The sequence below is a fragment of the Salvia hispanica genome, chromosome 6 (genome assembly GCF_029641045.1).
Source record: "Salvia hispanica isolate PSC_SH4W2 chromosome 6, Shi_PSC_v1, whole genome shotgun sequence".
Taxonomy (NCBI): domain Eukaryota; kingdom Viridiplantae; phylum Streptophyta; class Magnoliopsida; order Lamiales; family Lamiaceae; genus Salvia; species Salvia hispanica.
This window is the reverse complement of record NC_142697.1, coordinates 3,907,022-4,051,200: the sequence shown is the minus strand read 5'-3', so window position 1 is coordinate 4,051,200 and position 144,179 is coordinate 3,907,022. Positions and strand designations below refer to the sequence as shown.

At 35.3% G+C, this 144,179-nt stretch overlaps 5 protein-coding genes, 3 long non-coding RNA genes and 2 pseudogenes across 27 annotated transcripts in view; 8 read left to right on the top strand and 2 right to left on the bottom strand.

Annotated features, from left to right (window-relative positions):
- Positions 1-5,162: 5,162 nt before the first annotated feature.
- LOC125207240 (uncharacterized) lies at positions 5,163-9,273 on the bottom strand. 4 transcript variants are annotated; one of them, XR_007173932.2, is made up of 7 exons: positions 9,093-9,273; positions 8,906-8,991; positions 8,063-8,610; positions 7,743-7,965; positions 7,239-7,633; positions 5,852-7,094; positions 5,163-5,770 (listed from the first exon to the last, which is right to left on the bottom strand). It is a non-coding gene; the product is annotated as an uncharacterized LOC125207240 (long non-coding RNA). The 4 variants fall into 4 exon arrangements; XR_016132941.1 differs by having other exon boundaries at positions 5,852-7,633; positions 8,063-8,342; positions 8,442-8,610; XR_016132940.1 differs by having other exon boundaries at positions 5,852-7,633; positions 8,063-8,342; positions 8,462-8,610.
- Positions 9,274-25,391: 16,118 nt separating this feature from the next.
- Positions 25,392-32,116, top strand: LOC125203839 (E3 ubiquitin-protein ligase ORTHRUS 2-like). Of its 5 annotated transcripts, XM_048102323.2 has the most exons (8): positions 25,392-25,836; positions 25,960-26,489; positions 26,890-27,002; positions 28,334-28,474; positions 28,703-28,920; positions 29,760-30,150; positions 30,772-30,988; positions 31,618-32,116. In XM_048102323.2, exons 1-2 carry the CDS (start codon positions 25,396-25,398, stop codon positions 26,470-26,472), a joined length of 954 nt encoding a protein of 317 aa, XP_047958280.1. In that variant the 5' UTR covers positions 25,392-25,395; the 3' UTR covers positions 26,473-26,489; positions 26,890-27,002; positions 28,334-28,474; positions 28,703-28,920; positions 29,760-30,150; positions 30,772-30,988; positions 31,618-32,116. The 5 variants fall into 5 exon arrangements, 2 of the variants coding, with proteins under 2 accessions (XP_047958280.1, XP_088916233.1); XM_089060107.1 differs by lacking the exon at positions 29,760-30,150; XR_016132389.1 differs by lacking the exons at positions 25,392-25,836; positions 25,960-26,489; positions 26,890-27,002 and adding an exon at positions 27,781-27,940.
- An 11,418-nt stretch (positions 32,117-43,534) lies between these two features.
- LOC125208246 (uncharacterized) lies at positions 43,535-45,152 on the bottom strand. Its single transcript, XR_007174074.2, has 2 exons — positions 43,864-45,152; positions 43,535-43,778 (listed from the first exon to the last, which is right to left on the bottom strand). It is a non-coding gene; the product is annotated as an uncharacterized LOC125208246 (long non-coding RNA).
- A 560-nt stretch (positions 45,153-45,712) lies between these two features.
- LOC125208642 (uncharacterized) lies at positions 45,713-52,029 on the top strand. Its single transcript, XR_016132656.1, has 2 exons — positions 45,713-45,780; positions 51,693-52,029. It is a non-coding gene; the product is annotated as an uncharacterized LOC125208642 (long non-coding RNA).
- A 33-nt stretch (positions 52,030-52,062) lies between these two features.
- Positions 52,063-52,720, top strand: LOC125206121 (epi-neemfruitin B 7-O-acetyltransferse L7AT-like; annotated as a pseudogene).
- A 28,207-nt stretch (positions 52,721-80,927) lies between these two features.
- LOC125206120 (E3 ubiquitin-protein ligase ORTHRUS 2-like) lies at positions 80,928-86,158 on the top strand (annotated as a pseudogene). Its single transcript, XR_016132243.1, has 9 exons — positions 80,928-81,382; positions 81,506-82,045; positions 82,447-82,572; positions 83,415-83,514; positions 83,600-83,661; positions 83,741-83,843; positions 84,503-84,647; positions 84,876-85,091; positions 85,659-86,158. The product of XR_016132243.1 is annotated as an E3 ubiquitin-protein ligase ORTHRUS 2-like (transcript).
- A 14,945-nt stretch (positions 86,159-101,103) lies between these two features.
- On the top strand, positions 101,104-104,502 carry LOC125204652 (uncharacterized). 3 transcript variants are annotated; one of them, XM_089060475.1, is made up of 4 exons: positions 101,104-101,238; positions 102,047-102,417; positions 103,155-103,268; positions 103,358-104,502. In XM_089060475.1, the coding sequence occupies exons 2-4, from the start codon at positions 102,073-102,075 to the stop codon at positions 104,321-104,323; spliced, it is 1,425 nt and encodes a 474-aa protein (XP_088916601.1). In that variant the 5' UTR covers positions 101,104-101,238; positions 102,047-102,072; the 3' UTR covers positions 104,324-104,502. The 3 variants fall into 3 exon arrangements, with proteins under 3 accessions (XP_088916601.1, XP_088916602.1, XP_088916603.1); XM_089060476.1 differs by having other exon boundaries at positions 101,134-101,300; XM_089060477.1 differs by lacking the exon at positions 101,104-101,238 and having other exon boundaries at positions 102,060-102,184; positions 102,270-102,417.
- A 4,516-nt stretch (positions 104,503-109,018) lies between these two features.
- Positions 109,019-129,074, top strand: LOC125205071 (ketose-bisphosphate aldolase class-II family protein). Of its 6 annotated transcripts, none has more exons than XM_048103879.2 (43): positions 109,019-109,163; positions 109,321-109,453; positions 109,931-110,006; positions 110,458-110,538; positions 110,630-110,710; positions 111,394-111,470; positions 111,571-111,625; positions 111,745-111,793; positions 111,999-112,136; positions 113,425-113,506; positions 115,031-115,109; positions 115,223-115,269; positions 115,353-115,547; positions 116,359-116,434; positions 116,791-116,871; positions 116,971-117,051; positions 117,513-117,589; positions 117,686-117,740; positions 117,842-117,890; positions 118,805-118,942; positions 119,360-119,441; positions 119,518-119,596; positions 120,137-120,183; positions 120,897-121,108; positions 122,677-122,764; positions 122,846-122,965; positions 123,052-123,170; positions 123,241-123,313; positions 123,402-123,521; positions 123,902-123,970; positions 124,063-124,233; positions 124,315-124,362; positions 124,490-124,631; positions 124,852-124,949; positions 125,709-125,853; positions 125,938-126,023; positions 126,095-126,205; positions 126,775-126,849; positions 127,134-127,199; positions 127,321-127,509; positions 127,661-127,771; positions 128,371-128,451; positions 128,541-129,074. In XM_048103879.2, the coding sequence occupies exons 2-43, from the start codon at positions 109,349-109,351 to the stop codon at positions 128,721-128,723; spliced, it is 4,137 nt and encodes a 1,378-aa protein (XP_047959836.1). In that variant the 5' UTR covers positions 109,019-109,163; positions 109,321-109,348; the 3' UTR covers positions 128,724-129,074. The 6 variants fall into 6 exon arrangements, with proteins under 6 accessions (XP_047959836.1, XP_047959839.1, XP_047959838.1 ...); XM_048103882.2 differs by having other exon boundaries at positions 109,029-109,163; positions 109,324-109,453; XM_048103881.2 differs by having other exon boundaries at positions 109,035-109,163; positions 109,301-109,453.
- A 9,501-nt stretch (positions 129,075-138,575) lies between these two features.
- Positions 138,576-141,197, top strand: LOC125207502 (putative late blight resistance protein homolog R1B-13). The gene is made up of 2 exons (XM_089061385.1): positions 138,576-139,421; positions 139,989-141,197. The coding sequence occupies exons 1-2, from the start codon at positions 138,576-138,578 to the stop codon at positions 141,195-141,197; spliced, it is 2,055 nt and encodes a 684-aa protein (XP_088917511.1).
- LOC125207501 (putative late blight resistance protein homolog R1A-3) overlaps positions 141,054-144,179 on the top strand; it is a 9,010-nt gene continuing 5,884 nt past the window's right edge. For 3 of the 5 annotated variants that reach the window (XM_048106877.2, XM_048106876.2, XM_089061060.1), the window contains exons 1-4: positions 141,054-141,193; positions 141,490-141,667; positions 142,524-142,634; positions 142,799-143,048. In XM_048106877.2, coding sequence (XP_047962834.1) covers positions 141,543-141,667; positions 142,524-142,634; positions 142,799-143,048 — 486 coding nt within the window. In that variant the 5' untranslated portion in view covers positions 141,054-141,193; positions 141,490-141,542. Of the gene's footprint in view, positions 141,194-141,489; positions 141,668-142,523; positions 142,635-142,700; positions 143,049-144,179 lie in introns of those variants that run through there. The other 2 variants (XM_089061061.1, XM_089061062.1) reach the window with 2 other exon arrangements.

The window sequence follows — 144,179 nt, the reverse complement described above, 5'->3', positions numbered from 1 at the left end:
TGATTTATGCTTCTTCTTTTTTGTTATCCTTGTTATTTTGTTTTATTTATATTTTAGGTATTATACATGTATATATACTCCAAGGGGCATATTAGGGTACCACCACCCCTTAAAATAACACCATAACACCATTCCTAGCCAATCATTTGTACACGTGGACGAATAATAAGCTGCCACGTGACAAAAAAAATCTGAAAAAGACGGCTAGCAATTTGTTGCTCTTTATCCAGCAATTTTTCTTGTCCAGCAATATCCAACACACCATACATCAATCTATAGATTGTTGTGTAGTGTTTATAATGTTGTTGTATAAGCGGTGTCACAATGGCACTTTAAGAGGGGTTGTCATTTTAACACAAACCTATACTCCAATGTCATTTTTTAAATAAGAACTTAAAGCATATGTCGGTTGTCCCAAAATATATTTAGTCAACTAATTATGAATTTTATAAAAATTAATTTAGATTGCACCAAATTGATTGAATAATGAGAAAGAAAAAAAAAAGAAACAATTGTTAATATCAAAACATGACATTATATTTTTAATATTGATATTTTTTTAAAATAATAAATAATTTTACCCCGATATTATATTATTATAGTTACATCTATATATTTCAGCTTATTTAAATACTATGATCAAATATTTTTTATGTTGAGAACCAGTTATGATTAAATTGTGACAATATACTATAGAAAATAAGATTGAACCTCAATTTCCCCATAACTAAACAAATGAAGCTTCAATTTCCTATTGAGGATTGGTTTTGATAAAAGTATTACTTTCTCCCGTCCCCAATAAAAGTCTCATTTGACTGGTGCAGATTTTAAGAATTTGTTTAACTTTACTACTAATAGAAAAAGTTAGTGGAACGTGAATCCTACTTTTATATATTGATTTAATATTAAAATGTGAGTGGAGTGAGTTACTAGACTGTGTGCCCATTTACCAAAAATAGTAATAGTAAAATTGGACTTCTAATGGGGACCGGAGGGAGTATAAATTTAAAATTTATACAATAGGAGCCCTTGTTTTTCGCAAACATATTCTTTTCTTTTCAATTGTATTTATTTTAACTGTTCTTATTTTTACATAGTAATTTCTTTCATTTTAATTAAAATATCAACAACAAAATTAAATGCTATAAAACAATTCAAAATGAAGAATTGAAGTAAATATAAAGTAAATCATGAGATCATATACAAACATTTTTTCACAAATTAACTTATGAGATAATACTATAATAATACTCCCTCCGTCCCTGAAAATTTTGTCACCTTTCACTTTGACCATTTTTGGTAATGGACCCCACATTCCACTAACTCATTCTCACTCACATTTTATTTTAAAACTAATATATAAAAGTAGGACCCACATATATCACTAACTTTTTCAACCCACTTTCTATTACATTTCTTAAAACTCGTGCCGGGTCAAATGGTGACGAATTTTGAGGGACGGAAGAAGTATTCGTATTTCATTAATTTATTATTACACTATTTTTTAATTGAAGATTAAATTTTTATCTTATTTGATGTTTTTTCTATTATGCCATACTAAATTTGAAAACAATTATAATATATAAATTTTGATACTATCATATAGTCTATAAAATTACAATTATGTCAGAGTTTAATATTACTATATTATAATATAACTTCATAAATAATATACAAATTGTTGTCTTATATAATAAGTGGAGTAAGATATAGTGGTGTTTAGATGATTATGTTTATTGTTTTTTTTTACTTGAACTGAATTAATTGATTCTAAAATAACTTACATAATATGATTGTTGATATAGGTAATTGCATTAGTAATTTAAATTCAAATTCAAATTCAAATTAATCAAAAGTTAGTTTATTTATCGTAGTACGATTAGTAATTATGACCGTTCAGTTTTGATATTAAAAAATACTCCATCTGTCCTATAAAAATATGGACAGATGATATGGCACATGAATTAATATGGAAAGATAATATGACATGAGAATTAAGATAAAAGTGGTAAAGTAAGAGAGATAAGGAGAAATGTAGTTAAAGTAGTGTTGGTGGATAGTAGGAGCCACATTTTTATTAGTGTTTTGATGATGGTATAAGTTAAATAACTTGATGTATTGGGGTAATATATTGTGATAAGTTTCCATAAATGGAATGCCCATATTTTTATGGGACGGACAAAAATAAAAAGTGTACATATTTTTATGGGATGTATGAAGTATTATGTATAGTAATATGTGCTCCCTCCATCATAACCTAAGTGACATTTCTTTTTTGCACGTATTTTAGGAAAATGATAATAAATAGTTAAAGTGAAGGAAAAGTAAAGTAAGAGAGAGAATGATGCAGAGCACATACTTTTATGGAACCGATGGAGTATTATGTATAGCAATATGTGGTCCCTCCATCCCAGCCTAAGTGATATTTCTTTTTCGCACGTGTTTTAGAAAAATGATAATAAATAGTTAAAGTGAAGGAAAAGTAAAGTAACAGAGAGAATGATATAGAGGAAAGTCTCATCTACATTATTCTCTCCCTTATTTTACTTTCCCTCCATTTTTACAATTTATAATCATTTTCACAAAACACATGCCAAAAAGAAATGTGTCACCTAGACTGGAACGAGGGGAGTATTATATTAATGGAGCATATTAATATGCATTAGTTTATTATAATTATTAATAGATTAATGCGTAATATCACAACTTAATATTATTATTTATTATTAAACTATGTAATGAATCAATAATAAAAAAAATTAATATTTACTAAATTATGTTATAATATCATGTTTTAAAAATTAATATGGAATCAAACTATTATATGTGTAATGCATATAAAAAGTTAGATAAAGTAAGAGAGCTTTTTAGATAAAGTAAGAGAGAGAAGAGGAAAAATAAGGGAGAGATGAAGGTATTAATAAAACAATCTTTGAAATGGAATTGCATTATTTAAACTTATAAAGGTCATGGGGTTTTGTATAAAATAACAAAAAAGAATGAAAATTATACCATTATTATTATGAAAGATTCTTGGGTTGGGGGACAAAGAAAACAAACAGATATAGAATCCGTTTTTAGCATTAGCGATTTCGTTGTTCAAAAAACTATTCAAAAATATGAGATAAAGTTTCCATTTTTGAAATGAGAGCATTTTTCGTTGACATCCGAAAATGGCAAAATGAGAATATTTTGTTAGGTGAAGGGAGTATTATATAACTAATAGTCACATGGATGTCTAATTTTATAAATAGGTAATCATAGTGTTTGGTATGTAATAAATTATAAGCCCGACTTTGAATCGAAGCTATTTTGAAATTTCAATTTCTTATCATTTATTACATGACTAATACAGTCATAGTGATGTCCATTCTTTCGAATTGGTAATCATAGTGTTTGGTATGTGATGTGAATCATTAATGACGATTTTGACTTCCCAAAATTTTCCATTTTTCCTTTGTGTTTTGATATTTTTCTCCTATTTACTCATTTAACCCTAGTTTTCTTCTGTATTTCCTAAACACGCTCAAGACCTTATACTCGGATAGGCGATTTCACGGATGAAGTAAGCGGGAGATTTACAAAGGAAAAGGAAGGACTTCTACATAGGGTTTTGACAGATTCGAACCAAATTTGTGGATGAAAGAGTAGTTTGGGTGGTTAATGAGAAATTTGTGTTCTTTTAATGATGTTCTTCCCCTTATCGATGCAGCCCCAAATATAGGATAACCCACAAAATTTAAAGGGTTATGTTTATATATTTAACATGGAAAAACCTAGGTTCTTTGATAACCCACTATTATTTTTAGTAAGTGGACCCCACATTTCGCTAACATATGATACTCACAATTATTATAACACTAATATACTAGTATAAAAATAAGGCACACACTCCACCAACTTTTTCCACTCACTTTACTTTAAAAAGTCAAAAAATTGCATTGATCAAATATGAAAATTTAATGGGAATCGGAGGGAGTACAAATTAGATAACTTCACATACACACAACACACACACACACTGCAGACATGAATACACACACATATACACCGCGCGCGCACACACACACTCTATGAATACACAACCAGCACACACACATTCACACAATACACACATTGCACGCATACACATTCACACTACACACGTTGCAAACATACACACATACTCTATGTAGTGTGTGTATTATGCATGGGTGTAGTGTATCTATATAGTCAGGGGCGGAGGCAGGGTGGGGTCAGGGGGGCCCTTGGGCCCCTCACCCATTTTATTATTTAGTATATATAATATATGTAAGTAAGGTTAAAAGTATAAATTACTAGCATAGTTGGCGGGAGCTGACAGAGATCTTCCGTCATTTGGGAAACATCCCGGAGCTGACAGAGTCTCAGCGTTACAATCTCTGCGACATAATCGGTAAGGAGAACTCGAGGCTGGAGATCTTCACCGGCCTCCCTGATGCCTCGAAGCCGGGATATGTGAGGCGCACCATTGAGAGGGAAGGTCTTACTTAGATGCTGGAACATGCGGTGGGTGGAACTTGCATTTGCCGGTTGATTTGGTTATTAAAAACTATGCTCTTTTGACTTAATTAAGCTAGTTTATTTATATTATCTACTACGAAGACATTTCTGTAATGTAACTTCAGCTGTTGGTTTTTGTCGTAGCTTTTTTGCAGCTGACCTTATTTGGCATTTCGGACACTATTTCATATCATATATGAAGTGAAATGTTGTGTGCTATCTTCTTAAGTACTTAGACAATATCAAAGTTCTATATATCTGAATCTAAGAAATACTTTGGTACATTGTTTCCACATTCTTTAGAAACCAGAACTAGCCCAGTTACAGCGGTTCTTGCTGCATTAGCTCGTTTAGCTCTTGATCTTGTTCTGCACGCATTTTTATAATAACTGCATAGTTGCTGAGCATGAGCATGGACCTTATTTACAGAACAGGAATGCTCACCAACTATGTAAAATAAAATCACCTCAGTTACTGCTGCCTCCCTCAATTCTTCCTCAAGTATCTCCACCCTCATTTTCCATTCATTTTCTCGAAGAGAATGATAAGCTGTTGGTTCTCCTCTTTCATTTTAACATTGATTGATTTGCATGAACAAGTGACAAGCTTCGTTTAGCAAGTTTAGATAAAGAAATGAGACATAGACATAAAAACTACATAACATTAGTACATAACTTTTGCATTAGTTCAACAACCGGCTGATCTTGCTAGTCAAGATCAGTGATAAACGACCCTAACACCAATTCCATGCTTACTACGACATTCTACTAAAATATTTCTAACCAGCCGACCATAGAAACACAAATAACATCACAGATTTGTGATAATGACAAAAAAGCTACACAATGGCACACGATTAGATATCGGGCTTCCGCGGCATCCTAAACCAAGTCACGGGCTTGGATGATCCACACGAGTAGGCAAGCGATGGACTCTTTGGTGGGGTCTCTCGAGGCAAAACACGTTCGGTGACATTCTTGTTTGTTGACTCAAGGTCTTGCAGTCCTCTGTCGTCGAACATGAGCTTGTGGCGTGCAAGAGAAAATGGGTTCACACTGTTGACCTCACCCGGCTCTTCGTGTTGTGCATTCTTCTGTGGTGCATCACACAAACGGTCCTCTGCCTGCACAGTCCGATAGGACGATCAACGTTCCCTCTATCTCTTGTTTATTTTCATTCACCGCAAACAACTGTCGTAACTCTTCGTATGCGGGGTCACCGCTGCTATGGCACCGAAGAGGTGATTTCTCTACACCGATTACAAGGTAATACATCATCTTTAAATATTCATAAAATGTAAACTCTTCTTGAACTATAGCATAGAACTTACAGGGAGATGGCTTGCCCACGTGTTCGCCGAGACGATGATCTTGTTGCTCAGTGATTCCAGTATGTACCTGCGATGCCAAGGAGCTCCTTGAAGGTCCTATAACGCTGTTCCAAGAAGTGAAGGCGATCCACTATTTCGAACCATTCAAACGTCACCCCGAAATGATACTCCACCATGGACTGAGCCTCGAAAATAAAGTGGCTGGGGAAGACCGAACCCTCACAGCCATACTCCTTTTTTAGGCGAACCATGGTGGTGAGAATGATGGTGTCTATTTCATGCTTCCATTTTCCACGGTAGAGAAATGAGCTTTGGAGTGGTGAGTCCATTGCTATTTTGAAGCTATGGAAGTTGAAAGAGAGAATTGAGATACTTGTGTTTTGCTACACCTACACCAACGAGTTTCATATTTATAAAAGACATTCTTCCTCATTAATGAGCACATCTTCTACACTCATTCACAGTCATCTGCCCCTCATTCATTTTTATGCGGCGATTGATGTGGTAGGTTCATATCAAATCCACCATCGGTAGCATTTAAGATAATTCAATGAAGTGATTTTGCATATCCCTCAAAAGAAGATACAAGTCTGCTACAAGACCTACCCCAAAAATTCATTTATCAATTAATATTAAGCTCAAAACAAATGATACTTTGTGCAGCTTTGATGAGCTAAATACCGCATGGTGATAAACCACATAACATACTAATTAGAAACCATTTAATTCAAAACATAAGTGCATGTAGCTAATTCACCAAATGTCATAGCAAAAGCATAATTCAGGAATAGAAAACTACAAAATAAGTAGGAGTCTTTGTTGCACATTTTGCATAAACAAACTACATCATTTTCCCTAGCACAAATCCAACCAATAATAAAACTAAACTCATGCCAGCCAACAAGAGGTTCACCCGAGCTTCCACACGACAGCGGCCGCAAACCCCACAATCACTACCGGTCTTGATGCTTTTTTTTTTACTGCCTCACTGGACCACATTTGTTTATTAGGCCGATACGATTGACTCTTCACATATGCCGGTTGCTTGCCATCGCCATGAGTAGAATGGTAGTCATCGCACAATAAGAAAGACTCGAAATGTTTAGCATCGGTTGGGCATTTGTAAAAGTAACGACCGACATGTGTAGCCTCTGGCCCAACACATAACAATTTCATCCTGCCACCGCCGCAAAAACACTCGGGTATCATGTCAAATTCTTCAGTTACCATCGACATTGGCTCGCTATAAAACAAAACATTGAGAAAATATGTAATTAATTAGAATAGGCCCACAATAAGATAATGCTTATGTAACAGAGGTAATTTTGATGACAATTTTAGGCAAAATTAACCAAATTAAATTTGGAAAAGCCACATAAAAACACACAATACTCCACATGGAGTTAGCCAATTCATCCCGCATTTGATTCCATTCTGTAGTTGACTCGACTTGTATCTCCGTCAACGTGTTGCTCAATTGGATCATTATGCATCTCCCCCCGTATGAAATTGTGTAGCAGGAAGCATGTCATGATTAACCGGATCTGGATCTTAATCGGATAGAAAGTAGCACTACATAAGATGCCCCATCTCATCTTTAGCACCGCAAATGCCCACTCTATAATGTTACGAGCTCTAGTGTGCCTTAGATTAAACAACTCTCGTGCATTTTGTGGACGCTGGGTCCCGACTCCCCATTCCTTCAAATGGTAGCGCACATTTTTGTACGGAGTAAGGAATACTTCACTATGTCGTATCCATTATCACATAGATAATAAGTTCCTATAAAAGTGCCAAAATAGGATGGGGGTCTTTAGCTAGAGTCAATAATGGAAAATCATAAAAAAGAATTCTAAAATGAATAAATTATCAGAGTTTACTGTTCTTAAACCTTTGTTTACTCTTAATCCACCTTCTCTAGTGACAGCGTCCCTAAGCACTCGAGAGTCACCCGCCGATCCCTCCTACCCGGGTAGAAAGTATAAAAACTTCATATTGCGGTCACAAGCAGCAAGAGTATTGGTCGCGATTTGGCCCTTTCGTGTGCGATATCGTGGATCTAAGGTCCTCACTAGCACATTTATGTATGTGCCATCAAGAGCGCCAATACAACCCTATATGTAATTCCGTACCAGCATTATAAAAATAGTATATTACTACCAACAAACTGCAAGTTTTGAATGCAAACAATGCAAATTAAAGTTAGAGTACCTTGAAGTGTTTCCATCGTGGGTCAACACAATTGTTTGTTACCGGATCAGGACGAGGCAATAAAATAGTATGCAACTTGAGTACCGCTTTAAGTACAAGATGCACATAGTGAGAAATGGTTTCACCCGAACGTCGAAATTCAAGTCCAGAAGGTCTAATTTTCTTATGATGTGCTAGAATGCCTAGGAAAATTGCTAATTGCTCCTCTAGTAACACCAATCGACCATCTCGTAGTCCACCACGGTCTCTTAAAAGAATACACAATCGCCCAAATGCATTCCTATCCATACGGAGGTTCGAAAAACAGTCAACATCACTAACTGCAGTGAGCCTGTTCATATGCCTCACTTGTGGAGGGATTCGATCAATTAGTGAATACCTAACTTGGTGATTTCTTACATGATGGGAAAAACGCCTTCTTCTTTTCAAGTATAAATACAGAATGATGATTTGTTGAATGCGCAGCAAAAAAAGTATATCTTCCACCATCAGGTTAACGGCAGGGGGTACACGAACAATATGGGCCATCACGAGAGATTCAATTACAACTAGCAATGAAATGTTACAAAATCAGAATGAAATTCATGTTTATCGGGCACAACTAATTGCGCAGACCCAAAACTCACAAGAATATACGGACCTCAAAACATAAAATTAAAATTGCACGAATAATCCATGGCCGAGAAATAAATACACATACATGCGATGCACATACACATAGTCAATTATGAACAGATACAATTTCTAATTTTTGCACTGTGAGATCAGAAAAATCAAGCATATGAAGATAAAAACACAAAAGGAGACATTCGTTTGTCAAGGACTGCAGCATCAATTACTTACCGTCCGAAATTGGGAGAAAACTTGCTGATGTTTTTGTCGACCGATTCCGGTAGCTGGATCTAACAATTATCGCTAAGGAGAACCACCTATTTTTTTGGAAAAAATATTCAGAGACGATTTGAGGATGCAATCAAACTCTGAACACAACAATTTCATGGGGGAAAAATGTCACAGAACTGGGGTTTACCGTTCTCGCCTGGATCGATGAAGACTTCACGGGCTGCTCAAGGTCCGGCGTCAAATTGGTCGTTGCACCGACTGGATACGCACAAGAGGGAAAAGGAAAAGTGGAGAGAGGATTTGTTTTCAATTTTCAAATTGTGAAAATAGGGAGGGCATAATGGAAAAGTGGGGGTTTATCAGGCACAACGTACGAGGCATGATTTTAAACTAGGCACAACAAGTGAGTTTTGGGTCAGGGGTTTGTGAATAGTGCGGGCCTTACGGGCCTAGACCGGGCCAGCTAATATGAAACATGGCAACCAAACTATTGGATAAAGTATGACATGAAACTTAAAATGGACTTAACATACGAACCAAACGACTCCTTAAATGTTTACAAAACATCTTATAAATGCACAAGCAAACACAATGTAATAATATATTGATTCTATTCGTGCGAAACTGCTCGAATAATACTGAATCGGGTTAAAAGTGGATTATAGAGTTTTACGTATACAAGCAAGATTCTATTCGAGCGAAACTTGCTCGAAACATGCTTTTCAGTATACCAACCCTAACACTTCGAACCGGAAGTTGATTCCACCTACGCCGCCATTGATGAATATGTGGAGGGTGGAAAGCATTCGTATGCTTAAGGAAGTGGGGCACTGCCGCCGCCACCGCCGCCGCCACGACATGAAGAAGAAGAGGAGGAAGAAGTAGAAGGCCACCGCCGCCGCAACAGGAGGAACCGCCGCCGAAGCCGACCGGATCCTCAAGAGGAGTTCCAAGCCGGCACCTCCGCCCAACTAGGAGATATGTTCTCCTACATGCAAAACATGTCCAACACATGGGACAATCGTTGGGCGGAGCTGCAGCGGGTAAACAACTTCAACCAACAAGGTTGGCAGGCCCAAGGCGATTGGCTGGCAGCCAAGATGAACTTTTGGGAAGCTCAACGGCTCGAGGACGTTCATCAACGACAATAACTTGCCGAGCTTCGCCAAATGGCCACAGAGACTCAAGAGGACCGCTAAACCATGAGGAAAGATTTCACCTACCTCATCGGCGCCTTTGAGGACCTTAGTGCTCGTTTTCCTCCTCCTCAAGAATGATGAAGTCAAGCTCATGACTTTAAATGAGCATTTGTATCATTATTTTGTTTCAAGATAATTTTCTTTCTTTATCTTTTGACAATTTTTTATTAAGTTTTTGGTCATTTTTGTTTTGAATTTTCGGTTTTAAAGCCTTGAAAATTTTTTGCAGGTCCTGGACTATTGCCAGCGAGCGCTTGCAGCGGCCCACTGGCCACGCACTGGAAGGATCTGACTCGCCTGCAGCGACCGCTGCCTAACTAAAGTTCCAGCGCAATTTTTCGATCTTTTTCGAATTTTCGCCCCCGTCCGGACTCCACGAGAAAAATTCAAGGTATCTTTATTTGCTTTCTAGTTTACTCACGTCCCTACCGACTCTACAAACTTATTTTACACTTTGTTGTAAATAAGTTTAGGGGGGTGAAGTGGTGGAGCGTGAGTTTAGGATTTTTGTGTTGTTTTTATTTCTGTTTTTGCTTAGTTTTGAAATAAAACCCGAAGGTGAATTTCTTGTGAAAACCTTGAAAAATGTCGTGAACTTAACATGAAGAACTTAGAAACACGCTTGCTTAGGGACACACTTTAGACCGAGTTGCCAATGATATTACATTCCATCTATGTTTAAGTGTGGCTTAACGTTTTGATTTGATGGTTTGGTAAAAGGTGCATAATTAGTGAATTTCTTGTTCGCCTTGATTCATGCGTATACCTTGTGAGATTTGAGCTTAAATTCTTTCTTGTGTGATTTATCTACATTCATGTATATGTTTCTAGAACTTGCTCCTAGTCTGCCTAAGTTTACATAGCATTTAAGTTGATTTAGGAGGATGTTAGGCCATCTTTTCTAGCCTACTTTTATATCCAAATTTTCGACCCTCTCAAAATTTTTAAAAATTTTCCTTTTGGAGCCAATTTTGAGCCTTTTAAGCCTATTTTTTGGAAGCCGTTCAGTTGTTATATCTTCTGTAAAGGAATTGGAGAGATAAGGAAGAAAAGTTGAGAAAGAGTAGTGTGCTTAAATGTAGAAAAAGTACAAGTTGTGAAATAGAATAAATTCAAAATATGTGCTTGATCTAGAAAGGATGTGTATAAAAAAAAAAGAAAAAGTATGAAAGGTTGTAAAAAGAAAAGAAAAATAAAATCGAAGGTTTGGAAAATAAGTGAAGGAGAAAAGAATAAATGTTAAAAGTGTCATGGGATTTAGAAAATTTGAGTCCATTTTACTCCTACTTGGGATATTTTTATGTTTAGTCACTTTTTAGCCAAATTTTCTTTACCTACCAAAGAGCCTACATTACAACCATAAAGAAAGACATTTCGGACTTTTGATGCTTAATCACATCTAGTAGATGAGGGATTAGACTTTGAGAAAGCCTATGGTAAACTTTGCATGATGCATGATTTGAGTGCTTTACACTTAACCCCTATACACTTTGAGAGTGAGAGAAAGAACACTTCCCATCTTTGGAAGTTTGCCATGCGAGTGCATAAATCCAAGGTGTTCCACGAGTTAGTAATGAATGTGCACTAATAAGCCTTGCTTGATTTGATTGCATTAATTCATGCTTAATCTGTTCCTTCATATTATGACCTCTAGTCCTTGTGCATTCCGTGCGTCTTTTCTTGTATCTTTATTGTTTTGTTCGAGGACAAACAATATTTTGGGGGAGTTGATACACTCGGATTTTGCACTATTCCAGGGCCCTTATTTGGTCTATTTTTAGTGTCCGCAATTCATGTCCATATTTCACATATTTTATCTATTTTGATATTTTGATATGTTTTGTGAGATTGTGCATATTTGAGTAAAAAATATAAAAAAAGTCGAAGATGGAATTCTGGAACGTTCAAGACGCCCAGCGGCCCGCTGCGTGTGTCGCAACAACCGCTGGCCCACAGAGACCGCTACGCTTGAAGCGGTCCGCTCCGTAAAAGTTGTGCTGAGAAGTCTAAAGACGCCCAGCTGGGACGTGTGCAACGACCGCTCGAGAAATCCCGTAGCCACTGGACTAATCCATAGCGACCACTGCAGGATATGCAGCGACCGCTACCCAAATCTGCAGAGGCTTCGGACAACTGCACAGCGACCGCTGGCCAAGATGCAGTGGTCTGCTGCGAAAAGTCGTTGCACGAATTTAATTAGATTTTCTCCAGATTTTACCTAAATTAGCCAACCTTTACTTTCCATCCATAGGATTCGACCTACTCCCTATATATACCCCCTTAAACCTCTTCATTAACAACACACTCTTTACACTCTTTGCGTCACAATTCTAGAGCAAGATATTTGAGAGATCTTCGCTGCGCAAGAGGTTGAAGACGAAGTCAAGTGAAGATCAAGGCTATAGAATTCTACCTTTGGGTTTTATCGCTTTAGTTCTTATTTTTACATTGTTTTCCCTTCAAACTATGTTTTTAGATTATTCTATCATGTGTAACTAAATTCATAGAATTCTAGGGATGTGCTAGTAACTCTTTTTGGTTTATACAAATTCCGTTTTCTATTTAATATCCGTTTTGTTTATACTTTGTTTCTTCATTAAGTTGTTCCGTAATACTACATGTTTGAGTGACACATTCGATGCTAATTTGATATAACTTGCTACATAATCGTGAGAGGAGGTTAGTAGTTAGATCCACTTAATAGACACTACAATTAGCTTCCCTTAAAACGGCATTGTTAATTGAGAGTGAGGACTTTACAAGGGTCTTAGGAGCTTTTAGGAGTTACGAAACTAGGATTGGCAACCCTAGTGTTAGTAATCTACGCTTGTACCGCATGGGAATAACTAGTTTGACCTCTAGTTTGTGTTGCATTCATCCATTCACCACTTTCAGTTCAACTGTTTTCAAAAAATTCTCTGTTTCTCCAAATAGTAAAAGATGCTTAGTAGGAAGTAGCCAATCGGTGATCTTATTCCCCGTGTTCGACAACCTGATACTGACCTTTAGCTATACTAGATCTACCATGTATACTTGCAGGTATTTTTAGTGCTAATAAATAGTGTAGGAGGCAAACTTACTTCTGTCGGAGTAGACATGAGCAGTAGCGCCGACGTCAATGTACCAGCCGCCCTTGTTGTCAATAATGTTGACTTCTTCAGTGACCACAGCAACGAGGTCATCTTCGTCTCAGTCCTTGAACTCCTTCTCAACGACGTGGGCTTCCGGCTTCTTCTTCTTGCTGTGGTAGTCTTTGGCAAAGTGGCCTATTTTGCCACACTTGTAGCACTCGCCTTCAAATTTCTTTGCAAGTTGTTTCCCCTTCCCTTTGTCCTTCTGATTTGGGCAAGGGCGTTTGTTGGAGGGACCGCCCTGCTCCAACAAGTTGGCTTTGGGCTCAAGTGGACCTTTAGCCTTTGGATCAATTTTGCGCACGTAGTTTTACGATCAAATCTTCAAGCGTCATCCTCTATCGCTTGTGCTTGAGGTAGTGCTTGAAATCCTTTCAACTGGGAAGAAGCTTTACGATGAGTATGCACCGTACAAAGTTGTCGGGCAAAATCATCCCTTCAGTGATGCACTTTTTATTAGCACTAAAAATACCTGCAAGTATACAGGGTAGATCTAGTATAGCTAAAGTTCATTACTGGGATATCGAACACGGGAAATAAATTTACAAACTGTCTACCACATACTCAGTCTAAAATACTATTTGGACACACAGTTGAGATTTGATTAAACTAAGAAAAACATAAAATAAAAGCAAGATTTGATTAAACTCAGAAAAACAGAAAATAAAAGCAAGTAAAGAAAGCAATTAAATGAAAACAGTGAAACAGCTTCGCAGTTTGCAGTTAACTTGGTTTGAGAAAGCAGAGACAAGGGAATCATAGGGTAGTGATTTCATCAACTCATTAGTAATTCTATTATTTAGTTCTATGTTCATCCGACTCAACCTCTACTAGGAGTTATTCCTATCGTGTATCAATACTCATGTCACGAATATTGCATTGACACATAAAATATAAACCACTCAAAGTCATCACTGATAAGAGAATAACAATAATCGAAGTAACAACCAAGCATTTAAATATAAACCAAGGAATAATTAAAGTAAAACGAGTTCTGAACATTAAACAAAATTAAAAAAAAACTACATAGAGTCAATTACTTTCATCCTCTAGGATTCTATAAATTTAGCTATCCATAGACAGATAATCTAAATAAATATAAGCAAAATAAGACATGTTCAATCTAACAAAAACTAGATAAAACCCGGAAGAATTAATCTTGCTCTTGCTTGATCTCCCTTGAATTCTATGCTCCTTGTAGAAGATGGAAGAATTTATGTGTAAGGTAGAGGATGGAATTAAGGCTCTAAGATTGGTGAATAATATGAATTAGGTTATGGGGTATTTATAGGCTTGAAAAAGGTTTGGAGAAGGTAAATTTCGTGCTTTATAGGTTAAGGAAAAGATTTGGTTTCACAAGGTAATAATATCTTCTTTCCTTCCTTGAATTTTCGCCTAAATTCTGCACTTGACAGCTTTGCGCGACTTTGGTAGAATGGCCATTACTTTCTCCACAGAACTCCGATTGAGAAGCTCTTTCAAAGACGAAGAGAATGACATGTAAAACGCCCTGATCGGACTTCAGGATCGCCGGCAAATTGAATTTGAACACAGCTTTCGTGTGCCGCATTTTTGTGGTGGGCCGCCAGGTTGGGTCTGGCGGGCCGCCGAGTTGCGCTTCAGTTCCAGCTTCCAAACTTTGTCGTTTTTATGCCCCTTTTTAGCTCTATTTTGCACATTTCTCACAAAACACGTCAAAATACCAAAACAGACAAAATATGCAAATAATGGACATGTAATGCAACTTTGACATTAAAAACAGACCAAATAATGGCCTTAAAATCCTGCAAAATCCGAGCGTATCATTCAACCACGAGTCCGTGGATGATCATCTGGAACTCTTGAACTTGTTCCATGACTGGTCTAGAGTCGACCATTTTCTAGTCCGTAAATTTAGATACTACAACATGTTCTGTACCTGCAGCATTATCGATATTGTACTTTATCTCTTTGGATGTGGTTACAATGGAGTATACATTGTACAAACTATCATCTAAAGCACTTAGAATGAAATTTTTACAAAGATAATCTCCTTTGCGCCATGCTTCATAGTCCGCCAAGATCTCGAGCCTCGTCTCTTGATCACTTGGCTCGGGCAGCTCGTTCTCCGTGAGGAAGTTGGCGACGCCCAATGTTGTCAAGTAGAACAACATCTTTTGGTAACACCTCTTGAAGTCAGATCCTCCAAATTTAGGTGGCTTCTCGGCGGGTGGCATCATTCTGGGTGCCAAAGGTGCCGCACTTGGTCCTTGGAAGGAACCAATTTCGTTGCCCCCGAAGGGGACAACACCATGGTTGGGCATAGAGGCCCCACCATTCATATTGGGCATTGAGCTCGCCATGGTTGTACCGGACCCGAAGGAACCGACACCCATGTTGGACCCGAAGGTCCCAACACCCGTGTGTGACCCGAAGGCCCCACTACTCAATCCATTAAAGGATCCGAAGGAACCACTAAAAGTGGAACCAACTGACCCACTGGAGGAGGATCCAAGAATGGGCCCAAAGGGGTTTGAAAACCCCCATGAGAGAGTTGATGAAGAGGTGAACCCAGTCGTCGGAATCATCATTGGAATCGACGACGTGTTAACCGGTCCAGTGGTCGCCATGGTGGAGGAGATGGCGGCGGCGGTGGTGGCCGGAGTGGTGGCAGCAGCAGTGTTGGATTCGGTCGACATCTCCAGCAAGGGTGTTAAGTTTTGAAAATAAATAGGTTCAGTTTAAAGGTCCAAATTCCTTCAACGACAAGTTATATCTCGTCTTGCGATTGTTGGCTTCCGGATTACAAGAGATAACCGGGCGTTATACAACCCAAAGAAGGATAACAGAATGTAAAGAACTGAAACAAAATTACAACGGAAACTGAAACAATAAACCGTGAACAAAATTAGCCGAGTCGAGGAGTCCTCTTTCTGCAAGACGAGATACGCCCCGGTAGTGCTCTTCGGATTGGTGTTTCGTCCCCAAAGATAAAACGGCTATGTCTCTGGTGAAGCAGCACTGCTATCAGCAGAGCTCCGGCGAACTAGATGGAGAAGAGAGCAGAGCTTTGACAGAAAGACAATGCAGAGAGGGAGAGAGCTTATGATGCAGGATGCTTTGTGAATTCTAGTGTGCATAATGCATGGAATGACTAGCCTATTTATAGGCTCGGTCCACTGCAAGGGGTCAACAGCCATTATGGCTATCATCATTGCTAGACTTGTAACGGTCCTCGGTTACAAGACGTTACGGAGCTGAGAGGATGAATCTAGATGCGTCTAGGTTCATTCACGACGTGGACTATCACGTGTCAGCCACGTTGCTTTACCGCGTCATACTGATGAGGTGTCATCCCGCTTGGCTTGCTGACGTGGAAACGGTGGTGGTCTAAAAAGAACTAGACCAGCCTAGGATCGATCCCAACCACCGAGCCACATGACCAGATCCAAAGAACAGTCCAAAGACCAATTACCAAGATCCAAGGACAAGGACAAGGAGCACGGGCACGGGCTCGGGCTCGAGACACACAACGCGCGTGTGCACGCGTGTGGGCTCTACAACCCAACTTAGTCCACTAGAATTATTATATGTAATAATCCTTCTTATTACCATTTCCCGAAAATATGAAGTTTTGGAACTATGCAGATTTTAATGCAAAATTAGTAAAATAAGAGAGATATAGAAAAAAAAGTGTTAGTGAAAAATGTGTCATATTTCATAGAGAGAGAACTTTCTTAGAATAGAGTGTTTTGATTTTAAGGAAACGGCCCAAAAAGAAAAAGTTTATCTTTTTAGGAAACGGGGGAGTAGTATTTTATTTTATTTTATTTTATAAAGCTATATTAATGCACTCTATATTTTTTAAATATAATTGGGAATATTAAAATATGACAAGATAGTAAGTTTTTAGACTATATGACAGTATCATAATATACAAGTTTAAAAATTATTATTGGTTTTAACTTTAGTACGGTGTATAATAGAAAATACACCTAAAAAATATTAAACTTAATACTAAAATAAAAACTAGCGTATTAATAAAAAGAAAAAAATTAAAAAATGAATGAATCTAAAAAAGAAATGTAAAAATGTAATTTAAGAATTGAAAATTTAAAAATAACTATATTTAAATTGAAAGGGTAATAATGTAATGTGTGGAGCATTAAATGAGATATTTAAACCATTCATATCCATAACATATAAATTTTTAAGAAAACATTTTATGGATAATCATAATACTTTATTGCTCTTTTTATCCCTAAAAATATTCGACCTGCTCTTGGGTAGAGAAATTCGTCACCCAGCCAATACTACCAAATTTCTACCCTAATTTTGAAAATTGGCGTAGAAAAAAGAGTAATGATGAAAAAATTATATTCTAATAAATCAGTGTTGCAAAAGAATTACCCGATTCATTCTGCAAGCTTAAAGTAAAAAATATTTGGAGTATAATTTATCTGAATTATATAAAACAAATTTAATGAACATGATTTTAGATTATTCCTAATTTAGACTTGATCGGATGAATCATTATTAATCACGATAATAATAACATTGATTAATATTGTTATGATTTTTTATTATATTGAAATCCATTAGGCAGAGGTCAAATTTGTTTGAATCCCTAACCCAATCCCATCAGTATTATGTTATGGAAATGTAGAATTAAATAACATAGAATACAGTATAGACACACAGAAAAACGCGTACTCACACGTTTTGTTGGTAGTTGGTTTTCTTCTCCTTTGTTACTGTCCATGCAATATCTAACCCTGTAATAAGGGAATTAACAAGATAATCACATATAGATTCTTTTGGTGGAGTGCTGAGAGTAAAATAAATGTAAATTTGACACCTTATGTTATGCGTATATATGTAACGAAGAAAGCTTCCTTCAATTTATATACGCGGCTTGCTAAACTGCTTTTCTAGAGATGGATCTATTTTCTGAATAAATACATATAATTTCGTGAATATCCTATATGTTATTTTGGGAGTGTAAGAACTTCAATGATTTTTCCAGCAAGCATTTAGCAAGGTAAGTAATATTAATATTTCCTCAGTCCTTGAAAGAGTATGAATATTTGATTCTACATGAGTTTTAATACTTCTCTGTTTTCAAAGAGTATGAACATTTGGTTTAGCCTCGGTTTTCATGCCTTTGCACTAGGGAGAATAGGGTTATTGTCTTGTTCTTGTTCTATCCTAATTCATATTATCAGGACAAGACAATCTCTTGTTTTGTGTTGGTTTTCCTGAATCTCATCTCACTATTATTGATTCTTCGAAATCCGTCCACACGGATGAACAATCAAGGACGCGGGAATAGAATGGAAGATTTGTGGTCGAGAAATCAAGGATTACCGGGAGGTTCAGCAAGCAACGTCAATCCTTCAATGGATCGAGATGTAACAATCAGATCTACATCAAATAACATGTTTATGTGTAATTTTGATGTGTTTTCTATAGATCTAGATTAATTGCATGAAAATTGGATTTAATCACATAGTCACCTAAATAGATCTGTAAGGGCATGTTTTTTTCGTGTCTTCCGCTACGGTAACCCCAACAAGGGTTATCTTGACAAACTGACAGACTGTTCGACTAAACACGGAGGACGGATGAATCTAAGAGTGCAAAACAATTGGAATGACCTTGAGCTTGTGGGGACGGTTGCTAAAAATTAAATCGGTTTCAGACATGTAAATGTGAATATGTGTTAAAGTGTTTCTATGTGTATGTATACTTGAGTCTGTTTCGTATTAAGTCTTGTAGAGTCAGTCCAAATTGTTTTAGTCTTCTTAGGTGTCGGTCAAGGAAACCATGCATGCAACTTGTAACAGCCCGCCTTCCTAGGGTACAATAAATATGGCGACTGCTATGAAAACGGACTTAAAAGCAATAAAAATATAGTCCAGGGTTTCATTTAAAGAGACTTGACCTAGGTATTAAACGAGCTATCAAAGTCGCAAGTCAAAGGTTTAATCAAGAGAAATAAATGAAGGATAAGTACTATAAAGTATGATCAAAACTGAAGGGTTCAATAAATCCCAATGATATCACAAGATGTCTCAAGATTCTAAAACGAAAGGAACAAGTGCAAAATATCCAAATAATACTAAAGTGTTTCAAAGAAAATTCAGCGGAAACGACCAAGAGGAAGTGAAGCCATGTATGAAGACACGACTACACTCGAAGTTCAAAACATCCATCTTAATTAATTTATATGCTCAACACCCGCCACCGCTCGTTGTCGTTCAACCTGCACATAAGGAAAACACATGCAGGGCTGAGTATTTTGAAATACTCAGTGAACTCGTTGCCAAAACATTTTATAAGTTATGCCACCCTTACCATAGTGAACTCGAGGTTTTACAATTTATCAAAAATAAAGATCAACGAGTATCACAAAATTATTTTCCATAGATTGGCCAATCAAACAACTCCCCAATTTCCTCATCACTTTCCACAATCTCATCATTTCCATAGTGCGACGAAAGTGTGGCCACACTTTTCGCCCACGAGACCGGCCGACTAGCAAGGACGGCTCCCGATCCCACCGTGTACACAGCCTGGTAGGGTTTGCGGCCCGTACTCAGACCCGAATTCGTTTAAACATATCCATAGCCACTGTAGCCTAATGGAGCGTACTCACAAACTAGGCATCAGGCACACAATATCATCACAAAACAAACATAGGCATGGCATAACAGTTAAACCACCCTTATCTCTCCACTTTCATAAATTTGCAACATAAAAGAGTTTAGGAATAAAGCCCACCTCGACTGCTTAGATTTCAAGTATGTTATTTCCTTTGTTATCCTGCTTCGCAACCGAGGTTTCACCTTTTAATCACATAGGCATATATCACAAATCAGATTCAACACAAACTCCTAACTCATGCATGTCTCAACGCTTTTCCCTTTTCCCATCGATTTATCTTAACATTATCAATCAAGGCCATGTTCATCACATAAGTTCCATTTGCATCTCAACTCTAGATCTAACATCAACATATGTCACACAAGAGTATTTTGCCAACATACACACAACACACACACGCACACACACTCGCCACACCCACACGCACACACGCCACACACATGGATACGTATTTCCATATCCCCTTTATCCCACTTTCACTCAACAAGATGCATGAGGGTTCAAGAATACCGATTAATCGGTTAGAAAGAAGAGGAATCGAGTAGAAAGAAGAAGATTAATATGAGAATACCTTTTTGAGAATAACGAACTGTAGAAACGAAGTAAAGACTTGGTTCTTCAAAAATCTTGAGGCTCAAACTCTAATTCTTCTCAAAGGATGAAGGATTATTGGAGTAAAGTAGAAGAAAATTGAGAGAGAAGGAAAAGAGGGAGGGGGCGAAAATTGTGATGGCTAGGGTTAGGGGTTTCTCTTATTTATAGTGCTCAATAAGATCTTTAGGTAAATAATATAGAATATTTGGTAAGATTTGATTCTCCATAATTAATTAAAAACAAATATTGTGGAGTAGGGAGGAAGAAAAAGATCTAGGGTTCAAGCATGGGAATTTTCGAAATATATGGCTTTTAATTAGCCAAGATTTTGTTTTGTATATTTTACGGAGTAGAATAAAATATCACGGAGCAAAATAAAAATAAAAAACCTCCCTATTGGGAAAAGAAATAGGCGTGTATTTGCTCCATTAAATAAGGAATGGATCTTTAATATTAACTAAAATAAGATATGGCAAGATCTCCTTGAGGTATGGAAAGATTTGGTAGAATATTTAAATTCTAGGTATGGAAGGAAATCAATAAGGGAACAATTAAAAATAAAATAATTCTTCCTTCCCAAATATAGGTGATTTTCGAAAATCACCTTAAAACAATAGGGTTCGATTTTTCTTATTAGGAAATAGAGAATAATTGAGTTTTGGATTTAATTTGGATAAATATCCCGAGAATTAAATTAAATCCGGAAAAATGGGATTTTCTCCACTATGGCTATGATTTTCGAAAATTCCAAGGAAAAGGTTATGGAATAGTATCCTAAAAATCCCACTCACCCTTAAACAATTAAATCATCACATAATTTCACCTTTAATTCAAATATTCGCATGCCACATCATATAATCAACAAGTTTGACTTTTCAAACTTCCAACGCAACCCTAAACCCGACTCGGTCATAACTTCGTTCCTCAATTAATTCACGTCTCCTAAGTCATAAATTAGGAAATTAAATTTTCGGCTCTAAAATTAGGGTTCGAAAAAGTGGGGTGTTACACAACTTGCCCCTTTCTTTTTCTTGTTCTTTCATATTTGAGGACAAGCATGGTTTAAGTGTGAGCAGTTTGATAGGACTCATTTTAAGCATGGTTTAATGGTAGTTATCATACTAATTTGGGATTTGAAGTTAGAAATAGTGGAAGTTTAAGTGTGCAGGAATTGAAAAGCAACGAAGTGGTAGTGTGTAGTGATCGAGTGGCGCAGGAAGCAAAAATGACCAAGAATTGGGGCAAACTGATCAAGAGAGCAAGATGACCATGCCGAGTAGCTGTGCAAATTGATCAAGAGAGCTAGCGGACCATGCCGAGTAGCTGTACAAACTGATCAAGAGAGTCCAAACACAATAGAGTTGCGAAATGAGTCAGATAAGAGAGAAAGGAGTGTCCTTTTCAGCAAGGGCATTAATGCTAAATCATGAGGATCTTGCCCTAGGGATTTTTGCCCAAGCCTTCCTATAAATAGAGAAAGAAAATTGGAAGAAATCATCATCTCTCACCTCGGATCACCTGCGATCAGGAGGAAATTCATATTCCCACACACGCACACCACTGAGTTAGCAGCAATCATGGAGCAAGGAGGATAGATAGCAGCTGGGATCGGAGTTCTACTACAGCAACACTTTCTTCATCCTCATCTTGGAGGGAGAGAGCCTAGTTTAGAAAGAAACTTTTTTTCATTCATGTTTTCCTAAGTTTCAAGGGGTTGATACAATTGTTCATCTTGTCTTTGTTCCATTTTTCATGATACATTTCTGACTCTGCTATTATTCTAAGTTTTTCCCTTAGTTAACTCTTTGTCGCAAGTTTATTTTGTCGTTGAATGTGAATCTAAGTTTTGATTTGTTGTTGATCTTGGAATTTTGAGAAAAGTTTGGTGGAATGAAGTTTATGATGGATGTATGTTTGGATCTGGAGTTTTCGAAGTTGGCGTTTGTTCTGATCATGTTCGGTTATGTTTGGTTGTCGTTTGATTGCTTAGATCTGGGGTCGTAATGTTTTGATCACTGTTTGTTGCTTTTAGATTGTTATTTGTTTTTAGTTAGATTTACGTCGATCTAAGTTTTACACATGTCAGCTTGCATGGAATTAGAATAGGTATTGTTGATCTGCTTTCTTTTCGTTTAAATTGCATGGATCTAGTTCTGATTTGGTTGATTTCCTATTTTACTTTACATGCTCTGTTCAGATCTGTCGTAGTTGCTTAGCTAGTCTATTTTGGTTGTTTGGAGGAGAAGAAGATTGGAGTTAGTTAGTGTAGCAGTCTCTATCACCTTTTTACTTGTTTCAGCTTTATTTGTAGTGCGTTGTTTAAGTCAGTGGTCCTGTCTACTTTATGCAGTGTACCTTCAAATTGTCGAGTTTAGTTGATAAGTTGGAAGTCGCAGTAGGTTAATCAGTTTAAGAGTAGTATAGTTGTTGATCTGTTAGATAGCAATCAGTTCAAGTCGTTCAGTCCAGTAGATTAAACTTAATCCACTCGCAAAATGTGGCAGCAACCAAATTCCCAAATGTCCCAAACACAAGTCAATACACCTTCATCTCTGTGGGATTCGACTCTTACTTCCCTTTACTAGTTAATAGTATTGTGGGTTAAGGTCTTGAAAGCAACTTAAGTTCTGGTTAGCGCACCCGACGACAAGTAGGTTGCCTAGGAGTTGTCTTAATCCGTTGGTCAGCATCTTCTTGATCAACCTACGTTTATTTGCTACTTCGAAATTGCATGAACAATACTTAAGTTCGAACAACCGAGCTTTCAGAGCTCCACATTATTAGTTTGTATAATGTAATGGTATAAGTTGTAATAGTAAATAAAATAATGTGTATGGATAATGTGTTGTTTAACTATTCGAAAATTAGAAAGTTATACTCCCTCTGTTCCCTTATAGTTGAGTCGTTTTCCCATTTGGGATGATCCCTCGTAGTTGAGTCATTTCCATGTAGTAACTTTTTTTTTTCTTACTTTATTCTCTCTACTTCATTCACTTTCTATTTTACTCTATCTACCTTTTTCTCCCTCTTACTTTTTTTTATCTATTTATTTAGCACACTCAACATCATTTTTAAAATTCTGTGCCGAAAAGTTTTGTCTCAACTAGAAAATGGAGGGAGCACTTTTTAGAGACGGGTGTAATAAGAAAATAGTTTATATTTTTAATGGGTGGAGAGAGCAGTAATTACTCTTGCCTATAAACAGACTGTCTATAACGTAGTTGTGTATGTATATACTCTATAGCTTCGAAATGGCAACTGACTCTAATTTGATGATCAATTCTCCTTGATTGAATCATTGTCAATTTAGATTGATGTAACGACCTTCTGTAAGATTCATCGTCCAAGGTTTTGATATTAAATCAAAATACATAGACCGGGTTCAAAATTTTCCGACAATTAGTAATTTAGTATCCCTCCGTTCTATAATAGATGACATACTTGGGAAATGACACGAGATTTTAGGAGATATTGTTTTGTGTGTTGGGTGGAGAGAAAAATAATATTTTTATATTAATGTGAGAGGAACTTTTTCCAAAATAGGAAATATGACATTTTTTGTGGAACACAAAGTGTGACATCTATTATGGGACGGAAAGAGTATTACATATGTTGATTTAGAATAACGCTATTGAATGTCTAATTGATTGATGAATTACTTTTAGAAAAAATAATTCTATACTAATTGCCTAAATTTAGATTAACCTCATATTTAATACCCCATCCATCCCAAGTTACTTGAGTCGTATTCCATTTTGTGTTGTCCCAAGTTAATAGGGTCATTTCACTTTTTGACTAAAAACAAAATATTTAATCATATCTATTTTATTCTTTATTTTACTTTATTCTCTTTTCTCTCTCTTACCTTATTCTCTTATTTACTGTATTTTACTTTATTTAATTCACTAAACAAAACTTTCTTAAATCTCGTGCAAAAAAGAAACGTCTCAAGTAATATGGAACAGAGGGAGTACCGTAACTCAACTCTATTGACAAAAACGCTAAAACTTTAATTGAATAATTTAAATTAAAAAGAATAGGAAAAGAAGTTCAAAATAGGAATCTAAACTCAACGTACCCTTATTCAAATAGAAGTATATTCCTTTAATCCCGCCCGATTCTATGTCTGCCAGACCTATATAAACCGTGTTGTCTCACTCACTAAGACTACCATCATCAGTGACATTTTCACCAACGTCACCCATGTAAGACAAAAATACTATAAATAAAAATAATTCTAAATGAAATTAACTTGACCAACCCTCTCATTTCAATGTCGCCCTACTGACCCCAACAAAAAGTGGGAGTCAAGGACACATGTCATCTTCTTGTTGGATGTGGAGTATTTAATTAATTTTGATTTTCTTGCACTACTTTAATTAGTTATTATTATATATTCAATTACTTATATTTCTTTTATTATACTTTATTTGTTTTAATGTCTACTTTTTTATAATTTATAGTATAAACTTAGTACTATAAATCTGAATCTCGCCACATTTTGAACATTTTCCATTAAATTAATTTTTAATTTTTTATTACTTTAAATTATTGATTTATTATAAATTAATCATAAATTTGTATATTAATTTAAATTATATGAAAAATAAAAAAGTTGATTGAAAGAAGGTTATGTATGCAGATGAATATCTAATATTTTTTATTTTAAATTTGAATCAAATACTTTTTTATTATAATTTTAGATATTATTTAATATATTTAAATTAATTATAAAAAAAAATATTAATATAAAATATATGAAAAAGAAAATATTGGGTTGGGTTGAGGTTAGTGATGGAAGTAAAAATGTTGAGGGAGTTATGCATGTGCATGATAGAAAAATAAATATTTTATTAAAAAGTTGATATAGTCTAACACTCTGCCACCTATTATTGATTTGTATCGCCGCAGTCTCCGCAAAATGGCGCAAACGGGCTCACAACTCCCTCTCGACAGCGACGGCATCTGCATGCTCTGTAAAGAGAGGCCTTCCGAAGAGGCCACTCTCTGCTGCGCCACGTGCGCCACGCCTTGGCACGTGTCCTGTCTCTCTCAGATCAACAATTCCTCCCTAGGGTTTGAGTGCCCTGACTGCTCCGGCTACGCCCTCACCGGAGCTCCCGTGCCTGCAAATGCGGATAGCAAGGATCTCTTCGCTAAGATTCGGCAGATCGAGGCCGATGATTCCTTGTCAGAGGCGGAAAAGGCTAGCAAAAGGCAGCAATTGCTGTGCGGGAGCATCCAAACCGATGCTGGAGAAATTTCGGAGGAAAAAGAGGACAAATCGTGTGATATTCTGGTTGTGATGGGCGAGACTTTGAAGTGTGCTTATTGTATGGAGCTTCCGGAGAGACCTGTTACGGTATTGATTTTGCTTTACTCTTTACTTATTTAGGCATTTCGTTCGAATTTAATTGAGATTAGAAAGCTAGGGTTGAGAATCATTCAATTCAAACTTAATTGAAGTGTTTTGTTTGAAAACCAGACGCCCTGTGGGCACAATTTTTGCTTGAAATGCTTTGAGAAATGGATCAAGCAGGGAAAGCGTACCTGTGTCGTAGCAACTTGCTGGACAAAATGGCCAGCAGGCCACATCAACTCTGCACTTGTGGCTGCTATGAGAATGGCGAAGCTGATGAGAACAATCACATCTGGCTCTGTTGCCCCCCAATCTGTTTATTGCTACTTACATGACCAGGATCGTCCGGACGCGGCATTCACTACTGAAAGGGCGCAGAGAGCGGGAATGGCCAATGCTGCAAGTGGGAGGATTTTTGTTACTCTCCCGAAAGATCACTTTGGATCTATTCCAGCAGAGAATGATCCTGAGAGGAATGTTGGGGGTTTTGTTGGAGAAACGTGGAAAATGCGTATGGAAGTCAGGCAGTGGGGTGTGCACTACCCTCCTATAGCTGGCATTAGTGGGAAGGCACGTTATGGCTCACAATCAGTTGTCATTTCCGGAGGTTATGAGGATGATGAAGACCATGGTGAATAGTTTATCTACACTGGAAGGTTATTCGCATTTGCAACTATCTAGATACCCGTTTCCCTTTTTGTGCTGTGATTTCTGTTTTTATTTTTTCTGTTTGTCAAGAGTCTAATATGGAAAATGGACGGTGGTGCCATCTTATGTTTGATAAAATATGCCATGTTTCCTTTGTAAGTCCATAACATTTTATGGATAAGAAAGTTCACTAATCTACCGTTTTTCATGTACGTTGCTTGTTACTATATTTATTTTCTTTTCCTTATTGTTTACATTTATTCATTATTGACCTGATTATTTCCTTTGTATGTAGAGGACATTGGTTTAATTGCATCACTTACTACCTAATCTTCCTTACTAAGTCAAGGTATATCTGATTTTACTATTTTTTTTTGGCTTTATTTCTATTGCGGTGGTGGGAAGCAGTTAACTGGAAATAGACGTACGAACAAGGAGCATTCAATTGATCAGGAGTTTACATACAACAATCAGGCTTTTAGAGTTAGCTGCATGAAATGTTATCCTGTTCGTGTTATCAGGTGATAATTTTATGCTCACTACACCTTAATTATATGTGGATTTTATAGCCTGAGCATGAAACAGCTCAGCACCATATTAGTTGTGTGCATCTCTCTTTTTCGCTCTTTAAAGTGAAGTTCCGATCCGTTCTCTATAAAAGTCTATGCAACTTTAAGATTTTATTTCTTGAAGAACAACTATGTACTCCAAAGTGGAATACATGATTAATTTTATGATGATTTAGAGGTAGAGCATCTTTAAGTTTTGGCAAATAAGGCAAAAAAATTGAACATGCCAAAGTTGACAAATTTTAAGAAACAAACTTTTATTGCACCCTTCTGGACTAATTGTTTCTCATATACAGATATACTACTATTTAGTACTCCCTCTGTCCCATTATAAGTGAAGCGTATTCCTTTTTGGCTCGTCCGACCATAAGTGAGACATTACTTTTTATGGCAAATAATCAACACTCTATCTCTCTCTTACTTTATCTCTCCTATTTTTCCTTTCTACTTTTTTCTCACTCCTACTTTATTATCTCTTCATTTAATCATTATACATTACTACCTAAAAACCTGCGCCCAAAAGAATGTGACCCATGTAATGGGACGGAGGGAGTAGTTTGTTAGTCCCACATTACTTGCACTATATTCCTTTTTTGGCGTCCCAAAATACTTGCACTCTTTCTATTTTGGGTAAAAATTAGTGTTAGTTAAACATCCCCTTATTACACTTAAAATGCTAAATAATGATATTAATTAATAACTCATCAACCCCACCAACCCATCCACCGCTCATTTGGAAAAATACACGTCTCTCTCTTCAAACTCATTCTCTCTCTAACCTAAATTCTTCCGCCTCTCTCTAAAAAAACTAATTTATCCACGGTGCTCCCAACCCCAACCTCTTTCCCGTCAGCGACAACCTCATCCCCTCTGCGAAAACCTGCAAAATGGTGGGTGGGTTAACCCACAATTTTAAAAATTTTCATCTGCCGCCATTTAGATTTGGGGGCTGACTTTTGATTTAAATTTGAATATACATGGAGTACTTTTACATTTTGTTGTTTACAATTGATATGAAGTGTGTACGCGCGCAATGTAAGCGCTCTGTGTGCGCGCTCGCAATGTGTGCAGTGTGTGTAGTATGTGAAGGTGCCAATTTCGTAACTATTTGAAATTCCAATTATCTACTTTTGATATGAAATTGGGAGGAATTGGAATGGTAATTCAATTCCAATTATTTTGCGGTATCAATCATTGGATATGGAATTGAAGGATCCAATTCCAATTCCACAGGCCTAATTCATGATATTGAACAGAGCCTGATTATTATCCTTTGATCTTAGGCGGTAGAATGTTGTTGGAAATGGATTAAGCCACCACCTCGTAGTGAAGAAAAAGTGGTCGATGTAAATCCTGTACAGGGCGAAGGAAAAATTGGTGATTAAGAAATTTCAAACAATTTCAATGAGTGAATCTTCTACAAGGTATGATAATCCACAGTTTATGGCACTTAATCCAAACCATGTGACCAACTTCTGCTTGTTAATATTTTGTCGTAATGGTTCCTTTAGACGTGATTGTTTCACTTATGGCTTTGTTAACATTTTTATTCCCATAAATCTGTTATGTATTGTAACCCACAAGGAAACAATTTTATTTCAATATAGAAGTTGAGATCAACAATTTCTTCAATTTTCTTTTGTTTGTTATAGGATTTTGCTGCCTCATACGTAAAAAGGTGATGAATCAACCCTTGACAACTCCATGTGCACATAACTTTTGCAAGTCGTGTCTTGAAAATGCATTTGAAGGACAATCATTTGCACAAGAGACGGTCTGGCAGAATGGACGAAGGCTTCGCTCGAAGAAAAATGTACCGACATGTCCAGCATGCCCAACTGATATTTCTGAGTTCCTTCACAGTCCTTAGGTATGCTACGTATGTGCTGTAAAATACTATTAGGTGCCATTCGGTTGCATGACTAATTATCATGAAACTATCCATCTAGGATTAAGTTGTAGGACTATTTTAGTTGGAGGGGTTGGCTATGACTATGACTAATTATCATGAGATTATCCATCTAGGATTAAGTTGTGGATTCAATCTTATGAACCAAACATGATACATATTTAATCATGAGATGTAATCTTGCCAACTGAACACCCCCTTAGGGTCTGTTATTTACACGGAATTGAAATTAGAATTTGTATAATTCAATTCCAAATCCTTAGATTGGTAAATACTCCTTCCGTCCAAAAAAAATAGACCACATTCATTTATGGAATGTTTTCAACAAAATAATAACCCTACACATCATTTTGTTTACCACTTATGCCATTAGAGTTAAAACTTCTCTCTTACACTTTTTCCCTTCTCTCTTACTTTTTTCCCTTCTCTCAATTTTTTTCCTTCTCTCTTACTTTACCAATTCTACATTAAAACCCGTGCCATACACCAATTGTTCTATTTTTTGTGGATGGGGGGAGTATAATAAATTTGATATGAAGTGCAGTGCGTGTGTAGAGTGTGTGCGCAATATGCGTAGTGTTTGTGCAGAGTGTGTGCAAAGCTTGTGCAATGCTAAATTTTATAATTATTTGGAATTCCAATTGTGGAATTTTTAGAATTGGAATTGAATTCCAAATATTTCGCAGCACAAAACATTGGATTTGGAATCGAAGGCTCCAATTCCAATTCCGCAGGCCCTATTTCATGATAATTAACGAAGCCTATAAACTAAAAAATATCCAATGTTCCTCATATTTTAGGTAAACCAGGAAATCATGGAGGTTATAGAGAATTTGCAGTCTGGACTTGATTTGTATGCAAATGGTGATGCTAAGGGCTTGAAGGAAAATAGTTCTGAGAAGGGAAAGGAGGACACAGGCGACCCACCAAATGAGAAAATCCTCTTACGGGAAAGAGCAGTTTGCCATCGGTTGTGTTGATTTGAGATTGACCCGTAGGTTCTAATGCAAGGAAGAGACTGGCCACTAACGTAGGAGGGGCAATACCAGTTTCCTTCTGGGGTTTGTAGAAGTAGAGGATCCAAGCAATATCTATGATACTCGGAATCACATTTATCACACAACAGAACATTGTCATCATCCTTGTCCCTTCCACAAACTTTACTAGTCCCTCATCCCATGAAGCTCTAGGGTGCGCACTATTACACACCTGAACAAGAAGATTATCTCTCTTTCAGAGTATCAACACTTGAAACTTTTGCATTGGAAATATCAGCCATTTTTTGGAGAAGTGTCAGAACTTGTAATTTACATCAAACATAAGAAGTTCAGGAAGAAGAGGAACGAATACGAAATGAACACCATAGTCTGGGCGAACTCAAATCCATTTTTAGAGATTCAAATATGTTGCTTAATTCCATAGAATTCCAATCATTTTACACTGTCCGGTCGGTACACGGAATTGGAATTGGAATTGAATTGGGATTACAATTTTACAGAATTGAATTTGAAGTAGGATTATAATTCAATTCCAAATCCATTGTTCGATAAAAGTGATATAATTGATATGAAGAGTGTGTGCAGTGTGAAAGTGCGCACTTTTATAACTATTTGAAATTCCAATAATCTACTTTTGCTTTAAATTGTGAAATTGATATTGTAATTGTAATTCAATTACAAATCCAAATATTTTGCGGTGCCAAACATTGGATTTGGAGTTGAAGGCTCCAATTACAATTCCGCATGCCCAATTCCTTGATATCAATATAGAAGTTGAGATCAACAATTTTAATTTTTCTTCTGTTTGTTATAGGGTTCTGCTGCCTCATATGTAAAAAAGTGATGAATCAACCCTTGACGACTCCCTGTGCACATAACTTTTGCAAGTCATGTCTTGAGAATGCATTTGAAGGCCAATCATTTGCACAAGAGAGGGTCTGCCAGAATGGGCGAAGGCTTGCTCGAAGAAAAATGTACTGACATGCCCAGCATGCGCAACTAATATATCTGAGTTCCTTCACAGTCCTCAGGTATGCTACCTATGTGCTGTAAAATACTATTAGGTGTAATTCGGTTGCCATGACTAATTATTTTGAGACTATTTATCTAGGATTAAGTTGTGAGATTATTTTAGTTGGAGGGGGTGGCTATGACTAATTATCATGAGACTATCCATCTAGGATTAACTTGTGGGATTCAATTTTATGAACCAAATATGATATGTATTTAATCATGAGATTTAATCTTGCAAAGCGAAGACCCCCTTAGGGGGGTCCGTTCTGTACAAGGAATTATAATTTGTATAATTCAATTCCAAATCTTTTGTTTGATAAATATAATAAAATTGATATGAAGTGCAGTGTGTGTGCAATATGTGTAGCATGTGTGCAGGTGTGCGCAAAGTGTGTGTGCAGAGTGTAGCGCAAGCGTGTGCAGTGCTCAATTTTATAATTATTTGGAATTCCAATTGTGGAATTTGTAGAATTGGAATTGAGTTCCAAATATTTTGCGGTACAAAACATTGGATTTGGAATTGAAGGCTCCAATTCCAACTGCGCAGGACCTATTTTATGATACCGAACGAAACCTTATAACCATTTCTTGAAGCTTGAATGCTGGCCTATAAACTAAAAAATGTCCAATGTTCCTCACATTTTAGGTAAACCGGGAAATCATGGAGGTTATAGAGAAATTGCAGTCTGGAATTGACATGTATGCAAACGATGATGCTAAGGGCTCAGAGGAAAATAGTTCTGGGAAGGGCTGGACGATGCAGTTGACCCATCAAATGAAGAAGCAGAAAGCCAACCTGAAAATCCTCTTAAGAGAAAGAGCAGTTCGCCTAGCCTCTCGGATGAAGAAGAGAAAATAGAGATAGCCAAGAGAAGCAAAGTGGATGTTGGTGATGGCCATGAAAATACAGAATTCGAAAAGTGAGATATGGAAAGATTCACTGTCTCATTTGTTTATACTCTAGCTGCATTGTTGTAACATGGACCACATTTTTTGAGAAACCACAATTGTTTTAGTTTCCAATGTAAAGTTATGAAGATATGAAAAGTGGGAAATGGTAGAGAAACAAATATGAACAGCAAGGTTTTTTCTGGTTTTCTCACAGAATTTGAATTTAGAAAAATCTTGACAACAGACCTCCTCAACTGTGAATTCCCAATATTCTTTCACCTCCATCAGTTTTGCTAATCTGGACCGTTCTTCCAAACATTGACATGAATTCTCCAATATTTCTTTTTTTGTTCCATTGACTTGAGATTGACCCGTAGGTTCTAATGCAAGGAAGAGACTGGCCACTAATGTAGGAGGGGCAATACCAGTTTCTTTCTGGGATTCGTAGAAGTAGAGGATCCAAGCAATATCTATGATACTCGGAATCACATTTATCACACAATAGAACATTGTCATCATCCTTGTCCCTTCCATAAACTTTACATAGTCCCTCATCCCATGGAGCTCTAGGGTGGGCACTATTACACACTTGAACAAGTAGATCATTTCTCTTATTCACAGCACTTGAAACTTTAACATTGGGAATATAAGCCATTTTTTGGAGAAGGGCCCCAACCTGTAAATTGACATCAAACATAAGATAATTTTAAAGATTTTATGAATTTCTTATTAATCATAATAGACAAAAAAGGCAAAAGATGTTAATTTCTAGTTTAAGTAATAAATTTATAGTAGTATGTTATAAGGAGCAAACATACCAACAATATTTGTATTCTCCTATTGGAAGGAAATACTGAAATGAGTGAGAGTGAGTAAAATGAATATTAAATGGGAAAATAAATTAAGTGCAGTTCCAGTGCGATTTCAACAAGGCAAGGACTTATTCATTCATCGCCCTCGTTGTGATTACTCCCGAATAACTTAATGACGATGAAGTACAAATTAATTTGCAAACCTCTCATCATCAACAGATGGAGTGTTTAAATTATCATGATTACAAAAAAAATACACTTTCCTAAAAAAACTTTGGAAACGACTTGACTTCAGCTTTAATGCAAAACTAGTGTTAACCCACGTGCGAGGCACGATGGAATATTTTTTTGTCATACAGTTTTAAATTGTTAATTGATTAATTAAAATAAAAAATATTATAAATATATAATGTTTAAAAATAAAAAAGTATATCATATAATAATAATCAATAAATATATGCTCCTCAATTCATTTTACACCTAAAGAGATAAAATTAAACATGACTAGATCAAGTGTTGGCACTTTTGAAAAATATGTTTAAAACAATCCTTCATATTTCTCTAATAATAACAATGAAAATCACACTTTTAACAAAATAATAAATCGATAACTCATAATATTCAAAACGTCAAAATTATGACCATAAAATTTCAAATGATAAACTACACAAAAAACATTACATTAATTGGTTGAATTAACACTATTATATTGATGAATAATGATAGACCTTTTGAACGTTGGAACGTTTATCTTTATTCATTGCACTATTTTATATGCTACTTTACAATTCTCAATACTGCAAAAAAAAAATTGTAAAAATATACTTAATATAATATACTACCTCCGTCTCTCAAATTTTGACACAGTTTACTATTTCGGTCTGTTCCTGAAAATTTGACACACTTCACTTTTTACCATTTTTGGTAGTGGACCTCATATTCCACTAACTCATTCCTACTCACATTTTATTATAAAACTAATACTTTAAAAGTAGGACCCACATCCCACCAACTTTTTCAACTCACTTTCCATTACATTTCTTAAAACCCGTGTCGGGTCAAAGTGTGTAAAAATTTGGGGGACGAAGATAGTACTCCCTCCGTTTCGCCATAGTTGAGTCATTTTTCCATTTCAGAAAGTTTCTTCATAGTTGAATCATTTCTATATATGATAACTTTTTTCTCTTACTTACTTTACTCTCTCTTACTTTATTCTCTCTACTTTATTCACTTTATACTTTATTCTCTCTACTTTTTCTTCTCTCTTACTTTTTTATCTATTTATTTAACACACTCAATATTTATTTCTAAAATTCCGTGCCGAAAAGTTTCGCCTCAACTATGGCGAAACGGAGGGAGTATATATTTTACTCAGCATGATCACCAATAGATAAGATAATTAGATTCTCTATATAAAATCAGTTGTATCCCTGATCTGAACAATTAAGTGCTAAATCCTAATTTCAACAGTAGTATTATTAGTAAACCAAAATTTGGTAGGAGACTATTTTATTTTGTTTGAACAACTAATTGTTTGATCAACTCGATTTTAATAGGTTTTATTATCTCATTGCAAATATACATATTATGCACCACTTATTAATTAATCATAAGTGATAAATATTATTTTTTGTGTGAATCCACTTAATATAATTATAGCGTCAGTGACAATATAAATATACAAAAATAATAAATTTTGTAAAGATGAAGATAAATATTATGCATGTTTCAAGTTAAGGATGTTACAATTCTTCCGTCTCTAAGAATTGTAAGAAATATTAGGAAAAAATTCTTGAATCATATACACGTGGTACTCTAACTATTGTAATCAAATAAAAAAAAACAACAAATGAAATGGAAATTACAATCAAAATTATAAAATAAACAGAACTTTAAATCTAGTCGAGAAAAACCCTCTTTCCGCAAGACAAATTACATCACGGCTAGTGCTCTCGAATTGACGTATTATCCCCAAAGATGACACGACTTCCTCCTAACGTATATAACATCTCAAACCCGCTAGGCACCGATGAACTTAATGGAGCTCCAAAAATTGAGCAATACAATGTTCCTAAAATATACAATAAAATTGAGCTTGAGAAAGAATGGGGAATGCTTGTGTTGGTGTGTAATTCATCCACAACTCTGCCTTTTATAGGCACAGAATTAGGATATGATAGATCATGGAATTAAAACATCATAAATTATAAAATTAAGAGAATAGAGGTTACAAATTTTGTTAAATTCTCATCATCTTCTATTTAAAGATTTGTAACCGCTTACTCATTGTAGTGCTATAAAAATTAGTAATTTAATATTTTTTAAAATTGCATTTACATCCCTGGCATAAAATGACTATTTAAAACTGCAATAACTCGCCTTTTATATTAGTATAGATATAGATTGGTAGATTAAGAGAGTGAAAGATAAAAAATGAGTAAAGTAAGACAGAGGAAGAGAAAAAGTAATGAAATTAGTGTTCATTAGATTGCGGGGTCCATTATCTAAAATGGAGAGTTTCTATTTTTAGGATACGAACTGAATAGAAAAGAAATTCTATTTATAAAAAACGGAGGGAGTAAGAAATTATTGCGTATTAATTATTTTTTATAAAATAAACTGCCGAAATCTTCATTTTGGATCAAGAGTGCATAAACCAAAACATTAGGCACACTCCCTATTAATGCAGACTACATGTTAATTTTTATGATATATTAGTGTAACACCCGTGTGATGCACGGACAATTAATTATCTGTATACTTTCTCTGTGGCCCATTATAATTGAGACGTATTCCTTTTTATATCATCCCACTATAAGTGAGATAGTTTCTTTTATGACAAAGCAACACTCTATCTATCTCTTACTTTATCCTCTCTCCTACTTTATTTTACTCACAAAAACATGTGCTCAATAGAAATGTCTCACATGTAATGAGACGAAGGGAGTATTAATTTAAATATTTAATTAGTTAAGATTTGACTTATTACCTTAAAGTGAACGCCGTCCACAACCAGAACAAACAATTTTAACTTGTTTTGTTTCTTATACATCTAAATATGTAGAACAGCTATTAAATGTAAAAACACAACACATTGTGCCAAAATAATATGTTTTATTCGTTGGAAACTAAACGATGAGTTTTTACAACATACAAGAATAAAAAAATGCTTTGCAGTATACAAAACTCGAACAATCTCCCACTTATACTCAAACATGTTTTTGAGTATATACTAACTAAACATGCAAAAATGCCAAAAATCTCTCACTTATACTGAAAGCGAGATGAGGTCTCGGATCAGTCGAACTCCTATTCCATCCACGTCACCAGCGATGCCCTAGGGTTTGAATGCTAAAATATTATGATTATTTATAGTTTATAGCTAAAATATTTACATTCCAGTTCATGGAATCAACTTTTATATTTTTTCTAATTTAATTTAGAGTAAAGGTCAATTTTTGTCCTAAATATATGACAAAAATACGAATTTGGTCCAAAACATTCACTTTTTGAAAAACAGGTCCATAATAAATGAAAATGTCGACGAAGTTGTCCTTTTTTTTACTGTTTCGTAAAAAAACTAACGGTCAACGCTAATTGCACAGTAGCATGACCGTTAGTTTTTTGACGGAACAATAAAGAAAAGACTCGGACAAGGATTTCATTTGTTATGGAGCTATTTTTAAAAAAATGAATGTTTTGAACCAAATTCATATTTTGGTCATATGTTTAAGATCAAAATTTACCTTTACTCTTAAATCTAATTGAGCACTAAGTGTTCGATAGCTTATGGAGTATATTAACACTAATTCAATAATCCTACTCGTGGGCACCAACCCTATAGTTAGTAAATAATGCATTTATTAAAAACTTCGAAACAATATCGGCACACCCACTAAATCAGAAACATTCTCATATTCATTTGGTCATCTGTTAGCGAGCTGTGCGTTGTGCTCGGATTAGAATACAATTGACTAATTTCAAAAATCAACAAAAAATGAGATAGACTTGATAGCTGGTCTGTGTAGTATTGTAGGGGTTGTATTAGGCTGGAGTGTAGTGCATACCTTAATTTTTTTTCTTTGTCATACTCAGCTAAAAACCTGTGAGCAAATTATACAAGACTGTTGTACTTGTATATGTGATCTATGCAACATGAGCTAATAACTCAGACTAAATCTAAGAATTTGTTTGTTAGGCAGAGAACTGGAATTTTGTTTAAAACATTGTATACAGAGTTATTTCCTCCGTCTCATAATAGATGTCACACTTTCCTTTTTAGTTTGTCCCACAAAAAATGTCACATTTCATTTTATGGAAAAAGTTCTCTCTCACATTAATTTAAATATACTATTTTCTCTTTCCACTCAACACACAAAACAACATCTCATAAAATCCAATGGCATTACTCAAGTGTGTCATCTAATATGGGACGGATGGAGTACTAAATATACACATCGCGCACACAAATAACACTCACATACACGCATTGTGCTCACACACACACCCACACAAAGTGCACACATACATACTGTAACAGTCCGCCCTCCTAGGATACAATAAATGCGGCAACTGCTACCAAACGGACTCGAAGAAATGAACAAAGGCTAGGGTTTCATTTAAAGAGTGTTGACCAAAAGATTAGAAAGAACTATCAGAGTATTTAAAACAACAACTTCACCTAGAAACTTGAATAAAAAAAAGGAAGGTATAATAAATGGCGTTCAAGAATCTTCAGAGTATGACATAGTTTCCAAGATACAAACCACAAGATAGTCTAAGGCCTCTAAACTGAAAGGAGAGTGCAAAATATTCAAAATAAACATAAGTGTATCAAAAACTCAGCGGAAAGCGACCAAGAGAAAGAATAGCTATGTATGAAGACACAACTACGCTTGAAGTTCAAAACAACCATCTTAATTCATTATCATGCTCAACACCCGCCACCGCTTGTCATCGTTCAACCTGCACATAAGGAAAACACATTCAGGGCTGAGTATTTTGAAATACTCAGTGAGCTCGTTACCAAAACATTTTATAAGTTATGCCACCCTTACCATAGTGAACTCGAGTTTTTAAGCAGTTATAAGAGAATATCACGAGTATCACAAAATATATTTTCATAGATTGGCCAATCAAACATACTCCTCACTTTCCTCATCAAATTCCACAATCACAATCTTTCCATGGTGCGACGAAAGTGTGGCCACACTTTTCGCCCACGAGACCGGCCGACTATCAAGGACGACTCCCGATCCCCTCGTGTACACAGCCTGGTAGGGTTTGTGGCCCATACTCAGACCCGAATTCGTTTAACATATCCATAGCCCTATATCCCAATGGAGCGAACTCTCAAACTGGGCATCAGGCGCACAATATCACAACAAAACAGACATAGGCATGGCATAACAGTTAAACCACCCTTATAACACCAATCAATACTTTTGACAAAATAAAAGAGAGTTTTAAGAGTAAAGCCCACCTCGACTGCTTAGATTTCAAGTAGTTTCGCTTTTCCGTTATCCGGCTTCGCAACCAAGGTTTCACCTTTTAATCACATAGGCACATATCACAAATTAGGTTCAACACTACTCTTACTCATGCATGTCTCAAAACTTTTCCCTTTTCCCCTCGATTTATCTTATCATTACTAATCAATAAAAATCATGTTTATCACACAAGTTCCATTCGCATTTCCAATCTAGATCTAACATCGACATATGTTACGCAAGAATATTTAGCCATCAAACACACACTACACCAACACAACACACACACACACGTCTCGCACACACACTCACACACGCACACACACACATGAAACATATTCCCATATCCCCTTTGTCCCACTTTCACTCAACCAAGATGCATGAGGGTTCAAGAAGAACGATTAATTGGTTAGAAAGAAGAAGAATTGAGTAAAATAAAGAAGATGGATATAAAAATACCTTAAGAGAAAAACGAACGGTAGAAATTAAGTATTAGACTCGGTTCTTCAAAATTCTTGGATCAAACTTCAATTCTTCACAAAGGATGGAGGATTATTGGAGTAAAGTAGAAGAAAATTGGGAGAGTATGGAGAAGAAGAGGGGACGAAAAATGTGGGGGCTAGGGTTGGGGCTTCTCTTATTTATAGTGCTCAACAAGATCTTTAGGTAAATAGAATAGAATATTTGGTAAGATTTATTCTCCATAATTAAATAAAACAATATTATGGAGTAGGGAAGAAGAAATACCAAAAATAAGCTCTAAGGCACAAATCATGGGATTTTCGAAAATTTGGCTTCTTAATTAGCCAAGATTTTGTTTTGGTATATTTTACGGAATAGAATAAAATATCACGGAGTAAAATAAAAATAAAAATCCTACCCCATTGGCATAGAAATAGGCGTGTAATATGTGCCTTAAATAAGGCATAGATTTTTGAATATTAACTAAAATAGGATATGGCAAGATCTCTTGAGGTATGGAAAGATTTGGTAGAATATTTTAATTCTAGGTATGGAAGGAGATCAAATAAGGGATCAATTAAACAATAAAATAATTTCTTCCTTCCCAACATAGTGATTTTCGAAAATCACCAAATAGCAAGGGGGTTTCGATTTTTTCCTCTTTAGAATAAGGAATAACTGGGTCTTGGATTTAATTTGGATAAATATCCCAAGAATTAAATTAAATCCAGAAAAATAGAATTTTTTCTTCAAAAATCGGTCGAAAATGGCTAGTATTTATGGAAATTTTCTCTAATATTCTCACTCACCCTTAAACAATTAATTCACCTCATAATTTAATAAATCACATGCCACATCACATAGTCACTTTTCAAACTTCCCGGTCAAAGAAACTCATGCAATAAATTCACTTATCAAATAATTCACATCTTCCACGTCATCAATAATAAATTTTAGGGCTCTAAAATTAGGGTTCTAAATTCCGAGATGTTACACATACACATTATATAGACACATTATACCATGCACAATACAAACACTAGTGTGTGTGAGTATGTTTGCACTGTGTGCACATACAAAGTACACACATACATACACACTATATACATACACTACACCCATGCATAATACACATACTACATGTAGTATGTGTGTATGTTTGCAACGTGTGTATTGTGGATGTGTGTAATGTGCGTGGGAGTGTGAATGTGTGTGCGTGCAATGTGTGTATTGTGTGAATGTGTGTGTGCTGGTTGTGTACACGTGTGTATTCATAGTGTGTGTATGTGAAGTTATCTAATTTGTACTCCCTCAGGTCCCCATTAAATTGTCATATTTGATCCGTACAGATTTAAAGAAATTTTTTGACTTTTATAAGTAAAGTGAGTGGAAAAAGTTAGTGGAGTGTGTGCCTTATTTTTATACTCACTCCGTCCCTTTGTAGTAGATGCATTTCTTTTCGGCAAGAGATTTAAGAAAAATTATTTTAAATGAGTTAAGTAAAAGGAGGATGAAGTAGAAAGGAAAACGATAGAAAGTAAAGTACTTTTTGCCAAAAAAGGAAATGACTCAGCTACAGTGGGACAATCCAAAAAAGAATACGACTTAGCTACAGAGGGACGAAGGGAGTAGTATATTAGCGTTATAAGAGCATTCACTCTGGTTGGGCCCTCCCAGAGGGCCCTTCTTTTTCTATTATTTCCATATCGTCATTTTATCAAAGGGCATATCTCCCTGCAATGGAAGGGTCCTCCCAGAGGGCCTATTCCTTTCCATTTCATTTCCACATTATCACTATTTTATTTTAATTATTTAGCATTTCTATATTTAATATGTCAAATTAAATAAGTTTAAATGAAAAAAAATTAATACGCAAATCTTTGTTGTATTAAAATATTTGAAAATAGGATACAACGAGATGCAAATTTAAAAAAATGATGGGAAGTAGATGTGTATATAGAGAAACCAATATAAATTCCGAAAAAAACAAAAAAATTATATGTAACTGGCCCTTTCTGTACAATAGAGAGTCGATCAAACGCCCTTCTCATCGGCTAGAAAATAATAGTGGGTTATCAAAGAACCTAGGTTATCCGGATGGTTAATATGGTTGAGATTTTTCCATGTTAAATATTTATAATCATATCCCTTTAAATTTTGTGGGTTATCCTGATAACCCTTATATTTGGGCTGCATTGATATTCCTAATAGGAAGAACATCATTTAAAGTACACAAAATTCTCATTAACCACCCAAAGTCCCAAACTACTCTTTCATCCACAAATTTGGTTCGAATCTGTCAAAACCCTAGGTAGAAGTCATTCATTTTCCTTTGTAAATCTCCCGCTTACTTCATCTGTGAAATTGCCTATCCGGGTATAAGGTTTTGTTGGGAAATACGGAAGAAAACAAGGGTTAAACGAGTAAATAGGAGAAAAATATCAAAACACAATGGAAAATGAAAAAAATTGGGAAGTCAAAATTGTCATTAATGATTTACATCACATACCAAACACTACGATTACCAATTCGAAAGACAGGACATCACTATGACTATATTAGTCATGTAATTAATAATTAGAATTTGAAATTTCAAAATACCTTCAACTCAAAGTTGGGCTTATAATTAATTACATATCAAACACTATGATCGCCTATTCATAAAATTAGACATCCATATGACTATTAGTTACTCCCTTCTTTCCACTTTAGGAGTCCCGGTTGAGTTGGACACATGTTTTAAAAAAATGTTTTAGTGTGTAATAAATAAATATTGTAGTGGATGTTGAGATCCACTTTTAATTGAGTGTGTAATAAATAAATGTTGTAATGGATGTTGGGACCCACTTTTTACTTACTTTGTAGGCATTTTTTATTAGTTTATCCAAACCAAGACTCCTAAAGCGGAACGCCTGAAATCGATCAACCTGGACTTCTAAAGCGGGACGGAAGGAGTATATAATACTCCCTTCACCTAACAAAATATTCTCATTTTGTCATATTTTTTGATTAAATAATGTAGGAATTTTTCACTAACTTTTTCTATCACTATCATTAGTAAAGTTAAACAAATTCTCTAAACCAGCGCCAGTAAAAAAATGGGACTTCTGTTGGGCACGAGAGGGAGTAATACTTATATCAAATCCAATCCTCAATAGGAAATTGAAGTTTCATTTGCTTAGTTATGGGAAAATTGAGGTTCAATCTTATTGATAATCATACCTAGTTCTCAATAAAAAAAATATTTGATCTAGTATGTAAATAAACTGAAATATATAGATGTAACTATAATAATAGTATAATACTTCGGGGTATATTTATTTTATTATTTTTTAAAAATATCAATATTAAAAATATAATGTCATGTTTTGATATTATCAATTATTACAGTTTCATACTACATAAATATAATAGATTTGTATTGTATTCCATGGAGTTGGAAATCCTTGTTGCAATTAAAAAACACCAATTTTCTTAAATCTCAGTTTTCTCTCTTTTTTATATATATGTCTTTTATGTTTACTTTTCATCCATTTTAAAAATATATATAATCAAGTCTATTTAATCCTTTATACCTCTCTAATATAAATTCTAACTCGTGAAGGCAGATTTACTATTGTTTTCTTTTGTTTGTTACACCTCTCAATTTTTTGATATAAAGAGTCAATCTGAATCATTTTCTTTTTTTTTTTTCTTTTTTTTTTCTTGCTCATCATTCAATCAATTTGGTGCAATCTAAATTAATTTTTATAAAATTCATAATTAGTTCACTAAATATATTTTGGGACAACGGACATATTTTCAATTCTTATATAAAAAATTAGAGCTACACTTAAAAATGACAGTGGGGTATACATACATGTATAATACCTATAATATAAATAAAACTAAATAACAAGGATAATAATAAAATAAAAAAAAGCATAAAAATCAAATTTAAGAATCGGAAAAGAAACTAGAATTAAGTAGAAACGATAAATGAGATAAGTAAATTATTAGTATTCATAAAAGGGGAGTGATCCATTTGTTAACTAATCATTTAATTGTTAACGACAACTAATTTAAGATCATAGGATTTTAGAAAATTAGTGGTCTACAGTTTGCTACGTGTAATTTTTGTTTTTATTAATTAAATCAAAAAAGATAAAAAAAAAAAACTACTCCCTCCGTCCCATTGAAGATGACCCACTTTCCTTTTTGGTTTGTCTCAATCAAGATGACTCATTATTTAAAATGGAAATCTCTTTATCTCTACTTTATTCCCCCTCTCTTACTTTACTCTCTCCACTTAACACACAAAATAAAGTTGCATAAAATCCCGTGCCGCCCAAGAAAGGGGTCATCTTCCTTGGGACGGAGGGAGTACCAAATTAGGGTTTTGGATGAAAATGTGAATATAGATAGTGTTTGTAAAATATCAACACAATGCTTTGACAATGTTAACATATTGCTTATATTGACATTTTACATGTATTATATTGACATATTATATATACTATGTTGACATTTCTACTGTACGAAAAAATTAAAAAACAATTGAATTTTTTTTCAAATTTTGACGTCGGAACATATGCAAGTGAGATTTAGTTAGAATCCTTATGAAATTATTTTTAATTTGATATATGTTGTGTAAAAAAATAATCTAAATCAAGAAAGTTATATGCGTTTTAAAGTTATAAGATATTTTTCAAAAGCTAGTTACAACTAATTTGTTGTAAATTAACCTTAATACCCTTATTGACGTTTTTTGTAATACCCGCACCCTTAATTTTTTTTTTCTTTCGTTATATTAATGTCGAACTAGAGATATAATGTTCTTTTTTTTTTTTAAATAAATGGAACTCGAGGCTTTGATAAAACTTAATCTTTTTAGTTGCAAGGTAAAAGCTAAAGAAATAATCGAACGAACTAAAACAAACTAATATACGTTACGGAATATAAAGAATTTCGAATAGCATTACATACACAATAAACTATTAACTAACTTCAAAAATTACATGGATCAAAGGCTTCATATAAAAAAACAGAGAAAAGAAAAGAGGAAATTTTGATGCACTTCGGGCCTCTCCTCCAGGCCCGAACCATAGCCTGTTTCAAGCAGCCCATCGGGCCCAAGGCAGCAAGGTAGCAGCCGAGTTTTCTTGCAGCTCCTACTGCAATGTAAAAACAAACAAGCATTATTAAATGGCCAACCATCAAAACCTGCCATTTAAGAAAGGAAAGGGGTAAGGAGACAACTAAGAGCTTCTTGTTGTAGACCAAAAAATTTACTAAATAAGGCAAGGTCAGCCCTTTTCAACTGCAGCAGCTCCCACCCAATGGCTTTGCCACCCCTACATGCTCCTGCAGCTTGCAAACAAAGAGAGTTATGAACTAAAGTACTAAGAGGGCATGTGAGAACAAGATGAATTAATTAGTCAAACTTAGTACTCCAAGTAACACCAAAATGTTTCAAGTAGAAGGCTGCAATGAGGATCAAAAACAAGAGATATGCTGGGCATAAAAACAAAAGGAGATCAGCCTCATTAACTCCTCCTAAGGTACAAAATCAGCCTATAAAAACCCCCTCCAACACCACTTATGAACTCTCCTACACACCACAAGAAATTTTCAGCAACATAGCAAGATTTAGAGTAGGAGAGTTTGAGTTTTAGGAGCTGATTTTCAAAACAATTGTAGCTTTCATCAGGTAAACACCAAGTCCTTCTTTTCTTTCATATATGTACAAGTTTGCATTCATATAGTTGCAAGTAGAATCTGCCCAAACTTGGAACTTACAGCACTTAGCCTAATAGTATGTTTCACCATCAAGTCTTCTTTGAAGTAGCTAGAAAAATACTCATAAATCACCAATTTCAGTAAATATAACCAAAGTAGAATCCTACTGCCTTAATAACTAGAAAGGATGAGGAAGCTTATCTCGTTAGCACAAATCTGCCGGATTTCCGGCGACAGCCCTTCGGCAGCCCGGAGTAGACAATAACAGCCCTCACCCCAAATCCATCCTTAAAATCGCAGCTTTTACAAATCCACAAGTTAAAAATACCAGGCTGTGAAATTTAAGATTTAATCTTTGGAATTAAGACAAAACGCTAAGAAATGAAAGGGGGTGAAAGAACTTAGCTTTTAGAATTGTGCTTGGGCTGCCCGATCTGGACGACGACGGAGGGCTGCGAGGCGGCGGCGGCGGCGGCGGCAGCGCTGGTCTGCGAAGCAGACCGAGAGCTTCCGCCTCAGCCAGAGATGTCGGCGACGGCGTAGTGGGACGGTGAGACAGCCAGAGGTGCTTGCCATTCTGGGGGAGGATATGGTTGAGATAGGGCTCGTAATGGAGCAACGAGCGAGCTTCGACGGAATCGGGAAGTTTCGGTAAATCGCGCGACTGCGAGACAGCGGCGACCCAACGACCGGAGCAGCGAACGGTGGACGGCGAGGGGTGAGGCGTCGCGCCGCCGGTTCTCTTCCAAGCTAGGGTTTTGTGTGATTTGGGAATTTTGAGAAATGAGAGAGAGTAAGAAAAGCCGATGGAGATGAGAAGAAGTTGGGCCAATTCTCTTAATTAAATGCTTGGGCCTGCCCCTTCTAATTTGATTGGGCCTCTCCATTAAAAGTCAATATGGGCTTAAGAAATGTTAGAAATGGGCTGCCTTTTATTAGAATATAATTATGGAGTTGGGCCACCAACTAAATTAAATCATGGACTTGGAATTTAATTAAATCATGGGCTCTCCTATGTTGTTGATTAAACAATTAATGGTTCGCTAATTATTTTCACGAAGATAAGTCTAAATTTTCGGACCTTAGCTTAAGTGCTCGCATAATTAATTTTAAGAATTTATACGCTAACGATGAATAGACCTCGAGTTTATTTTAGTGCTTGAATAAATGGCATAGGAGGTAACACCCTCTAGTTAAGCGAATAATTTTTTCCAAATAAATTAAATCTACTAATTTAAGTAATGTTCAAGAATTCTAGAACTTCTTCTAGAAAAATAAGAAAGAAAATAAAAAGAGCACTCACTTAGGATGCATTCACGTTTATTTTTTGACTTCTTAAAGTCTAATTAAGTATAATTTTATTTCCTAAAGGGACGTCTTCGCACGTCATCTAAGGCCAAGTTAAAGAAACTACGAAAAAGGGATTTAGCTTTTGAGGTGGGCATTCTTTCAAAACGTGATTTTTTAGTATGAGAATGTGAATCTTTACTCAAGTATGTTTGTCATGCATGTTTTGTTTTATGATTACCTATCCACTTGGCTATGTCAATTTAGTTAAATCGAATTCGAGTCTCAGTAGGGCCGCAAACCCTACTCGAACTAGTGTACACATAAGGGGACTGTGAGCTAATGTAGGAGTTGGCCGGTCCTGTGACCGACGTGGAATGTGGCCACATTCCCGGTTCACACAATGTTCAGATATGGTAGTTAAGTGATGTGATTGCGCAATCAAAATCTTTATGAAAGGAAAAGTATTTATTGACTAGGGTCTTTTAAATAAAACCCTGTGACCACTCAACTGTGGCTTGACAAATAAAATAGAACTGTTTTTGGTAATGTGCCCACTGAGTATATCAAATACTCAGCCGTGCATGTTATTTTCAAATGTGCAGATTGAACGTGGTCAAGAAGGCGAAGGTGTTGGGAACGATCCTTAAATAAGTAGATAGGTAGCCCAAGGTAGTATGTCTCCATACATACTACTTTGTCTTGGACTTTTCCGCTGCATTAGGATTTTATACTAGGAATTTATGAACCTAGACCGCACTCTGACTTTATTTTGACCTTGATTCACTTTCGCCGATGAGACGAATGTCCTAAGTTCGACTTATCATTTATGTTTATCCCATTTTATTATTTCTAAAGTGTTATTTAGTCACGTATAGATGCACTCACTACCACTAGGGAGTATGTGGTCGTGACATTTTTTGTTGATTGTATTGACATTTAGGGCTGATGATCTAGACTCTTAATTTGAATATCTAATAACTATTATTTAATTATAGTTAGCAATTAAGTATTGAGTTAGCAATATAACACTCCACATTAACATCTATATATACTTTAATGTCATTTAAGGTCATTTATGATGCGGTTGTATAGCTTTATTTTATGCCGATTAGTTACCCTATTCTTCTATGCAAATATGAAATATTGGACCAATAAAGTAAGTGCGTAGCCCTAACTTATAATTGTTAGAGTTTGTATACTAGAAATCACGTTTCGAGTGATTGAATACTGTAAAACTCTTATTTTATTTTCCAAGGAATAAAACAGATTATTTTTGTCATAATGTTGTTACGTTTTACATTTAATGGATGTTCATGCATGTTTAAATGTATAAGTTAACTTAACAAAGTCTAAGTCTTTGTTTTAGTAGACCGGTTGTGGGCGACGTCCACTTTAAGGTAACATGGTCAGTTCTAAACAAAGAAAAAGATGAATTTCACAACCTAGTTGGAATCAGACTATCCATCGAGAAAGGTTGCAATGTCAGTCCGCATATTTCTAAGCCTTACTGAAATAAGATGACATTGGTGTGGTATAGCACTGAACGGATCTAACGGCAAGACTTGTCCTTAGGCTATCTACTGAAAGGCGAGGTCTTGATAAATATTTGTTTCTTAATCAATGTAGGTTAGCATTGAGCATACGGTATTGATTATGCATTACTTTGACTTATCAAATGGTGCGGGTTTTTCGTAACCCAATGATCCTGATATATTGGGTAGTGGTGATCAATATCTAGCGGTGCTAGGATTGCTATTATATTGAATCGTGCGCGAGCTGAGTCTTGTTTGATAATGTCCTCAAGAGGAGCGCGAAACAAGGTTTTATTATTCGGAACCTAGCTAGTTGGAGTTTGATTACTCTATGAATAATAAATAAGCGTTTCATGCTAAGTCTACTCTTGGAATTAATAAGAAGTTAATTAATTAAGTCCATAGCAGACATTAATTAATTAATGGACATTTTTATCTTAAGCGCGGGAAATGAAAGTTAAACGGAAACCCGGATTACTTGTAATTTCATATTTGGATGGGGAGAGTTCAATATTACTTATGTAGTGGCTGCTCGTAATATTCCAATTAAGCTTATATTAAATTGTGGGTTCAATTTAATTAGTAAAAAGTAAATTGGATGAGCCCCCATAGATCCCTGTCTGGGCCCAAAAGGAACTTAATATAAATAGGAGAATAAAGGAGACAGAAATCATAATTTTTGAATACACAAAATTTTCGTCCCCCTCTACTAGAGGAGTTCGAAATTATTCTCTCCAATTAGGAAAATGATTTCTTCTGTCTTCTTTATTTAAGTTCTAGTATTCTAGTGAGATCAGCCCACACTGATATCGGAGTACAGTTCGGGAACCAGAGAGAAGATTTGTGGTCTAGTATTCAAAGCGTGACGTGGAGAAGCTGCTAGCCATCTCCAATTCTTTGGAGAATTAATTAGGTATTATTTCTGCTCCGTAGAAATGCATGTTTTAGGTTTCAATATTCTTAAAGCATGATTAATTCGAGTTATGAGCATGATACATGTAAGAATTACGTGAATAGATTTTATCTGAATAATCCGCTAAATAGATCTTATTATTATGTGATTTATTTGTGCGATTAATAATTGTTAACTTATGTTAATCCTTCGCACCACTTCCGCTGCCAGTTCCATCAATAATAATAAAAAAAAAGTCAATTTATGATATCCCCCAAAATTAATTTCCCTATTCTTAGAGCTTACAAAACATACTCTATAAAAGGGGAATTAAAAATCAACCCGGTTAGTAACCACAAAAAAGTAGAAAAAAAAAATTCACAATGAAAATTAGCAATATTGTTTCAGTGGAAAAAATAAAACCCTCTTCACCAACACCTTCTCACCTTAGATTTTACAACATTTCTTTGCTAGATCAGATTATGGGTGCTATATACGTCCCTGTAATTTTATACTACTTAAGAAACGACAACAGTGACATAATACAACACCTGAAGGAGTCACTTTCTCGAACTCTGGTCTCGGGGTGGGTCGATACGATATATCGTATCGAAAATGTTGTATCGTGTTTCGTATCGAAAATATCGATATGAAAGAATTTCATATCATTATCGTATCGATCTTACGATATATCGAAATATTATTTCGATATATCGAACTTTCGATATGGATAATTTCAAAACTGAAAGATAACACAAAAATTAATAAAACTTCAACACAATAAAATAGATAGTGTTCTTATTAGGGTTTCATATATATATTTTCTAAATATATGAATGAATTAAATGGATTTGTATATATTTATAATTTTAAACTTCAATATGTATTGAATTTCAATATGTTTCGATATATATCGATATAAAACGATATATCACGATATAAGGAAATTCATATCGTTATCGTATCGAAAACTTACGATACGATACCGTATCGTATCGAAAATTATGATATACCGAAAATTCGATAATTTTTCGATATTTTTCAATACGATACGAGCGATATATCATTTTTTCGGTATTTTTCCCCAGCCCTACTCTGGTCACCTTCTATCCTTTTGCCGGAATTATCAAAGATGCACTCTCTGCAGATTGCAATGACCAAGGCCTTCCATTCTTTGTCGCCAAAGTGAAGGCCCGATTGAGTAATTTTCTACAAAATCCTAATGTTGAATTGATGAACAAGTTCTTTCCAGGTGATGAGAAGATACCGGGTCGAGGTGATAGCATTATGTTGATTCAGTTGAACTGTTTCGAGTGCGGCAGCATAGCCATGTGTATCAAATTTAATCATGTAATTGCAGACATGGTTTCAGTCTCCACATTTCTCCAACGTTGGGCTGCCAATGCACATGGGTTAGGCTTTTCTCCCTTGATCAATCGTATATCCCAATCTCCCTTTCCACATAATCTCTCACTGCCAAAAAACTTCTTACCTTCAAGCTATGTTCCCAATTACTTGAGCACCGGGAAGTTTGTGTTGAGAAGGTACGTTTTCGATGCCTCTGCCCTATCCATTCTTAAGGCCCAAGCGAGTAGCTCTAGTGTAACACCCCACTTTTTCGAACCCTAATTTTAGAGCCAAAATTTTAATTCCCTAATTTATGACTTAGGAGACGAGAATTAATTGAGGAACGAAATTATGACCGAGTCGAGTTTAGGGTTGCGTTGGAAGTTTGAAAAGTCAAACTTGTTGATTATATGACGTGACATGCGAATATTTGAATTTAAGAAATTATGTGATGAATTATGTGTTTATGGGTGAGTGAGATTATTAGGATATTTTTCCATAACCTTATTTTCTTGAATTTTCGAAAACCCCTCATTTTATTGGATAAAGTCCTATTTTTCCGGATTTAATTTAATTCTTGGGATATTTATCCAAATTAAATCCAAAACCTAATTATTCCCTATTTTAATGAAAAAAAATCGGCCCCCACTTGTTCTAGGTGATTTTCGAAAATCACCTATATTTGGGAAGGAAAGAATTATTTTATTTTTAATTGATCCCTTATTGATTTCCTTCCATACCTCAAATTAAATATTCTAGCAAATCTTACCATACCTCAAGGAGATCTTGCCATATCTTATTTTAGTTAATAGTAAAAATCCATTACTTATTTAATACCTATAGTACACGCCTATTTTCCTTTCCCAATGGGAGGATTTTTATTTTATTTTTCTCCGTGATATTTTATTCTACTCCGTAAAATATACAAAACAAAATCTTGGCTAATTAAAAGCCACCATTTTCGAAAATTTCATGCTTGAGCCCTAGAGCTTATTTTTGTTAATTTCTTCTCCCCTACTCCACAATATTTGTTTTATTTAATTGTGGAGAATAAAATATTTCCAAATATTCCATTTAATTACCTAAAGATTTTATTGAAACCTATAAATAAGAGCAAAACCTAACCCTAACCCTCATTATTTTCGCCCCCTACCCATTATGTTCGCCCCCTCTCTCTTCTTCCTTACTCTCAATTTTCTTCTACTTTTCTCCAATAATCCTTCATCCTTTGAGAAGAATTAGAGTTTGAGCCTCAAGATTTTTGAAGAACCAAGTCTCTACTTTGTTTCTACCGTTCGTTTTTCTCCAAAAAGGTATTCTTATATTAATTCTTCTTCATCTAACCGATTAATCAGTATTCTTGAACCCTCATGCATCTTGATCGAGTGAAAGTGGGATAAAGGGGATATGGAATATATGTGTGCATGTATGTGTGCGTCGTGTGTGTGTGTGCGTTGCGTGTGTGTGCGTGTTGCGTGTGTGTGTGTTGTGTGTATGTTGGAAAAATACTCTTGTGTGACATATGTTGATGATAGATCTAGAATTAAGATGCGAATGAAATTTATATGATGAACATGACTTGATCTTGATTGGTGATATTAAGATAAACCGATGGGAAAAGGGAAAACGTGAGGCATGCATGATTTAGGAATTTATGTTAGGACTAATACATGGTATGTACATGTGTGGCAAAAAGGTGAAACCTCGGTTGCAAAGCAGGATAACAAAGGGAAAGAACATACTTGAAATCTAAGCAGTCGAGGTGGGCTTTATTCTTAACCTCTCTTATTTCTTGCAAAAATATTGATTGGTGTTATAAGGGTGGTTTGAAACGTTATGCCATGCATGTGATTGTTTTTTATGATATTGTGTGCCTGATGCCTAGTTTGTGAGTACGCTCCATTAGGCTACAATGGCTATGGATATGTATAAACGAATTCGGGTCTGAGTACGGGCCGCAAACCCAACCAGGCTGTGTACACGGTGGGATCGAGAGCCGTCCTTGCTAGTCGGCCGGTCTCGTGGGCGAAAAGTGTGGCCACACTTTCGTCGCACCATGGAAAGATTGTGATTGTGATTGTGATAATTGATGAGAAAAGTGGGGGAATTGTTTGAGTGGCCAGTCTAAGAAATTATTTTTGTGATACTCGTGATATTCTTTTATAACTGCTTAAAACTCGAGTTCACTATGGTAAGGGTGGCATAAATTATTAAATAAAATGTTTTGGCAACGAGTTCACTGGTTATTTCAAAATACTCAGCCATGCATGTGTTTTCCTTATGAGCAGGTTGAATGGCGACGAGCGTTGGCGGGTGTTGAGCAAACTTAATTAATAAGATGGATATTTTGAACCTTGAGTATAGTCGTGTCTTCATACATGGCTTCACTTTCTCTTGGATGCTTCCGCTAAATTTCGAAACTCATTATTACCACTTAGTCATTTTGAACTTATTTTTCCCCTTGGCTTAGACGATTGAGACATGTCGTGGATTTTGTTGAGCTTATGTCAAACCCTTGTTTTTGGATTGTAGTTTATGACATCCTTTCTCCTTTGACTTTCTTGTTAAACCCTTGACTTTGATCGTCATTTATGATTATCTAATCTTCATTGATTTTTTTTTCTTGATTTAACTGTTGTCTTATTGCCTCAATAGCTCGTTAAATGCCTAGGTCAAATATCTTTAAATGAAACTCTAGCCTTGCTCTCGTTGTATTTATGTTGTCTAGGTAGCGACCGCCGAATTTATTATACCCTAGGAGGGCGGGTCGTTACATCTAGCCCTAGCCTCACCGTGTCGCGAGTGAATGTGGTGACCACTATGATATGGAAATGTTTCATGGAGGCCGTGGCGGAAGAGTCTGCAGGGAATGATGTGAAACCTGTGTTGATGACTCAAGCGGTCAACCTGCGGAGAAAGGCGACGCCCCCGTTTTCGGATGATAGTTTTGGTAATTTAGTGTGGCCAGCAATGGGCTTGTGGAGCAACCCTGTAGAAAAGGAGTCGACAGAGTTGGTGAGTGAGGTGAAAAAAGTGATAGCAAAAATAGATGGTGAGTTTGTGAGACGATTGGGGAGTGATTGTATGCTTGAACTTTTGGAGGAATTGAGGAATGTGTTGCCTCAAGAAGCTACTTATCTTGATTTCAGTAGCTGGGCAAATATGGGTCTTTCCGAGGTTGATTTTGTGATCTTATTTGATTCGAAATCCGGAGGTATAGAAGCATCAGTAGTTCTTAATCAAAAAATATGTAGCAAGGTTTGAGAAAAATGATATTATTCGTAAATATGCTCGTTTTAACCCTGGTGTGATTTGAAACCTTTATACCATGTGTAGTTTGTGGAATAAGTTATGTTACTTGTGAGAGTGTAATTCCAATAGGGAAAAATAATATACATGTTTTTCTATATCCCTAAGTGTGAGCATGAGGTTTTCTGCAATAAGCTTTACTTTGATGTGTCGTGATATGTGCATTATAAAACAAAACAATTTAGATGTTTTTCTTTTTCATTGTTTGATACAGAAATTAAACAAAATAAAAAAGAATGCCAAAACTGGATTCTTAAATCTCTATTGTTTAAGTCCATATGTTTGCCCACCCTTATTTTGTACCAAGTCAGAATATTTTTAGGACAAGTCGTTTATAGCATTTTTGGGTTTTTCCATAAAATTCAAAAAAATCAATTAATTCACAAATTTTTGGGTTTTGTACATAGAGTAGTGATATAGGGCAAACTCCCCTTAAGTGTATAACTAGAGAACAAATTTCAACCACAAGATTAAGAAATCAAGGGTTGAAATTCAGCATATGATTTGAAAATTGGTCCAAAAAATTACTTCACTATAAGCAAGAATTAGTTCACTATATAAAGGCAGGGTAAAATAGTCATTTAACAAACAAAGTTGTGATTAGAACTTGAATTCCTCTCATTTAGATTGATTTTCTTCTGCCCGCTATCTCTTTTGCTCAAATTCTCCATCGATTCTCCACCGATCCCCCTCTTTTGCTCAAATTCTCCATCAATTCTTCGCTTTCGCTTGAATTCTCCATCGACTCTGCACCGATTTCTCTCTTCTGCTCGAATTCTCAACCAATTCTCACTCATAAACGACAACTTTATGTCGCCGCCGCCGCCGCCTTCTTCAGCTGCGCCTAAAGTTCATTTGATTCACTTTGTTGTCGCCTCCTTTTGGTTGCTCATTCCGTCGTTGCCTTCGTTCAGCATACTTAATGCCTTCAATTCGTAAACGTATGTTCGACGACATATTTATTATAGGAACGATTCATTTTACCGATTTTATTTGCATTTCAGGTTGACAATGGAGTCATATTATGCTTATTCATTTCAGTTTACAATGAACTAAAATGTAGAAACGTGAGTATACTATTTTGACATATGAATGAAGTATATTAACTCTACATGGAGTCATATTATGTTTCACAGTGAATCAAATTATGGTTATAGTAAAGTATATGATGCATCATTAATTTATATTGCTCTGTTTTTCATTTTAGTGAAGTATTCCATGGTTATAGTGAAATGTTTGTGATCCATGCTTATATTGCTCTGTTTTTTCATTTTAGTGAAATAAAACGTGCTTAGAGTGAAGTATTTCATGCTTAGAGTGAAGTGTTTGTGATCCATGCTTATATTGCTCTGTTTTTTCTTTTCAGTGATGTAAAACGTGTTTAGAGTGAAGTATTTAATGGTTAGAGTGAAATGTTTGTGATCCATGATTATAATGCACTATTTTATCATTTTAGTGAAGTAAAACGTGCTTAAAGTGAAGTATTTCATGCTTAGAGTGAAGTGTTTGCGATACATGCTAATAGTGCACTATTTTTTCATTTTAGTGAAGTAAAACGTGTTTAGAGTGAAGTATTCCATGCTTAGAGTGAAGTGTTTTCGATTCATGCTTATATTGCTCAGTTTTTTTATATCAGTGAAGTAAAACGCGTTTAATGGTTAGAATGAAGTGTTTGTGATCCATGATTATAATGCACTATTTTATCATTTCAGTGAAGTAAAACGTACTTAAAGTGAAGTATTTCATGCTTAGAGTGAAGTGTTTGTGATACATGCTAATAGTGTACTATTTTTTCATTTCAGTTAAGTAAAACGTGCTTAGAGTGAAGTATTCCATGCTTAGAGGGAAGTGTTTTCGATCCATGCTCATATTGCTCAGTTTTTTTTATTTCAGTGAAGTAAAAAGTGGTTAGAGTTAAGTATTCAATGGTTAAAGTGAAGTGTTTGTGATACATGGTTATAGTGCACTATTTTTTCATTTCGCTGTTATAGTGCACTATTTTTTCATTTCAGTGAAATGAAACGTGCTTACAGTGAAGTATTTCATGCTTAGAGTGAAGTGTTTATGATCTATGCTTATAGAGTACTCCCTCCGTCCCACAAAAGATGTCACACTTTCCTTTTTAGTTTGTCCCACAAAAAATGTCACATTTCCCTTTTTGGAAAAATTTCTCTTTCACATAAATATAAAAATTATATTTTCTCTCTCCATTTAACACACAAAACAAAACCTCCTAAAATCCCGTGCCATCCCACAAGTGTGACATCTTTTGTGGGACGGAGGGAGTACTATTTTATCATTTCAGTGAAGTAAAATGTGCTTAAAGTAAAGTATTTCATGGTTAGAGTGAAGTGTTTGTCACCCATGCTTAAAGTGCTTTGTTTTTCCATTTCAGTGAATTAAAACATGCTTAGAGTGAAGTATTCTAGTGTTAGAGTGAAGTATATTGTGTTTATAGTGAAGTATATTGTGAGTTTACCATTTTGGCATTTGAATCAAGTATATTGTGTTTATAGTGAAGTGTTTTATGCTAATAGTGATGTATATATTGTTTACAATGAATTGTTTTGCCTTTATAACGAATGATGTTATTAACATTTTCGAAAATTGCAGGTATACTTAATGAAAGACGGAGAGAAAGACATAGAACAGCAGAAGCAGATCATGAATGAAACTTTGGCTTCTATGATTGAAGATTGTAGTAGACATATGGACATACATGTGGAAAAAATGATTGCGAACTTCAACAAATTTCATGAACAATTGTACAAAGTGATATAATTCATAACATGTGTCTCTTTTGTTCACTGTAAAATTTATTAGTTCATTTACATTAAATAGTTTGTTCATATTTTACATTAATATTTGGTTCATAGTATAAGGAATGCAGAACATACTTCACTAAAATGGAAAAAAGTACATTATAAGGCATGCAAAACATACTTCACTATATGCTCAGTATACTTCACTGAAATGAAAAAACAGTACACTAACACATGCAGAATATACTTCACTATATGCTCAATATACATCACACTATATGCTCAATATACTTCACTAAAATGGAAACAGTACACTTTAAGGCATGCAGAACATACTTCACTATATGCACAATATTCATCACTATATGCTCAATATACTTCACTGAAATGAAAAAACAGTACACTACAACGCATGCAGAATATACTTCACTATATGCACAATATACATCACTATATGCTCAAATATACTTCACTAAATTGGAAAAACAGTACACTATGCACAATATACATCACTATATGCTCAATGTACTACATTGAAATGAAAAAACAGTACACTACAACGCATGCAGAATATACTTCACTATGTGCACAATATACATCACTATATACTCAATATACTTCACTAAAATGGAAAATCAGTACACTCTAAGGCATTCAAAACACACTTCACTATATGCACAATATATATCACCATATGTTTAATATACTTCACTAAAATGGCTAGAGTCAAGTATTCAATGGCTAGAGTAAAGTGTTTGTGATCCATGCATATAGTGCACTAATTTATCATTTTGGTGAAGTAAAATGTGCTTAGAGTGAAATGTTTGTGATGCATGTTTATAATGAAGTAGTATATCGTATTTTAGTGAGCTGTATTGACTTTATAGTGAAGTATATTGTGTGTACGATTTTGTATGGGTTTTATAGTGAAGTATACTGTCTTTAGAGTGAAGTGTATTGTCTTTATAGTGTAGTATATTGTGATTACATGTTTAAGCACTCAAAACATATTTCATTATATACTAACATCAACAAATGCTTCATATGCATTTATACGAGTGAATTGTAACGAAGGTAAAGTGAACCAATTTTGTCTTACAGTGCACCATCTTTGATCGTCTCACAAATTTATGAGATAGAAAAATCAACTCTTGCGATGAAATACCAAATTAGCATATCATGAAATCGACTATTAGAGATGGAGAAATCAGCTCTGCTATGAAAATTGATATAGCAGATCGTGAAATTAACAACTGACGATGGAGAAATCAGCTCTTGCGATGAAAAGTGATATAGCAGTTCGTGAAATCGACAATTAAGATGAGGAAATCAGCTCTTGAGATGAAGATTTTGCAAGATGTGATTGTTGAACAATGAACAAGAGCGTGAGCGATGGAGATTGTAGCAAATCTGCATAAGTTTTGTTGCGCCATATTGAAGCGATGGACTCCGTCGAGGAAGAAGAGGATTCTCTTATTGTTGTGCAAGACGCTGGTGATGCGTAGATGGAGATGAAGTTGTAGGAGATGGAAGAGGAGCACGAGAAGATGAGGCGCGAGCATGGAGGTTTATCGGTGGCGGAGCGGAGGAGAGCGTCGCCGAAATCTGGATGATTTTGTGTGAATTTGGATGAAGCGTGAATCTCCCATAGATTATGGTTTCCAAAAATGCCCTTGTTGATTACTTTTTAATTAAAATATATAAAAATAGTTAAGCCATAAGATTAATTTAGAGTATTAAGATGTGTGGCTGAGATTTGTTCTCTAGTTATACACTTAAAATTAGTTAAACATTGATCACTCCATATATTTATCTTTCGGAAAGCTTGGACTACAAGAGGGCAGACTTTCCTTTGCTTGAACCGGCCGGCGAATGTTTGGAATTCGCAGCAACAGAGAGAGATAATGAAGTGTAGTTATTTTCTTTAGTATACAAAACCAAGCATAACCATTATCCAAAGCAACGTACCACCGCCGCTTAACTATTGAATCGAATGTTTCGAAATTTGAGGATAAACAAACCTCCAATTAGGTGATTAACTTTGAGCGGACTGTCTATAACATATAAGCTTCGAAATGACTTACTCTGAACTTCCTTAACAATTTCTCCTTTTGAATCACTGTCAACTTAGATTGATTTCACTACCTACCTTTAAGCTATGACCTATTGTGTGACTCATCTCCAAAGGTTTTGTTATTAAATCGAAATACATATTGAAAATTTTCCGGCGTTTATTAAATATATCTATCTATACATATATAAAAGGAGAATTTTAGGAGTTTTTGTATAACTATTTTATGAAAAGGATGTAAACACAATAAATAAAAATTATGAAATTGGTTAATTGATTACAATCAATTCATGATCATATATATATAATTGGCCGGTTATATATGGTGATTGGAATTTATGATGAGAGTTTATTCCTATGCAATAACCGTTAGACAATTTCCTTCACCTTTCTTGAGTTTTGGAGAAAATAACAAGAATGTCATTATAAATTTTTTAATAAAATTCAAAAAATAAAAAGATTGTATTTATTGTGTGATAATTAGAGAAATGAAATGATTTTATCTATTTAACAAGCCATTTTCACCATGGTAAATATTACTACCCCATAAAATCGTACCTACATGATACATGATTTTAAAAAAACAATCTATTTAGCAATACTATTATGAAACTATGGCTTTGAATAATTTAATTGTAATTTAATTAAAATATCGTTAGATTTAATGTGTGATTGAAATAATTTAATATTATGATTTCCATCACTAATGTTATGTCTCAATTCAATCATGCATATCAAGTCCCGTACATTGAGTTACATATCATGCATATCAATTGTGCAAAAAAATAAAAAAAAAATAAAATAAAAAGAGAGATCTCTTATGAGAATAATGGCTTGAGTAGTGGAGGATGATAATGGAGAGACATTTATTTGGTTTTTCATTTCTTGTAACCTTCATTGCTTTAACTTTGTGGTTTAAGGTAACTTAATTGCATAACCTCTCGCATTATTATTTTGTACCTATAAAAAGCATTGTAAATGTATATGGATTGCACATCAACAATAGCATTTTTCCTCCTTTCTTAAGATTTCTATATTTTAGTGTGCATTTTAGGAGCATTACATTGCTTGATTCCCGAAGCTTTATCAAGTTCATCAGTTTCTAACAGTTTGAGGTGTTTCTACATATTATGATGAAATTCGTTTATCTATGGGAACAATATGTCAATCCGAGAGCAATTAGCTGGAGGTAATTTGTCTTGCGGGCCGGAAAGAGGCTTTTCCTCGACTCACCTTATAGTTCGATTTGTTTTATTATTTTCATTGTAATTTCTATTCTACTTATTGTTGTTCATTTTGTTTTTTATTGTAAATTTGTACTATAGTTAGAATACTACCTACTACGGTTCAGAAATTTTATTTCAGCGTTTCCAATTGTGATAGTAATCTAATTTTAAATATTTAAATGAATACTCCTACAAAATTATCAATTTAATAATCTTATTATATTATTGTAGTACAATAGACAATTGAACTATAATTTATAGTAGTATTTTAAATTGTCTACTAACTTTTACATGTTCATGTTAAACTAATTGATAAACTAAATTATAGTTTAATTGTCTACTAACTTTTACATGTTTATATTAATGTTGTTTTTATTATAAACATTTCTAATATTTATATAAATACTTTAATTTTAATTTTAATTTTAGATTTATCATCACAAATAGTAGTGTATGGTATTATTGTGAATTTATTCAATTTTAAAATTATTTTGTACAACGCTAAATTTTTGAACTGGGACGGCGGGAGAATTTTATTGATATTTGGCTCATTTTTATTGGTCATGATAAGTATATTTTAAAGTTAAGGGTTTAGGATTTAGGTTTCAAGGTTTGAGTTTTTAGTGCATAGTGTCACTATATTGCAACAAATGAGCTCGACTAGGAAGTGTATCACCAGTGCAATCTTAAATTATAGCTTTGATAAACAATATCTTAAATCTCATTAGGAGAAGTGGTAATTTACTATACGAACGAAAACTCATACAATCAAAAACTATAATTTGAACACAAAACATACGCCAATAAGAATGCTTTCGATCCCTACTATAAAAAGATCAACCATAAACACATGTTGATTACAATTTAATGTTTAGTGAAAGAAAAATAGAGAAATTATTGGCCGAATTGGAAAAGAAGAAAATGGTAGGGAGATTCGGCATGGTGCTCACTGAACCTCCGTAATATCTAACAAGTCGAGTCTTATGTCGGTCAATGTGTTAGGGCATGATTGACGTAGTTCATCTTCTAAAAACTCATAGTTTTGAAACTTATTTTATTGTATGAATTTTCAATCGTATAGTAAATTGTTAATTATATACATTTGTGAGTTTAGAACGTATAATGATATTGTTTTTCATTTTTGGAAATGTTGGACTAATAATTTAAATTAGTACAAGTAGAAAATGAATTTGGCCGTGCCTCGCACAGGTGTGACACTAGTTGATATAGAGTGATACTATCAAATGTCCTAATTAATTTTTCATTAAAAAGTAGTAATTCCTAATCGGCAAAATTTAGATTATCCTAAAATTTAATTTGGCTCCATTGATATAAAGAGAAAATATAATCATGTAAACACCTAAGTATAGTATATAGAATAATATTTACTACTCCCTCCATTTCCTAAAAATATGAATTTTTGAAACTACGCAGATTTTAATGCAAAATTAGTAAAATAAGACATTGAAAAAAAAAGTGTGTTGGTGGAAAATGAGTCATATCTCATAGAGAGAGAACTTTCCTAAAATAGAGTGTTTTTTATTTTAAGGCAACGACCCAAAAAAAAATGAGTTTCTTTAATATAATGGGGAATATTAAAATATGACAAGATAGTGATTTTTTTAGACTATATGACAGGTTTGTATTAAAATAACAACACCTCTTAAGGTAACACCATACCATCAATCCTAGTCAATCATTTGTACACATGGACGAATAATCAGCTGCCATGTGGCAATTATAAAAATTGCTCAAGGGTAAATTTTCGCGGACTGCAATATCCAATACGCTAGATTGCAATTTTTCTCGCCTGCAATATCCAATACGCTGGACTGCAATCTATAGATTGCAGTCTAGTGTATTGGATATTGCAGTCTAGCGTATATAATATTGCAGTCTAGCGTGGTGTCACAGTATCATTTTATGACAATATCATAATATATAAATTTAAAATTATTATTGGTTTTAACTTTAGTGCGGTATATAATAGAAAATACACCTAAAAAATATAAAAACTTCATCCTAAAATAAAAACTAGTGTATTTAAAAATATGAATGAATCTAAAAAAGATATGTAAAAATCAAAGTAAGAATTGGAAATTTAAAAATAACTATACTTAAATTGAAAGGGTAATAATGTAATATCTGGAGCATTATAAAATGAGATATTTAAACCATTCATATCCATAACATATAAATTTTTCAAAAAACATTTTATGGATAATCATAATACTTTATTGCTCTTTTTATCCCTAAAAATATTCGACCTTATCTTGGGTAGAGAGATTTGTCACCCAACCAATACTACCAATTTTCTACCCTAATTTTGAAAATTGGCGTAGAAAAAAGAGTAATGATTCTCTTCCATTTTTCCTTCAGTATGTTGGAGGTCTACAGGAGAGAATTATTAAATGATGAAAAAATTATATTCTAATAAATCAATGTTGCAAAAGAATTACCCGATTCATTCTGCAAGCTTAAAGTAAATCATATTTGGAGTATAATACTATATCTGAAATATTAAATATATAAAGCAAATTTAATGAACATGATTTCAGATTATTCGTAATTTAGACTTAATCGGGTGAATCATTATTAATCACGATAATAATAACAAGGATTAATATTCTTATGATTTATAATTATATTGAAATCCATTAGGCATGAGGTTTTCTTATCCTTTATTACTGCCATGCAATATCTAACCCTCGAATAAGGGAATTAACTAGATAATCACATATAGTGAGAGTAAAATAAATGTAAATTCAACACCTTATGTCTATGTTACGAAGATAGCTTCCTTTAATTTATATACGTGGCTTGCTAAATTGCTTATTCTAGAGATAGATCATTTTTTTAATAAATACATGTATTTTCGTAGTATCTATATGTTATTTTGGGAGTGTAAGAACTTCAGTGATTTTCCAACAAGCATTTGGCAAGATAAGTAAATTAATATTTCCTCCGTCGTTGAAAAAGTATGAATAATTGGTTCTATATAAGTTTTAATACTCCCTCCATTCCTAAAAAGTATGAACATTTTGTTCGACCCGAGTTTGAATGCATAATTGGAAAGTAAGAGAAAGATAGAAAGAAAAGGTTCTAAGTATTGTTTCAAACAAGTACATCCTTGAAGACATAAAGGTTTCAGTATACAGAGTATCAAGCAATTTCCACATTTCAGCAGCAGATCCCTCATGATCAACTTTTCTAATCACAGAATCAGACAGATTTAACACAATTGTAGTTCTTGCCAATTCATTCATTTCTTCCTTTTTGTCTTGAGCAGTATCCTCAGGCAAAGTTGTAAGTTTTATGTCTCACATATGTGACATGTGATAGAATTTTAAATAGAATTGGATATTTAATATAATACATTAACTTGGTATACGACACATTTTTCCCTAACTAATTATTGTTATTGGGACGTTTCCTAATCATATGATTAATTAGTCAATTAATGGTAATTCACAATATGATTCCTATGACTAACAAGGAAATTGAGGTTATATATAATTATATATGGCCGATTGTTAGTTGACTAATATACAGTCACTGATTTGGGAATAATATATTTCCTATCATATATTAAGAAAAGGAGTATATAAGTAAGGAATAATGTTTGTGATTTACGTGAGACTTGAGAATCAAGTTTATGATTATGAATAAATTATTTTGGGCCTCTTTGATGGAAAGGGCTTTTAGGGTTTGATAATTAGGGTTTGTCCTCTCTCTGCCTATAAATACAAGTGTGGTGATCCCATCAAATCACACACATTACAGAGGACACATACACGGGGGAAAGAGAGAGAAACAAATCCTTGGAGTTGGAGCTGCGCTACTACACAAAAGAAATCCGAGGAAGTTCTCCGTCTTCCCCAATCGCTTCCGCTATGGATCACAAAGGTAAGTTTTCGATCCATTATGTTTATGGTTAATACGTGAAATTAAATACATGATGTTCGAAGATCTTGCTTTATTTATATTCAATTATGTATTCTTGAATATATGATGATAAATAATGTCCAACATGTGGTATCAGAGCATGGTTGAGAACTCATGTATTTTCGTATAATTGAAATCATATTATTGATAAATTAATTGAATCTGTTGTTTGTTTAATATGGTCAGCGCATTGTGAATTCAAATTTATTGAATTCAATTAGTGTATCCCGTAACTGTGGATTGAATGAATTCGTATGACTAAATGAACAATTATGTATTGACTGACTCTATTTATGAAAAAATTGTTTCTGAATCCACCGAAACAGTGGACGAAAGAATTGGTAATTCAGTTTATTTAATTTGTTTGCATAATAAGATTGTGAATTGTAATGGTTAATTGCTTTATCATTTAAAGCATAATAAGATTGTGAATTGTAATGGTTAATTGCTTTATCATTTAAAGGTTGCTTATTTTTTATGATTATACTTGAAATATATTGTTTCCAAATTATTCTATTTATGTGTATGGAATTGATTTGGGTATATTGATTATATATATATATATATATATATATAATGAACGTAAATTGAGTTTCATGAGTTGATGAAATGAGATTTCAATTAAATGTTTTATGATTATGAATCTACCGAGACGGTGGAATGAATGATTACATAATTCAATTCTTGTTTTAACATGTATTTTGATTATATTATGTTTATTTTGCAATCACCAAAGTGAGGCAAAATAAGGAGAGTCTATAATCAAACTCATATTAAAATTTGTTTAAGCAATTAATCTCTATATGTTCTTGATTATATTATGTTTATTTTACAATCACCAAAGTGAGGTAAAATAATAGTTTATAATCAAATTAAGTGAAAATCTGCTTAAGCAATTAATCGCTATACATTCTTGATTATATTATGTTTATTTTGCAATCACCAAAGTGAGGTAAAATGAGAAGAGTTTATAATCAAGTTAATATGAAAATCTATGTATGCAATTAATCATCATGCTTGTTGTGGCTATTCATTATCTAAAGAGTTTGTTTGTCATAAAAGGTCTAGATTCCCAAAGGAAATAATCTTTGTGACATAATAAACACTAATGGAGTTAATAATTTAAATTGGTGTCGATTACCCAAAGGTAACGCCAATTTGTTATTACTCAACTATTGAACTAAGATGTGGATATTAAAAGCATGATTTTTGTTATTGTATGAAGACTACCCAAATGAGTTTTCATAATTGCCTCATGATATGGGTTTTCAAATTAATGTCCGTGTTACTATTCAAAGCTTTTATATGTGAGCATTCATTTCTTAATTGCTCCTATAATGTAAAAACATATATTTTTTGCTACTAGTATGTTTACCTCAACATTCCCCAATTTATTGGAACTAACTTCTTTGAATGGAAAGAGAAACTTAAGTTCACTCTTGAAGTAATGGACTTAGACCTAACACTGTTGAATGATAAACCAATTATTTTATAATCAAAGTAGTTGGCTGATTACCCATAATGCTAGGGAAAAATCTAACAGGACTAAGTTTACAGTTCATTAGAATGTTCGTTGCAGATGAAGTCTCTCACGGACTGACATTGCAAAAGAATGTTTGCAGAATGTTGAGGATCGCTTCACAACTGCATATAAAGTCTATTGCAGGAAAACTTATGAAGGATCTCACAAGCATGCAATATAATGGTTCTCAGACTATGTACAAGCATGTGATGGACATAAATAACATCTCTTCTGAGCTAAAGTTAGGATTATAGGTGAATGAGGATTTCGTTGTCCAATTGACCCTAATTTCCTTATCTCCTCAATATGGACCATTCCAAATTGATTCACTATAATAGATTAGTGGACTCTTAAAGAATTGGGAAACGTATTAGTCTAGGAGGAGCATAAGATGAAGAAGTATGGAATGGGTGCATCTCATGCTCACATTGCAACCGAAGGAGCATCTAAAGGATAATATTCATTCGAATTTATCATTCTTATGGCATAAAAGAACTGGATCATGTTTCTAGTGAAAGAATTAAGAGGCTTATAAAGGATAATATTCATTCGAATTTAGACTTTACAAGCATTACCGTTTGTGTGGATTGTATTAAATGTAAACAAACCAAACACTACTAAAAATGCCACAAGAAGCAATGAGCTCCTTAAAATCATACATACAGATATTTGCGGACCTTTTGATGTCTCGACTTTTGGTGGAGAAAAATATTTTTTCACCTTTATTGGTGATTTTTTCGCGTTATGGATTTATTTATTGCAAGAAAAATCTCAGGCACAATTGAACATTTTATGACTGAGGTTGAAAGGCAATTAAATAGAAAGGTGAAAATTATTCGATCTGATAGATGTGGTGAATTTTATGGTCGTACCACTAAAATAAGTCAATTACATGGACCTTTTGCCAAATATTTAGAAAAGCATGGCATTTATGCTATGCCAAGTACGTCTCAACAGAATGATGTTGTTGAGAGACAAAACCGAACTCTCATGGAAATGGTTAGAAGTATGATAATTCTACCTACCATAACGTTGTGAATTTATGCTCTTAGAACCGCTATTTATGTATTAAACCGGGTTTCTAGTAAGGTTGTACCAAAGACTCTATTATGAACTTTGGATAGGTAGAAAACCCAGTTTGCAGCACTTTCATGTTTGGGGTTGTTCAGTGGAAACTAGAGTATACTCTTCGCAAGAAAAGAAAAAAATGGATTTTAGACAATTATTGGTTATTTTATGGGTTACCAGAAAAATCCAAAGGGTATATAGGTTTTATTGTCCTAATGATAGCATGAGAATTGTGGAAACTGGAAATATATGATTCTTTGAGAATGGTGAGATTAGTGGGAGTTTTAACACTCATAATGCGGTCATTAGTGAAATAAGGGTAGATTTCCCTCTTCCCTCATTTCCTCAAGAATTAAGTGTGCCAAATATTGTTGAACAGCGTAACAATATTTGAATGACCAACCACTTAATGATGTGCCAAAGTCATTGAATATAGGTGTGGAAGAAGCATCTATAGAAGTGCCATTAAGGCGTTTTCTACAAAAAACGAAGGTTGGGTATTTCTGATGACTGTGGCTAATATCTCCAAGAATCTAAATGTAATATAGGAATACGTAATGATCCAATTTCATATTCACTAGCCATTAAGTGTAATAATTCTAATAAATGGATTGATGCATGATGAAAGAGTTAAAATCTATGGATTGTAATAGAGTCTGGGACCTTGTCGAATTACCTGACGAAAGTGTATTGGGTGTAAATGGGTCTCCAAGACCAAATTCGACATAAATGGTTTAATCGAAAGATTTAAATCTAGACTTGTTTCCAAAGGTTATACTCAGAAAGATAGCATTTATTATAAAGAGACTTTCTCTAATGTATCAAAGGAGGATTCACTTAGAATCATTTTGGCACTTGTAGCCCATTTCGACTTGGAACTACATCAAATGGATGTGAAAAACTGCTTCTCTAAATGGCGATTTGTAAGAAGAAGTCTTCATGAAACAACCTGAAGACTTCATTAAGAAATGGAATGAAAATTTAGTCTGCAAACTTAAGAAATCAATTTATGAACTGAAATAGGCTTCTCGACAATGGTATTTTAAATTCCATGACACTATTACTGCTTTTGGTTTTAAAGAAAACACCGTTGATCGGTGCATATACCTCAAGGTTAGTGGGAGCAAGTTCATATTTTTGGTTCTGTATGTTGATAATATATTGCTTGCTAGTAGTAATATTGGATTACTACATGACACTAAAATTATCTCTCTAAAAATTCCAACATAAAAGATATGTGTGAGACATCCTACGTCATAGGATAGAAATATCCTATGATCAATCACGTGGACTTTTGGGTTGTCTCATAAAAGCTACGTAGATCGAATCTTTTAGAGAGATATGACATGAGCGCATGTTCTCCAAGTGTTGTTCCAATTCATAAAGGTGACAAATTCAATTTGAATCAATGTCCACAAACTGAATTAGAACGTAATGAGATGGAAAATATTCCTTATGCATCTATTGTGGGAAGTTTGATGTATGCTCAAGTCTGTACTAGACCAGACATCAGCTTTGCACTCGAAATGCTAGGTCGTTACCAAAGTAACCCTGGTGTTGAACATTGTAGAGCTGCAAAGATAATAATGAGATACTTAAAGTGAACAAAAGATTTTATGCTCACGTTAAGGAAATCTGATCAACTAGAAATGATTGGATTTCCATTAAAGGTAAATTTATGGCTTGCTTTGAAGCATTAATGATTGCAAAATTTTATTTCAGACCTTGGTATTGTCTCCTCAATATCCATGTCCTTGAAATTGTATTGTGATAATAGTGCAATCGTATCTTTCTGTAAGTATGACATGTATTCAAGGAGCTAAACACATGGAATTAAAGTTTCTTGTCGTGAAAGATGGAGTTTGGGAAAAAAGAATATCTATATAATATATAAGCACACAACTTATGGTTGCTGATCCATTGACTAAGGCGTTACCGCCTAAGACATTTATGGAATAAGTTAACATAATGGGTCTTGGGTATGGAAACGTCTAACCTTTATGTTTCCATGTTGGTTCAGACACTTAAGTTATAGATATTTTGAATTCAATAAAGTTGTTTCTACTTTTCCTGCATATACTTATTATTTCATATGCATATGTAAGTTTTTAGTATTAATGCAGGATGTCTTGAAATAAGACAATTACGGACACGGTGTCACTTATAGATTATATTAGAGTGGATATTGGTGATGTGGTACATGGAAGGAACTGTATCGATTGAATGATATACGCCCGCCATGACCCGCATTAGTAGTCTCTCTAATATAATACTTATGTTTGCCAATGATGAAAGTATTTATAAAGTCCAATATTATGCGCGCCTTATGTTTATTATGTCTATTTTATTGTGGCTCTGTCAAGTGTGACAAGTGGGAGAATCGAAAACTTTGTGTCCCACATGTTCGCCAAGTGGGAGAATGTAAGTTTTATGTCTCACATATGTGACATGTGATAGAATCTTAAATAGAATTGGATATTTAATATAATACATTAACTTGGTATACGACACATTTTTCCCTAACTAATTATTGTTATTGGGACGTTTCCTAATCATATGATTAATTAGTCAATTAATGGTAATTCACAATATGATTCCTATGACTAACAAGGAAATTGAGGTTATATATAATTATATATGGCCGATTGTTAGTTGACTAATATACAGTCACTGATTTGGGAATAATATATTTCCTATCATATATTAAGGACAGGAGTATATAAGTAAGGAATAATGTTTATGATTTACGTGAGACTTGAGAATCAAGTTTATGATTATGAATAAATTATTTTGGGCCTCTTTGATGGAAAGGGCTTTTAGGGTTTGATAATTAGGGTTTGTCCTCTCTCTGCCTATAAATACAAGTGTGGTGATCCCATCAAATCACACACATTACAGAGGACACATACACGGGGGAAAGAGAGAGAAACAAATCCTTGGAGTTGGAGCTGCGCTACTACACAAAAGAAATCCGAGGAAGTTCTCCGTCTTCCCCAATCGCTTCCGCTATGGATCACAAAGGTAAGTTTTCGATCCATTATGTTTATGGTTAATACGTGAAATACATGATGTTCGAAGATCTTGCTTTATTTATATTCAATTATGTATTCTTGAATATATGATGATAAATAATGTCCAACAAAAGTACCATCAAAAACCTTGAAAATTTTTTGTTAAATTAAAACACACTTCATTTTTTGTTTCCAAATAGCAAAATCATTTTTACCATTATAAGGAACCAAACCAACAGGTTGAGCCATTTTAGCAAGAAATTTTGCAAGAACACGGGAAGCAAGACGAAAACACAATGCCTTACTCAACTGAGAACACAGACACATGCACAGGCAACACAAGAACAGACACACAACTTTCACACAACATATACGACCTCAAATCCTTGATTGTCACGAGCAAAACTGGCCAAGGCTATCCAAGCTCGCAATCACTCACTACTGGAGGGCCAAGGGGGTCACTTGGGCAGCACAAGATGCTTGGTGGTCAAGTAAAATGAGATCACAGAGAACAAGAACCAGCGGAAGCAACAAAGAAAAGAAAGCACAGAAAGTCTTAATTCCTTGCCAGGGACTGTCTACCAGAAAATAATAGCCCAAGCCTATATTTGGCACTAAACAGGAAAGTAAAACCAGGAGATACAACCAATTTACCAGAGCGAATCCCCTCTCGAGGGAGGATTCCACTTGCCCACCTCTTTTAACGACTTGGCGTGCCGACCTAATCCCCTCGTGGATCTGATACCACTGTAGGGATCAGATTAGGTACGGATTCACTATTTACCAAGACCCCTTTGTTCTTCATTAGGAGAGCTTAGTCAAACTCTAACCATGTGACTGATTTTGTTGAGTTATCAAGATTACAACCAGAGGGCTATCAACTATTACAACAATAGTCAATATACTAAACTAGGGTTCTTGAAGCATCACCAAAATTCTCCTAATGACCTGCACACTGGACAAATAGATTAGTAACACCAAACAAGATCCTCTTGGATCTATGGAGATAATCCAGTTGACACAAGAACCAAGAGAGAAGCAGAATAGATCAGAAGGTGGCTCAGTAACCCGCCAATAACTAGATCTATTCTACCAGAAACCAATCCAAGGGAGCACCGTCGAAATCTGGCTAGAGATCAACCTCTCACCGCAGATACCAACACTACAGGACTCCACCACACATGGTCTGGAAACCTCGAACACAAACTCACACATAAAAGTCTCACACACTAAACCCTAGTTCTTCACCACACTCAGCAACTGAAATAGTTGCCTTCTCCACCACTCACACTCGGTCAATCACTGAAGAAACCGTTAAAGATCACTAAGGAATGGTAGAATATCCATCGGAGAAGAAAGGAACACAGAGAGAGAGAGAGTTCTAGATCTGCAGAGAGAAGAGAGAGAGTAGGGTTCGAATAGAATGAGAGATTCAAGAGTCTCTCCACTCACATAACTAACACACTCCACAATCCAACGGCTCAGAGTCGTGATCCAGGTGAGAGTCCACGTGGCGGCATCTGGGGAAAGAGATTATTGGTTTAGGCTCAGCCCAACTTAATAACACATGGGCTAAACAAATAACCGGCCCAAATGAAAGTCCACCATATATTCAACAATAGGCAAATGACATCTAGACATCAAACACAAGAGTAATTACTACTCCTTCTGTCCATTAAAAATATGAACTAAGTATTTTCTTATTACTCGTCTCTAAAAAGTATAACTTTCTAATTTTGAAATAGTTAAACAACACATTATATACATACACATCATTTTATTTACTACTACAACTTATTCTATTACATTACACTATTAATAATTCAGAGCTCACTCCCCACTAACACTACTTACACTACATTTTATCTCCCTCTCTTACTATCAATTACTGCCTCTGTTTTACAGTAGTAGAATCATTTCATTTTCTGCACTCGTTTCGAAAAATGATCATAAACAGTTAAAGTGAATAAAGAGTAAAGTAAGAGAGAGAATAACGTAGAGAGGACTCTTATCTACATTACTCTTTTCTTTTTACTTTACTTTTTCTCCACTTTAAGTATTTATTAATTAGTACTCCCTTCGTCCCATAAAAGATATCTCACTTTCCTTTTTAGTTTGTTTAACTAAAGATGTCACACTTCCATATTTAGAAAAAGTTCTCTCTCACAATAATATAAATATTATACTTTCTCTTTCCACTTAACACACAAAACAAAACCTCCTAAAATCCCGTGACGTCCCACAAGTGTGACATCTTTTGTGGGACGGAGTCGGAGGAAGTATCCTTTTTTCGAAACAAGTACAGAAAATAAAATAACTCTACTGCCGTGGAACGAAAGGAGTATATACTCCCTCCGTCCTTGAAAAGTATGAACTATATTTCCTTTTTAGTCCGTCCCTGGACTCTCTAATGAGATAATATCCATTCTACACTAACAATACTTAGAACCTTTTCTTTCTATCTTTCTCTTACTTTCCAATTATGCGTTCAAACTCGTGTCGAACAAAATGTTCATACTCTTTTGGAATGGGGGGAGTATTAAAACTTATGTAGAACCAATTATTCATACTTTTTTAAAGACGGAGGGAATATTAATTTTACTTATCTTGCTAAATGCTTGTTGGAAAATCACTGAAGTTCTTACACTCCCAAAATAACATATAGATACTACGAAATTACATGTATTTATTAAAAAAATAGATCTATCCCAAATTACATGTACTTTGCCTGAGGATACTACTCAGGACAAAAAGGAAGAAATGAATGAATTGGCAAGAGCTACCATTGTGTTAAATCTGTCTGATTCTGTGATTAGAAAAGTTGATCATGAGGAATCTGCTGCTGAAATATGGAAATTGTTTGATACTCTGTATACTGAAACCTCTATGTCTTCAAGGATGTACTTTCTTGAAAAGTTGTTTAAGTTTAAGCTTGATCTTGCAAAAGATATTGATGACAATGTGGATAGGATTCAGAAGCTTGTTCAGGACATTTTGAGATCAGTTGATAAAACTATAGATGAATACACCAGTACAACTCTGATGAATACCATACCTGATTCCTATAGTGATGTTAAGGCTGCCATATTAAGTATGGTGGAGATTCTGCTCCTCTAGACCTTATTATTAGCTCCTTGAAATCTAAAGAACTTGAACTTAGGGAGAGAGCTACTGATAAGAATGCTTATAACAAAGTTTTAAATGTCAGAGGTAGATCTAAATCTAGAGGGGGCAATGAGCCCAATGGAGGTTCTGATAATAGCTCTAATTCTAAGAAAAAGTTTAGGTCTAGATCTAGAATCAAGGACCCTAAAACCTATAGGAAGTGTTTCAACTGTGGTGAAGTTGGGCACTATAAGAAAGATTGTACTAAGCCTAAGAGCATCCGCAGCGGTGCTCGTCCGTCGCCTTGTCCATCCGTGCCGCTGGACAGAGCTCGTCCGTGCCGCTGAGCAGTCATACGTGGCGTCTTCTAATTGGCCAAAGGCATTAACGTTGGCAAATTCAATTTTTATTTTTTTTTAAAAAAAATTCATAAATAATTCAAAATAATACCAAAAAATTAAAAAAATATATATTTTTGGATTCCCAAAAAAATAGAGCCGTTTATAGACGTTTTTTTTGGATTTTTGTGATTTTTTTTTTTATCCCAAAATCATCTATAAATACACACATTCATTATCCACTTTTCACATCAAATTATCTCTCATTCACACTTTTTCATACTAAATCATCTACATCTTTCTCTCTCACCCAAACTCTCTCTAAAAAATTCAAAAATGGATTTCACCAATCTCATTGCAGAAGCGGAGCGCGAAGAACAAGAATATTATGAACAATATCATGCCGCCTATGAAGCCTATGTCGCCGCCAATACCCCGCCCCTCCTCAACCAACTAGAGCAAAACGTCGCTATATCCCTCGTGATCGAGAGGGAGCCCGTGTTGAATACTTTCAAGAAGGTGCAGACGCAACCGGTCGGCAAAGTCTCACGGCGTTGCAAAAGTGTACTTGTGCCATCCGACAACTTGCTACTGGGCAAACGGCTGACCTATTCGACGAGTATTTGCATGTCGGTGAGTCAACTGGAATCCTATGCCTCAAGAATTTTTGCGACGGCGTTCGTTCTGCTTTCGGCGAGGAATTCCTTCGGGCACCCACCACCGACGATTGTCAACGGTTGCTTCGTCTTCACGAAACAGTCCACGATTTTTCCGGTATGCTAGGCAGCATTGACTGCATGCATTGGAAGTGGAAGAATTGCCCGACTGCTTGGAGGGGGCAACACTTAAGCGGCCACAAAGGAGGCGGCCCAACGCTTATCCTTGAAGCGGTCGCCGACTACTGCCTATGGATTTGGCATGCATATTTCGGTGTTGCTGGATCCAACAACGACTTGAACGTGTTATATTCTTCACCACTCTTTGATGATGTTTTGAATGGTGTAGCACCGGCGATCGACTTCACCGTCAACGGAAATGCATACCACATGGGTTACTATCTCGCCGATGGTATCTACCCAAGGTGGTCGACTTTTGTGAAGTCGTTCAGCAATCCACAAGAGCAAAGATGGATTCTTTTCGCGCAGCGTCAAGAGTCTGCTCGGAAAGACGTCGAAAGAGCTTTTGGTGTCCTTCAAGGCCGATTCAACATTGTGAAGTCTCCTTCTCGGCTTTGGTACGTTAAGAATATCGCCGACATCATGTACACGTGTATTATCTTGCACAACATGATTATAGCTGACGAAGGACCGATGGCGGCTAACTTTTACGACGAGAATGAAGCCGGAAGCTCAACAGCGAGGTCTCCCCCACGCCGAGGTGTGCATACGACAGTGAACGAGAGGATGGAAAGAAGACACACAATGCGCGATACAAGAGCCCACACTGAGCTACAAAAAGATCTAATCAATCACATTTGGGCGAAATTCGGCAACGAGTAGTGTAATTTTTAATTTTTAAGATTTTAATTGTGTAATTTTTAATTTTTAGGATTTTAATTATGTAATTTTTAATTATTTTGTAATTTGTAATAGTATTTCGGGTATTTTTAATGCATTTTAATATTGTGGAATGTTTTTATTTTTAAATTGAATAATAGAATGGTGGGACCCTTGAGCTTGTCCTTAGCTAAGAGCACGGATGTGGGTGTTGTGCTCTTAGCTAAGGACAAGCAGTAAAAGTGGGTCCGGGCCCACTTCCGTGCTCTTAGCTAAGAGCACGGATGGGGATGATCTAAGAAGAATAAGTTTCCCAACAACAATACCCAGGTTGAAACCCTTGTTAATGTTGCTACATATGATAATGTGAATGATTATGTGTTCATGGTGCATGATCTGCAATTTGTGAATGCTTCTCCTGCCTGCCCTTTTACATCTAATGATTGGCTATGTAATTCTGGATGTACTTATCATGTGAGTCCTTTCAAGGAAGTGTTTTCTGAGCTGAAACCTGTAACTAAAACCTTTGTGTCAATGGCTGATGACAAGAAGTGTGAAATTCTTGGTATTGGCACTATGTGTTTGAAGTTTGAGAATGGCTATGTGCTCAACTTGAAGGATGTTAGATATGTTCCTGATCTTTGCTATATTTGATGTCCTGTACTGCTCTTGAAAATGAGGGTATGGGGGGAAAGTGGGGGGAAGACTGTATGAAAATTTGCAAAGGATCTATGTGTTTGTTCAAGGCTAAAAAGAAGTGTGGTTTATATGTTTGTACTATTGTGCCTCTTACATTAGAAAAAGCCTTTGCTAATGTTGTTAAATCTGATAGAACTATGTTGTGGCATAATAGGCTAGGTCACATGAGTGATAAAGGCCTAAGTATTCTGAAAAAGCATGTCATCCTGTCTGATAATGATGTTCATAGTGAGTTGTCTTTATGTGATTCTTGTGTGCTGGGTAAACAGCACAGGGTCTCCTTTCCTTTTACTCCTGCACCTGCAAATGTGAGTACTTGTATTCTAGAATATTTGCATATGGATGTTTGGGGGCCTGCTTCTGTCTTCTCACTCTGGATGTTTATTTCTTGTATGTGATTGATGATTTTTCAAGGAAAGTTTGGTGTTTTCTCATGAGATATAAGTCTGGGGTGTTTGAAAAACTGAAAACTTGGAATTGAAACTCAGACTGACAAGAAAATTAAGGCTATTAGAACTGATAATGGCATGGAGTTTTGTAATAATCAAATGGATGACTTGTGTGATGGTTTTGGAATCAAAAGATATACAACTGTGTCTTATACCCCTCAGCAAAATGAGGTTGCTGAGAGAATGAATAGGACTTTGCTTGATAAAGTGAGATGCATGCTTTCTAAGTCTGGTTTGTCAAAAATGTTTTGGGGTGAGGCTTTATTAACTGCTACTTATTTGGTGAATAGGTCTCCTTCTGTGCCTCTAGTTGGTCAGTGTCCTGAATATGTGTTTTATGGAAAGCCCCTTAACTTTTCTCATCTAAGGATTTTTGGTGTACTGCTTTTGTGCATACTAAGTCTTATAAACTTGAGCCTAGATCTAGGAAAGGTGTTTTTCTAGGTTATCCTGAGGGTGTTAAAGGTTATAGAGTCAGGCTAAGGGATGAACCTGGGTTCAAGGTCATAATAAGTGGGGATGTAGTCTTCAATGAAGAGAAATTCCCCTACTTAAGATTGACAAGTAGCCCAGATCCTAAAGATGTGGACAATGAACCCCTCAATGAGGTGGTGTCCTCAAATACACTCACTAGTGTGGAGCATCCTAGTGATGTTCCAAGTGAATTGGAGCAGCCTTTCTGGAATACTTATCTAGTCTTTACACCTAATGAAGGAAATCCAAATGTGATTCATGATATGCCTGCCCAAAATGTTGATGACAATGTGCCAACATGCATGAGAGTCCTGTTAGAAATGCTCCTCCTGTTCCTGCCCAGAATGTGATACATAGCCCTAGTGGCATTCAAAATTCTATTGATGATACTAACTTGCAGGATTATGTGTTATCTAGAGATAGAACTAGAAGGGTCAATGTAAAAAGACCTAAGTTTGATGACTTTGTTGGTTTAGTTGCTCTTATAAATTTGGCTTTCAATGTGTATGAATCTGATGGGGATAAGCCTAAAACTTATAAGCAGGCTACTAAATCTAAATTCTAGAGTCAGTGGCATAAAGCCATGTTGGAGGAGATGCATTTTCTAAAAATTAATCTTTCTTGGATCCTTGTACCTTTGCCTCCTGGTGCATCTGTGGTTGACTGCAGGTGACTTTACAAACTGAAAAATGAGGTGGAGGGCCTTGGGTATAAGGCCAGACTAGTGGCAAAGGGCTTTACTCAACAAGAGGGGGTAGACTACACAGAAATCTTTACCTCTGTTGTTAAATTTACTACAGTCAGGATGATGCTTGCCTTGTGTGCTCATTTTGATTGAGAATTAAAGCAAATGGATGTTAAAACTGCCTTCTTGCATGGTGATCTTGATAAGCCTATTTACATGAAACAGTCTAAGGGCTTTGTTGATCTCAAGTTTCCCAATCATGTATGCTTGTTGAAAAAGGCCTTGTATGGTTTAAAACAGTCTCCTAGGCAGTGGAATATCAAGTTTAATACATGTATGCAGAAGTTAAGCTTTGTTAGAAGTACCTTTGATACATGCTTATATGTTAAGAACCTTGATGCTTTGCTTGTGTTCTTGCTGTTATATGTTGATGACATGCTTATTATGGGTCCCTGTTTGAAAATCATAAAAGGTGTGCAAGCTGCTTTGAGTGAGAATTTTGACATGAAGGATTTGGGTGATGCTCAGAAAATCTTAGGGATACGTATCTTTAGAGATAGGAAAGCTTCTACCCTTGTGTTGCATGAAGAGCCTTATGTGTACAAAATTCTGAAAAAATTTAACATGTTTGATGCTAAGCCTGCTTCTGTGCCTTTAGCTGCTCATTTTATGTTGAGTAAAGATCTGTGCCCTAAGTCCCAGACTGAAGTTGATGCTATGAAGAGAATTTCTTATGCTAATGCTATTGGATCTGTGATGTACTTGATGGTTAGCACTAAGCCTAATATTTCCTATGCAGTTTCTTGTCTTAGTAGATATATGTCAAATCATCCTGGTCCTGTTCATTGGGAAGCTCTGAAATGGCTTCTTTGATACTTGAAGCAAACTGTTAAGTATGGTTTATGTTATTCTAAGTGTGATGATGGTGTTTTACTAACTGATTTTGTGGATTCCAATTATGCTAATGACAGGGATAAGAGGAAGTCAACAACCTCCTATGTGTTTACAGTTTGTAGGTCTTGCATAAGTTGGAAATCCCAACTGCAGCATATAGTGGCTTTGTCTATTACTGAGTCAGAGTATATTGCTATCACTGAGGCAATGAAAGAGGCTGTATGGTTAAAGGGAGTGCTTTCTGAACTTAAGTTTGTGAAATCTTCTCCTGTTGTGTTCTCTGATTCTCAATCTGCTATTCAGTTATGTAAAAATCTTATTTTCCATACGAGGACAAAGCATATAGATGTAAGGTTTCATTACATAAGAGATATTGTAGAAAAAGGTGAGGTTTTTCTTCAAAAAGTGCTTACTTGACAAAAACCCAGCTGACATGGAAACCAAGCCCTTACCCTTAGAAAAACTTCTTTTCTGCATTAAATACTTGCACTTTGATCTAGGATAGGTTGCATGTCCCGGGGGAAAGACCTCAACCACCTTATCAGTTGTGGTAAGGGTGGTAGGTGGCTAGAGGCATGAAGTCCTTTTAGACTAATGGGTGTCAGCCCCTCTGGTGTCTAAAGGCAACCTGGTGGTTTCCAAAATGCTTGTGGACTTTGTCCTTTGGTGCTGAGGAAGTTGCCTTGTAAGCTGTGATGAGTTTAACCTTAGCTTGTAACCAGATTGGTTTCCAAAATAAAGTCCAAGGTGGAGTATGTTGAATATATGGTGGACTTTCATTTGGGCCGGTTATTTGTTTAGCCCATGTGTTATTAAGTTGGGCTGAGCCCAAACCAATAATCTCTTTCCCCAGATGCCGCCATGTGGACTCTCACCTGGATCACGACCCTAAGCCGTTGGATTGTGGAGTGTGTTAGTTATGTGAGTGGAGAGACTCTTGAGTCTCTCATTCTATTCGAACCCTACTCTCTCTCTTCTCTCTGCAGATCTAGAACTCTCTCTCTCTCTCTGTGTGTTCCCTTCTTCTCCGATGGATCTTCTACCATTCCTTAGTGATCTTTCACGGTTTCTTCAGTGATTTACCGAGTGTGAGTGGTGGAGAAGGCAATTACTTCAAGTGCTGAGTGTGGTGAAGAACTAGGGTTTAGTGTGTGAGACTTTTCTGTATGAATTTGTGTTCGAGGTTTCCAGACCTTGTGTGGTGGAGTCCTGTGGTGTTGGTATCTGCGGTGAGAGGTTGATCTCTAGCCAGATTTCGACGGTGCTCCCTTGGATTGGTTTCTGGTAGAATAGATCTGGTTATTGGCGGGTTGTTGAGCCACCTTCTGATCTACTCTGTTTCTCTCTTGGTTCTTGTGTCAACTGGATTATCTCCATAGATCCAAGAGGATCTTGTTTGGTGTTACTAATCTATTTGTCCAGTGTGCAGGTCATTAGGAGAATTTTGGTGATGCTTCAAGAACCCTAGTTTAATATATTGACTATTGTTGTAATAGTTGATAGCCCTCTGGTTGTAATCTTGATAACTCAACAAAATCAGTCACATGGTTAGAGTTTGACTGAGCTCTCCTAATGAAGAACAAAGGGGTCTTGGTAAATAGTGAATCCGTACCTAATCTGATCCCTACACCTATAAGTATAAACGGACTGTCTTTAACGTAGTTGTGTATGTATATAGCTTCGAAATGACGACCGACTCTAATTTCATAACCAACTTCTCCTTGATTGAATCATTGTCAACTTAGCTTGATGTAACTACTTGATGTAAGATTCATCGTCCAAGGTTTTGATATTAAATCAAAATACATCATAGACCGAATTGAAAATATTACATATGTTGATTTAGAATAACGCTATCAAATGTCTAATTGATTAATCCGATTACGTGATTATTCAATTCATATGTTAAACAGGTAATTGCATGCTAGAATGCAAACAATTCATGTTTAAAGAATACTACGGTTTAGAATTATCAATTTGATTCTCCAAAGAATTGTCGATTGCCCGCGTCTTCTCCACGTGATGATCTTCAATACTAGACCACGTATCTTCTGACTGGTTCCCGAACTGTATCTCGATATCAGGGTAGGCTGATCTTATCAAAATTCTAGGACTCGAATAAATAAGACAGAAAATTCTTTACAAAGGAGGAGCTGAAATTTTCACGGAGGAAAAAATAAAATATTGTCCCTTACTCTCTTTGGAGTGGACGTGTTCTTAAAAAAAACTTGCGTTTTCTGTCTCATTTATTCTCCTATTTATATTAAGTTTTTTTTTTAAGAAATATAATTCTATACTAATTGCCTAAATTTAGATTAACCTAAAATTAAATACGGTAACTCGACTCTATTGACAAAAACTCTAAAACCTTTAATTGAATAAATTGAAATTAGGATGAGTAAAAGAAGTTCCAAATAGGAATATAAACTCAATGGCCAGGCCACAAAGTGTGGCCAGGCCACAAAATCGTGGTCGGGCCACCAATGCCCATGTTTTCCACTATAGTGGACATGGCTAAGCCACCAAAAATTTTATTTTTTCCATTTTGTCTATATCTTAATTCTACTACAATTAAAATTGTTAGACTACAATAATTAAATAAAACGCATAATTTAATGAAAACTAAATCGAAAACCAAATCTTCGTTGTATTATAGAACGGGATAAAATTATACAATGAAAATTGTTTAGGAACACGCAAACAAAAACATAAAAAAACACCGCCATCGCCGACTACTCGGTCTCATCATCAGAATTCGCCACTTCATCTTCACCCGTTGCATCGTCACCGCCAACGTCATCATCGTCACCACCACCGCCACCGCTCTGAGGTCCCGTCGCCGCCGCCGCCGTGTCCTCCCACCCCAACAACGACCTCAGCCTCACTATGAGGTCGTAGTACACCATCTTGGTAGTCGGGTCGGTCGACTTCTCATACAAGGCCAGAGTGTCCTTGAGTTCCTATATCATCTGCACGGCTAGGGTGTTTTGCAACGCCGCTCGGGCCGATCCGGGAGGGGGTGCAGACGGGCCCGCAGCATAGTGTTGGGAGGCAGCGGCGAAGGCGGATCTAGCGGCTCGGATGGCGGACTGTTGACCCAGGGGCCGTGGACGGCGGGATAGTGACGGGGGGGGAGGGGGGCCTCCTCCATGACCTCGTCGTTGAGGTCGAAGGTCCTTGAACCGCCGCTATGCCCCTGCCCCGTCTTGTACGGCTTGGCCCGGAATCAGACGCGTTCTCGCAGATGGCTCGGAATTTTGGGAAGTCCCGCAGAACGAGAAATTCTGCCCAGTAGGTAAACTTCTTGCCTACTTGCACATTGAACAACTGCATCGACAGGGATTTTACGTCGGCTTCGCTGCGGCCACTCTCAGCAGTGCGCAGTTGGTTCTCGTATATACCAATGAACTTCCGAAGAGCTGTAGTGATCCTGCCGAACTTCTTCCGAATCTGATCGGGTGTACGGTCGACGCTCCCCGACGGTTTGAATTCATTGTACACCACCAAGACTTTCCGCCAGAAGCATAAGTCGGTCTGATCCGTGCCAACTATGGAATCTGTCGTCACCGCGTCCCGTGCCCTAGCAATAGCAACGGACTCGGCGTCTGTGTACAAAAACCCTCGTCGACCACCGCCGCCGCCGCCATCGCCGCGACCACCGCGGCCGCCGCCCTGCCCGCCGTCGCCGTCGCCGCCACCTCGCGCGGATCCTCCGCCACGCCCGCCGCCGCCGCCGCCCCTTCGCCCGCCATTCCCGCCGCCACTTCGGCCGCCGCCGCCGCCGCTTCTTCCACCGCCTCCTCTCCCCGTCTCTACACGACCGGGCGTCGGGGTATCAGGCGACCCCATCAATTGTTCCCATGTGAATCTATCAGATTCATCAAGCGGAGAATGACTGCTCTGAAATGGGGAGGCTTGAAATTGGGACGGGAAGTTAATTGCGTCCATGTTGGGTCGATAGTCGCCCGTCCCTGGTTGGGTACGACCCGCATATCTCTGCTGATAGGCCGAGGACTGCCCCCGGTTTTGGGGTGTTTGTAGCCACGGCGCCGGCGATGGCGGACTCTACATCTGGGATGGAGGAGGGGTGGGACTCGATCCCCAGCGTTGGTGGGGTGGAAAGCCCCCCTGTCCCGAATCTCCATAACCGGGATCATCTCCGCCTTGCATTTCACAAAAATTCAAATTGAAGGGAATAGGGTAATTTGTGTGTGAGAGTAGAGTAAAAATAAGATATGAATTTTAAGTATAAATAGAAAAAATTTCAAAATTTTTTTATAGAAAAAAAAAAATTCTGAAAAAGGGGGAGCCGCGGCTCGCGCCCAAGTGCCGCGGCCACGCCACGATCGTGGCGCGCCCACGGCCAACCCCCCCCCCCCCCCGCGCGGCTGCCCACCCCCGCACTATAGGGAGCCACGGCTCGCGGCTCTTGTATAGTGGACACTCTAATCCCGGCCGATTCTATGTTAGCCAGCCCTATTTAAACAGTGTTGTCTCTCTCCCTCAATAGAATTGTATCGCCGCAGTCTCCACAAAATGGCGCAAACGAGCTCTCAACTCCCTCTCTGTAAAGAGAAGCCTTCCGAAGAGGCCACTCTCTGCTGCGCCACGTGTGCAGATCAACAATTCCTCCCTAGGGTTTGAGTGCCCTGACTGCTCCGGTGACGCCCTCACCGGAGCTCCCGCGCCTGCAGATGCGGATAGCAAGGATCTCTTCGCTAAGATCCGTGAGATCGAGGCTGATGATTCCTTGTCAGAGGCGGAAAAGGCTAGCAAAAGGCAGCAATTGCTGTGCGGGAACATCCAAACCGATGCTGGAGAAATTTCTGAGGAAAAAGTGGACAAATCGTGTGATATTCTGGCTGTGATGGGCGAGACTTTGAAGTGTGCTTATTGCATGGAGCTTCCGGAGAGACCTGTTACGGTATTGATTTTGCTTTACTCTTTACTTATTTAGGCATTTCGTTCGAATTCAATTGATATTAGAAAGCTAGGGTTGAGAATCATTCAATTCAAACTTAATTGAAGTGTTTTGTTTGAAAACCAGATGCCCTGCGGGCACAATTTTTGCTTGAAATGCTTTGAGAAGTGGATCAAGCAGGGAAAGCGTACCTGTGTAAAGTGTCGTAGCAACTTGCCGGACAAAATGGCCAGCAGGCCGCACATCAACTCTGCACTTGTGGCTGCTATGAGAATGGCGAAGCTGATGAGAACAATCACATCTGGCTCTGTTGCCCCCCAATCTGTTTATTTGCTACTTACATGACCAGGATCGTCCTGACACGGCATTCACTACTGAAAGGGCACAGAAAGCTGGAATAGCCAATGCTGCAAGTGGGAGGATTTTTGTGACTCTCCCGAAAGATCACTTTGGACCTATCCCGGCCGAAAATGATCCTGAGAGGAATCTAGGGGTTTTAGTTGGAGAAACGTGGAAAATGCGTATGGAAGTCAGGCAGTGGGGCGTGCACTACCCTCCTATAGCTGGCATTAGTGGGAAGGCGCATTATGGCTCACAATCGGTTGTCATTTCCGGAGGCTATGAGGACGATGAAGACCATGGTGAATGGTTTATCTACACTGGAAGGTTATTTGCATTTGCAACTATCTCGATATTTCAACTGTTTTTTTGTTAATGCTTTCTGTTTTTATCTTATTTTTATATGTTTATATTCACATTTGGAAGGCTATTCACATTTGAAACTATCTTGATACTTCAACTGTATTTTTTATGTTTGTCAAGAGTGTAATATGGAAAATGGAAGGTATTCCCATCTTATATTTGATGAAAATGCCATGTTTCCTTTATACGACCATAACATTATATGGATAAGAAAGTTCACTTATCTACCGTTTTTCATGTACGTTACTTGTTACTTCTACTATATTTTATTTTATTTTCCTTATTGTGTATGTTGATTTCCATCTCTAACTGCGTAATATTCCTTACTAATCTTCCTTATATTTTTGGCTTTTTTTCTATTGCAGTGGTGGGAAACAGCTAACTGGAAATAGACGCACGAACAAGGAGCATTCATTTGATCAGGAGTTTACAGACAGCAATCAGGCTTTGAGAGTTAGCTGCATGAAAGTTTATCCGGTTCGTGTTATCAGGTGATAATTTTGTGCTTTCTACACATTTATTAGACGTGCATTTATTGCCTATGCATGAGACAGCACAGCACCATATGAGTTGTGTACGTCTCTTTTTTCGCTCTATAAAGTGAAGTTCCAAATCTCTATAAGATTACTATGCAAACCTAAGATCTTATACCTTGAAAGAACAACTATTTACTCCAAATTGGAGTACATGATTAATTTTTATGACGATTTAGAGCTAGAACATCTATAAGTTTTGGCAAATGAGGCAATAATTGAACATGCCAAAGTCTGACAAGTTTTAAGAAACAAACTTTTATTCCACCCTCCTGGACAAATTAGGTTTCTCATATATTTAGTAGTTTTTTTTATCAAATCAAATGCATTCCCTTCCTTATATTTGTATATTGACTTTAAAGATCAATTTTCAACTTTTTAGCTATTTATTCTAAGCCTTACTAATCGATACACATGGTAAATATAAAATTAATGTATACAATGATGTCTTATGAAACATTGAGAAATGTACTTATGGAGTATTTACTGATCATTCTTGGTCTTGCTTCCATTTTAAATGCTTGCTCAAATCCTGTTTGATCAGCTTGTTGATGTTATTATAATTGATATCCTAATGAGTCCAAATTTGTAAAACCAGCTAGAAATATTTAAAGTGGAGAATACTTCATGCTTAGTCTTTGTTTATTTATTTATATTGTATTTGCATAGTACTACTCCATTAACTTTTTTTGTGGTTTATGCATTAGTTGATTATTTTGTTCCATGTGAACTCTAACTCTATAACTTAACCCTTCAAACTCACTATAATAAGTTTCCCCCCATGTTTTTTAGTTTAACAGATCAGAGAAAGATAAGCATTCTCCTTATGCCCCGGAGAAAGGCTACCGGTATGATGGGGTTTATAGAGTGGAAAAGTGTTGGAGAAAAGCAGGAATACAAGTATGGCATTTTGTCGTAAACCAGACTTTCCATGTTATCATTTTGTCTGTGCGTTTGCTGATTATTTTACTTCTTTTTCTTTCAGAAGTTCCTTGTTTGCAGATATCTATTCGTAAGATGTGATATTGAGCCTGCTCCATGGACAAGGTTCTTGATAATACCTGGTCTTTATTTATGATTTCATCTGAGTATACTGTAGTTTCAATTATTTTCGTCACTTATTCAGTGATGAGCATGGAGATCGCCCTCGGGATATGCCAGTCATTGCCGAGCTTGATGAAGTTCTTGATGTTTATGAAAGGAAAGATAGTCCTTCATGGGATTATGACGTAAGTAGTTGTCATTTTATATTGATGCCATCGATCTTTCAAGATTTTATGCTTTGTGAGTGTTTGAACTTTGAGTCATATGACAAAGTGAAGAATACATAGAATAAACTATTAAAAGCAGTCGAACTTATAATGAATGATTTAAGTTGCAAAGCAGTCAAGTCGTTATTTTAAATCCTTTTAAAGTATAATCCCCATCTTACACCTTTTTATGATCGTGCTATGCGTTCTTTTTGTTCACCTTCACTTTTTACTGTTTTTAGTATTCAAACTTATCGCTAATTCCATAGACTGTCGGTCGGTACACGGAATTGGAATTGAATTGGGATTACAATTTTACAGAAGTGAATTTGAAGTAGAGTTATAATGCAATTCCAAATCAATTGTTTGATGAAAATGATATAATTGATATGAAGGGTGTGTGCAGTGTGAAAGTGCCCAATTTTATAACTATTTGAAATTCCAATATCTACTTTTGATTTAAATTGTGGAATTGGGAGGAATAAGTATTGTAATTCAATTACAAATCCAAATATTTTGCGGTACCCAACATTGGATTTGGAAATGAAAGCTCCAATTACAATTCCGCATGCCCAATTCCATGATACTGAACGGTGTCTGATTGTTATCCAACCACCACCCTTTGATTTTGATCTTAGGCGGTAGAATGTTGTTGGAAATGGATTAAGCCACCACCTCGTAGTGAAGAAAAAGTGGTCGATGTAAATCCTGAAGACAGGGCGAAGGCAAAGTTGGTGATTAAGAAAGCTCAAACAATTTCAGTGAGCGAAAAGCTTCTACAAGGTATGATATTCCACAGATTATAGCACTTAATCAAAACTATGTGACCAACTTCTGCTTATTAATATTTTGTCATAATGGTTCCTGTAGACGTGATTGTTTCACTTATGGCGTTGTTAATATTTTTATTCCCATAAATCTGTTATTTATTGTAACCCACAAGGAAACAATTCTATATCAATATAGAAGTTGAGATCAATAAATTCTTTATTTTTCTTCGGTTTGTTATAGGATTTTGCTGCCTCATATGTAAAAAAGTGATGAATCAGCCCTTGACGACTCCCTGTGCACGTAACTTTTGCAAGTCGTGTCTTGAAAATGCATTTGAAGGCCAATCATTTGCACAAGAGAGGGTCTGTCAAAATGGACGAAGGCTTCGCTCGAAAAAAAATGTACTGACATGCCCTGCATGCCCAACTGAATTTCTGAGTTCCTTCACAGTCCTCAGGTATGCTACCTATGTGCTGTAAAATACTATTAAGTGCGAATACTATTAAGTGTCATTCGGTTGCCATGACTAATTATCATGAAACTATCCATCTAGGATTAAGTTGTGGGATTCAATTTTATGAACCAAATATGATATGTATTTAGTCATGACATTTAATCTTGTAAACTGAAGACCCCCTAAGGGTCCGTTCTGTACACGGAATTGTAATTAGAATTTGTATAATTCAATTCCAAATCCTTTGTTTGGTAAATATAATAAAATTGATATGAAGTGCAGTGTGTGTGAAGAGTGTGTGTGCAATATGTGTAGTGTGTGTGCAGAGTGTGCGCAAGCGTGTGCAGTGCTCAATTTTATAATTATTTGGAATTCCAATTGTGGAATTTGTAGAATTGGAATTGAATTCCAAATATTTTGCCGTACACAACATTGGTTTTGGAATTGAAGGCTCCAATTCCAATTGCGCAGGACCTATTTTATGATACCGAACGAAACCTTATAACCATTTCTTGAAGCTTGAATGTTAGCCTATAAACTAAAAAATGTCCAATGTTCCTCATATTGTTGGTAAACCAGAAAATCATGGAGGTTATAGAGAAATTGCAGTCTGGAATTGATGCGTATGCAAACGGTGATGCTAAGGGCTCAGAGGAAAATAGTTCTGGGAAGGTGCAAGACGATGCAGTTGACCCATCAAATGAAGAAGTAGAAAGCCAACCTGAAAATCCTCTTAAGAGAAAGAGCAGTTTGCCTAGCCTCTCGGATGAAGAAGAGAAAATAGAGAAGAGAAGCAAAGTGGATGTTGGTGATGGCCATGAAAATACAGAATTCGAAAAGTGATGTATATGGAAAGATTCACCATCTCATCTGTTTATACTCTAGCTGCATTGTTGTAACATGGACCACATTTTTTGAGAAACCACAATTGTTTTAGTTTCCAATGTAATGTAAAGTTATGAAGATATGAAAAGTGGGAAATGGTAGAGAAACAAATATGAACAGCATTTGAACTTAGAAAAATCTTGACAACAGACCTCCTCAACTGTGAATTCCCAATGTTCTTTCACATCCATCAGTTTTGCTAATCTGGACCGTTCTTCCAAACATTAGCATGAATTCTCCAAGATTTCTTTTTTTTTGTTGTGTTGATTTGAGATTGACCCATAGGTTCTAATGCAAGGAAGAGACTGGCCACTAACGCAGGCGGGGCAATACCAGTTTCCTTGTGGAATTCGTAGAAGTAAAGGATCCAAGCAATATCTATGATACTCAGGAATCACATTTATCACACAACATAACATTGTCCTCATCCTTGTTCCTTCCACAAACATTACATAGTCCCTCATCCCATGGAGCTCTAGGGAACGCACTGTTACACACTTGAACAAGTAGATCATCTCTCTCATTCACAGCACTTGATTGAAACTTTAACATTGGAATAATAAGCCATTTTTTGGAGAAGGGCCACAACCTGTAATTTACATCAAACATAAGAGATCAGGACGAAGTACAACGAATCCAAAATGAACACCATAGTCTAGGTGAACTCAAATCCATTTTTAGAGATTTCAATCATTTCATATTTTATCCATGAGTTATATATACCTAAAGTGCACAAGATAATTATTAAAGATTTAGATAAATTTCTTATTAAACATAATGGACAAAACTTACTATTATTAATGGTAGGGCTGAAATTTTTTTCTTGACACGCTAATGTGCACGAACACGCACAAAGTTATTAGATTGAGACACACTAAGAACATGGTGATTTTGGGTTGGGTTAAGGTTCGACTTTATTGGGTGGGTCGATATTGGATTGGATTGATCCGATAACTACCTAATCCATGATTTGCCAACCCTAGTTCCAGTGCGATTTCAACTTGGCATGGACTTAGTTCATAACTCTCGTTGTGATCATTCCCGATTAACTTAACAACGATGAAAAACTGATTAATTTTCAAGAGTTTCCTCTCAATAATTGATAGTGTGTTTCAATTATCAAGACTACAAAAAATAAGAAACTGTTATTAATTATTTTTTAAAAAAATAAAATGCCGAAAACTTGATTTTGCATCATGGAGCGCATAAAACACAACATTGGACGCACCCCTATTAATGCAGGCTACATGCTAATTTATATAGGTAAACTACATACCTATACATTAGTCAAAATCTTCATTAGGTCCTTGTACAATTTTTTCTGTTTAATAGGTCCTTATACTTTTCACAATATTTTTATCAGGTCCTCGTACAATTTTTCATTTTAGTAGGTTCTTATACTTTTATCATAACTTTCATTAGATCCTTGTACAATCTTTTATTTAAGGACTTTTTTACATTTATCTTGGATAATAATCTAAATTTAATTAAACTTAATGAACTTTTTAATATTCCATTATTTAACTTAGCATAATCCATAAAGATAATATCATCTTGTTATCCAATAATCTCAATAAGTTGTAGAGAATAATAAAAAGATTAACCGTGATGATTGAAGATTAAAATCGATTTTTTTTAGAATAACTATCCGAATTTTCAATTGATTAATTATATTTATATTGAAAGATACGTTTCCCTGAATATTTATAATCACAAGATAATTATATAATAAAATTAAAAGATTCATTAAATTTAATTAAATATAAATTATTATCTAAGATAAAAGTAAAAAAATATCTTAAAATAAAAAATTGTATAAGGACCTAATAAAAGTTATAATCAAAGTATAAGGATCTACTAAAACGAAAAAATTGTACGAGGATGTGATGAAATTTATGAGAAAGGTATAAGGATCTATTAAAACGAAAAAATTGTACGAGGACCTAATGAACATTTTGATTAAAATATAAGGACCTCAGAATGTGTTTTGCCATTTATATATGATATACTAGTGTATCATATGTGTGATGCACAGATTAATTCATTAATTCTCATTATATTAATTTAAAATTTAAAAATTAAACAATATCTACATGAAATACAAATAATGTATATAAATAACATAACAAAAATTTATCTTTGTACAAAATAATTAAAAATTTCGTAAATTCACAAATACTTCCTCCGTCCGACAATAATTGTCACACTTCATTTTTTACCATAAATGGTAAACAGGTCTCATATTTAACTAACTCGCTTCACTCACAATTTATTATAAAACCAATATGAAAAAGTGGGTTCAACATTCCACTAATTTTTCCAATAAACTTTTCTTTACATTTCTAGAAACCCGTTCCCATAATAAGAGTGACAATTAATATGGAACGGAGAGAGTAATATATACTACATAATAGTAATATTGTATAAATCTTAAATTAAATTAACGTATGTAAATAAAGTATGATAAAATAACATTCACGTAAACACAAAAGGTGAGTATATCACTAAAATAACTGATCATTAATAGAAAGTGAAAAATAAAAATTCTTTACTTTCCCAACTTCATTTATAATGATGACAGTATAAGAAATTGATAGATTACTTGGAATTATATTGATCTATTATTGTAGTGTTGAGTAGTTCTAAATATATATTTCAAGATTATTAATATTTTATTCTTGATTAATATTGATTACTTATTTTAAAATTACATTAAGTTATTAATTTCTCACATCTATCTATATTCATACTATCTATATCTATAAATCTATAAAAGTGGAGTTTTGAGAATAATTATATGAATGTCATTGATAACATAAAAAGATTTTTCTAAGATACTTACTATATTACTAAATTTAAATATCGTGTTATGTAATCTAAATGAAATATTAATACTATGACTCTTCATTTTTTTCATGATTAACTACCCACTAATGACATTCATTGCCACTTACCCACTAACCTATTAACTTCATGGACGTTTAGTAACTGTGATTTAGATTTAATAGATCCTATACAATTCAAACATTTAAGAGGACAATGATTTCCAAAAAAAACCGTAAAATAAATTAATGTGATTATTTGGTTTTATTATTTGATGGTTGATATATTTTTTTATGCCATCTTACAGGACATTATTCGTCTTCCAAGGTTGTTTGGGTTTCTTCAACGTCCCTTGGCATAAGCTGATTTCAACGTTGAGAGCTCCCAGCAGAGCAAGGAAGGGTATGCTGTGGAGGTGGTTCGCCTCTGCGTAGAATTACTGATGAGCAGGTATTGCGGTTTCATAAGAATTTTTGGTTTCTCCCTTTGTATTTCCATGATTCAATCGTGGCATGGTTGATTCGGGTTCACAGTGATGTTTCCTTCATTTTTGCAGGCTAACGAGATCAAGTTGGCTCTGCAAGGTCTACAATATCTTCCCACAATGTGCAATAGAAAAATAAAAAAAAAAATCGATTAGTTCGTCCTATGTACGCTATTGTGGATGCTCTTAGGTCCCTAACCAACACTCTAAATCACATATAACAATTTATATTATAAAAGTTACTATAAGTAATAAACAATAGGTTTGAGACATGGTGGGAAAGAGAGTAATGGGCCTTGGAATCAATATTTTGAATATTTGGCAGCTACACGGGAAGCAGGCGATGCAGGGTATACTATTAGGGTATGCAACCAGTTTTTTTTTTTTTTTCCCCGGCTAAATGCATGCATAATGATATCGATTATTCCATGCTATTTTGTTGTATTTTGTTGATGATTTTGATCGATTTGGCTATCTTCTAATATAAATTTATACATAATTTTTATTATATGCGTTTGTGATTGATCTTTTGTAGTATAGATCTAAAAGTGATTTAAATGATACGTGATTTGTGTGAAATTTTTAGTTTATAAACTTATTTGGTTATATGAGTTTTTATTGGTACAATAAATTGCTATTGTATAAATTTGTGATTTTAGAACTTGAAATAATAATATTGTTTCCCATTCGGTATATGTTGATAAGGCTAATTTCATGCATTGGTTATGGGGTTTAATTCAAACAATTTCCTGGGTCTAACACATGCTTTAAGCCGGATGTATAGAAGAAGTCGCCAGATCCAGGAAGAAAAGAAAATAATCGCATGGTGAAGGAATTCGGTGAGAAAGTGAGCAGAAAAGAAAAAAAAAATTATCAGACGGAGGAGATCACTAGATGGAGGGCAAAGAAGAGAATTCAAGCGAAGATTCTAGAAGATCACCTCCACATCTATAAATAGAGAGCACGCAACACACATGAAATCAGTGTTAGAGTTTGTATACTAGAAATCACGTTTCGAGTGATTGAATACTGTAAAACTCTTATTTTATTTTCCAAGGAATAAAACAGATTATTTTTGTCATAATGTTGTTATGTTTTACATTTAATGGATGTTAATACATGTTTAAATGTATAAGTTAACCTAACAAAGTCTGAGTCTTTGTTTTAGTAGACCGGTTGTGGGCGTCGTCCACTTTAAGGTAACACGGTCAGTTCTAAACAAAGAAAAAGATGAATTTCACAACCTAGATGGAATTTGACTATCCATCGAGAAAGGTTGCAATGTCAGTCCGCATATTTCTAAGCCTTACTGAAATAAGATGACATTGGTGTGGTATAGCACTGAACGGATCTAACAGCAAGACTTGCCTTGGGCTATCTACTGAAAGGCGAGGTCTTGATAATATTTGTTTCTTAATCAATGTAGGTTAGCATTGAGCATACGGTATTGATTATGCACTACTTTGACTTATCAAATGGTGCGGGTTTTTCGTAACCCAATTATCCTGATATATTGGGTAGTGGTGATCAATATCTAGCGGTGCTAGGATTGCTATTATGTTGAATCGTGCACGAGGAGAGTCTCGTTTGATAATGTCCTCAAGAGGAGCGCGAAACAAGGTTTTATTATTCGGAACCTAGCTAGTTGGAGTTTGATTACTCTATGAATAATAAATAAGTGTTTCATGCTAAGTCCACTCTTGGAATTAATAAGAAGTTAATTAATTACGTCAGTAGCAGACATTAATTAATTAATGGACATTTTAATCTTAAGCACGGGAAATGAAAGTTAAACGGAAACCCGGATTACTTGTAATTTCGGATTTGGATGGGGAGAGTCCAATATTACTTCTGTAGTGGCTGCTCGTAATATTCCAATTATAACTTATATTAAATTGTGGGTTCAATTTAATTAGTAAAAAGTAAATTGGATGAGCCCATATCCAAAACCTTCCATAAATCCCTGTCTAGGCCCAAAAAGAACTTAATATAAATAGGAGAATAAAGGAGACAGAAATAACACAATTTTATCATTAAAATTTTCGAAAATTTCAGCCCCTAAGCTGAAGGAATTTTCGAATTCCTCTCCTATTCCAAAAAGGATTTCTTCTGTCTTCTTTATTTAAGTCCTAGTATTCTAGTAAGATCAGCCCACACTGATATTGGGATACAGTTCGGGAACCAGAGAGAAGATTTGTGGTTTAGTACTCAAAGCATCACGTGGAGAAGAAGCTAGCCATGTTCAATTCTTTGGAGAATTAATTAGGTATTTATCTACTCCGTAGAAAAGCATGTTTTAGGTTTCAATATTCTTAAAGCATGATTTATTCAAGTTATGAGCATGATACATGTGATAATTACGCGAATAGATTTTGTCTAAATAATCTGCTAAATAGATCTGATTATTATGTGATTGTTATTTATGCGCCCGCTTCCGCTGCCAGCACCAACAATCAGCATCTCTCACATTCAACTCTTAGCTCACTTTCACACACTTCTACACACATTTGGGGAAATCGGAAATTCATGGAGTTTGGGGTTGTTTTTGAGTAGCTGCTATGTACCACCGCCTCTACGTGAGGCGAAGAAACAATTTACTGCTTCGTTTTACTTTTCTGTTCGGAATTCTCCCGAGTCTTCGCTGTTCGAAGCTCGGCGCTGGTTTATTTTGCTGAACTACTTATCTATCTATGAAATTTCTATTTTCTGTCATGATGGTGTTTGATTCTGAGTTTTGATGGTTGATTTCAAGTTTGAAGTTAATTTACTTGCTATGGATGCTTTTGCACTTGATTTATTTTGCTGGAATTGAATTGTGTTGGGTTTGAAGCTGATCGGAGGAATTTAGTTAGATCGGAGTGATCGGAGATGGAATTTGCTGTGGTTTGTTATGGATTGCTTGGATCCAGAGCGGATGAAGCATCCGATGTTTAGATCTGTTGAATTCTGCATGGTTGTTTGCTTTTGGTTACTGTTTTTAGTTCACTTCGTCTAGCTATCGTAGATCTGAGCAATTTTCTGGTGAATCGTGTTTTCCGACGCTCGAGTCGTCGAGTTCTGTTTAAATCTGGGTTGTTGCTCTGTTTTATTCATGTTTATGCTTGAATCGGTTGAAGATATGAAGATGGATGTTAGTTGAATTCCTAGTTAGTTATTTGCAGTTTTTCATTCGTACCTTTGCTGTTTTTGGAAATGGTCTCCGCCGCATGTTTGCTTTCTGTTTAGCTCTAGATTAGGTAATTTGTTTACTAGGTCGAGGAATCATTGTGGCTATCTTGTTGAGTTGTGCAAAGTTATGGGTATGATGCATGTATGCGAGTCTTTCGTTTCCTAGATCTAGCTGGTAGTTAATTTCATTTTCAGTCTAGTAGTAAATTTCTCAACCCAAAAATTGCGTGGCAGCAGCCAAACCCTTTCCCAAAATCTCTTAAATGCCTTCTTAAGCTTCCATCTCTGTGGGATTCGATCCCTACTTCCTTATACTAGTTTTTAGTACTTGGGTTGAGGGTTTTGAAACAGAAAAAGATTGTGTGTCCGACGACCAAGGATTCTCTGAGTTCCTAGACCTTGTGATCTAGCAGATTCTCTGGATTTGAGAAGCTTGACCAATATTTAAAGTACACACATCGATAAAACTGGAGTTTCATGTGTTATTTTATTTTATTTTTATATTTTTTAATAATTATTTTTTATTTTAAATATTTATGATTTCAGATTTCATACGATATTTTTATGAATTTATAAAATCATTTTACAGTATAAAATAAGTTTAAATAAAAGAAAATGGGTCGTGCATCGCACGTGGATGGTACTAGTCTATACACTATATAAAAGGGGAGTTTTTGGGGTATTTTATTTTAGAGAAATAAAATAGGAGTTTTAGGGGTATTTAGGGAAATGCCAAATAGAGTAAGAATTATATTATAAAATCGGCTTGGCATTAATTACCAAATAAAGGGTAGTTATTTTGCAAGCCTACGAGTGAAGTGAGTGGAAGCCTACATGGAGTAGTGGGAGGTTACACAAGGGTTATGTACATACTACTCAAATATATGGCTATAAATATAATATGTCATAGGCAAGCGGATAAACATGTGAATTCTTGAAGCAACTCCAACGAACTTCACCAAAGAGGTAGTGCAACTTTATCCAACAAACTTCACGAATTTTGGTACTAGATCTTGATTGTATTTTTCTAATTCTTGCTACTGATATCAATATCTTAACTATTTTCAAATGTGCGGATTCCTACGGCCTAAATTAAGGAGATAACATTGCTTAACAACCTTGATTATATCATAGTAAGTTAAGCATGTGAAATATTTTTTTCTTCTTTGCTAGAAATGGAGAAAGTGGACATGATAAGGTTTTGAAAAATGAATTGAATATTCATCTCCATAAATGAAGGTTGTGAGAAAATGGAAGTATCATATCTCACAGTAAACATTGCTTAAATGAATATTGATTATGTATATAGGTGCTATGTAGAATTCGGAAGTAGTGGTGCTAGATTTTGTAATTTTGTTTCTCATTCGCCAGCCCCGCAAGTTTTTCTGGCAATTACGATGGAGGCGTTGGATTCTTCTTTAGGGTTGATATATGTGTACAATTTTTGTTCATTTACTATAGGTTTGTTATTCTGTGGTGGCCCATTAAGTATTTCTAATATTAATTTTTATATCGATTTATTAATGACATGTTTAATAGTTTATTTTATTCTCTATCTAATTATGAATAGTTTGTATTTGTTTTGAGTTTGTTTTTAGTATTTGAATTTAAACATTTTTTCTCACTCAAATTTTTATTCATATAACATAATTTATTTATAAATTGAACAATATTGGTTACTTTTGTTGATTTCACAATTTTTTAACTTTTTTGCATATGTAACCTATATTTGATTATTCAATTAAATTGATAAGAAAAAAAAATTATTAACAATATTTATGTTATTCAAGTATAAATAAAAGAAAATACGGAGTAAGAGCTTTTGATCATAAAAATTGAATTTAAATAAAATATGGTGATAAAGATATAAAATAATTTTAGACAATTATTCTATTTATAAAGTCACTATGGTTATACATATTAATAACGATAATAGATATATGGTATTTTGAATTTAAGTAAAATTAATACTATGTTTGCAAGTGTATACATAGTTAGATAGTTATTTTTATTTTGTGCGAAGATATTATTTTATTTTTATAAATTTGAGAAAGTTAATATTTGTGCGAATGCACAGGTGTTACACTAGTATATACATATATAAAAGGCGAGTTTTGGCCTTTTTTGAAATATTTATATGTTTTGTCCTTATTATGAAATATTTATAAGTTATGGACCAATTTGAACATTTTAAGTGACTCTCATGAATATTTATTAGATATTTTAATGAGCATTTGACTAATTCTTAAAGCACTACAATGACTCATTGGTGGTTACAAATATTTAAATAGAATAAGGAGCATTTAACAAATTTTGTAACCTATATTGTCTTGATTTTATAATTTATGATGTTTTTATTCCATGATCTCTCATGTACTAATTTTATACCTATAAAAGGCATAGAGTTGTGGATGAAATATACACTAACAAAACATTCTTCATTCTCTCTCAAACTCTTTTATTGCACATTTTAGGAACATTGTTTTGCTTGATTTTGGAGCCCCATCAAGTTTATAGGAGCCTAGCAGGTTTGAGATGTTATATACGTAGGAGGAAATCGTTTCATCTTTGGGGAAAATACGTCGACCCGAGAGCACTAACCGTGATGTAATTTTGTCTTGCGGAAAGAGGGTTTTTCTTGACTAATTTTCATTGTAATTTCCATTTCATTTATTGTTGTTTTTTTTCTTTGATTACAATAGTTAGAGTACCGCGTGTATATGGTTCCAGAATTTTATCCCAATATTTTTTACATTTCTTAGAGAGGGAAGAATTGTATATGGTTCCAGAATTTTATCCCAATATTTTTTACAGTTCTTAGAGAGGGAAGAATTGTAGCATCCTTAACTCAAACATACATAGTATTTATCTTCATCTTTACACAATTTATTATTTTTAGTAGAGAAATATGAAGGATTGTTCTAAACATATATTTCAAAAATGTCAACACTTAGTATAGTCTCTTTATCATTGTCCAAATAATTATATGTCTTAATTCCATTTTAAATATGTTTAATTTAATGTCTTTAAATGTAAAATGAGTTGAGTATATGTTTATTGGATTTTTATTATATAGTAGTATATTTTTTCCATTTTAAATCTTATATAATTATATTTATTCTTATTTTAATTAATCGATTAACAATTTAAAATCGTATGACAAAAAAATATGTCGTCGTGCATCGCACGTGGGTTAACACTAGTCAATATAAAAGGTGAGTTTTGACATGCTTTATAATTTTCATAAGCTTTGGGTATGCATTTAAATATTGAAAAGTATTGGACAAGAATGTAATAAATTTTCATCATGACACATAATATATTAGTTTACGCGAATATTTCTATGGAACATTTTTGACCCGTTGTACACTAATTAAAATTAAGAGGTATTTAATTCAGGCCGCCATTAAAAATGTAACGACTATACAATAATTAAAATTATTTAATTTGGGCATACATTAAAAAAATTATAACTGCCACAAAATTAAAATTGTTGCACTAAATTTATTTTTTTACTTTATTATAACATAATTACACAAATAATGACAGTTGACGTTATAAATTCATTATGATTGATGGTTAATACATATAATTAAGCTCTATAAATATAAGTTCAAAAACTTGAATCAACAAATCATTAGAGGTGAGGGGGTCAGAGCTGACCAGAGCAACAAAACCGCATGAGGGTCAACTACGTCACTACCGTCCACTCCAGAATGGTGACATGCAAAAACGAGGAAGAGTGTCAAACATGTAGAAACGAGGAATTGAGGAAAAAAAATCGAGGCAACTGCGCATCGCTCCCTAATTGGGATGACTTATCTAAAGAAATCGTGCGGAGAAGTCGCCTAGAAGTCGTGTGGAGGGAGTCGCCTAGAAGTGGGGAAAGAGAAAGAGAAATTAAGAGAAGAGGGTTGCTTGCCGGTGGCAACGAGCTTTACTTGTCGGCGAAAAAAAGGGCGGCAGGTTGGATTAGCGGTGGAGAGAGAGATTTGAGACAAAGAAGAGGTGCCGATAATGAAAAGGTTTTATTTAGTTTTGAAATTTGAGATTTCATTTTTTTGAATTGAGACTAATTAAATGGGTGAAATGTTGATTGATTGACAATTAATTGAATGTAAATTCATTTTTAATCTATGGGATTGATAAGATTATGAATTCATTTTTTGAAATAAGACTAATTAAATGGGTGAAATGTTTTGATTGACAATTAATTAATGCAAATTCATTCTTAATTTATGGAATGGATGAGATTAGGAACAATTTAAGTATGTCCAATACATAGATATAGTATTTTGAATTTTTACATTCCAAAAGATAATAATTGCTTAATAAGATTAATTATGTTGCAAGTTAAAACCAAACGGATAATTTAAATGGGAAAATAATGATACGCCCTAAAATAGGGGGCAGTTGAAATTATGAGAACAAAAATAAAGAATACTTACCTTAAAATGCTAAAGTAGCTTTAAGATCCCGACTAATTGACGCGTATTATAATGTAAAGTAATTGCGATTAAAATCTAAATACATGTGTGATATTGTAATAACGCTATTGTGCAAATAAAAATTATAAATATAATTGAAAAGATTGATTAGTTGCAAATGATAATTACAAATAAAGTGTGGCAAATAATTACTATGAAATGATTCTAGGTAAGTGATGATGAAATGAAAATGGAATTGCGATTTTCATGTTGATTCCAATTCTATACATGAATAAAATGTAAATTAATTTATTTAATTAACAAAAATTGTTCAATTTTATTGAACGGTGAATAATAAATTATAGTATCTTTAATATATAAGTATATTAATAAGCAAATTTTATTATATTTACCCACCTTTACTTTTCATTTTTAAAATAATAATAAATATAAATACTTTGATTTAATTTATCAAGATATTAATAAAATTATGCATGTATATTTTTCCCAAATTATCCTATCAATATTAGTCCATTTATAATTTCGAAAGTTGTTTCATTTATATTTTTAAAATAATGCTCCCTCTGTCCCATAAAAATAGATCATTTAGGATTGACACGAATTTTAATGTGTAATTGGTAAAGTAAGAGAGAAGAAAAAAAAGTAAGTGAAATTGTGTAGCTGATAGTGGATCCATAAATGAAGTAAAAGAAAATGATAAAAATGTTAAAAAAAAGGGATATGAACTAACATTTTAGGTTTCATACGATGATATTGTTTTTCATTTCATAAAATCATTTCACAAAATGAAATAAGTACCAAGAAAATAAAATTGATCGTGCATCGCACGGGTGTGATACTAATTAATAATAATAGTCTAAATAGGTTCATGCTTTGTATCCAACAAAGGTATTAGGGCACCCGCATCGAGACGTCTCGGCGAAACGAAAACGCATCGAGACAGGGATGTGGCACTCCCGTCCCATGGCCCTTCGCGGAGCTGAAGTTGGCAAGCTCTGGCGCGAGGCATGACGCCCACTCGCCGGGCCGCGAGTGGGCGTCGTCATGCTGACGCAATAAATAATTATTTTTTTTTATAAAAAAAGTGATTTTTTGGAAAAAAAAATAATTAAAAATTAAAATTTTTAAACGGTAAAAAAAATCTTTTTTTATTCTATAAATACTCCCATTACCTCTTTCATTTTACACACAAACACACATCTCTCATCTTTTTTTCTTCTCATCACTATCATATCATCTCTCTTTCCTTTGGGTGATGGAAACTCCGGCGGCGAGGGCGGCTTCGACTTGAACGCGTTTGTCGACTAGGGGGCATGTACAATGTTTTGGGTGCTTCCGGTTCCGGTTTGTCAGCGGGCTCCCAAGGCTCGTTGACGCCGGCGTACCAAACACCATCTTTTCCACTTGATGCATACTATCATCCCTCCGCGCCGAGGTATGGGCAAACGTAGGGATTATCCCAAATTAGGGAGAATATTCTGGAGGAACACAGTCTGAAAAACCTTCCGACCGGAGCTAGAAGAGGAGGAGGCGGAGGCGGTGGAAGCTCCGCCAGTCGCGGAATCGGAAACGAGGAGGAAGAGGAGGAGCGCCTAGGCCGTCATCTATACAGCTCCGCGGAGACGATGGCTCTGTTCGACGCTTAGATCAACATCGTTGGTAATCAACAAACCCGTAAGTATTTTTTGGATAAGGTCACCGACGTATATAACAAGGAAAAGCCGAATGGGGCCCACCGCCACAACTTGAAGATGCTTCGCAGTCATTTTGAGCGAGCTGATAGAGATCCCAAAAACTTTTGTGGGATCTACAAGAATGAAGCGGAGAATTGCCAAAGTGGAGCCAGTGGAGCCGACATTCTGAGAGCGGCTTTGCGAGTCTTTAAAGCCGACACCAAAAAAGATTTCAAACATGCCGATGTTTGGCAGTCGGTCAAAGAGTTTAATAGGTGGGCGGTGTCCAGTCCAACACGGACTCGAGCTCGAAACGCACGAAGCACACGACAGGTAGCCAATACTCGTCTAGTGAGGGCGGGGAAGCCAGCGCCTCACAAGAGGTTGAGTTCTCGACATCCGATGCAGGGGACTCCTTCGATACACGACGTCGGCTGCAAGGGAACAAGGCGGCGAAGGTAGCTAGAGCTCGCGCAGGGAGGGGCTGAGGCGAATCAAGCCAGGCGGGCTCCCAAGGGCCGCCGTCCTCCCTAATATCCATGTACTTCACCGCCACGATGGCTGACACTTCCCGCATGACGCCTGCCCAATATCAAGGTCATCATGCCGGCATTGCGTATCTGGTAAGTCAACTTGGTATTCCGCCTCCATCTAGCTTGGGTGCACCACCACCCCCTTTGGGGGATGATTCGCCGGCGGAGTAGTTCTTATAATTTAAGTGTGTAATTTTTAATTTCTAGTATTTTAAATTATGTCTTTTTTATTTTTTAATTTAAATTATGTGTTTTATTATTTTTTTAGAATTTTAAATTATAATTTTCTTTTATTTAATGAAGTGTGTTTTTATTAATTGAATTTGTTGGAAATAAAATAAAAAATGAAATTGAATGAATAGTTAATTAAGGGATGAGATGGTTAAGAGATGGAGGGTTGTAGGTGCTGTCTCTTAGTTAAGAGATGGGGTAAAAAGTGCAGTGGGGTCCATGAATAGTGAATGGATAAGACGGTATTGAGACATGGATGAGATGGCCTTAAAAGCTAATCCGCATGACCAAGAGCATGGTGCCAACTACTGTACTTTCATGGTATGATATTGTAAGAGCATATCCAAGGGGGAGAGGTAAATAAAGAGGTAAAGTTATATAATTATTATATTTATTTTTTTACATGAAAAATCATTTTCTAATAGGAGAGGTATTTGAAAATATATTATACCTTTTTCTCATTTTGAAGACGTATCTTTACCTCTCCATTAATGGAGAGCTAAAATATTATAACTATCATATTTGTCTTCTTCTCGAAAAAAATCATTCTCCAAGGGGGAAGGTATTTGAGAAGGTTTTACACTTGATGTTTTTTAATATATTTTGTACTATTATTTTATTGTTTTTTAAAAATCATTTACCTTTCTATATATCTTTTTTCTTTTGGAATGTACTCCTATTACTTTTTAGAAGGGTATATTTATCTGAGAAGGTAAATACTCCCTCCGTCCCATAGAAATAAACCATATTTTCTTTTTCGTCTATCTCATACAAATAGTTCATATCCATTTATAGTAACCTTTTTTCTTCTTCTTTTTTACTTTATCATTTATGGTCCCACCGCCCACTACACAATTTCAACTATTTTTTACATTCTCTTTTACTTTACCAATTACACATTAAAACATGTGCCAACCCTAAAGGCCTATTTCTATGGGACGGAAGGAGTAGATGATATAGTACTTTTTTTTATTTACATTTCCGTGTTGGAGATGCTCCAATTGTAATTGCATGCTACTTCATTACATATAGGGATATTGGCCTTTAATATCAGAGAACTTTCGAACTTTCAAATTGGTAAATAATATCACAAATTTTATCCAAGTTTGTTATTTCCCACCAGTTAATAAATTTTGGCTACATTAATGGGATTTAAGAACAATTTTAGAGGGTGTGGAAAAACTATCCTCGAAGATTGAAAAACTTGAAGCTCTCGAAATTGTTGTCAAGAAATTATGAAAAAAAAAAATCTTCGTCTTGATATTATTTGCCGAAATTTTTTCGCCGTTGGAAAATAACAAACTAAGGTAAAGTTCGTGATATTATTTTCCAATTCGAATGTTCATGAGAAAAATCTAACTTTTTGAAAATTACGTGATATTAGAGGCCAATATCTCATATATATAACCACAAAAGTCCCATTAACCTATTATTAATAGATAATGAAAAAAATTATCAAAAATTGAATATGTCAAAACTATTGCGTGCTACTACCTCCGTTCCCTTATAGTTGAGTCATTTTTTTTGTTTTGAAAGTTTCTTTATAGTTGAGTATATTACTTGACTCATTTTTTACCTTATTCACCTTTTAATTTATTTTCTTTATTTTTTTTAATTTTTTAATTTTTTTATCTATTTATTTATCACAATCAATATTTTTTTTTTAAACGCCGTGTAAAAAAGTTATAAGTACTTCATTGTATTTGACCACGAAAGTCCCATTAAAAATTACTATAAAAAATAGAATATGGCGAAACTATTTTTATTGAAGGAGAGATTGCGGCATTGCGCGAATAAGGGTAAATACTTGAAGCAAACAGAGAGATTTCCGCTGCAGAAACAAAAGTTCTAACCCTCTGAAATTTCCTTGTCAAAACTCAAAATAATACTTACACTAGTACAAGGTTTGAATTCCATCACGTTTCTCAGTAATCCGCCAATTTGGTTTATGTAGGATGTTGAGAATGTGTGTGTCTAAATTTCTATTCGCATATTTTGTTTTCTTTATTGCCTCGCTTTCCAGAATTATAATTTGTCATTCCTGTGCGTAAAGTTCTCTGCTTGTGCTTTGTGTTGATGCTTGGGCTTTTCTCTCACGTGAAATTCTCTTTTTGTGGACTGGCACTTGCTAAAATTTGGTTAATTGAGAAGGGTTTGAACAATCTTTTTTCCAACATTTTAATGTTGGCTCCACTTTCGATCAATGTTGATGTGGTGGGTGGATTAATCAATTAATAGGTTACTTTTTTTCTCTTGTTTGTTGTTATTGTTGTTTATAAAGAGTTGATGAAGTAATCTTGTTATCAACCTAATTCATGGTTTAATTAGTTTTTTATGATGTTTGTGGCACAAATGTGAAATCATGAGACCTTTGGGAATATGAAGTGTAGATAGGAAACATCAAGATTTTACTACATAAATGTTCATTTAGGCCAGTTCCTTAATGTTCTTTTAGAAACACAATATCTTTGTTCGCCTTGCTGTGCAATCTTATAACGAACAATCATGAACTATTTTTGATTCACGTATTTAAGTTCAAGCCCCACAATCACTCAATTTATAGCCCTCTTGCAAAATTTGTCAGAATTGATTATATGGACTTATTTTCCACAGACAATGTATTGGAAATTTGTTCGCCTTGTTTTGGAATTGTGGTTGTTCATGCAATCAATCCTATGTGCTACTTACTATGTGTTCCTCTTCACTTTGCAGTTCTTGTGCTCAGTCCGGCAAAGGCTATGATTCTTAATCCTGCTACTCGTGCTTACTCAACTGAGGCTAATGTTTCTGGCCCTGGAAGCCACTTACATGGAAGTTCAGCTGAAGACAGCGAACGGGAAAAAACGAAATGTCTTCCTGGTTTTATATTCCTATGTAATATGAGCACAAAGTTGCAATGTTACCAATACCGTGTGTTTGGACTTCCCTTTGGCAGAATGGAAGTGGTGGAGAAGATAAAGATTGGTTCAAAGCTATTTTTGTTTGATTTTAAGTCAAAGCTTCTATATGGTGCATATGAAGCAACTTGTGATGGAAATCTTAACTTGGAACCTGCAGCTTTTGGAGGGCAATTCCCTGCTCAGGTATAGCTTCAATAATTGATAGTACTCACCAAAAAATGGGATTATCCCCTCAATATTCTGATGCCTTGCTTCATTTTTATGAATTTGTATTCTCATTATTGTGCTAAATCTGCAACTAGTATTAGACATATTGTTTAATGATTTATGACATTATGTTTTGTTTGTTGTTCTAAGATTTGAAATTGAGATATTATATTTTTTTTATCATTTTCTATATCTTTCCATTTTATATATTTATAATTTTGGTTGATCTCCATAAGCCGCCATGTGTCATTGATAACACCGGTAATGTTATCATTTACTGAGATCAGCCCCAAAAGCATTATGATAGGAAAAAAGGCAGGGAATAATAAGCTTCTTTTCACTTTTTATTGTTTTGGATGCAGAATATATAATTCTATGTAAACGTAATACTGCAAAGAATCGGAAGGCATATCTCCTATGAGATTCATTCATGTAATAACTGATCTTTTTCCGTACAATACATTGATTACTTTCTGCTTAGATCTCATTTTGATGATTGAAGTTTGACATAAAAAAAGTTATAGTTTCCTCCCTTGAGTGGGTTAGAGTGCTAAGACTTAGCCTTACCATGCTAGAAACAGCTATTGGGCTGAAAATGTAAACCTAAATTATTGATTTTCTTTAGTTAGTATTACTGCAAACCGTGGCATGGCTAGACTATGCTCTTAAACTATGTTTCTGATTAGGTGAGCTGCTATTATCTCTACTTTCAGGTAAAATTCAAAATCTTTAAGGAATGTCTTCCAATTCATGAAAGTTCCCTCAGGTATATTATAAAGGAAAACTATACAGGCGCAAAATTTAAGCAAGAACTCGATGGCGAGCAAGTAAGTTACACAGAGTTCAGTGTATCTCATTATCCTCTAATTTTGTATTGTGTACTCTATCTAAAGAAGAAACTTATCATTGTGATCAGGTGGCGAAATTGATATCAAATTTTCGTCCTCTCGTTTCATCGGTATGCCAGCCTGCACCACAAGCTCTGGCCCATGTACCCCGACCAGGGGCCGATCCTCCTTCGCTATTAGAATATCAGCATAACCTTACTGGGAGAATGCCTAACATGGAAGTTCCTTACACACCAGTGGTGCAGTATAACAACATCCGCCCGCCAGTGGAGGCTCAACCTGTTCTTAACGCCACTTATCCAGAGTACGGGTTTCGTAGAAGAGCAGCTTATGTGGAAAATGTACTGCCAACTTTGGAGCATCAAAGTTTTCCAGCAGCCAGTAGTTATGCCTCCCAACCTCAACTTCAACCTCAACGACCATTGTTTGCCGAAGCACCTTATGTGGAAACTGTACAGCCAACTTTGGACCGTCAAAATTTTCCGGCAGCCAGTAGTTATGCTGCGTATCCTCGACCTCAACAACCATCAGCTTATGTGGAAACGGTACAGCCAACTTTGGAGCATAAAAGTTTTCCGGCAGCCAGTAGTTATGCTGCGTATCCTCAACCTCAACAACCATCAGCTTATGTGGAAACGGTACAGCCAACTTTGGAGCATCAAAGTTTTCCGGCAGCCAGTAGTTATGCTGCCCATCCTCAACCTCAACAACCATTAGCTTATGTGGAAACAGTACAGCCAACTTTGGAGCATCAAAATTTTCCGTCAGCCAGTAGTTATGCTGCGTATCCTCAACCTCAACAACCATTGTATGCCGAAGCAGCTTATGTGGAAACTGTACAGCCAACTTTGGACCATCAGAGTTTTCCGGCAGCCGGTGGCTATGCTGCCTATCCTCAACCTCAACGACCATTGTATGCCGAAAATGTTGGCCATTATGCTGCCCATCCTCAACAACCACCACCACAGTTTGCTGAAAATGTTGCCCAGCAGCCATTAAGCCGATTTTATTTAAATAATTATGCGTCATCATAAGAAACTGATTAAACCAGCTTTATCACTTGCGCTGCAGCAAGCCACCACCCCAGTTTTTCTTCTATAATTATAGTCTATGATATGATACCGGTAGGGGTGTTCGGTTTGCAAGATTATATTTCATGACTAAATTTGTATTATGTTTAGTTCATGAAATTGAATCTCATGACTTAATTCTAGATGAATGGTCATGTGATAATTAGTCATAGTGCTAATCATCTCCTACTAAATAATCTCCCAATTTAATCCTAGATTATATGGAAATCAAACACTACTTTAGTATCTTATTTCAAACCTTTGAATTCGTGAAAGAGTAATTAGATTTAGTTAAGTAGAAATTATGATAAAATGTAGAACATCATAACTTTTCGTGTCGGTATGCAAACAAGAGGAAAACTCGTGATAGGAAGGATCAAATTAACTTCATTTTCAACATAAGAAAGTGAGATATTTGGTACTCGAAATTATGTTATAGAATGGCATTATTTTGCTTATTGTGACTTTGAAAATTTTACTCTTCTGTTTCCTAAAATTTGAAAGTCTTTCTTTTTTTAGTTTCTTAAAAATGAAAACTCTTCATTTTAGAAAATGAACTCCACAATCAATTAACATTAATTTGTTATTTTTTTTTTCTCTTCATCTATCCTACTTTATCCATTTTTTTCCCTTCACTAAAATAAATTCTCGCCGTTTCTAAAGTTTCCATTTCTTAGAAACGGCGGGAGTATCTTATTTTATACTACTAGTAATTAAGCAATATTAATTATTTATAAAATAGTGACAAGAAGAACATTCTTAGTTGGGGACAAAATTTCTTGCAATCGAGCTATCGACAAATGAAGCTCAAAAAATCGATTTAACCTTAGGCAATATTTGGTATTTTTCGTAAACTTTTCCTTTTGTACCCAAGTATAGTAAGCAAACATTTTGAGCGTGTGAAGTGGCGTGAATTGAGAAATCAGAGTGAATGCCACAATATCTACTCTGATATTTATGTTTTGAGGTTTCGCATACAATTTATGTGCATTATTAAATATTTTGATATATTTAAATTTAGTGAGACAAAAATGCTTACTTTTTTTAACTAGCACGTTATCGAAAATTCCAAAAAGCAGTACCAAGTATACATTGGTTTGGTCCGACGATATGTCCGTTTCATCACGTGTGCACTCATGCAGTGTGATTGTGCATCTTACTTGTGGTCCATTATTTAGTAGTACTACGTTTCTTGGACCATAGCTTTTATCACCAATATTATTTGGATTTTAGATCCAAGAGTTTTTTCTAGTTACATTTTCTTTTCAATTAAATGTAAGTGCTTGATTAGCATGCTTAACTAATTATTTCTAGGGACATTGAAACCTAATATCACGAAACTTTTTAAACTTTTATTTTTTTTCCACGAACTTTAAACTTGCCATATAATATCACGAAAATAAATAGCTGTTGAATTTTTCTACTGACGACGGAATCTTGATACATTAAAATGAGATGGATAACTATATTTGCATTCTAGGGACTTTGTAATCACACCACTATTATTTTTTCAATATTTTTAGGAAATGAGATGTAGCTGAATTCCATTGTTAGTGAGAGAATTCAACAACTATTTAAGTTTATGATATTATAATATACTAAGTTTAAAGTTTTTGGAAAAAAAAAATTGTTGGAAAATTTTTTGGTGATATTAAATGCCAATAACTCTTATTTATAGTATTACCAAACAATATAAATATGTCTTTTGATAAAAAAAAAAAAGAAAAGAAAAATTACATGATTCAGTGCATTACTGCATTCCCCCACTTTCATTACTTTAATTTAATTACTTTCCCTAATTATGTTGTCTTCTGGTGTTTCGAAAAGGTAAATACCAATTATATTCCCTAACTACGCGAGACGTATTCGTTATACTATATTACTGTTGAAATCGATTGAATCATAACAATATGCATAAAAATATGATATACTTTCTCGGTCCCACAAAGTTTATCCCATTTTATTTCGTTCGTCCCACAAAGTTTGTCGCAATTGGAATCTTTCCAAAAATAGACATTAAATATATCCTTTAATCTCCTAAATGTGACACCCTTATTCCACTACACACTTCTATTTTATACAAAGTCAAATAATTTATTAAAACTCACCTCAGGTCAAACTGAGACAAACTCTGTGGGACGGAAGGAGTAACAATTAACGCGTAAATAATTAGCCAAAACTAATAGGCCGTGTTTTCATGGCTCATGCAGCTTCGAAAGGCCGGTTATGCCAGTTGTATTTGATAATTGTATACTTCTATATAATTTATCCATTGCATATAACTTTTTGAAATTAATAACTTAAATTAATAACTTAAATTAGAAAAAGTGGTTTTAATTTTATTCTTATACTTATACTGATCAGACTATTTTCATTTTTGCTTTTGTTTTAAGAAACGTCCTAGTTGCCCTACTAATAACATTTATAGTTATGGTTCGCACTTACGTACCGTGGGATTCCATTGATTTTAATTGATTTTAATGCACTATTAATATTGTTATTTTGATTTTAATGCACCGTGGGATTCCATTGATTTTAATGCACTATTAATATTGTTATTTTGAAGAGTCAATTATTCATTTGCTGGTGTGATGAATGGTAGTACTAGCTACTATCTGAGTTTTAATTGAAAATTAAGAGTAAATGATACTAAAATTTTAAATTCTCGGATGAGGATTGTGACATATCATGTTCCCCGTATGATTATTTAAATGATATTCCATCCATTCTCAAAGAATACGCATTTTGAATTTGACATGAGTTTTAAGGTAAAATTAGTAAAGTAAGATAGAGGTAGAGAAAAAAAATAATTAAGTATTGTTAGTGGAGAATGAGTCTTACCTCATTAGAGAGAAAATACTTTTCAAAATTAAAAAGTGTAATATTCTTGTGGGACAGACTAAAAATGAAAGAGTGCATATTCTTGTCGGACGGAGGGAGTAGTTTTTTCAATTTATGGCTTCAATATAGTTTGATTTACCAAACAGTTACTTGTTCAAATATATTCACTCAGTCTTATTAAATGAAATACAGAGTACTTATTTTTTGGCATGAAATTTTATATAAGGTTGTTTTTAAATTATGAAGAATGATTAAAGTAAAAGTATGTTATTTCTATTTTTGAAAATATATCATTGCTAATAAAATAATTACAAAAAATCTGTTATTTTTAGTGAAACAGAAAAAGTATTAAATTATGAAATACTATAATGTTAAATATGTTGCCGAATTTAACAATACGATATTTGTCTGACACTATTGCTTATATTTTGAGAACGGGACGGGACGTATATATGCAAAAAATACACAAAATTAATGTACGAGTCTTAAAATGTTATTGTGTTTATATCAGTATCTTTGTTAATAAAAATAATTTGATTCTTTATCATGTTTGCATTAAATTCGTATATACCCATTACTTTAATTATCTTTTTAAATTCTTATTCTACTAGCTAGAACTTTTCAAAGTTTTATTAATTTTTGAGTAAGAGGTCAATTTTGATACTAAACATATAACCAAAATACGAATTTATTCAAAATATTCATTTTTTAAAAAATGTCCATAACAAATGAAAATGTCGACGAAGTAGTCATTTTTTTTACGGGTCCATCAGAAAACTAACTGTCAACACTAATCGCACAGTGGCATGACCGTTAGTTTTTTTACGAAACCATCAAAAAAGGACCATACTGACTAGAATTTCATTTGTTATGGATCTGTTTTTCAAGAAGTAAATGTTTTGGACTAAATTCATATTTGATTATATGTTTAGGACCAAAATTGACCTTTACTCCTAAATTTTTTAACTTTAGATTGGGTCTCAATCAATATTTCATTGTGGAGTAAATTTTTTAACTTTATTCTGTGTGTGGGTCTCAATCAATATTTCATTGTTATAATTTGAAAATTGCTCAGCAGGGATCCAAACTTGAGGGAGCATTAACTTTAGACTGTGTGGGTCTCAATCAATATTTCATTGTCGAGTAAATTTTTTAACTTTAGACTATGCATGGATCTCAATCAATATTTCATTGTTATAATTTGAAAATTGCTCAGCAGGGGATCCAAACCTGAGGGAGTATTAACTTTAGACTGTGTCTGGGTCTCAATTAATATTTCATTGTGGAGTAAATTTTTTAACTTTAGACTGTGTGTGGGTCTCAATCAATATTACTCCCTCCATCCCGCTTTAGAAGTTCTGGTTGATTAATCTTGGACGTCCCGTTTTAGGAGTCTCGGTTGAGATAAATTAATAAAAAATGCTTACAAAGTGTTAAAAGTGGGTCCCAACATCCACTACAACTAATAAAAAAGTGTTAAAAGTGGGTCCCAACATCCACTACAACTAATAAAAAAGTGTTAAAAGTGGATCCCAACATCCACTATAACATTTATTTATTGGACACTCAATTAAAAGTGGGTCCCAACATCCACTACAATATTTATTTATTACACACTCAAATACTTTTTTCTTAAAACATGTGCCCGACTCAACCGGGACTCCTAAAATGGGATATAGGGAGTAGTTTTTTTTTTAACTTTGAGTTTAGACTATGTGTAGGTCTCAACCAATAGTAGAAGGTATCCTGAATTTGTCGTCTACTGCCTAGTAGTTTTATACGGAAAAGGTAGAGCTTCCGTGTTATATATAAGAGTGAAATTCATAGCATAAATGGCATATTGAAGTTTGATCTTTCGTGAAGCATTTCAATTTCATACGTCTCCACAGCTGCAAAAAGCACACAAATTCCAGCTGTGCACAAAAAGTCCAATATAGTCGACGCTGCTGATTTCATTCCACAGGTTCATCCCAATCCCCAAGAGCTGTGTCAGCAACGCATCACTACCGTGAAACTAAGTATACGTATAAACGTATAAACGTAAAAATAAATTTGTGTGTGTGATATCGGAAATTGAGTTCGTATTTGTTTGATTGATAGTATTGATTTGCTCACCTCAGTAGAAGTTCGTCGATCGTGTGTTCGGAAATGGCGAAAGCTGGTGGCGTAGTCGGTTTTGTGGGGTTGGATGACATTTCTCTGGAATTGGCTGCTTCTCTTCTCCGCTCTGGCTATTCTGTTCAGGCGTTTGAGGTTTCCACATTCATTTCTCTCCATCTCTCCATTTCGGTTTCTGCTGCTCAATTATTCTGTTTTTTTGTTGTGAATTTGACGTACGGAATCAATTGGACGGAGTTCACAAGTTTGATTAAATTTATTTAGATAAACCTGTTTTGTGGTATGCATGCAGAGAGTTTGATGAGCAGTAGTTAGGTGAGAGGTCAAATTAGTCAGTTATAGTAGTCGATTAGTGGCGTCGTTGCGATTTGCTTCGATGAGATCATTGATTTCAGTCTCATATTGATGTTTATCATCACACTGTCTTCCTCTTTAACTATTAGCCGCTTTCAATAGAGTTTTTGTTTCTGATATCATATAGTATAAAATAATGTCATTTTCTGTTTGTATTTCTTCATTCATGATAAGTTAATTTATTCAACGATTGGGTATAGAATTTGTTCTTATTTGTTATCTTCAAAGTAACTCATGCCTGAAACCTCAACCTTGCAGAAATCCAGTAAGCTGATAGATGATTTCTCAAATCTCGGCGGTAAAAGGTGTGCCAATCTGACTGAGATAAAGGAAGGTTAATATTATTCTTATGCCTTTCACAGGGTTCTTCTTTTCATTTACCTTTCTTTTGGAACAAAGATGGAGTTTGCAGTATATTTTTTTTATTAAAACAGTTCAGATTTAGTTAATTCTTTGCAAAACAATTTTTTCTACCTATGAACTTGGCAATGTCTGTCTGGGATGATTTGTGGAGATTATGATATTTGAGGGTTATTGGGAATAATATTGCTCGGTTCTTCCGTCATTGAAGTCCAGGTGTCATTTGTGTCTCCCTTAAAATATAGTCTCTGCTTCTGCGACTTTCACTTGACTGCCTCATTGGATCTTTGGCTACATTTAAGCCACCCCCCTGAGTGGCAAAAGAAACAAAATTATAGAATGTCAAGTAGCTTGAAGCAATTTCAATATTTTTCAGTATACATCATATGCACTGATTAATTTTTTCCTCTTGTTGATTCATGCAGGTGTTAATGCTTTGGTCACACTGATTTCTCACTCTGATCAAATAGATGATATCTTTCATGGTGATGAGGGGATTCTAAAAGGTTCTCACAAGCTTGTGAACAAAATCCTTTACAGCTATGGCACCTTAACTTTTGGAATGCAACTAATTTCTTTTTCACCTCTAAATTCCAGGACTTCCAAAAGATGTAATCATCATTATCCACTCAACCATACTACCTGTACATATCAAGAAGTTGGAGAAAAGTCTTACAGGCAAATTACATTCAATATGCATATTGTTTTTGTAAATGTGTTATTGTATTCTTATACATATATAAATGGTTTGTTAAATGTTTTTCCACATGTAATGTATTTAATGCCCATATATATGAATTTAATTAAAATATAGCTAAACTGCTGATGACCGATAAGTCATAAGGACTGAGTTTTCAGTATTTATTTTTATCTTTTGTCTGTTCTGGGTACTGAAACACCACAGGTCTTAGGGCCATATAAAGAGGAGAAAAGGAAAGAACTAGATACATACAGTAATAAAAGCCAATGGTAATTTGCAGATATTATTATGACAAAGATGAGTTATGTAGTTTTCATTAGTCATTTCTTTAATGCAAGGATAGCCATATTCTGCTCATTCATTCTACTTTCTTTTTCTGTCGGTTTGTAGATAACAGGTTGTTAAGAAAATATTCTTGTTTGTCTAATTTATTACTCTAAGCTCTAATCTTCATAAGCTTAAAATAGCACCATGACTTCAAAATGCATATAAGACTTAGGTAGATTCTTTCCCATTCCAGTAATTGTCAAGGTATAAAGTTCCAGATGAAGATCATGATAGTATGAATGGCAGACTCAATCGGATAAAATCCTAAACTTTACCTATGCATGTTGGCATGTATTTCATGTTCTGTTATTTATTTTAGTTTTTGCAATTGCAGAGGATCATCATGTTGCAAATGTTGTTGATATGTATGCCTTCAAAGCAGTCTCTGAAGTCTCGCATGGAAATGTCATGGTAAAACTTTGAAGCGATTTTCAATGTATTATTATTATATTCAAATCCACACCCATACATGCTCAACTGTATCTCCTTTGGGTTGATTATTTATCTTCAGATTATTTCCTCTGGACTATCAGAGTCGACCTCTAGGGCAAAGCCTTTCCTTTCAGGTTCAGTTTTCCTTTTCCCTTATGCACTTGGTGTTAAGCAATTTCTTTCCAGCATCACGTGGAAATTGTAATTTACACAATCATCTCAAATCTGAGTCCAGCGTTTATTTTTTGAGCAGCTATGGGCAAGAAACTTTTCTCATTTGAGGGTGATGTAGGTGCAGGCAGGTGTGCTTAATTATGGGCCCTAGAGCTGTTCATTTTAAATAATACTATTACTAATTCCTTAAACCATTTATCAGAACAAAGATCTAATGTTTGACTTTTCTCTGAAAGAAATGGGTACACAAATCGTTATTGTATCATGATCATGGTTTAATTAGATTATTATCATACTTGTTTCCTGTATTAATTTTTCCTACTTTGCTGGCAGCAAAAGTAAAATGATAATTGAGCTTCTTGAAGGAATTCACCTCGTAGCTTCTCTTGAAGCCATTTCACTGAGTACCCAAGCTGGTATACATCCACAGACAGTATATGATATTGTCTCTAACGCAGCTGGAAACTCATGGTGATTATTTATATCTTGTCCATTATTTCACTTCCAGGCATCGGGAATCACATTTATTCGCTCTTTTTTTTCGGAATCCTGATTAAATTGATAATATTGAAGCACATATTATTTGCTCTTTTTTTTCCTGAATCCTGACACTAAAGAGGGCTCGCTCACTGTGTTTTGTCACTTCCCCTTCTTCAGAAAAATTTCTAATGTCTCTTGATACTAGATAGTTCCATTTACTAGTGTTCTAAACTAGAATTATCTATCATGTGAATGTAACTTGTTCCTGTCATCTCTATGCTTATGACATAACATTATTTCCTTACATCCGGATACATTATAGGCATATCAGTTGAATCTTTTGAGGGTATGTTTGAGAAAAACTGATGAATTATGAGCATTATCTATGGGTTTCACTCTGCAGTTTCATCTGAAAAGGCTGGCTGGTAGACTTGACCTTCTTTCTATATATTTTTTGTGGGTTAGTTGCGCCAAAAATGTGGTTAACTACTCCTTTTCAGTATAAGTAACCGAAGAGTCTCTTGTTTAGGAATCAGAATCAGCCTGGTATGTACTGTCAAGGTGACCCTTTTCAGTTAGTTTACACCATGACATGTTGAATAGGATTAGGAATAAAGTTGCAAATATGCTACTGTCAAAACTTATGTGATTCATATACAAAAAGGGTAAAGTGTCATGGTGGGTTATCGTTGCAGCAGTCTGTTCGTCATCATGGTTTGAACAGTATAGTTAAATAGTTAAATTTCTTAGGATCAAGAAGCATCTTTAGTTGAGTTGTGAGATGTTTCGTTAGGAGTCGCTTGAATTCAAGGCTATCATTTTTCTTTTGGTTCAAGAGGTGCTAGAGAATGACTTGTGCTAAGGGCTAGGATGTTACCAATGATTTTGGTATTATTGCTCCCTTGGTAAAATTCTCTGATTTTCTAATCCAGTCAGAAAATTCAGCTACATCTATTCTGACATCTGCTACTATGAACTCCCAACAGGAATAGTTCTGTAATAAATAAAGCTAGATTGCAATAGGTGATAAAATAAACATCCTCCATTTAGATGTAATTATTCTTTGTTCATGTGTTTGTCCTGTTATTTTTTCTGTACCTACACATTGTTAACATTTTCTGGGTAAAGGATAAGTTAGATTTGTATACAACAATGGCAGCCAAATTTCCGTTCTGGTCTTCTAAATCTGCATTTTCTTGTTTTATTATGAACTAATTTTCTGAAGTTTATAAATCCCTCTGACTGGTCTTGTGGTTTTTGTCTTCCAAATGTTTTTCAGGATCTTCAAAAATTACATCCCCGATCTGTTACAGAGCAATCCGTCAACCTCTCATCTCTTCTCTACTTTTAACAAAAGCATGGTAAGATAGCAAACTTATTTTTATATGAAAGGTTCTTGTATCACTACTTTATCCTGCATGCATGTGCACATGCACAGGATACACATGACAATTGCACATTCCGGAGTCATTCCATTGACATATGCTTGTCAGAACTCATCCAATTTGTTTAAGCTCGATAAATATCTGTAGATGTATATGACAGAAGACTAGCTAGTACTCTTATCCATCATCTGGAGTAGGGCTAGACTTGTAAGCTTGGTCTATAGTTGGAACTAAGATATTAATCAAATGTTGGCTGGTGTTTTTAGTTTTGGACTTCTTGTGTTGAATATTTGAGATGCTTCAGTTTTAAATATTACTCCCTCCGTCCCACATTTATAGTCACATTTAGTTATGGCACGGGTTTTAAGGAATTGGTGGAGTGTGTAATTAATGAAGTGAGAGGTGGAGTGTGTAATAAATGAAGTGAGATGGTGAAGTGAGATGGTGGAGTGTGTAATAAATGAAGTGAGATGATGGAGTGTGTAATAAATGAAGTGAGTTGGTTGAAGGTGTGTCCCTTTTGACTTTTTGGTTTTTATTTATTTATTTTTGTTTTGGTTTATTTTAATGTAGATAATGGCATTTGGGTGTAATTTTAGTGAATAATGGGGTAAAATTTTATATCCAAATATGGAAAATTCTAAATGTGACTCTAAATGTGGGACAGACTTTTATGGCAAAATGTGACTATAAAACTGGGACGGAGGGAGTAATTTATATGGTTGCACAAAAGTATAGCAGTCATTTGCATCTAACTGTTCTCCAGCAGTACAAGAACATTATCATCTGTATTAGGGATCTAAGGAGTATACTAGAAATACGTAAAGGTATACGTGAGCTATTTTACTTCCCCGTCTTTGATGAACCATTACACTGAACTAACTAGAAAATGCTAATGAATGTCAACCCTTTAGCCCAAGATTCAGGTCAACCCCTGGGTGAATTTGGAACTTCTGATATACATATAATAAAGGTAGAGGGTTGGAATTTACATGTAAGTACTAAGTAAACAAGTTGGTTTCATCACAAACAAGGTCAAGTAGCATAGAATTTATCATTCCAGCTGTATGTTTGTTGCTTTGAATTGTAAGGAGTAAGGAATTGTCTAAAAGTTTAAAGAATCACTAGAGAGAGAGAGCATGAAGCAGGGTTATTTTGAGAGTTCCAAGGATGACTCAGTTCTTTGTACAAAAAAAAAGGAAAAGAAAGAAAGAAACACAAGGGCTTCCAGTTCTACAACACAAAATTCCTGGAAAGGAAGATGAAAGGCTTAAAGAAAATCTAACCGTCAAATTTAAATATAAAAGCTACAGACTTATTTCATATCTCTCCTTCGTAGTCTAGAATACCGGAGCACTGATTTTGAATTAGAGTATTATAAGAAGAATGTTTGGGTTGTACTGTTCAGTGATCCTTAACTGTATTATTGACCATTAGTTTTGGTTGAATGCATATCTTTTGTCAACTAATCAGTCCGAATAATCTCCATCTGCATTTAAGGAAATAATATTGGAGATGGCGAGATCACTGATATTCCCTCTTCCACTAACAAGCGTTGCTCACCAACAAATCCTTGCAGGTATGGCATATATATCTTAGACTAAGTCTAGATTTATTCTACAGTTAGAATGCTATTCCATGCAGTTAAATTTAATATGTTTTAGGCTTAGTTTATTCATTATCTTTTATCAGGATGTTCTCATGGAGGGAAGGAAGATGAGAATGCCACATTGCTCAAAGTAAATGATTATATAACTTATTCAGACGCTTTCATGTTCTTTACTCTGAAATTAGTTATCTAAAATTGCATGTGCTGTCACAGGTCTGGGAGGAGTTATCCGGGGTGAACATCATAGGTGCTGCCAATGCAAAACCGTACAATCCAGAGGAACTGGCTAAGCAATTATCTGCCAAATCAAAAACTGCAAAGAGAATAGGATTTATTGGTCTGGGAGCAATGGGATTTGGAATGGCAACACATTTGCTAAAATCAAATTTCACTGTACTTGGTTATGACGTAAGTTTAGCTCTGATGTTACTCTGCATTCCTTCTAAAAATACACGAGTGCATGGCATCTTTACCCTGGATTGCAATGTTTTGGTAATTCTCATGTACTATATGCAGTTGGCTGCTTATGATATTTATACTAGTTCCCTCCATACTCTACAACTTGAATTGAAATTCTGTTATAATTTTGGAGCCTATGACTCTATCAAAACTAAAATTTTAGAATAAGAATTTCAAACATGGTCTCCGTGGTTAGTGCACATCCGATGTGTGAATCAACCATATAGAAGATGCATGTGATTGTGTGATAACTTAATGTGAAAATGTGGCTTCGACAGTCAATTGTCAATTAAACATATAGAAACTTCACTGTAAACTTTTCCTAAAAGTTGGCTACTTACAAGTTGAAAGAAGGTGTCTGTATTCCTGTACCTACCATTAGCAGTGTCTGAAAAATGAAAAAAAAGACAATCTATGGCTCTTACTATTTCCATCTAGAATTTTACAAAGCTAGAAAATTTGAACAAAGTATGAGATGTAAACTTCTGCTTTTTCCTCCATTCTGAACTTGCATGCCCTCTTTTAAGAAGTATCAAATTCGTTCTTAATATGGGTTGTTGCCCGGACACTGTTAGCTTTAATTACTCTTCACACAATTGATGAATTCTGAATCCTCATTTATGATAGCACCTGAGTGATATTATTAAGGCCTATGTACTCGTCTTCAAATTAATGATATAGAGCTTTAGGACTAAGATTCCCATTTGAAAATTGAAAAAATTTCAGAAGTAACAGAGACTTCCTTGTGTCTGCTGTGTAGGTCTACAAACCTTCATTATCTCGATTTGAAAATGAAGGAGGCATTGGAGGTAGCAGCCCTGCAGAAGTATCCAAAGGTACTATACAAGTTATTAAAAGGTGTGGGTGGGTGTGTTGGGGGGGGGGGGGGGGGATGCTCCAAGCCTCTGTACTGACTTTACAAAATTTTACCATTTTCGAATATGGGGTTTTCTCTGTCTTACTCAAATTTGGAGATAGCTTAGTGGTATTAACTGGCATAATTCATACTACCTTGTAACCTGTTGCACTCATGGAAACCCATACAGCTAGCATTTTATATGATGTTTACTGACCATTGCATTTGAAAGCTGAAAAGATTGAGTACTTGAATTTAGGAAATCCCATACACCACAGTTTCAATATGATGTATTAGATTTTACACAACCATTTCTGACCTGATGGTTGTTTCCAGATGTGGATGTATTGGTCTTAATGGTCACAAATGAATATCAAGCTGAGAGTGTTCTGTATGGGAAATCTGGTGCTGTAGCAGGTATGGATCTTTGGTTTCTCTATTGGCTAGTGGGTGTCATCTCTTGATGTTGAGCCCTTGTATCTGAATATCTTATTTGACTGTTTCTTAATTTTTCAGCACTTCCATCTGGGGCAACTATTATCCTTTCATCCACTGTATCTCCAGCTTTTGTCAGCAAGCTAGAAGGAAGATTGCTAGGTAGGTCCATTCTTTTCCTTAGGTTTTCCTGAAATGCAAACAACATATCCTCTCTAGACATGTTAGATGATTATTTCTAAAGAGAATGAAAGACATATATTGTAGAAAAGATGGTCTGTTTATTATACATATATCATACCAGTACTTGACTCCATAAATTGGTTGAACTAAATTATCTCTTTGTTCATTTAATCTTTTCTGTTTCACATATCCTACAATTCAGTAGTCAGCACATGATAAGATTGTTGTTGGATAGTCATAAAAAAGAGATTGTAAGTGGACAGATCATAGATTCTTTGATGTTAGCTATGTACAACAATTCACAAAAGTGAACACACAGAAAATTAAGAGTTTAGTTATATTTTAGTTGGAATTAGTGATCTCTGTTTCACATGCTGAAGCACCATGTCCTTTATACTAAAGAATATTTTTTAATTGCTGCATAACTCTAATTCTTACAGATGAACAAAAGAATTTAAAGCTGGTGGATGCTCCGGTCTCCGGGGGTGTGAAGAGAGCTGCTGATGGAACACTTACTGTATGAGTATCAAATATATCCTATGTCTATCATGAAAGAGCCTTAATGTCTACATTGATTTTTGATTGCTATTAATAATATAACTCTTCATTTCAGATAATGGCATCAGGTACAGAAGAAGCTCTGGTGAGTGCTGGTTCGGTACTTTCAGGTTGAGTAAATTGTGCTCGATAAAATCTCTAACTTCCATCCTGGTTTTTAATTCCAATATATTATATTGAAACTGAAGGTATCTAATTGGTTTTGGAACAGCATTAAGTGAGAAGCTTTATATCATAAATGGAGGTTGTGGAGCTGGAAGGTACATCCAAATTCACTCTTGGAGATTTCACGAAAGCGTAATACATTGAATGTTTTCTCATGGCCAAAGTTCTCAGATTAATGACAGGGGCGTTCTAGAAAAAATTATAACCTCAAGTGATACAAGGGCATTAAAGAATTTGGTTTTGCAGTGTGAAACTTATAGCCATTGGGCCATAAGTGTCATTTTTAAAAATCCATGTTTTTGTCTATTACTATGAGCCGTTTTTCTTTATCTCTCTAAACTTCCATAATCCGGCATCTGACCTTATATACCCATTTTAATAAAAAAAAAAAAAAATCTGTCTACCAGTTGCATTTCTTGCACAAGTTCATGTCTTCCTTCACAAACAACTAATTTCCTACTAAGATCATGAAGTGCTTTATTGATATTCATGAAATAAATGCACGGAGTTTTTTGCAATAAGTCCTTGTATAAGTTTTGTTGTTGGTGTGACGGTGAATCACAACTTATTTGGTAAGACACTTCCCCTCCAACCAAAAGGTTGAGGGTCTTAGTCAGCATGGCTATGAGGATGAATGTGGACCATTATTTATCCTTTTTAAAAAAAAAAAAGTTGAGTGATTGGTGTTTCAGATGCTTGCAAGATAGAGGAACTAGGAAACCTAAAATGAATATGGCACGTTGTGCTGGTTTAAGAAATATGGGATATATAGCCTAAGAAATTATCATAATTTCACATACCTTGCAATAATTTTTGAGATAACTTTACATTAAAATATTAGGAGATATGTTACGAAACTGATACCCATAAAATTTCACTAATGAGTTCTTCCTTGTTTTTACATTGCACCATATCATTTTGATTACTGAATATATATTTTACAACTTTGTGCTTGATTATCTGGTGATATCTTCATGGAATACAATCCTTTCTAATGCAAGTTTTATAGTGGTGTAAAAATGATCAATCAACTACTTGCTGGAGTTCATATTGCATCAGCAGCAGAAGCAATAGCATTTGCAGCTCGGTTGGGCCTGAACACTAGTCAGTTATTTGACATCATCACATTGAGTGCTGGAACGTCATGGTAAGTTTTATACATATTTGAATCCATCAAATATTTTTCATGAGAACCAAGATGTTTTTAGCCTCATTGCTACTATGTGTTTCATTGTTTTATCTTGTACTCTTGTTTTTCTTATAATTGTTTCATTACCTTATGATTTTATTTGTAGTCCTAACGAGCCCCTTAATATCAGGAAAGGCCTTTTAGAAGGCTCTAGGTATTCATAATGGGAACCCTGCAGATGCCAATTTCTTTCTCAATATTTATGTTTTCTTGGTTCATCCCCTTTGTTATTCAGATCCCACTGAATGCGGAGTATATTTTTAATGGAAGCTCACCTATTGCTTTTCATATATAATCTGAAGCAATTCATTGCATACTGCCATAATGATCATTATCAGTAATAAATTAGCATAATTTATAGCTTATCCACCACAGGATGCTTGAGAATCGTGGTCCACACATGATAGAGAATGACTACACGCCATTATCTGCACTTGATATATTTGTGAAGGATTTGGTAAGAGTAAGACTGACTATTCTGATTTTGGGGTTTTACAGTTTATACAAGTTTTCGTTGTTATAATCTTGTACAGGGCATAGTATCTAAAGAAGGCTCTTCTCGCAAGGTTCCACTTCACGTGTCAAATGGTGCACATCAATTGTTCTTGTCAGGTAGGCCGATTGGGTTACCCTTTTAGTAAGTTATAGTAATAATTTTCTACAAAGTTGGAATGCATTTGAACCTACGGGAGTTATCCATGTGAGAAAGCATACGCATGTTTACTTCGGCATAGGCTTTGTTAGGAGGAACTCTAAATGACATAGCATATCCAACTGGAGGTTGTGGACATTGAATAGGAACAAATCTTTGAGAGGTTACATTGTTTTAGTCCAAACATGATCACAATTCCAAAATTCTGACCATAACCTTGGAGTGTACAGAGTTGTATATTTGGACTAACCATAAGTTTTGCTGTTCTTATGAATGTATTTGTCTGTGTTACATACTGAACTATGTTGGTCCAAAATTTTCTTTTCATTTTTTATTTTGATTATTATTGCTATTTGTTTTCGTCTTTGTTTATTTTTTTATTTCAGTTTAGTTTGGGTAATTAGAAATAAAATACTGATTTGCTCATACAGTGTATATATGCACTTTGTGATCTTAATTACCTTGTGCAAATAATAAAATTGGAATGTTTGCTAGAACAGGTTCAGCTGCTGGATGGGGGCGAATAGATGATTCTTCTGTAGTAAAGGTATACTCTTACGATGTGTCTATATTGAAAGATTCTTTTTAGAATATTCCAAGTTTATGATAAAGTACTTATCTTAGTACAAATAAATATCAATAATGTTCTTATAACATTATAATCAATGGACATGCTTATATAAGAAATGTGTCATAAAAGATAAATTTGAATTGTTAATTTTTTCCATATTATACGTACTTGAAAGTTATATGTATTGTCAGCACTTCAGCCAAATGATTTAGTCTACATGGATAATATGAAAATATTATTATTCCCATTTTAGTAGTGTGTTTAGATACTAGTCGTGCTTTTGAGAAAGTAATCGTTGATAGTAAAAGCAGGTAATAGTTGTAATGAGAAGATAAAAGTTGAGAAGTTTGGTATCTGGAGTGTCTGCACAAGCATCACTATTTTGAACAGTAAATATTGTTTAATACAAACATATTTTATTTTGATTTTATAAAACTTTTTGGCAAAAACACTCTGATATTATCGTAATGTTAAACTATAACTGGGACCCAAACAGTTATAACTAGAATCATGTAAAATAGTGTTCGGGTGAGAATTCATCAAATTTCAAATATTTTACAAAAAAATTAATGACATCAAAATATATTTGGTTTTGTATAGCTACATAGTAGTTATATAATGTTATGTCCACGTCATATTAGAGCAGATTATGGCTATGTGTTATATACATAATTTACTGAAATCTGCAGGTTTATGAGACACTTACAGGAGTCAAAGTTGAAGGAAAACATCATGCTTTAAGCAAAAAAGTTGTCCTTGATTCTCTTCCACCTGAATGGCCGACAGATCCCATTGAGGATATAATTAGCCTGAACCAGAAAAGTTCAAAAACATTGGTTGTTTTGGATGATGATCCAACTGGGACACAAACAGTTAATGACCTTGACGTCTTGGCAGAATGGTGAGTCACAACTACTTACAATGTTCATTCTCACATGTACATAAACAGTGAGTCCAATTCTCAATTAGTATAATGAGCAATAAGTTCTTTGTTTGTGGAACCAGTAATGTTGCGTTATACTCCCTCTGTCCCATAATAGATGGCATACTTGGGAAATGGCACGGGATTTAGGAGATGTCGTTTTGTATGTTAGGTGGAGAGAGAAAATAATATATTTATATTAATGTGAGATGAAATTTTTTTCAAAAAAGGAAATGTGACATCTTTTGTGGGACAAACTAAAAAGGAAAGGAAAGTGTGACATCTATTATGGAACGGATGGAGTATAAGTTATGGGGGGAGGTAGATATCTGTCATAGTGTAAGCAGCATCTCTTATTTCGTGTATTGTAGTGTGTAAGAAAACATGACTAGTATGATGTCTACAACAAATTATGTACTACCCTTAAGAATCATGTGGGGGTTACTTTTTTACTGAACTTCTTTATAATATGCAATACACAGCAAGCATTAAGTAGCAGTATCATATATGCATTTCACTATAGAGTGATTCCATATTCCACTTGTAGTTAGTAATTCGCTACTTCTAGTTAATATTTTTAACAGTATGCTATGGTAACTTTGGTTTACAACTATTTTCTTGAGTATATACTAATGTTTTATTATTGTCGTTGTATTATACAGAAAGAACCTAGTACATGGCTTACATTGTAATTCTAACCACACATTTAACTCCAAATTACTTTCTAATAACAAACTCTATATCCTGTACCAAGAAAAATGATCTCCTGTGCATTTATACTGTTTGAAGACCCAGAAGGTTATAGCTAAGTACAGACTAGTTTAGTTTAGGAGACCAAAATGATTTTTATTTTTTTTAAGTTCTCGTGTTAATCAGTACCTGAGACTCTTAAAGTAGTGTTCCAGGCTTTATTAAGTGTGAATTTTTTTTTCTTAAAAATCAAATGTTAATTTGGTGTTACATAGAATTTATATTTATTCTTTTAAGACGTACTGCAATTATGAAACACTATGCAGTCATGTTATTACGGTTACACCATTGTGCGACTGGTTGAGGCTGGGAAGTGATAGCCGTGGATCTTTTGGTCCCTCCTAAAATCGCCTGCATCCAAGTTGCTTTAGTTTAGACAATCTCTACCAATTAGTCAAATTTTCTATAGTAACAATGAGGCTGTATTATGCTTTAGATAATATCATGGTTTAAAGAACATGGTGCAATCTCATGATTGAAATAGTGATTTTAAAGGCTCTCTAGTAAGAAGAGATGGAGGAAGAAATTTGTTTGATTTTTCCAGTTAACTTACCAAGTTCAGTATCCGCAGAGACGTACGGATATATTTTATTCTTTATATCCTAACACATTAAAAGTCTATTAGGACGTAATATATCTTAGTTTGACAACCTCTATTTCCATCTAGTGAGTTGATGGTATTAAGAGAAGGAAAACCAAAACTATTAAAAGAAAATTAACTTTAGTTATGATGTGGTGAAAAGTCATTTGTCATACTTTGGATAAAACAGTTGGGTGATGTTCTTGTGTGATTTCAGGAGCATTGAGTCACTTGTTGAACAATTTGGTAAAAGGTCAAAGTGCTTTTTTATTTTGACAAATTCACGATCAATGAGTCCCACAAAGGTAAAAATAGTGGGTTAACGGTTATCAAGTTCGTTTATCTCCAACATTGTCGTGCTATTTATTGGGTTTCTCTTTTTACAGGCTACTGAACTAGTTAAAGAGATCTGCAGCAACTTGTCTGCTGCTGCAAAAACAGTGGATAACACTAAGTACACTGTGGTTCTGAGGGGGGATTCAACACTACGAGGCCATTTCCCAGAGGCAAGGCCACTAAACATATGAAAAGGTATAACTTCCTGACCTTTATATCTCAAAAGAGCTTCATGCCTTGAATTTTGAATGTATAGGAAGCAGATGCTGCTGTCTCTGTAATTGGTTCAGTGGATGCATGGATAATTTGCCCCTTCTTCCTACAAGGAGGCCGCTATACTATTATGGATGTACACTATGTTGCGGATGGTGATAGGTATTACTCTTTCACTTCTGCTACGCTGTTTGTTGAATAAGTAACGTAACTAGGATCGTTGTCTCTGTAGTCTTATCCCTGCAGGTGAAACAGAGTTTGCAAAAGACGCTTCATTTGGATATATATCTTCTAATCTGAGGGAGGTAAACACATCTTTCTTGTAGTATTTATGACAAAAACAATATATATACCGTGGGCTAAAGTTCAATGTGCTATCTCTTTTACAACCAGTGGGTGGAGGAGAAAACTGGAGGTCGTATAAATGCAGCCAGCGTGGCTTCCATTTCTATTGAACTTCTAAGGGTGGGAGGGCCTCGAGCTGTTTGTGAACATCTCTGTAGTTTAAAGAAGGTACAGTTTCAGAGTAAAACCTGGAAGGCTAATTTCGATATAGTATATAACTAGTTTGTCATCTTGTCATCACAAATCAGCATGTGGAGGTAGAATATAATTAATGCATAACTTTCGAATGTTTTGATATAATATACTTATAAAATTATCTATAATCTAATATATTAAAAAGCTCTAACTAGTTTATTTCTTGTTAATGATTCTTCAAGATTTTATGCATAATAGACTGAAGATTAATATTAGCTACCAGTTCCAACCAGATCTCAATCTTTGCCTGAAAGATTTTCTTACGTCCTTACTAAACCACGAATATGGATCTCTTCGATCTCTATTGAAATTTTTACGGACTTTCTAAATCTCTCTGTTATTGACTGAAACAGGGATCTACATGCATAGTTAATGCTGCTAGTGAAAGAGACATGGCAGTATTCGCTGCAGGAATGATTGAGGTAGATATTTATATTTTCATTGTATTTCTTCCTGACATCTATACAGTAAATACAGAAGGCTGCTTCATCATTGGTCTGCATCTTTCTTGTAGGCTGAAATAAAGGGAAAAAGTTTCTTATGCCGTACTGCAGCTAGCTTTGTTTCCACTCGGGTTGGAATAAAACCAAAAGCTCCAGTGTTGCCACATGATCTAATGTTATCCAGGGAGAGGATTGGTGGACTCATAGTCGTAGGGTCATACGTTCCAAAGACAACAAAACAGGTTCAAGTTGCCATAAACCATAATTTAGTAATTACAGCTCTTGAGATCTCAGTATGAGCTAAGTATCACCGTAACATGTAGGTTGAAGAACTGTTGGTTCAAAGAGGTCATACATTGAAAATGATTGAGGTTTTTCAGCTCTCTCACCCCTTGTCTTCTATCAGTAAACTATGTGAAAGAGGAGAATAAAAAGTAGTGATTGTTATTTGCTATGATTATTATAAAATATCATACATTTCACCCTCCATCGCAACAGGTTTTGGTTAATAAAGTTGCTGAGAGCTCGGTAGAAGAAAGAGAGCAAGAGATTAATAAAGTAGCTGATATGGCCGATATATACCTAAAAAGCGGGAAAGACACTCTTATATTGACTAGCAGGCAACTTCTTGTTGGAAAAAGTGAGTCATCATCTATAGACATTATTTATTCCTTTCCACCCAAAATTGGATATCGATCTGTGTTTTATGACTTCTATCATATTCGACTTTCAGTCAGTTACGAAATATAACTGCGATTTAATAATAATAATGTAATAATAATAAATTATAATATTAATAATAATATTATTATTATTACTATTCTTAGATGCTGCTAGTGATCTTTACATGCGTGAAACAGATGCTTCTGAAAGCCTGGTGATCAATAGCAAAGTAAGCTCTGCATTAGTGGAGATAGTACGCCGGATAACTACAAGACCACGTTACATTCTTGCAAAGGTATGATGTGATTGGGTGCGCACATTGAGTTTCTTCTTCCACATTTATTCGATATAGATCGAATAGAAAAGTTCCAATGCTCAATAGTCAATTCTCAGGTAACCTGCATGTAATTGTTCTCTTTCCTCTAGCCTTTGTTTGCTAGTATACAGGATGAAGTAGCACGATGGTTGGTAGGGCCTTAGAGATAACAACAAACACTCACTTCAAGATTGGCCTTTTTTTTCGAAACGCACACGTTGTTTAATAAATACTAGAAATGTATGTCGAGGCTGAAAGAGAAGACTGTAGATTACAAGTACTCTTTTTAGGCCAAAAAATATGGGAATTCTTGTAATATCGAGTTTGGTCTTGCATTTATGGGCTACATTTCATTTTCCCCTTTTCTTTCACTGTTTACTGACAGTAACTTATTGACAATTAAAGAGTCCACGTAGGTATTGTTCATTTACAGATCTTCAATGTGAACAAGCCCTTAGTCAATTTTACCCACCCAAGGAGATGTAAGCGAATACTTTCTGCTCAAGGAAACAAACACTCAGTAGACTTTTATTAAGTCCAAGTATCATATTTGTAGTTATTCTTTTCCTTGAAAAGTTTGATGTTCGAGCATCCTTATTCCTGAGTGTTACAGTTTCTCATGACACCATGGTTGCTTTAACCTGATTCATTGCACTTAAGTGAACTAATTGTCTGTATGGTGGGCTCAGAGAGAGAATGTATTCATTCTGATCAATGACAATTAATAATATATAATAGGGTGGAATTACTTCTTCTGACCTTGCGACAAAAGCTCTAGAAGTAAAACAAGCTAAAATTGTGGGCCAAGCTCTGGCTGGAATACCCTTATGGCAGCTAGGACCTGAAAGCAGACATCCAGGCATCCCTTATATTGTATTTCCTGGTAACATGAGTGGCTAAAGATTGCAATATCAGCTATTGTTGGATGTTAATGGTTCAAAATTTCTGAAATAATGTCAACTCTCAGGAAATGTGGGTGCTAATAATGCCATAGCAGAAGTTGTGAAAAACTGGACACATCCAGGCAGGCTTTCAACAAAGGAACTTCTTCTTGTATGATCTCTTCATTCATTGTCATTACTCTTTTATCCTATGAAATTCTGACAATGTTTTGCAATTAAAAGAATGCAGAAAAAGGTGGATATGCTATTGGGGCCTTTAATGTATACAATCTGGAAGGGGTTATGGCAGTTGTTGCTGCTGCCGAGGAGCAACGGAGTCCAGCAATTTTACAGGTTTTAATTGTGCAATTGCACTTGTAACTAGCCTCTTTTTTTATGTGTTAGCTTTCCATCTCCTGTTATTCTGGTTTGAACTTCTTATTTAGTTGAAGATAACTCATAAGCTAAGATGTGGGTGCTCTCACTATTAAAACTTTCCACCATAATCTAATAATTAATTTTGAATTGTTAAGTCATCTGTTTTGTTTCTGTGAACTAAATTTACAAATTCAGCAGTAATGAAGACTTCTCTGTCCTCTAATGTCTGTCGTTTAGTGTTTTATGGAGTAGGAGGAATGCTTCTCTTAGAGTTTCCAAAGTTATATTTTACCTGTTGGGTTGTTAACAGCTACCTCTGAGTGATTCAGATTGCACTCACCTATGTTGTACCAAAGTTAGTCATCAATTAAAGTAAATGGAATTTGAGTTTCTCTACCCTAGGATATAGTTATTATTCTAAAAATAGTAGAATAAAAGTTAGGGTAACCATTGTTTTATGTAGCTATATGCCATCATTTATATGTATCAAATAATACTAAATTATATTTTCCGATCAAGTGGTCAATCATTTCTTATGTTTGCAGATTCATCCCGGTGCCTTCAAACAGGGAGGAGCTCCATTGGTTGCCAGTTGCATCTTTGCTGCTGAACAAGCTAGTGTAAGCAGCACCAGAAATTATAAAAAACTTGACCCTGAATGAGTGCATATGTTGAAACTCTATGATAGCTGTAAAGCTTTTCTCCGTGGCACAGACTCATAAGATTATCAGGAAACTCATGCTACGTGGACATCTTGTCTGAAATCTAAGCTATTTAGTTCTCATTGTATCGCATGGGAAACTGTTTTCACTTGTAATGTTATAATTGGTAACACGTTGCCACAACACAGTAATTACTATCCATCAATAAGGTTTTAGTTATAAATTCGCATTTTCTGTTACAGGTTCCTATAACAGTTCACTTTGACCATGGAAATTCAAAGCAAGAACTATTGGAGATTCTAGAATTGGTAAGCTTCCTTAATTTCTTCAAGTTTTAAATTCAGATTTTGGTCCTTCCTTTTAATTCGCCAAATTGTGGTCTTCTAGACTTAGTAACCCACTATGTTTTTATATGCGGCAAACTGACAGGGATTTGACTCGATCATGGCTGATGGTTCTCATCTATCCTTCAAGGAAAATATAGCTTACACCAAGTATCTTGCAGACTTGGCACATTCTAAAAATTTAATGATCGAAGCTGAGTTGGGAAGATTGTCTGGCACAGAGGACGATTTGACTGTTGAAGATTATCTAGCGAAACTAACTGATGTTAACCAGGTTCCTTCTTCCCCCTGCATGAATAATAAACGACATTAATTCTAAAACGAAATCCATGATTCAGCACAATTACAAAATGAAGGTTCTTTTCCTATTCAATGACCGTCAATGGTTCTGAGTTGTTAAAATAACTGTATGTTGCAAATTTCAGGCAAATGAGTTCATTGATTCAACTGGTATAGATTTTTTGGCTGTTTGCATTGGAAACGTTCATGGAACATACCCTGCTAGCGGCCCAAATCTGAGACTCGATTTGCTCAAGGTAAAGTACTTATAGTATACTTCAAGTGTTTTCAAATAATGATTTTGCTATATAATTAACAGTATATGACAATGATTTTGCTATTTGAGAGATTATGAATAAAGTTATAAATTGGTTTTTGGAAATCAGTTGTAGATGCTCTTTTTTTTTTTTCCGCAAAAAGTGAAGTTGCAAAAGCTTTAGCATACCTGGGAATCCATTTTAAATCTTTGAAATCCACTTTAGATCAATCAACTGAATATTGGGTTAGGTTTATCTTTATTGGGTTTACACTTTACCAAGCTTGTGAATCCATGTCAATTGTTTTTAACGAAAACTTGAATAAGAGAATAATAATATGATGATAGAATAGCTCGTCACATGCTATTGTCTAGCTCTCAATAATGCTAGTAGCCATGGGTATCTTTTGATTATTTTTTCTTCTGATTTAGTGTTTTCAAATATTGTCTACTGCTAAATCTGATCACTTTTAAGCTATTGATTCGTTGGAAATGCAATGACTCTTCATAGTGCATGAGTTAAAAAAAGCGCAAGCTGTAATAATGCTCATCAGCAAGTAGATGCTAGATTAATTAACCTTGTTTATTTCTGAACAACAGGATATATATGCTTTAACTTCAAAACGAGGAGTTCACCTAGTGCTTCATGGCGCTTCTGGCTTGCACAAGGATATCATTGAGGTAAGAACATCGCTCTTGGTAATCCTCTGTATTAAAATGAAGGTGTTTAGCTTAGTTTCCTTGTCTGAGTTGAGTAAATGAACATGCAGGAATGTGTGAGGCTGGGAGTAAGGAAATTCAACGTGAACACCGAGGTTAGAAAGGCATACATGGGTTCATTAACGAAGACTGAGAAAGATGTTGTCAACGTAATGACATCTGCAAAGGAAGCTATGAAAGTTGTGGTTGCTGAGAAGATGCATCTCTTTGGTTCTGCTGGAAAAGCTTGGTAACCAGCTCTTTATTTTCTTTGTTCAGCATTTTTCCTATCTGATGATGCCCGTAATTAAGGAATCTGGAATTTACTTGAGCATGTTTACATGAGATATGGAAGAAGTTGTGAATGTAATGAGGATGACTATGGATGCTGCGAATGGTTTTCAGTTGGTCCGTAAGCATATGTATCAAAAAACGTCAAGTAGCATAGTTGTTGTAACAATAACAAGTGACAGTGTATACATACACACTACGTACTCCTATGCTGCTTAGTACTCTGTCTAAAACATATAGTGTGGTTGCAACGATTACTTGTGATTAAAGTCATGACTAATCTTATCTATTGAGCAGTTGCATTTTTATCAAAAGCTTGGTTTGAGACAATGTATCTTGACCTGCCTTCATAATGGCAAGATTAAATTATTTCTCATGATTGACAATCTCACCTCACCTATATGACTAATTTAGTCTTAGACAAATCCTATTGTAGCTTATCCCATATTGTATCTCACTATTATCTTGTCCAACAAATAGAACACCATCTCAGTGGACTACTTATTGTGTATACATCACATAACGTTGATTCATCACCTAAGCCCGCAACAATAATAGAACACTAATCATTATTATAGAATTCTCGCGGAGTTAATGAACCAAAGGTCTGTGGATTGTATAGATGAGTTTCCTTAGCTATCTCTCAACTGTTAGGGTATTTCTAGGTCATTTGTGAAATTCCACCTCATCAAGTGAAGAGGAAGCGAGTCAAAGACTCACACCTGACCGGGTGTGAGTTGATGCAGCTAATAAGACTACCATCATCGTTATCATCAGCTCCTTGTGCAGATAATAAGACTACCATGCTGGGATTTGATGGCTATGTGGCGCAGCTTCTGGCATATTTTCAATTGTTGGCATATTTTATTAATTCAAAGGGACAACCTTGTTCAAAAATTCCCAATCAACTTCCGAAATTTCAGCATTTTTCAATGTCACACCTCTAAACAGAAGATTCTTAGTCACATCCCAAAATCTTCGCATGTGAGAAATATGGGCAGAAAAAGGGTGAAATTAATAGAAAGGGAGAGTAGAATTCTAAGGATCTAATAACAACACTTTATATCGATTAATCTAATAATTACTATGTCTTTATGTGTCTCGAGCATTGGAAAGAAGATGGCTAACATAGGTGATATGTCACACATTATTTCAAAATACCCGACTCGTGGATTACAAACTAAAACAAAAGTCTCCTAATGATTTGCGTTTAACTCCTAATAGCACCTATGATCCTAGGCGATGAATAATTTATTACTACCAAAACTAACTACAAGTATATACTGAATAGATCGTATAGCCAAAGGTAAAACACATAGTATTGAATCAAATGGAATAAAGTGCAAACTATAACAAGCAAAGGGCCATATACAATTAGGAGAAATAAAGGTTTTGGTTTGGTTTTTATAAACTAAGATAGAATTAAATATATACTCTCTCCGTCCCATAAAAATATGGGTAATGGATATGGCACGTGAATTAAAACAAAACGGGTAAAGTAAGAGAGAGATGAAGAAAATAGTAGTTAAAGTAGTGTTAGTGAATAGTGGGACCTATATTATTTAATTGATATAATTTTCCAAAAATGGAATACACATATTTTTGTGGGACAGACGAAAATGAAAACTGTACATATTTTTATGGGATGAAGGGAGTATAAAATAAAACAAGTATATAGATGCGATTAATCCGACAAAGAAGAGAATTTTAGGAATATGATTTCACTTAGTTCACTAATTAGATATCCGCAGACGATATCTGGATTATTAAAGCTAAACATGCAACTATTCTAAGTTTCCTCTTGAACAAGTTAGAGATAGTCCACTACACGCGGAAGCCACCAAATTTGACTATGACTGTCAACAATTTTAGGTGGGCTTATTGCAAGTTAATGCATTGTAGAAGAGTTTTTCCAACTTCATGCAGCAAAGCTATAGGAGTGGAAAAAATTGTAGGTGGTCTTCACTAAAGTTCTGTCATCTACGATTTCTGCTTCATCATTCATCTCATCACTCTTCTCCGCTTCATTTTTCCTTCCGTTGACTTCGCCAAAACGAACAACAAAATCTGATTGAATCAGAGGTTAGAGATGGCGGCGACCGCTCATGCTTCTCTTGTTTCGTTGCTGAATACCATGGATCAGATCCAAACTCACCCTCTCCTTTCCACTTGCTTCGACAACTACCTGTTTCAATCTCTTCGTGAAACGGTTGATTTTGTGGAGAAGTATTCCGAAGAAGCAGAAGATCTGACGTGGCTGATTCTGGATGCAGCTCGTGAAGCGGAAGACATGATTGAAGTCGAAGCTGCTCATCAAATTATTGCTTCATCTGCTACCAAAAGTCTAACAGCATTGCTTCGCCTTGAAAAAATAATATGTGAGATGAAACCCCATCCGTCAGCTCCCTGCCTCCACCATCATCATCGTCGTCATTGTCATCAGCTCTGCGAGCAGCTAATAAGACTACCATGCTGGGATTTGATGGCTATGTGGCGCAGCTTTTGGATGAGCTCATTGGACATGATTCTCGAAGAACACTCCCAATTGGCGGAATGGGAGGCGCTGGTAAGACCACTCTTGCCAAAAATGTCTACGAAGATTCACGTGTTGTGCAACATTTTGATGTTCGTGCTTGGGTTACTGTGTCTCAAGATTATAATGCAACTCATATGCTTTCACAAGCTCTTTCTTGCCTACAAGCAGGGGACATAGAGAATAAAAGTGATGATCAACTATGTGAAAAGTTGCTTCAAACTTTATTTGGTCGAAGATATATGATCGTATTGGATGATGTGTGGAGTGTTTCGCCTTGGGAAAAGATTAAGCCTTACTTCCCAGAAAATGGTAATGGAAGCCGAATTGTTGTGACGACCAGGGAACAAGAAGTGGTTAATTACTTTGGATCCTCTTCACTTGCTGTGGGTTTTCTTGATTATCAAAATAGTTGGGACCTTTTTTGTGAAGTGACATTTGCACAACAATGCTGAGATTGATATGAAGGATTTGGGTGTTAGCAAAGAAAATCTTGAGCATGGAGATATCTAGGGATAGGACAAAGAAGAAGCTTTCCCTATAACAGAAGAGCTATATTGAGAAGATTTTGCCAAGATTTGACATGTCTACATCAAAGGCTATTGATACTTCAAGTGCCATAAACATTCATTTGTGATCTAATCATGCACTGAAATGAGCACATGGCTATCTGATGCTGAGGAGGAGTACATGGCTCGAGTTCCATACTCAAATGCTGTTGGGAGTCTGCACTAGACCAGACATAGCACATGTTGTAAGCAGGTTCATGGGGTAGCCTGGAAATGAGCACTGACCGTAAAGAGGATCTTTCGTTACTTGAAAGGCCTTTTGGGAGTGACACAAAAATAAACCGTGCGAACTTGATCCAAGCGAACAATATTAAAATGAATTTGGGACATAAGGCTCTTGCCTACCATCCTTTTGGTTGTTTTCAAATGGTGGTGCCCAATCGGACAAACTCTTTGTGCTACGGATCATATTAAATTAGAGACCCCTTGTCACGCCCGCATTTTCAAAGGATAGAAAACACGGTGAATCGTGACTAGGGGAGGATTAAAGAAGCGAGAAAGAAAGGGGAAAACAACAAAACTCGACCAAAGCTCTATATAATAGAAATAACTCAAATAAAATCAGAGTATCATCTCAACAATTGACAACTCAAGGAGATACAATATCTTATCAATAAATGAACTCAAAAGAAACAACATTCAGTGAAAGCATTTCGAGAGTAGAATAATGCTATGTATGAAGACACAACATATTCTGAACATTTGATAGACATTCTTCACTTTTATGCTCAACACCCACCGCGCTCGTCACCGCTCAACCTGCACATTTTTTTAAAACAAATGCAGGGCTGAGTACTTGATGCACTCAGTGTACTCATGCCGAAAACATTTTTATAAAAATTATTTATCATGCCATTAACGAGTGACCTCGGGGTTTTAACTTTGAAATGGCCCGAGTCACTAAAACATTTCACCAACATCATCATCACCATCAACCTCAACATCATCAACATCACCATACCATATCTGAACTACATGACAAGGAATGTGGCCACATTCCAAGTCACTAGACCGGCCAACTCAAAGAGATAGCGCACGATAGGGTGTACACCAGCCTTGGTAGGGACTCACTCCCTAGTCAGACCCGAATTCGATTAACCATACATGGCAAAAGCCACTTCAGATAGGTCCCACATCAACACAAAAATATGGCATGACAAACATATTTTGCACCATTTAAAAATAAACATACTTAGGACATAGTCCTTATTTAAAAAGAAAGCCCACCTCGTTCACTTAATATCCTCAACTTGTCTTTCTATCCGTTCTCAAATAACATGCAAAAATCATCGCCTTTTCACAAGAACATAATATGCTAAAAATTAGAGTCTAAGAGAAATAAATTTAATTCAAGCAAAACATGCATGAATAAATCTTATCCTTCAATCTCTCTTAGGAAATTATAAAAAATTTTGTGACTTTAGCACATCGTATTTATCCTTCGATTGACTCCGTCCGAGCTCTCGTCATTCTCGTATTCAATTTCCACTCCAACTCAAATAAACTGGCGGCCCAAATATCCGATTTAAATAATTAGCCCAACCTCTTTAAACATAACTCCGGCCCAAACTACATTTATCCATATTGCTTGAATCAAAACTTATGGCTAAAAAAAAAAAAAATGAATAGAGCTAACACTCCCAAATTTCTCTTCTCCAAAGCACACGGTGGAAATCCCCTCACATCTTCAATTTCTTTCTATTTGAAAATTTCTACACCAGAAAACTCCAATCTTCCTCTTCTCTCCCCCCTTTCTTCAGTAATTAAAATCAGAGGATCCCAGATTCACCTATCCTAATCCCTCTCCCCCTCTCCAGACGGCTCAGCGCCGTCTCCTCTGTTCAATTCGCGGCAATTCACTCACCGAGCCACCACCACCGCCGCTGCATTCGTGCCGAATCCACCACACCTCTGTCTCCTTACATCTTTCGATTTCTCAAATTTCCAGATTTTGAAGTCGTTGTTGTTGTCCTGCATTAAATCCGCTGCCGGTCCTCTACAACCCTCTCTAATTTCTCTCTCGTTTCACCGCAACAAAACAAGCCCTTAATCCCCTTCTGACTCTCGTCTTCACGCTGCAATCAGCGCCGCCGTCTCTGTGTCGGAACTAATCGTCACCTTCATGGACCCATCGTTGCTATTCACTGTTCGCCGTCAGGCAACGCTTAGCGTCGCTGCTGTTTGTGGTCGCTACTCCTCTCATCTTGTTCATCATATCACCAAAGTTGTCTCGATCGGACATTGGAGATCTCAGCCTCCCTCTCCACTTATCACTCGTTTCTTCCTCCGTCCAGCCCCATATCATCTCGGTCAACGCCATCTCTCTCCTCACTCTCTCTTTCTCTCTCAAATTTCGTTTCTCTCTGCAATCTCCCTTTCTCTAATTCTTCATTGTTTGATATTGAATAAATGTGTGCAAGTGAGGAAGACGTGTAGATATATACATGTACGAAATATTGTTGAGATTTTGAAGGATGGTGGAGTATGGTGGAGCGGTTTGTTGTAACAGAGTGGTGTTAACAAATGTTTAGTGGGATTGAAGGTATAAATTTTCAAATATAATTGGTCTTCCTCGACGAAATGAAATGGGCTCGTAAAAGAATAAAATATATCCTGGCCCGATTTCTTTAAAAGCTCATGCCCATTCCATTAACTATAGAAAAGAAATAATGGCAAAAATCAATTTAAATATTTGGCGTTCTTCCAAGAACATATAAAAAGGATTGTAACAAGTTGGGGTGTTACACCCGTCAACGTGTGTCATTATACACGTATAAAGGCAAGCAAATAAATCTAGAGATACCATGGGTGTGTTGGGGTGGGGTGTGGCTGATAATGGTGATTGCAGCACAAGAAGAGATTGATTTCTTTGATAACCATATTTACGGTTTCAATATTTACTAAAGAGTAAAAGGTATTTTGATCCTAAATATATGACTAATATAAGAATTTGGTCTAAAATATTTACTTTTTGAAAAATATGTCCATAACAAATGAAATCCTTGTTGAAGTGGTCCTTTTTTCACGGTTCCATAAAAAAACTAACCGTCGTGCTACTGTGCAATTTGCATTGGCCGTTAGCTTTGACGACTTCATCGATATTTTCATTTGTTACGGGCCTATTTTTTTAAAAGTACTACCTCCGTCCCCCAAATTTTGACACACTTTGACCCGGCACGGGTTTTAAGAAATGTAATGGAAAGTGAGTTGAAAAGGTTGGTGGGATGTGAGTTCTACTTTTAAAGTATTAATTTTATAATAAATGTGAATATGAATGAATTAGTGGAATATAGGGTCCATAACCAAAAATGGTAAAATGTGAAGTGTGTCAAATTTTTAGGGACGGACCGAAATAGTAAACTGTGTCAAAATTTGGGGAACGAAGGTAGTAAATATTTTGGTCCAATTTATAAGTAGGTCATATGTTTAAGACCAAAATGAACCTCACTCTTTACTAAATTATAATAAACCTAGATTAACTGGGATTGTAGTTACATTGAAATGTTGGCCTGTTCAGATTTGAAACTGGAACAAGCCTTTCGAAATGATTAATCATTGGTCCAGATATTACGAGCACCAATAGCTCTAGTTATCTTTGTATTTAGATTTTTTTCCATTCTTGATCCTTTTCCTCCACCTCTCATTCTTCCTTCCTTTGATTTTGCCAAACTAACAACTTTAGGGGCAACTGTAATATTCGAAAATGGAATATTTAAACCATGGAAAGCCTTAAATAATAAAACGAGACATTATTTAGCATGCAAGGCGGGTAAGTATTTTTCCTCCTCCCCGACATAAAATGCTCGACAATTTGAGATACTCCCTTTGTTCAGCATTCTGCGTTCCACCTTTTTTTTTTGGACGTCCCTTATTAACTGTTGAACTTTATTATTTTTTAGTAATGAACTACTCCCTCCTTTTTATAATTTGTCACTATTTGACTTGACACGAGTTTTAAGAAATGTAATAGAAAGTGGGTTAAAAAAATCAATGACATGTGAGTCCTACTTTTATATATTAGTTTTATAATAAAATGTGAGTGGAAATGAATTAGTAGAATGTGAAGTCCACTACCAGAAATGATAAAAGTGAAAGGTGATAAATTTTTAGGGATGGAAGAAAATAGAAATAAGTGACAAATTTTCAAGGACGGAGGGAGTATATGTTCCATTAACTTGTTTCACCCTTTACAAAATTAATACTCCCTCCATTCCTTGTTAATAGATACATTTCTTTTCGACACATAGTTTAAGAATAGTGTGTTAAATAAATGGTGTATAAAGTAAGAGAGATGAAGAGAGAATAAAGTTAAAGAGAAAGTTATTTTTTGCCAAAAAAGAATAGAAATGACTCAAATATCTTGAAACTTTCCAAAATAGAAAAATGACTCAATTAACATTAACATTAATACATATGTTCCACTAATTTTTTTCTACTCACTAGTCTTTTGTACTCCATTTGTACCTCAAAACTATGAACATTTGGTTTGGCGCAAGTTTTTATGTATAATCGCTAAACTAAGAGAGATATATAAATGGTAATGTAAATAGTGCTAGTGGAGAATCTTCACATCATTAGTAGTGTAGTTTAATGATATATAGATTGTAAATAAAACGGCGTGCAGGGGTAATGTGTTATTTATCTATACTAAAATTAAAAAAGTTCATACTCCATCCGTCCCAACTAAGTTGTGTCGTATTCCTTTTTGGAATGTCCCAAAAAATAAAACATCAAATCACTCTTACTTTGTGCCATACCTACTTTACTCATTCTTTATCTTTTCCATTTTATTCCCATCTCCTACTTTTAACACAATTTCTTAATATACATGCCCAAGAATTTTGACTCAACTTAGTTGGAATGAAGAGAGTATTATACAAAATTTGGTTGTTTATCATCACTAATTTTAAATCTACGTGGGGATCAAAATGACATGGTGGGAGTTTTTTTTTTATTTTAGAAAAGATAAAAATTTGATATATATTAGGATGTTTCTTTGATACAGTAGTCAAAATATTTTTAGGAATAAAATTTACACCCAAAAAATTTGGACACCTAGATAACAAGTGAGCAACAAGATTACAAGCTCTAGGGATGAAATTAAAATCGATGACGTGAACTCTTTTTACAATTGCCAAGATATCATCCTTTATCATCTCACTATGAAATTAAGTTCAACATCCCCATGTAACCCCCTGATCAAATTTTGGTTATCACTTTGCACATATAAATTGGATATATTTTGTAAAATGGCCATATTCAAACCATAACGAACACCAATACCTTCCATAAACGTTGTCGAACCAACTGCTTTAACTTCAGTCTTACATGCGAAGATAATCATCCCATTTTCATCTCTAAATATCACACTCAGAGCAACTTGACCATCATGAAGAATATTTATATCACTATTCATAATAAAAGTGTCAGTTGGAGGAGGTTTCCATCTCTGCAACCTGTGATTTTTAGCTCTATTTTCCGTATCCCGTTCAAAAGTTTCAGACATTTCCATCCAACTTTTGTGGGCCCTTAAAAGATTTTCTTTCCAATGAAAACATTTTTTCTCAAAGTACAACTCATTTCTCCTCTTCCAATTATTCCATGCAATACAAGCAAAAAGTGTGAAGGCTTTTTGAGGTAATTTCTCTAAGATTGACCAAACCACTTGTTTAAATGAAAAAATTATTAAGGAATTGAGATTCAAAATGAAGAGGACCGCACCTCCAAATATTTGCCACTTCAATGCATTGTAACAAAAGATGGTCACTTGATTTACAGCTTAAGCCACATATCTCACATACAAGCCCTGCATCAATGCCTCGACGAGAAAGGTTATCTTTAGTGGGCAAGCTGTTTACACAGGCCCTCCATAAAAGTGTCGAATTCTAGGTGTGACTTTTGAATGTCACAACCTTTTCCAACCTTCTTCCGTTTGACTTGAGGAGACTCTATATTCATGACTTTTGTCAAAAAGTGTACCTGCCGAATGATAGGCAGTCCTGACCGAATATAATCGTTTCTTGTCATATCCCCATAGTCGCTTATCATCCAACAATGAGTGCTAAGTGGCACAGCACAAATGCGATTTGCTTCCTACTTACTAAAGAGCTGGTACACTACATTCTCTTTTCAAATCATATTTTGTTGGTCAATTAAATTAGAGACCAACGAGAAAGATGTTTCTAAATCTTGGAAAGTTTTTGGTGCCGTCGGAGACAGACCATAATATGATTATATCTTTTAAAATATCTCTCATATTTCTATTATTATATTATCATATCTTTTCCATATATTTATTATCTTGTTCACCAAGTTAAGTTATTCATCGGAGTATAATAAATAGGATCTATTGTTATTTTCATTAGACAATCAATGAAAGTACAAGTGTTTATCTTTAATTTACTGTCTTTATTTTTCTGCATTAGATTGATTGACGAGGTTCAATTTCCTCGCAACTTTCTCCTATCTCTACTCGATAAAGGGTTAAACCCTTATCAGACCACTAATCCATTTCACGCCAATAATTGGAACTTTTGCTACGGTAATCTACACTACTTATTAATTGTCGTGGCCCACACCAGCGAACAGGAGACTACGAGCTTTCTTTACTATTCTCTCGTCATTTGTCATTCATCTCTTCATAATCCCCCACTTCTTATTTTTCCATCCGTTGACTTTTCCAAAACAAACATAAAAAGCTGATCGGATCAGAGATGGCGGCGACTGCTTATGCGTCTCTAGTGTCGTTGCTGAATACTATGGATCAGATCCACACTCATCCTTTCCTTTCCACTTGCTTCGACATCCACCAGTTTCAATCTCTTCGGGAAAAGGTTGATTTTCTCATCGATTTTGTGGAGAATTATTCCGAAGAAGCAGAAGATCTGATGAGGCTGATTGGGGATGCAGCTCGTGAAGCTGAAGACATGATTGAAGTCGAAGCTGCTGATCGAATTATTGCTTCATCTGCTACCAAAAGTCTACTAATGTTACATTGCCTCAAGAAAATGATACGAGAGATGAGCCCCATCAAGGAAAAGGCTATCAAGTTTAAAGAGGAAACCCCATCCGTGAGTTCCATGCCTCCACCATCATTGCCGTCGTCATCATCAGCTCCTCGAGCAGCTAATAAGACTACCATGCTGGGATTTGATGGCTATGTGGCGCAGCTTCTGGATGAGCTCATTGGACATGATTCTCGAAGAATACTCCCAATTGTCGGAATGGGAGGCGCTGGTAAGACCACTCTTGCCAAAAATGTCTATGAAAATGCACTTGTGGTGTATCATTTTGATGTTCGTGCTTGGGTTACTGTATCTCAAGATCATAATGCAACTCATATGCTGTCACAAGCTCTTTCTTGCCTACAAGTAGGGGATATCGAGAATCAATCTGATGATCAACTAGGTGAAAAGTTGTATAAAACTTTAATTGGTCATAGATATATGATTGTATTGGATGATGTGTGGAGTGTTGCAGCTTGGGAAAAGATTAAGCCTTACTTCCCGGAAAATGGTAATGGAAGCCGGATTGTTGTGACGACCAGGGAACAAGAAGTGGTTAATTACTTTGGCTCCTCTTCACTTGCCGTGGATTTTCTTAATTATCAAAATAGTTGGGACCTTTTTTGTCAAGTGACATTTGCAAAACAAAATTGCCCCCCTCAGTTGCAAGAAATAGCGAAGAGCATTGTCACAAAGTGAGGAGGACTTCCACTTGCAATCTGTGTTATTGGCGGGCTTCTTGGAAAAGCTCCTAGAACCGAAGAGTATTGGGAGCAAATAAAAAAAGACAAGAGCTTGGTTATGGAATATTCAGGTGAGGGAAACCAACCATCCAACATATTATATATGAGTTACAAGCATTTGCCTGTTCGTTTGAAATCATGTTTTCTCTACTTGGGATTATTTCCGTAAGATTATTCGATAGATGTGTGTGAACTTATCCAACTATGGGTTGCCGAAGGATTCATAAAAGCATCTAAAAACGAAATTTTGGGACAAGTTGCAGAGAGTTACATAAAGGAGCTTGTTGATAGGAATCTTCTTTTAGTTTATAGGTTGACAGAACACAACAAAGTAAAATATTATTGTGTTCATGATCTTGTAAGAGAGTTGTGCATAAAGACAGCAGAAAAGGAAGATTTTTATTGTGTGCAAAGAGACTTAGATGGGAGGCGTCATTACATATTTGATGAAAGACCAGCAAGTTTTTACCTTGAAGAAGCTCCGACTTCAGAAAAGCCATCAGTTTTCAGTCCTCTAATATCGAGTTTGCAGGGAGAAGCACCATTTAAGTCTAGATTGTTGAGAGTGTATTTTGGTAATCGTGAGAGTATTCTGGACATTTCTCTTAAACAAATCAACGTGCGCTACGCATGCTACAAATACCATGATAAATCTCATGGAATTAGGCAAATTCCTCAGTCAATATCACTGTGTTGGAGTCTGCAAACTTTGATTGTGTCCAACTGGTGGTACACTAGTTCTTTACCATCCGAGATTTGGAAGATGCCACAACTTAGGCATATAGATATTCATGACCATATTCAAATTGATCCTCCTGCAGCAGGTGACGTCTCTGTTTTACAAAACTTACAGACACTTAAAACAATAAATAATCTCATTTTCAGTGAGGAGTTGTGTGCCAAAATACCCAACATTAGAGAATTGAATATTCTGTACAAGTTTGAAGCGGTATCAGCTGTTCTGTACAAGTTGGCACAAGGATTTGAACTAAATCAATGTTTCCATCTGAATAATGTTGGCAGCTTAAGTAAGCTTGAATCGCTAAGAATCGATTCGTCAAGCAAGTCTGAGTTGTGGAGGAAGCTATATATAGATGAATTTAAGCTACCGAATTCCCTCAGAGAGCTCACTTTACACAATTTCTCTATTGGGGAGAAGGGTATGGCAATGATAGCTTCGTTACCTCATCTTCAACTTCTTGAATTATGGGATGCAGTACGAGGAGCAGAATGGAATTTTTTTAAACAGGAATTTCATAACTTGAAACATCTTACCATTTCTAATGGTAATGGTTTGATTAATTGGATTGCTGACAAATCCAATTTCCCAGTGTTGGAGACGCTTTACCTTTCATCACTACGGAACTTGGAAGAGATTCCTTTAGATATTGGAGAGATATCCACACTTCAAAAAATAACTGTTCATGATTGTTCAGAATCAGTGAACATGTCGGCAATAAGGATACTAGAGGAACAAGAGGATCTCGGAAATCAATCCCTTCAACTTATAATTTATATCGGCTTGGCAGCAATGTTGGAAGAGAGCAAGCAACGATACACATCCCGAAATCTTCAGATCTACAGGTAATGTGGAATGACAAATACTTCCTCCGTCCTAATAAATATGAAACATTTAGTTTATGGCACGAGATTTTATATAGTGTTGTTTTGTTTATTAACGAAGAAAAAGTAAAGAGAGGAAAAAGTAGAGACAATGTTGTTTTCATTTTACAAAATATTTAATTTTTAATGAACAATTAAAAAGAAAAAATATTTAATGGGACAGAAGAGTATATATATCTAGTAGTTTTTTTTTAGATATTGGTTTATGATTGTAAACTCTATTATGATGAGACTAACAGCATGATTTTTCCTCCTAGTTTTATGGACTTTTAGTGTTAGTTTGGTCTTATCGGTCGAGGCTCTGAGACTAATGACTAAGTTGGGAGTCGAAACGCACAACCAATGCATCAATAGTCAAAGAGTAATTCACGCCAGCATGCCCGAAGGCAAGGATCGTGCGCTCGGTTCCATCGCGGGGAAATCGATGATATTTAGGTAATCTATTGAAAAACACTCTACTACGTTGTTATTCTATTTATTATACATTTATTTTCAATTGTTTGCATATTTTGACAACTAAAGAGACCACCGTCTTAAAAAATTCCCAATAACTTCCCAAATCCGCATTATTCAAGATATTTAATATGATACCTACAAACAAAATATTCTTGATCACATCCGGCCCTATTGCAGCGTCATTTTTTTGGCTGTTGAAGATTATCTAGCGAGACTAACTGATGTGAATGTTGAAAATGGAGAAACCTCCGTTGAAGAGGATGGAGAAATGCAGAAACGTCAATTACGGGAGGAAAAAGAGAGAAGGATAAAATATACTCCCTCCGTCCCATAAAAGTTGAGTCACTTCATTTTCTATACTCATTTTGAAAAAATCGTAATAAATAGTTAGAATGGATAAATAGTAAAGTAAAATCGAGAATAACGTAGATAAGAGTCTTCTCTACAGTATTTTCAAATTTACTTTACTATTTATCCATTTTAACTATTTATTATGATTTTTTCAAAATGAGTGCGCAGAATGAAATGACTCAACTTTTATGGGACAGAGGGAGTATTTTATTGATTACATTTTGGAAGAGTTGACTATAATTTACAATAAATTGCCTTATATATTGGTTGAGAAAAAAGTTATACTAAATCCTAATTACATTTTATTTTCCAATTCTAGTAGTTAACCAGGTTCCTTCTTCCACCCTTCCTGAATAATAAAGGCCATTAATTCTAAAACGAATTCAACGATTCAGCGTGATTTAAAAAATGAAGGGTCGTTTTCCTATTCAATGATCGTCAAATGTTCTGAGTTGTGAAAACAATTGCATGATACAAATTTCAGGCAAATGAGTTCATTGATTCAACTGGTATTGATTTTTTGGCTGTTTGCATTGGAAACGTTCATGGAACATACCCTGCTGGCGGCCCAAATCTTAGACTCGATTTGCTCAAGGTAAATTACTTAAACTTCAAGTGTTTTCTTTTTCCTGTAAAATTAATATAACACAATCACTATCAGTATAAGTATTTCCAGATTTGCCCAATCACTATTGGTATACCCGACCAATTTGAAGTCTGAAACTTTACTGTACCATAATCCAAATTTTAACGTACCAGCAACATAACGGAGTATTCTTCGAGCTGCGCCAAGATGCTGCTTCGTTGGATTATGCATATATCTCGACACTACACTTATAGAAGAAGCAATGTCAGGCCTTGTATGAGTAAGGTAGTTAAGTCCTCCAAGGAGACTCCTACATATTGTACCATCAGCATGTTCGGTTCCATCAACACGCTGCAACTTCTCGTTAACCTTCATAAGTGTTTCTGCAATTTCACAGTTGCTCATGTGAAATTTCTTCAAAAGGTTAGTAGCATGCTTCTCTTGACTCACAATGATTCCATCCTTGCTTTGCTTCACCTCAAGTCCAAGAAAGAAACTTAACAAACCTAAGTCTGTGATCTCAAACTCATTCATCATATTAGACTTGAACTCATCGACTAATGATTGAGATGAACCCATATAAATCATATCATCCACATATAGACAAACAATAAGGAAATCTTTGTTACCTTGCTTCTTGAAATAGAGAGTGGGCTCATTATCACTTCTTGTGAATCCGCTTGCTCGAAAAAAAGAGTCAATTCTGCTATACCACGCACGTGGGGCTTGTTTCAGCCCATAAAGGGCTCTCCTCAGCTTGTAAACCTTGTCTTCTTGGTCATAGATAGAATACCCTTCTGGTTGAGAGACATAAACCTCCTCTTCCAACTCACCATTGAGAAATGCATATTTCACGTCGAATTGATATACAGGTAATTAGGTAATTGTAATTGAGCAGCCACAACAAGAAACATTCTCACTGTTTCAAATCGAGCAACAGGAGAAAATGTCTCTTCATAATCTACACCATGCTGTTGTGAGTATCCCTTGACAACCAACCTTGCTTTGTGCTTTTGAATACTCCCATCAGAATTGTACTTTGTGCGAAACACCTACTTGAGCCCTATTCTGCTGGTTTTTCAACAAGCTGCCATATTTCGTTCTTCTCAATGGCCTCCAACTCAGGTTCCATTGCATCTTGCCATATTTTGTGTTCTACAGCTTCATCAAAAGAAATAGGATTATGAAGAGAACCAGAAGGTAAGTGAACGAAAATGCTTCGGAGGTGTTCCATCTAGGGCGCCAGAACCCTTTTTGGCCGTCAATTAGCACCGCCGGCCACTGTTAAGGGGAAACCCCTTAACACATTTCTTTTCGGCATGTAATTTAAGAAAAATTGTTTTAAATGAGTTAAATAAAAGGAGAATAAAGTAGAAAGAAAAAAGGTAGAGAGATGAAAAGAGAGTAAAGTAAAAGAGACTAAAGTATTTTTTGCTAAAAAAGAAAATGACAGCTAAAGTGGGACAACTCAAAAAGGAATACGACTCAGCTAAAGTGGGACGAATGGAGTATTAATTTTAAATGAAATGTGAGTGAAATGAGTTAGTGGATATA

Bases quoted from the DNA above. Each gene is read 5' to 3' on its own strand.
- LOC125203839 (XM_089060107.1), top strand. From the start codon at position 25,396: ATGGCGCAAACGGGCTCACAACTCCCTCTCGACAGCGACGGCATCTGC. The intron at 25,837-25,959 runs GTATTGATTTTG...TTTGAAAACCAG, and splicing joins TTCCGGAGAGACCTGTTACG to ACGCCCTGTGGGCACAATTT.
- LOC125204652 (XM_089060475.1), top strand. From the start codon at position 102,073: ATGATTCTTAATCCTGCTACTCGTGCTTACTCAACTGAGGCTAATGTT. The intron at 102,418-103,154 runs GTATAGCTTCAA...CTCTACTTTCAG, and splicing joins GAGGGCAATTCCCTGCTCAG to GTAAAATTCAAAATCTTTAA. The intron at 103,269-103,357 runs GTAAGTTACACA...CATTGTGATCAG, and splicing joins AAGAACTCGATGGCGAGCAA to GTGGCGAAATTGATATCAAA.
- LOC125205071 (XM_048103879.2), top strand. From the start codon at position 109,349: ATGGCGAAAGCTGGTGGCGTAGTCGGTTTTGTGGGGTTGGATGACATT. The intron at 111,794-111,998 runs GTGTGCTTAATT...CTTTGCTGGCAG, and splicing joins GGTGATGTAGGTGCAGGCAG to CAAAAGTAAAATGATAATTG. The intron at 115,270-115,352 runs GTAAATGATTAT...GTGCTGTCACAG, and splicing joins AGAATGCCACATTGCTCAAA to GTCTGGGAGGAGTTATCCGG.
- LOC125207502 (XM_089061385.1), top strand. From the start codon at position 138,576: ATGGCGGCGACTGCTTATGCGTCTCTAGTGTCGTTGCTGAATACTATG. The intron at 139,422-139,988 runs GTTAATTACTTT...TTGTGCATAAAG, and splicing joins CGACCAGGGAACAAGAAGTG to ACAGCAGAAAAGGAAGATTT.